General features: G+C 48.4%; 2 protein-coding genes across 2 annotated transcripts in view; both read right to left on the reverse strand.

Moving 5' to 3' along the window:
* Positions 1 to 403: 403 nt before the first annotated feature.
* On the reverse strand, positions 404 to 69,749 carry GPC4 (glypican 4). The gene is made up of 9 exons (XM_055818120.1): positions 69,401 to 69,749; positions 38,093 to 38,251; positions 23,693 to 24,084; positions 12,991 to 13,156; positions 7,051 to 7,181; positions 6,701 to 6,847; positions 6,142 to 6,278; positions 3,754 to 3,929; positions 404 to 2,792 (listed from the first exon to the last, which is right to left on the reverse strand). Exons 1-9 carry the CDS (start codon positions 69,567 to 69,569, stop codon positions 2,584 to 2,586), a joined length of 1,686 nt encoding a protein of 561 aa, XP_055674095.1. The 5' UTR covers positions 69,570 to 69,749; the 3' UTR covers positions 404 to 2,583.
* An 18,460-nt stretch (positions 69,750 to 88,209) lies between these two features.
* The window catches only part of GPC3 (glypican 3), a 154,933-nt gene continuing 98,963 nt past the window's right edge, over positions 88,210 to 144,179 (reverse strand). Inside the window, exons 6-8 of the mRNA XM_055818337.1 lie at positions 134,658 to 134,778; positions 116,161 to 116,314; positions 88,210 to 89,502 (exon numbers count right to left, since the gene is read on the reverse strand). Coding sequence (XP_055674312.1) covers positions 89,327 to 89,502; positions 116,161 to 116,314; positions 134,658 to 134,778 — 451 coding nt within the window. The 3' untranslated portion in view covers positions 88,210 to 89,326. The remainder of the gene's footprint in view (positions 89,503 to 116,160; positions 116,315 to 134,657; positions 134,779 to 144,179) is intronic.

The raw sequence follows: 144,179 nt of genomic DNA on the forward strand, positions 1-144,179 counted from the left end.
CCCAGGTGACAAATCTGTCCTTTATATAGCGGAGGATTGTTGTGCTATTAACAAAGTCAACTGGACACACTTAAAACTCACCACAGGTCTTTGCATTGGTGGCTTGTACCAAACTAAGGAATAATAATTAGCTGTAAAACGATAAATATAAATTCAAAAACGTTTTTTTCTGAGCAGTAACGCTCAAAAGCAGGAGAATTTACAAGCAACTTTCTTACATATGAACACTTATGCCAAGAAGGGAGATGTTGGAGAAGTCAGCCCCTCTGAACACAGGGCTTTTGTTCCACCACTCTCTGAGCTCTGAAGAAGTTTAATTTTATTTTTTTTCTCCTCATTTAACTTTGCCGGCCTGCCAGCTGGGTATAAGCCAGAAGGGTTATCCAGTCAGACCTTACTGCGATATATTTACAATGGTAGTGCATCTAAGGTTTGTTTATTTCAGGATTAAAATTCAAATGGCTAGAACCATTTAAATAATTAAAGGGCAATCAGAAAATGCCATGAAACCAAACAAATCAGGAAAAGTCATGGAAACCATCAGCAATATTTAATTCAGAAATTCTCTTTGTTAGGGAACTTAGCTGAAAGAAAACAGCTGGATGTAGTTCAACCCTCTAAATTAAAAACAATCTAACAAGGTCTATAGGGATAACTCTTTCAGCTACATATTGGAGACCAGATTCACTTCTACCAAGTAAATGTAATAGCACTCAAAGCTAGAAAGGAAATTCCTCAGAACTGAGGTAGTTTCTAAGTATCAGCACATTTTCCAATTCCTTGCAAAGCAACTTAGCTATTTACAATCCATTTTTTCCCACACATAAATTTATAACTTTTTCAACTTTATGGTTCCATGATTTATTTTCTAAAGAAAAATAATCTAGCCAGAATATCCCTAACTCTACTAACATCATGTTTTAATAAATAACTGGCTACTTCTAGTAAAATTAAGCCTCCAGGATTGTTTATACCAGCCAAGAATACTCCGTCTTTATAGCTTTGCAGAAACTTGGTGTGAAAATAAAAGTTGAATATAACGCTGACCCTGAGCTAACAAGTAATTAATGCTTCAATATAAAAATAGAAAATTATCCTTACAACACAAGGGTGGAATACAGCAAACCCTCTCTCTCTGGATTGCTCTCCCAGCTGGATCCCAGTATCCAGCCAGACCTAAAGGCTACCTAAAGCAGGAGGAGACATGCAGAATAATTTTGAGTCTTTCCAAAGACTTTGTTTTCCCTAAACTCTTTTAAAAATTATTTAATCTCTTTTCTTAAAAATATACATTTCTTTTATTAATGAGTTGCTGTTCACCACAAAACTGTTCCAACTACAAAAGCACAGGTAGAGAGGAAGGTGTCTCAGGTAGTGCCTAAAAGCTACAGTCGCTGGCCATCAGCTCCCAGGAGACCAAATACACTGAAAAAGAGACATCTTCAGCCCTGCCAGCTCCTGACTGCTCCTACTCCGACCTGCCTGCAACGGTGCCGCGGGGCACTGCCCGCCTGCTCCTTCCCTTTTGCCCCCCCATCAGAGAGAAAACAGAACTCTTGCAAGAACAAACTCGGCACCCCCCCGCCTCCCCCTTGCCCGAGTATTCCTTAAAAACAAATTTTAAAAAATCAATCCAACATTCATCTTAACAAATTTGCAGACAAGACACATGTTGGCATTCGGATCTGCGAGACGACACGTTGCTTCCAACCGAACAAGTTTAATGCCTTATTCCCACGGGGGATGGACGTCGGGAACTGACCTACAGGTTACAGCTAATTGCAAGGATCCCGGGGAACAAACGACAGCTCTTCTTAGCGCCTGCGGAACTGGAATTCTCTGTAGACTCTTCCAATTTAACCAAACCTCCTGTAAAGAAAGTACAACCTGCTCCTCGCATTAACGCCCTATGCAAACAGGGCACTTGGCACACCGACCAGCTCTGCCTTCACCTTCTGTTTCACCACGTAATAAAGACAAATTACTTCCACTTCTTTCCAGATAAGGCAACTAACATAATGTGGATAAATGGGAAGTTAACTACATGAAACATGTTTTCTGCTTGTTGGGCAATTATTTTTTTCCCCCATAAGATAACATGATAAATAAAACCTGCTTCTGTACAGATATTTCTCATTTCAGAAACACATACTTGTTACAGGCCAAAAGAAGACCCTGGTTTTTTTTTTTTGTTTTGTTTTCATAAGAAATATAGTAAAAAAAAAAAAAAAAAAAGAAAAAAAAAGAAAAAAAGGAAAAAAAAAGAAAAGAAAAAAGTCATAAAGACACAAATGCAGAGCTAACTACAGGCTTGTATATACATTTTTGTTATCCACCTCTAATATGGATTCTTGGTGAACGGGACAGACTGGTAGCCCCTGTCCATTCCTGTTATTCCCAGAATAGCAAGGGAAAAAAAAAAATACATCAGTATCTTAAAACCAGTGGCAACGTAGTAAAAACTGTACACTGTTGTCCATTAACTTAAAAAGCAATGTCCCTAGATGGTATAAAAGTGAAAGCAGGTGCCTTCTAACTTTGATAATTAAAAGTCTTTCCCCCCCCCCCACCTACGCTGCACAATTATCTCCATTGTCTTTGCATGGCCAAGAACAAAATGCTAAGGAGCAAGGCTGCTTGTGATAAACCGCTCCTGGTAGCGGCAGAAGTGTTCACGTTCTTATCACTCTTGTTGGAGTTCCCAGTGACTTCGGTGGCATTGAATTCGAACTCTGAGGAGCACTGCTGGAGCTCGCAGCCACTGCCGCTCTCCTCCCCGCTGCTCTCCTCACCTGTGGGAGACAAACACACGCACTGTCCTCCTCTGCCACCTGCAGCACCAAGCTTCGCTCGCAGAAGGCAGCGGGGGCAGCGAGGAAAGCAAGCGCATGGATGTTTCAACATTTACGCAACAGAAGCCCAGGTCCTCTGGTTAATGTGGCTTCGGCGTGCCGTCCATCGCACCCATCCGTGAGCTGGCAACGTGTGCTCATGGCCCAGAAAGCCAACCAGAGCCTGGGCTCCCAAAAAGAGCCATGGCCAGCAAGGTGAGGGAGGTGGTTCTGCCCCTCTGCACTGGTGAGACCCCAGCTAAGCACTGCCTCCAGCTCCGGAGTCCTCAGTACGGGAAAGACACGGACCTGTTGGAGCAAGTCCAGAGGAGGACGAGGAAAATGGTCAGCGGGCTGGATCACCTCTCCTATCAGGACAAGCTAAGAGATTTGGGATTGTTCGGCCTGGAGAAGACAAGGCTCCAGGGAAACCTTATTGCAGTCTTTCAGTACTTAAAGGAGACTTATAAGAAAGATGGGGACAGGCTTTTTAGTAGGGTTTGTAGCGATAGGTATAAGGGGTATTGGTTTAAACTAAAAGAGGGTAGATTCAGGCTAGATATAAAGAAGAAATTCTTTAGCGTGAGAGCGGTGAAACGCTGGAAGAGGTTGCCCAGAGAGGTGGTAGATGCCCCATCCCTGGAAACATTCAAAGTCAGCCTGGATGGGGCTCTGAGCAACCTGATCTAGGCGAAGACGTCCCTGCTTATTGCAGGGGTTGGGCTAGATGATCATTAAAGGTCCTTTCCAACCCTAATCATTCTATGATTCAATGGAAACAAGCCTCCTCACACAGCCTGTTGGAGATGCTGTTTCCCACCCTCTTTACCAACATGCTTTACCCACAGCTGAAGCTTAACCAGCTACTCTTGTGTTAGCATGAAATGCAATTAAAGAAAAAGGCAAACGGGAGCACACATACTTATGTCAATGAAGTCGACATCGTTCCCACTGTACGCATTCTTCAGCTTGTTGGTCATCACCCGCAGAGCCATGATTTGCCGGCGAATCACCATGTCTGGTTTGGTAATATCAACTTCTACCTCCGGGTTATTCACTTGACTTGCTAGGCCGTTTCCAGTCACCGCAAAGTCATACCTGAAAAGAAACCACTCCTGCTGGTACCAGAGCTGCAGCTTGGCAGGGTCCCACACCGATGGGCAACAGTGTGGGAACTTGGTGATGCCACCTTTGTTCCAACCTGGGAGATACTCTGAGCCCAACACGATCTTCCCACATAATAACCCTCATGGAGCCCTTCTCCAGCTTCTTACCCCATCTCCCCTCCCTGCAATCTGAGCAGCATGTGGAATTAAACATTGTTTTCACATTCCCCTGCCTTTGCGGCACAGGGTAAGGATTTTCTCCCCAACCTGAAAAGTGAAGGAATGTCTAGGGCTTATAGTAATAATAACTTACAACGGCATAAATCAGCTCACTGCAGGCAACAGAGAAAAACAAGCTGCTGAGATGCCTAGGTGCCTCGATGCCCAGTTAGATGACACTTCCAGGAAAACAACCTTTGGGGCCATAGTTATCCCAGAGAAACCTATAGTAACTGTTGGAGCCAAGAGTGTCATTCTGGCTTTGCATAATGCACCTTAACCATCAAGCTGGGGTATTAAATGCGTACTTCCCACCACGCAGACATGAGATGCAATTTCCCTAATAACCCCAGCAGGAGAAACATCTGTGATGTTGAAGATGAGATAACATAACCCCATGCATTGAAGCAGAGAAGAGACGAGCTGCTCAGCCTGAGGAGGTGTGCATGCTCAGAACTGAATACACATACAGCCTCTGGGTTTAAAAGAGACTGAGCAACAAACCCCAACAGAATACATCTCCTGAAACAGGTATTTGGAGTATCACCTTACAGAGCAGGGATATAACAATTTTTTCTCTCCTCCAATTACCTGACTTGACAAGCAAAAAAAAAAAAAAAAAAATAAATCATTGTTTAACTGAAGAAAGCATTGCTTTTCTTAGTTATGATGCCAATGTCAGTATCACGAGAAAAAAGCCTTTAGCACAACCTACTGACCCTTGAGACCAGGCAGCGAGATATAAGCATACATATGAAGGGCATGCTCAAATCCTGTCCTATATATGGAAGGCTTTATTATTATTATTGGTTTTGTTACTATTTGTGATCAATATTGTATGTTTCAAAGAAGTCAGAGAAACCACTGAACTTTTAGCTTATTGGAGCCACAGAGAAAATACTAACAACAAAGCAAAATATAAGATATCCAGCCTCCCCTTTGTCTCCTTGCCCAGTGCTGCAGAGTCTCCATCTCCCCTCCTTACTGGTGCTGGCCCCTGTGCGCACTGGGGAAATCTGCTGTGGAAAGCCCTGTACGTGCTGCTGATAAACAAAACCTGAAGAGGACTGAGTCATTTCTTGTCAGAGACACCTAAACCATCACCCCGGCCAAGTGAGACGAAGTTAAAGGCGCGCACACAAAACAGCACAAAATTTATGCAGTACGGCTTTGCCCTGTGCCCCAAAAATAACAAAGGTAAAAACTACTATTACTTAGAAAAACTGCTGAAAACCCTGGTAGACTGTCTTGGTTGTTTTTTGTTTTTTTTTTCTTAATGGAACATCTTCGATTTTGCTTATTTCCTTAGTAAGCAAACAAAAAAAAGAAACTTCTATTTCCAAAACAAAGGTTAGTTACACAAACAATATGACAGAAAACCTTTGGCTTATTCATATGTTGGCAATTTCTTCCTCACAAGAAAGAAAAGAGGGGGAAAAAAAGCTTTGTAAGTATTTTTCCACAAAAAGCATGCAAGAAAACCACGGGCCCCCTTGTGTCACTGACCTCAGCAGTGGAGAAGAGGACCTTTCACCAGCCTCCATCTCCCCTGCTCTTGCTCAACAGGGAGCCCAGCAACAGCTTCTGGTAGAAACACCAGCTGGGGGCACTGGGGCCACAGCTCTGTCAGACACCACAATCATCCCTACCCTGTGCCCATGATACAAGATTTTGTACAAATTGCCTCCAAAAACCCGTACGCAACCAGTAAGAGGTTTAAATCCAAGGAGAGATGCCATATCTGCATATCTAGTCTCAGTTCCCTCCTTTAAAACAAACCACTACGCAGAGTTTGAACAACCCTTTAGCTTTGTGTTCAAGCTCTCCCACCTACAAAAAACAAAGGGGTAATAGCAGCAACCTGTCTTGGGGGAGCTGGGATCACTCCTGTAGGAGAAGAACACTTGGGGAGAGGGGCCAGTGGGCCAGGAAAGGCTGGGGTGAGGGGGAAAGAGTTAACTGGGGGTGGCCAAACTTCGCCAAACCTGCTCTTGGCGCTCCCATTCCAGCACTCGTTCTCATTGACTGTGCCTACAGACATCTTTTCATCATTGCAAATGTTGCCAGGGAGAGATGACCAAAATTTTTTGGCTTGCTTCAACTTCTCTTTCACATCAGTAACCTATTAAGTAAAACAAAAAAAAAAACCAAAAAAAAACCAAACAAAAAAAGAAACACGGCACATAATCCAGAATACCACTCATTAAAAGTGAAGCTGGAAAGGTATTTTTTATCACAACAGATGTGTATAGGCCAGATCTTCAGGCTGCGTGTTTTGATGGTTGATTTACTTTTTTAATACAAAATTAAACATGGCTCCTCACACACATATTACTCATAAGCCAAGCCTTAAACACAGGCACTTTTCTAACACAGAAGTGTTGAGGTAATTCATGTCTAGAGCCATGGGCAGATTACACCCCTCAGAGAGTTTAAGACAGCCAAGGAATATTAAGAAACCCTATAAATTACAAATGGAAAATTATATGCTATGGCACATGGGTGCAAAGCGCCTGTGCAGCACTAGCAGGATCAGGCACTCACCAGTCGGTCCAAGCTCGTGCCGGCCGCTGTAGTTGGCCGCTCCTCCGGGTTGTAGGGTCTGAAACGAGCGCTGAAACCGCTTTCAGAGACAGAGCGAGCAGTCCGGCCCTGGGCAAGCGTTTTTGGCTGGCCACATCCTTGGAAAACCTACACAAGAGGAGGAAAGGGTTTTATGAAATGGGAGGTCACAAGAGCCTCCCTTCTCCAGGCTCCAACCCAGTCCCTGCCCAAAATAATACGTCAGCTTTATATACCTACTTGAAAAAGCATCAAAGAAAAAACATTGACAAGAGTGTGAAAACAAAACACGTTGGATAAATAAAGCCTCAGTGTCTTCTCGGCCCTTTTACCTTCTGAGACACCTGCATGCTGTTCTCCTGCATGTTCATGATCGCATCTGAAATTTTCACATCAATGGGGTCCATGACGGACTCGATATTGAAAGGACCCTCTAGCCTCTCTGCTACCAGCAGCATCGAATCTAACACAAAGAAAGAAACAAAGGCTTTTAATGGTGGCGCTTCAGGAGTAACAGTAACAAGGATAACAGATTGAGCACACAGCCATTACCCACTGCAACACCGCTTCTGACCAGCACACATCTCCAGGAAACATTTTGCTGTTCCCAGAGCCTACAGCTTCACCAGGCACGTACAGGCTGCCAGCATCGAGCCATGGGCTCATATACATCAAACACCACATTAAATGAGGGAGAGCCATCGCAGCCTGCCAGCAGGCAGCCTGTAATCAGCTCCTCCCATTAGAACGAGCATTACTAACACTCTCCTCTCCGTGCCTGTTTATTAAAAGTTGCCTTGTGTCATTTGTTTTTCAAGACTGCTTTCAAATCCACTGGCTTCCTCAGGCTGGTCCTGAATACAAGACACCAATGCAAAAGGGCACAAGATGATCACTGCTACCATCTCTCCCTTACGGAAGGCTACAGGCTTTGTCGTGCATTGGGAAGCCAAGGGGTCGCACCTTCTGCCATTACATGGACAATCTGCACAAGGGAGACTGCATGAGACCAGGGTAAACGCTGTGCACTAATATTTGGCACATTTCCAGGCAAGGGGAGATGGAAAAGTCCCTCAGCCGACATGGGGTCACTCCTCCTGTGCAGACATGCACATCTTCACCAAATACATCATTAAACACAGCAGCTACTGAACATCCAGCACTTCTTCTGAGAAGTTATTATTGGCACAAAGGCCTTCACCCTGCATTGAATTTAAGCCTTCTCTCTGGTTCTCCCCTAAAAGGTGCCTCCAGGTACACACCTGGTGCTCAGCACTTGTCTCTTCTCACCCATCACAACCTTTATTTAGTTTTCACTGTGGTCCCTCAACCCAAAAGCACTCCGTTTGATGGCCTCCTCTTCTGCGTCACTTCATGACACTCTGCCATAAACTGATTTCCCAGTTGTGTTTTTTTCCTAGCCTTGTGACATGGAAGGCCAGGGCACAAGGGCCCCACTGGCCCAGAGGTAAAATAGTCTCCCGAAGAGCTCCTCCCCACTCCCAAAATAGGCTTGTTCCCTTCTGAGAAGGAGAAATGGGCATTTCACAGTCAGTCTATTAATATCTCATGAAAAGTGTTTCTCATGACATTCACCTTTCTCCTAAGCACAAGAAGGTACTTCCAACAAGCAGAGAACTTCTGTGGGCTCCAGTTAACCTGTTAAAGCCCTATAAAGATATCCCACATACTGAACAATTTAGTAATACCTCTGCCTGAGCACCCAAGTCATGTTAAACTACACTAAAAAAATCCACAAGCTGACGACAACTATATAACCAATCTACTTGTACTTAAATTTTTATTGTAACATTAATAAATAGTAATAAAAATAATAAAAAAATCGCCCTACACCAAAACCCCCACTTAAACTGCAGGTGCTTTCCTACCCTGTAAATCCATTTTTTTCAAGACAACTCAGTATCCTAGAGATTTGCTGGGTGTTAGTTAACGGTCTATCAGTTGATCAATCCATCCTAAAAACCGTGTCAGCTAGGACTCACAGAGCTCCACTAAGGTGCTGGTGGTGTTTAAGGAGTGAACCCTGGGAGGAGCTGGAGCCCCCAGGAAAGCCACTCGCCCCGCAAGCACACACCACCAGCATCAATGATGGAGCTGTTGCAGGGCATGGCTGGAATTTAGCCGTAGGTCTGAACTAAACACATTTTAAAAAAAAAAAAAAAAAAAAAAAAAAAAAGGAAAAGAAGAAGGTAATAACAAATGAAACAAAGAGTCTTAGACTGTATTGTGGTGGGCTCCAATAAAGTGATGCTTCAAATCTCTGAGTAATGACCGCTAGCATGAATATACCATTGTGCCGGAGGGGAGAAAAATGCTTTTGATGTGCTACCAAATGGAGACTTTTGTAAACAAGTGGAGCACAACTTAAATGTGTTCATCATTGTCAAAGCTTTTGGGGTTTTTCACGTGCATAAAGAACATCCCAGTGCAGTTTGCAGGAAGCCGCTCATTTCAAATAAAAATATTATGAATAGACAGATAATAAAACACACAAAATGCATAGTTTAAAAAAAAAAATCATTCCATTTTGTAACTACTTAATTCTCTGAGTGGCCAGGAAAGGCCGCAGATCAATAAAGTGTTTGTGAAAGACTGAAAGGAAACATAAACCCCAATTCTTCTGGCTGTTTGGCGTCTTTGTAAACTTTGAGCCGGGCAGGCCATCCACAAGACCATGGGAATGTAGAGCGAATTGGGTCCTTTGTTAGCAGGGGTGCCATGGCGTTACATGTATCACAGCCCAGGAATGCAGCCTCCGCTTTGACTGCCGATAGAGAAAATGCATTCGGCCTCCAGCAGAGCTGCCAAAGCTGGCGAGAAAAGATAAGGAAAGTAATAATTGCCCTTGGAAAATATATTCAACTGGAGCTCTTCAGGAGCTGGGATTGATACTGGCAAGGAGCACTAAACGAAATAAACTTTTATTAAAATTTAGAAGGGAGGGGGGGGTGGGTGGCTCTACCTCATCCACAATTTTGATTTTGGAAACATCCTGCAAAAACTTTTACCTCCCACCAGGAGCTGGCTGGTGTCCCCACCAGCAGTTGTGGTGAGCAGCGATTCCCTCTGGCAGCCACGTTTGACATTAATAAGGTTGGCTGGGGTTCAAGATAACGCTAGCATCACTGCGCGTCGAGAGGGGAGGCACGCTGCACTGACACCAGAAATGAAGCTTCAGTACAATTCATCTCCCAAAAAGACTTCCCACTTCTGGGAGAGACAAGCTGATTATAAATATCAATTATTTTGCCCCAGCTGTGGTGCAAAATAATTGATATTTATAAACCACGGTGAGGTGGCTCAGATCTGCGTCACCAAAAAAAAGTCTGGCAGAGTGAAAAATGTACCCTGGGCACTTATTACAAATACACAGCACGACAAAGACTGTCTCTCCTCCCTGTGATGGGGAGACAGAAGTGGATTTGGCGGGGGGTGGGGTGGGGGGGGGGGGGGGGGGGAACCCCAACCCACACCATATAGGCCATCACTTAAAGACCCTTTTCCTCCTGCATACATTTGTCCTTGCTACTGGCATTGAGACAATCCTTGGCGACAAAGCACCTCACTCTCATGAAGGAAAGCAATTCTTTCGCATTGTGCCACCAATAATCAGAAACCCACATCTTCAGCCTCACTGTCTGACTTGAAGAACAAAAGGCAGTTTTCAGTCTTAACCCCAAGATCTGATTTAAAAGGGGAGGGAAAGAGGGGGAAGACCTTGACCATTCATCAACAACAATCTTTTCTTCTTTTTTTTTTTCTTAAGGGGAAAAAAATTCTTTGCACACAAAGTAGTACTCCAGATATGTGTATGGAACCTAAATTTGACATCTCTGAGCAGAGTGAACCTTTGGAAGGGGGGGCAGGAATTATGAAAAGGCACTGGAGATTAACACTGTTCATTCAGGAAAGCTCTAACTCCCCCCGAAGAGCTTGTTTGAAACAAAGTCTAATTGGTGTACAATTGTGCCAGGAATAGAGGGTGAAATAATTCAGATAGTTGAATGGAAGAAAAGAGGGTAATTCAGTCATTATTTCATATACCACAACTTTAAAAGGTACTTTGCAGAAGTAAGGAAGTATAAAGTCTTGTCTTGAAAACCTGACAAACTTTACATCCCAGTTTGGAAATGCTTTACATAACTGACTTATATATAGACCCATTAACACATGCACATGCATATTTCATATGCACATGCACCCAAATTCATATATACTTGCAACATTTGTTGCAAGTTCTCCCATTTACCTATCTTTAAATTATTTTGCTAGGTTCAAAATCTGGTTTTCACATGTAATAAGTAATTGTCATAACATAAAACTTAAGTTTTGACATAATTTAAACCCACAATGCAAAACAGCATTGACCCCATGCAGGTGGGCTGATTTTTATGGGGGGGTGTGTGTGTGTGTGTGTGTGTAGGATTTTTTTATTTTGTTTGTTTGTTTATTTATTTATTTAAACCTTTGTACACACATGCAGGTTGTATTTGTGACACATGCCCTGCCCCAAACACCAGATCTATTTAATTTAATTTGCCTCAAGTGGCAAATTGCAATAGAAACCAAAATCTGGAACATAACCAGCACCTGTTCAGGTATTAAACCATCTAAAAAAGCACAACTGAAGTTTTCAGTATACACACTCCACTGCACGAATCAACCCAGAGCGCAAGAACCAAGTAAATACTGCCAATAAATGTAACAATGCTTAATACCATACTTAAGTAATGAGCAAGCAAGAAGCCCCTTGGGGAGGAAGCACTGCAAGAAGAAAGCTTTGCTTCCAACCTAGAATCACATTTATTTATTTTGTCTTGTTTAATAATCTTAATTATTGTATGCAGTCCCTGATCAGTCTTGTGTGACAGGGCTCGCCAGCTTCCCCTGAGGTTCGTTTTTAGCTGCATACCACCTACAGCAATTAGCTGCTTGTGCTTTTGTCTGTTTTCTGGCATTATGCCCTTCCCTTTCATGGGATTCCTCTTTTCTACTTGGACTAGATGTTTGCAAGTCTCCTGGCTTTGAGCTATTTCAGCAACAATTGTAGCTGAAATACTTAATATTCTCATGAGAAAGACGGCTGGGAGGAATGGGGGGGGTGAGGGGTGTCAGCCTCCCAGAGAATGACTTGGAAACCAAATTTAATGTCACATTTAACTCCCTATATGGAATACACAGGCAAAAAAATGCCTTCTGAAAATAATACCCTGCACACATCCAGTCGGCATGGGCAACGAAGTGAAAAGCCAGTGCACAAAACATGAGAAAACAAGTTCTAAGATTTAAATCTAGCTTGAAATGCCAATTACCAGCAAGTTTCCTTTTTTTAATCTCACGGCTTAGTAAAGGGAAATCTTTTCTTTCTAACAGTCTTTTTCTTCCATGAGTGGGATGGGAAGAGTACTGCAGCCTTGTCAGTAGCGGCAGATACTTTACATGTGCACTTCATCACACATCAACTGGAGTGAAATGACTGCTCCCAAAGGATGCTCATTCAGAGATAAATCAAGCCTTCTGGAAAAGGAGCACAAATGAAAACATTAAACATTGCCTATTGCCTGTGCCCCCAAAACATGATGCATCACCAATTCTGCTGAGCCTTGACCCAAGGTAGAATTTAACATCTCAGTCTAAATTTCATGTATCAAATAACAATGTTCATGAGCAGATAAGAGACAAAACAAACAGGAGGAACAGGATGGTGAAAACACTTGCAGAGCACCACGTAAGGCCTACCAACATCTCAAAACAACGGTGGCCAAGCACCAAATGAGCTGTTTAAGAACAGATTCAGACACATGTCCCATTCAATTTTTGAATGTAAAATAGAGGCCTACAGCTTTTCCCAAAGGTCACCACGGCTGGCAAGGAGACTCCCAGGCTGCTGAGCAAAAAAACTGGCTTCAAGGAAGGACAGCTGTATGGTGACAACGATGTATAATGAGTAGTATGGAAAAAACATTTGCATACATGTTTGGTCCAGCAAGAGGAGACACCCCAAGCCTACAAGCACACTGCACCTCCACCCTCCTAAAGCTCGCTGCAGCAGAGGTCACAAGCACGACAGAAGTCTTATTCATTTAGAAACTAACGTGAACCGCAAAAGGTGTGCCGTATACAGAGATGTGGAAGTAAAACATACCCATCAAAAACCTGCTACAGCTCAGCACAGCCACTCACAAAAACTGTTCAGGTGAGGGATGCAGTATCAATATATACTCATGCAGTTTTAACCCCTGTTGCCTTACCCATAAAGATATTCCACTCGGCATCCAAGTCCCCTTGGTTGGCCAAGCAGCCTCTCATGACGTTAAAGCAGTAGTTGTAACAAGGCTTCACCGATACCAGACCTCGGCAATGTGGGCAGTACATCATTTTCAGCAGTGCTCGCGTACCCTGCGGTGTGGGGTTCACCTTTAAAAGGGAAAAAAAGAGAAAGAAGAAAATTAGCCCTCTGTCACTGAAGCAAAAAACTTCACGTATTTACCCCAGGGTGGGTGGGGACAGAGCTGTGCAGAGGAGATGCAACAGAGCTCCCCACTTATGTGATCCAGGGATCCGAGGAGCAGATGAAGAAGCCTGGCTCACCTCCTGGGTATACATGCCACTCCAGGGGGCACAGACAGTCCCCATCTCTGCAAAACATTATCTGCACTGCAATACACCTTGCGTATTTGGGCTGCAAGGACAGGAGCCCTGAGGGAACACGCAGCACTCGAGCTCAGGGAAGGCAGTAAAAAGAAACCAAGCCAAAAGGCATAACTGCAAGGCTGCACTACCCAAGCTCTGCTGCAAACACACACTGAAGACAACGATGCCAGGATTTCTTGGGGAAAAAAACGGATGAGATGAGACCTGTGCCGCTATCCCTGCACCAAACCCGCCATGAGCATGCCCTCCTCCTCTGCGGAGCCCCGGCTCAGCTCTTCCCAGACAATTGCACAGCAGGGCTCTCCGGCAGAGACTGGCTCCTTTATCTTCTATTCAACTCCTGCAACACAGCATTTACATGACAGATACCCAGGTTCATTTATACTCAGCACTCATCATGCTAAATAACACTGTTCCCCACACCTGAAGGAGGTGGCAGCCACAGCCCCACTGCTAGGGACAAGCTGGGAGGACCCTCGAAGCCAATGTGCAACTGCTGGGCGCGCAAGCAAGCAGAGCTATCTGCAGCAGGCACGTCACCCCCCCACACCCCGAGCCCTTGACAGGGCTATTTTCCAAAGTGACTCATGGTCATTCATGTTTGATTCACTCTCTGGCCCAGCTTCAAAACATTCATTGAAACCATTTCCACCCAGCCGGTCTGAGGAGCATTCACTCCAGCATCACATACTAGCACCGACCACATGGTGGGTCCACCTAAAGCACTGAACAGAGAAGCTCCCTCAAGAGCAAGTTTAAGTGTTAATTAGCCACACGTGAAAAAGGAAAATTAAGATATGATCAGAGATACACGGACAAAATAGAAGTGGTCTCTGGTGTTTTAAGCAATGCACTTGAGACTTCTTGTAAGGTGTTTATGGCGAGTGCTCTCAATACGTTATGATCCAAGACCGTGCTGAAGGAGACACACACACAGCCCCGAGGAAGAAGTCATTATGTCATTCAGTACGAGTGGCTGGAGATGTGGATGGCCTCCACACCTCATGGCAAAAAGGGTGACAGGACTGAATGGCAATGAACATACACGAGGAAGACCTGGTACCACATGTACGCTGAGGACCTTACTATTGTGAATCCCATCTCAGCACAAGGGCTATGGAGAAACTGAACACAATCAACTAGTTGGCAGCACATGAAACGAAGAGGCAACAGATTTTAACAGAAACAAACCAGAAAACAAAAACACCACTACATAATCAGGCTGGCTTTGCTATATCATCAGCAGATTCTTAAACCCTCTTTTCTTATGAAAAAAGATGACAGATAAAAATCTGTTGTGTTTCTGACAACTCCAGAAAGATCACAGTTTCTCTTCAGTAGGCAAGGAAACTTAGAAAGACAAGACAATTTTCTGCAGTTGATGGAACTCAGCGTTGGATTTTGGCTGGCCAACAACGTTTGTTCAGACATCGCTTTACCCCTCTTTTGTCCACAAAGAGCCCGTTTGGCTGAGCAAAAGGAGACAATGTAGAAAGCTGTTTGTGGGTGGGGGGAATCAGATTCAGACGTTTCAGGGTGCATATATATATATATATTTATATTTGGAAGAAGCAGCAGGAGCCCCAGCAGAAAGCTCCCTATTGGGGCAGCATGGCTTTAAAGCAGAGCTAGTTCAAACACTGGAAGAACTCAAGCAACAGAAACCAGCCAGATCAGATGATTTATAGTTAGAAAACTGAAAGCAGACAAATGTAAAGGTATCATCTGCCATCCAGATGGCGCAGTCCTTGCATAACAAAAAGTTGCGCGCGCGGGGGGGGAAAAGAACTAAATAACATCTCGCACCCAGAGACAGAGCTCTGAAGGATGCCCCAGTTTAGCAGTTTCTCTGATAAACATCCCTTTATGTCATTTGGTGGTAGATGCCAGGACCTCCACGCCTAGTCCTGAGGCTTATCAGTAAATCCTGGCTATCCTAGCACTACTGGCCCTCAAAGAAGTGCTCTGCATCCTCCTCAGGAAGAAAATTATGAAAATGCTGACAGCACCAGCCAGGTACTAGAGCAGTTTGAAGTGGGACAAGGAGCAGGATACTTCCCAGCCCCATCATGCATGGCACGGGATTGCATGGCAGCGTGTTGCACAAAATCACCTGCCCAGCAGTGACCCAGGAGGCAGCTTCCCATCTTAGGTTCCCCGCTTGCGACTGCAATCCTGCAGCATCCCCTGGCTTTGATATTTCATAGGGGTTGATCTTTATGAATCCCAGCAGATGCATAGGAAACTGAAGCCGCTTTCCCACGTTCCACGGCAGACAACTTGGGATGGTCAGTCGGATTAGGTCCTTTGAACAAAGACCCAGGATGATTTTAAAAGCAAAGGGGGTTTTGCTTCCTTGCCTGCATAGGTTTGCAGCTCTGAGCCCTACAGAGCTGAGCACAGGGTGATGGCAAAGGGGACAAAGAAAAGACAAACCCCAGCCTGCAGCGACTGCCAAACCGAGCCCTAACTAGCAATGGACGTAACCCACAGAGATGATGTTAGTTTGCAATATAGTTGCAGGTGAAGAGGAAGACAAAGAGGGGAAATTCATCAGTCCAGATCTGACATTTTATGGTGTCAGAAAGCAACAGGAAGGCACAAACACAGATCACCTCCAAGAGAGTGTCGTGGAAGATTATGAGCAATTACACCTCATTACAACAGTGATAAATGCTTAACTGCTGTGTATGGCAGCAATGAGAACCTTAACCCCTGGCAAGGGGCCCATACCCAGTCCAGACCAACTCTGGATCTGTCAGTGGGATGTGCCATATGTTGCACTGGCAATTCTTCACAAGCTTTTAATGTTCACTCTGCCACGCCAGGTGCAAGCTCTTAAAACACCATTGTATGTAACCGTAAACCCAGATATGCTTTGTTCTGGGGTTGTGTTTATCTTGGAAAGCAATCCAAGTTCATTCAAACTCTACTCTAGAATGACCCTCAAAACCAAATAATCTCCTTTCTAATAAAGCAGAAAGCTTTATTTGCTGAAGAGGATTTACTCTAGTAGATTTGAGCCCAGGTAGTACTACGCTATAGTGCTCATACCCTGTAAAAACTTCTAATAGAAGTAAATGCACTCCAACCCCTTCCTTTTATCTTGTGAAATTTATTTCCTTTCCGTGGCGTTCCACACCACTGCAGCAATCCATCACCCTGTGGTTTCATCATGTAAATTACAATTTGTCCATATCTATATGCTTTGTCAAACGTGAAGATTAAAAGCTGCTAACAGATGTGTTTTGGCACCAATCTTCACATTCGTATTGAACTTGCTCCTTAAAAATACAGATTCACACACAATTCACAAAAATTAAGTGAAAAGCAAACAATTCTGGGCTTAATTCAAATGCTTCATATCACGTTTGTTGAAATAGCCCCCCAAATTCCATTGACTGTTGAAGGTACAATCACGTTCTTGTAAAAAAGACATGCTCTTGGTATAATAAAATCTAGTTTTAGTTGGTACCTTGTCATACCCATCCTGCTTCATTTTCATATAAGGGAAACTGCCTTACATCCTTAGCCTTTTCCAGCTTGTTGGCAATTACATCTGGATGCATACATCTGGTAGAAACTACACCACTGAAGTACACACCTATCAAGTGAAACGCCTTGTTAACAGCCTACCACAAAGCCGCCAAAACTCAAGATAAACCAATCTGTGCAAGCAGATAAAAACTCAAAGAAGCAACCAGCTTCTTTTCCCCCTCTTTCCAAAGGCAAGGAATAGCTGAGGAAGGATGAAGGATGACAGAGCTCCAGCCATGGATGGTCCTGCGGGGAGCTCCCACCAGCTGCCAGACAGCCAGAGCCACATTCTATTCTCTCACTCTACCCTCAAGTTAACATTAAGAATGTTAATAACAATATTTAAAATCCTGTCAGCTTTAATAACTATTTATAATAACACTGATAACTCAGGCTTTCTTATTTTCCAAGCTTGCGCAACAACAGTGTTGCCATGCCAGCAGCACAGCCACCAGAAAACATAAAAATCCAACAATTTGAAAGTAAATGCAGTAAAATTACTTTTGATTTATACTGTGTTTTCTTTGGAGAAAAAAATGCATTAGGGCATATATATGCAATACTGCATAAGGAATACTGAAGGAGTAACTTCCCAGTGACATGGAAAGATGATTTCATGACTTAAAGTAATTCCAAAGCTGACTGAAGGACTGTGGGATGTTCCAGGTGAGCAGCCAATTTAGACAAGTGAAGTGTCACCTATTTTTGGGACCAACACAGCCTTACTTGTATCACTTTTTCCTTCCCTCAGTGTTGTGCAAGAGCATCATCCTGGCCCGTGCCAGTCCAGACATTCAGCTCATTGTGAAGCAGAGAATCACTCCGGAGGCTCATGGTTTGCTTCCCCACCCCAAATATTCCAATGAAAGTGTTCTGGAATTCACTACACATTTAACCAATTTTTGCTGGCCCAGTGCTAGCACACAAATAATTTAGAAAGCATCTGGTTCAACCACAAAGTTGAGCCTCCGAGGTCTTGCACAAGGGAGCACATTTAGGAGTGATATTTGGGAACTGCACAGCTCTGTGCCTTGTCAGTATTTGCTACCCATGGCAGTGTCTGCTGCAGCTTTATCTTGGGCAAGGAAAATTTCAAGACTACACTTATGCTCTACTCCCTACTTACAGCTTGCTTTACCTCCCCCCAACCCCACCCAGATGTGACACTGCCAGAGAGGAACAGCAGAGCTCCCAAGAATCACACCACCAGTCACTCAAACAGCTCAGTCTTAATATTAAGAAGTCAAACAGAAGCACTGCGTGCTTGTCCTCCCCATTGGCACTCCCAGCCCGCACAGGGCAGAGGGGACCCCAGGGTGCCAAGTGGATGCCTCTTCAACTGAACGCTTATGGAGTGATGGCAGCATTAGCATCTTCTGCACTCCGTGTCCTCAGGACCAATGTGCCTTTCACACAAAGCTTGGTCTCCGCAGCACCTGCCTTTCCTTGACCCAGAGACACAGCAGATTTTTAGAAGTGTTTTGTTTGCTTTAATGAGCAAAACAGCGAGAACATTTCATCTTGGTAGCTATACCCAAAAACTTCCTTAGTTATCCCTCACATCGGTTCTGCTGCTAATGTTGAAAATACAGCGCAGGGCAAGGCAAAGAAAGAAAAAAACCCTGAAAAAAACAAACAAAAAAATACCCCAAAACCCAAACCAGTGGACTGAAACACTCCTGCATGATGCCATCAGCTCCAAACCCACCGTCACATCCATGTGCACCCTCAGCCTGTCAAATCCGTGACGATTGCTGCTCGAGCATGCTTTGAAGGCTATGCCTAGTGCAGACCCTCAGATCACGGGAGCAGAGGCAGATGCAGCCACATTCTTGGCAGGTCTTCTCAGGGTCATCTTTGATATGGAGAAGTGCTTGGTATTGTTTTCTGCATTGATGTTTGCCCTTGGCACACGGAAGGCAACATCCTTATGTACGGCAGCCCCTTGGTCTGGCCTCACAGCTTGCAACTTGCTGCCTGGACAGTGCTGCTTCTTTGGAGGTCCCTCCGCAACACTGAAAGGGCTCCTCGGCTCTTCCTCAGTTGCCCATGAAGCAGCATGATCTGCACCCCATCTCCCCTCAGTGCACGCAAGCAACACATTTCATTTATTGTCACTTCCCTGGGAGGGTTCTCCTCTTGTCTGAAGGCTGCCCAGCTTCATGGGATACAGGGATATGAACTTCTTCCTGAAGAAGGATTAAGGTCACATTCCCCTTCAAGTCAAACCAAGGGCAAAGACTGCACAAAGGGAGACTGGACCTTTGCTCTCTGCCTAAACTTTTAGAGCCTCAAAAGGTAATTAATAGGGGCACTATTTTTAATGAAATGGGAGCTCAGCGCCCTTATGTTTTTGATGATACAGGCCTTAATTCTTGTTTCATTATTTTCGTCACCGCGTTTCCTAAGCTAATGTCTGGTCCACATGCAGCATCCATGCCAAGAAGGGTAGGAGCCACAGTTCAGGAGATGCAGCCGGAGGTAAGGGAGCTCACACAGGCCAGCAATAGGTTGGTTTATGCAGGTTCAGAGCTTCAACTTGTGCTCCATAGAAGCCTGAGTAAAGATGAGGCAGCTCAGAGCAAAAGAGGTTAAAAAAAGCCACCGGGCTCTCACTCCAGCTTTGGAACAGCTGTGGGAAGGCAATCACCTGTCCCCGCTGCAACCATCCACCATAAACGCTTTGAAGAACATGCCCTCCTTGGCTGCTATCATCACAATTTATTAGGGAAGAAATGCTGATACCAAGGAAGCCGAGCCTTCTCCACCCACTGCGAACATCTCCAGCAGCTTCCTCTCAGCTGTTAATGTCTCTTGAGGACAGCAGAGGAGGTAGGTGTATTCTTCATATGAAGCTGTGCATTATTTCATACAGCTCATATTTGTGCTTCGAAATTAAACGCTCTTTCTTGCATACAACTTTGAAGTTGTCATCTTTCCACGTTTCCCATGGCTGGGCTGCAAGCCCCTTTTCCAATGGCCCTGCTGCTTTGGTTGCACCTCATGTGGCTCCCCAAGCACGCAAACGCCCATCGGGGAGGCGATTTGGGAGTCTCCAGAGCTCCCAGCAGTTCCTCACACCATCAGACACAAGGGCAAAAGTGGTAAAAGAATCCCAAAACAACAGTTCATCATCATCAATCTCCTGGGGGGCTGCAGAAAATTCTCACCACCACTGCAACTGCAGGAGGTCCCATCTGCATGTCCCCATTCACAACTCTGCAGAGACACAGTGACACAAACGCAGGGATTTGATGTCAAGTGGCTGCACACTTCACCCTTCACACTCCTCCGCTGCTGACCTCCCCTCCCAGCCCGTGGGTCAAGCAGGCTCCTCCTGACCCTACAAAATGCTGTCAGGGGGCTCAATCCTCGACTTCACCTTCTTCTCCCCCCTCAACAGGGACCTCCACCCCATACCTATAGTTGACCTGCCCTCAGCAAGCCCCTGGGCACTTTGCTCTCAAAGGTGTCATGACCCTCGACCAGGCTGGGATCTAATCACATGTTAACTAATTAAGGGAACATCTCTGCAGCTTGAGAACTGCCCAGTTGCAGGTTCTCATCCTTTTTCAGTCACTCTGGGCTCTGGCTTGTATTTGTTCCTTTTTTCCACCCCTGACTGGGGCAGGAAATGTCACTGCTGGCAGCAATTTAACCCGGCTGATTTTAGTGCTTGTCGAGGGCCAAGTAGCAAGTGAGCGATTAGGGGATGGAGATATTTCCGTCTCCCAAAGGCAGGGGCAGGAAGGTCAGAGAGAAAGCACCACGTGTCAGCAGATGGCAGAGGGAAGCACTGGAGGCCCCCAGCCCCTTGCAGCCCACCTCAGATGCAGGACATCTCTAGCATCCTAGGTTTTCTTCTCAGACCTGCTGTTCAGGACAGATTTGGAGAATTTTCTACTTTTTCATTCCAAAGGAGGGAATTTGAGGGGTGAAGACTTGAGCATCAAAACCATGGCATTTAAATGCAGTTTGCAAAAGTCTGTGCTTTCTCTCAAAACCATACAGCTTTCTCACTGTTGTGTGTTTGGGCAGCAGCACACAGCTTCTGCTTCTTCCAAGGTCAAATTCAAAGTTATTTCCTAGAATTCTGGCTCAGAAATCAAGCATACTCACAGCTTTTCAATATTTCCTCTTCCTTTCCCCCTTTACTTCCAAACTCATGCAAGAACAATACCTTTTTAAATGCATCTCCCTAGTGAAGATGTAAAAATATATAGGATCATTAAAAAAACATCAAGACCATTCTACCATAAAGTGCTCTTTGCTCTCCTCAGAGCACCCCAGGAAAGTAAAAAGCAGCTGGGTCTTGCAGTAGTTTGTATTTCTCCTCCTGAAGATTTTCAATTAAGCATTTTTAACTTCCTTGTTACAAAACACATTAAAAGTAAAACTAATTTGCATTACTTAGGACATTTTTTCATAAAGAAGAATAGAAGATTTATCCCTCAAGTTAATCCCTGGTATAAGCAGTCATCCCACTATAACTCCTGAGTAAAAATAATAAGAAAGCAGAGTCAATAGAGTCATTATACAGAGCTCAGCAAAGCCAGGCTAATCTATATGTAATGTGGGATGCCCCAAAACACAACCACAAAGCAGCAGGCATAAACACATCAGCTTTTAAACTCACATACAGAATTTCCCATTGTGTCTTGCAGAAACATGATGTTAAATTTCCACTGAATCAGACTAGAACTCACAATTAATAGAAGATTATTATTCCTTCTACTGCCGCAACTAAAGCTTAGGTGACCAGCAGCAGGGAGTTTTGCTGCTGCTTGGAAAAGTGTCTCTGTTGCACGATTTCCAGTGCAACTTGTGAAAGTGAAGTGGAAAGTGCAGTAACTGTGATCGTCCACGGTGTGTGAGCTATTTTTGCAGCTGAGTGCGTCTCTGGGTAACCTTCCACACTCGAGCAATTAATTCTAGGGTTGAAGGCAACTCTACACTCAAGGATCTTCAAAAGGGAAAGAGAAATCACGATGCCACCTTGGGTTCATGACTCTGATTCATAACAGATGCGGGGACTGTAGCCCTCGTGGTCCCGTGTCAAGTCTGGAGACGATTTGATGAATTCTGAGCAGATGGAGCATAAACACGATCCCTCACCCATGCACGTTTACTGCCTATCAAGTGATTGCACATTCCCGAAAACCATACTGGAGCTTAACAGACGGACCTCCCACCCAAATACTTAATCTGCTCTCTCCAGCACTGAAAACCCCATCCCCTGACCACAGTATCTGCCACACAGCCAGAAATAAGAGCCACCAAATCTGAAACCCCAACCAAAAGGTTGGCAGGCTTGGCCAGTGACCTGGCAGGGAGACACGATGCTTAGCCTCATCCAGCACCGACCCTCCCTCCCACATATTCTTCCCACCACAGGACAGTGTTCCCGAGGCTGAAGGATTTTGTGGTCTTATCCTCAACCAGCAGCACGCAGACATAACATGAGAGTCATCACTATTAAACGGGGAGTCAAAGTGCCCAAGGACCTAAACCTGCCCCTGCTAACTTACAACTTGCTCCTGGAGCCTGCATATTAGTATAGCAACTCTTCCCTTGTTAGTATTCTCTGCCCTATCGCACATATACAGGCTTATCACAGGCTGTTTTCCTCACTTCTCTTTGAGAAAAATTAACATGGAAACAATTTTTTTTTCTTTCTAGAGAGATAGAGTATTTTAATATTACCCCTGTAAAGTCAAAGCAATATGAATTATTATCTCACTTAAGGATGCTGCTTGTGCTGCCTCCAAAATTGCATTCTGCTTCTAAAAGTACCTGAACGGCTATTCTTTTATGGTTTACTACTTTTTTTTCGTGGCACTTAGGGTGATTCAAACTACTGCCTGCCCTTTAAGCCTGGTGTTTCACTACTCTGTAAGCAGGCAGACAGAAAGTAAACCTCTCTGCCCGATTAAATGATTATACTAAATCTTCTGTAGCCCACAGGAAATGAGCTGAGTTTTTTAAAAGGAAATCACTAATATTTATTATCTTACACAATCACTTTAAAGGGATTATTGACTACACCTGTTCCCTGTACCATACAACTCAGACTAAAATTAAAGACAAATCTCGTGTCAAAAAAAAAAAAAAAAAGGAAAAAGAAAAAAAATCACCTCACTTAAACCACTTCAAAGTGGTTTATAAGAAGAGGGAGGTAAACATTTAAGTGACCAACACATATCTATTTGATCAGAAAAAGAATTTACTTTATCATAAAAGTCTGAGCTGTAACTCATGCAGTGTGTGTGGCACAAAGTACAGCTGGCTCCGGCCCCGTGCCCATGGCTCCAGCTTACTGTTATCATAAAAGTACTGTTTGCTCATGCGAACAGCCTCTCCCCATGCCTGGGAGCAAGGAGCAAATCATCAGCTGCTCCATAATAGATGCCCACAGTATCCATGACTCGCTGTAATTTGAAGGCAATATTAAGAAGAAGATAGGGCCATTACACAAGCAAACATTGTTATTTCCACTGCAGAAGATATTTAATTTCCTGCTCATTGCTGTACCCTGGACAGGAGGACAGCATCAACCTGGGAAACATCCCTGCTGCTGGGATGCAGCACTGGATGGTGGTGTGCCCAGAACGTGACCAAGGGCACAGCCTACACAGATGGAGTGCAGTCCCACCTGTGCTCAACTACCACCAACACCTTTGGGTACCTAGTCAGGACAACAGGGAAAGATGCTACCCATCACAGGTCCACGGGACTTGGGAATTATCACAAGACAGAGCTCACCGCAGACACTTTGCTCACAACGTCCCTTGCGACGGCAAGGCCCTGCGCGAAGGTGCGGGCAGCCACAAATGCTCGTGTGACTTGTAGCTTGAGCTTCCTCGGCACATCCCCGAAAGGCTTCAGCTGCTCGGTGTACTTGCTAACGCACTCGAGGTACTCGTCCGTGAAGTGGTACTGGGGATTGACCAGCCGGAACATGCGCTCCAGTAAGCGTGCCCAGAACTCGTTGAGCATCTCCTCCAGGTTGACGTTGCCGCCCACATAGTACCGCTTCAGCTCCACGAAGAGGTCCTTGAACAGCTCTGAGTTCTGCATGTACAAACGGCCATATGTCCGCACAAACATGTCATTCAGCGACTTCTCAGCATTTTCGAGAAGTTCTTTGAAGAACTCTAGAAAAGAGGAAGAGAAGATGTGGTAAACACAGGCATTGGATTGTGTGTTCACACACTTCTACAACCATTGCAATTGCTTAACTGGAAAATTCAGCACAAGACCCTCATCCAAATGAAACGTAAGGTTAAAGGACTCCCAAAGATTTTTCAAACAATTTCTGTATCTCAAAATTTTTTTATTACACTTCATAAAACACCCTCCACCAAACCTCTCTCCAGATCAAAAAGACTTGCATGAATGAAGTCTCTTTTGATGCAAATCTGAATACCATGACAAAAGGGGGGGGAGGGGGGGAGCCAGTTTCTTATGTTACCATTCAGCCATCTTAAAAGTCGTCATTTCAAAGCACAAGAATATCAGAAAGCAGAAAGCAAAAAAGGTGGTCTTTTTCTTAAACAGGTATTTTGCACAAAAGGGTCTTTCTTTTCAGTTCTCATCAATTAACTTTCTGAAATGATCATAAACCAGCCTCAAAAATGAACAAATTTTAATAAATTCAAAGACAAACCCAAAAATCTACCTGTGGGTTCTTTCTCTCATCTTGCAAGTTTATCATCTCTCAGGGCAGAGCCTGTCTCTAATTACCTAAATGGTCATGATTACAGACAGGGCTTCAGATGTTTAGCAGTACAAAAAAAACCCCACGACAATTAAGCCAGAATCTGCTCAAAACCCAAATGCTAAACACTTGGCATAAGAATGACGAGATTTTTCAGATTACAAAGGACACACAGGGGCCCCTGGGTTTCATCACTTAAAAGCAAATCCCCATTTCAGCTCACCCTCCCAGAGCACCAGACAGCCTGGTGCTAGAGAGCGGCCACTGCTGAAGCACTGTCACCGTGTCTTGGCAGCGTCACACACATCTCCAACTCCAGTAACAAGCTGATCTGGCACATGAGATGCAACCGCCAGGTCAGTTTAAAGAACATCCCTTGCCAAGACAGCACCACTGAAGCCTTGGCATGTGGCTCTACGCAAAAACACAAAGTCTTTGCCTTGGAGACTCTGTGCAGATTATTTAAAAGATAGGGGAGGGGTCCATTAAGCCAAGTGCATCTGGGCAATTTTGGAACAAAACTCCACACTATGTGGCCTTGGGAAGGAGCTAAGGAGAGCAAGGGTAGGTGCCACTGGGACAAACCATCACATGCCGGTGGTGCTCACGCCAGGCTGCCACCCGTTTGCCCCAGCCCCAAGCGAGACACTGGGGCACAGGCGCAGCCTCTCCACCGCCACAGCACAGTCAAGAAGCATATTATTTTATGCATGCCATCAGCAATTGACGATTCTGACCTCTGCTTTTCTGTGACTCATATTCAATAAATATTTTTTAATCAAACATGCCTCTGTGGGTTTTTTTAATCCTCAAAGGAGTAATGTTTAAAGCCAGAAGTTGTTAGAAGGGGGGGGGGGGGGTGGGGGGGGTGGGCGCGATATTTTGGCCTAGTGTGAATTTAAACCTTGTTAAAACATATTAAAAGTATGCCTAAGTTCAGCTTTTCGTCTTCAAAGTGCTCCAGTACAAACAAAGCCTAACACAGAAAACATCTTCTGGAAAAACTGAAACATTCTTCAAGTTCCTGACGAACAAAGTCATGGGGCTCAGTGCCTGACATGGCTGTATATAATGCAGCCTCTTAGGAGCACAAGAGAAATGATCCAGGGAAGAAGAGATTGATTTCAAACACCCAACACATCCTCTGTCCAATATCAGCAGGAACCTCCACTTTCGTTCCCATGACTGGCATTTCCTCTCCAGGAAGATTTTTTTCTGTTGAGTTTATACTATAGAGATTAGCTTGGTGTATATTAATTTCTAATTCACTTAATCATTTTGAAGGCTCACTTCCTTCCTTTGCTCAGACCTTTTAGCATCACAAATAAGTAGTTTATTTAAATACTTTCGTGCCAGGCACAAGAGCTGGCAGATGCATCAGCAAATTCTTCAGAAGAATTACATACTATATTGATGGGAAATCTGTTAAATAGTTCCAACCACCAGTCTAAAGGAACCAAAACCAGTGTTTTGAGCCAAGGAAGTTATCTCAAGTAATACATCCATATTACCATAACTGAGTTATTCTCCTGCCCAAACTCATTTTATTGGTTACACTCCAAAGTGGAAGTTGAATAAACCACATCCAGGCTTTAGAGCCCTTCATCTCTTAGCAATTTTTCATGTGGGCTAGAACCAAGTGTGTTCATTAATTATCCTGAAAAGAAAAAAAGGCAACCTAATTAGCAGCATATACCTGCACACCTGCAGTCTTCCAGCCAGCAGCTTCTCCTTGCCCAAAAGGAAGGTAAATAAAAGAAACAAAAACTTCACAAGAAAACCAGCCACTTCTAAAACCCCAACACAACACCGCTGAAGGAGGCACCACTTACTAGCCAGCACTTCCATAGGCAGAAAACACCCATTTAGGTGCCACTTTCCAACTAAGAAGGGGAGGGGGACAGAGGAGGGGCTGTGTGTCTGTAGCACAGAGGCAGCACCCACCCTCCTGCCCAGTGAAGCTTCCCTGCCAGCATATGCCTGCATCCCCAAACTGTGCTGCATGGGATGCCCTGGTGACTGGCACCAACGGCTTAGCCCACGGGGGGCCTCACTGGCACCTCACAGCTCCTGGAGTGGGCATGGGGTTGGGAAAAGGTAGAGAGGAGGGGTGCTGAGCACGGCACAGGGACAAGGAGCCACCCCACACCAGCAAGCAGGGATAGACCCAGCAGTGGGATGTGCATGGCAACATCTTCCCCCATGCAATGCACAGCACTCAACTTGGGCAGCAGCAGCAGCAGCAATTAAATGAGATTATATATAGATAAGATTTACAGTATGCCAACAGCTCGAGTAAAACTTCATCCTCAGTTTCTGTCTTCCCATCAAGAAATCAGCTTGGGCACAGGAAGGAACATTAAGCTTTTCTCTGTGCAAACCATGGGCAAAGGCGTCTGCAATGAAGAGAAGAAAGCCCAAGAGTCCTTTTTATGGTTTAAATGCTAATCTGACTAGTAACTCCCTACATCTAATTAGATATTAATTCTCCCCTTCACAGAAACGAGCTGATTAGCAAACACCAACATAACCCAGCATTAACCTTGCCACCACAAGAAGAAAAATGGCAGCTTCCTCTCTTACGTCTTGACTGTTTGCTGGGTGAAATAAATGACCACCTTTCATTTGTATTAGAAGTTGACTTGTTCTCAAACAAAGCAAACACACAAAAGCCTTGGTTGCTTATTTTACAGCACTCTAAAAGCATGTTTTACAGCTGTGTCGCAAGCAATCTGTACTCATTAAATTATCACTCTGACAGGCTTCCTGTGAAAAGCTGTCAAACGCAAACGTTTTTCACAGACAACGAATCATACTTTGCCAGTACTCCCCAAGACACTGCTATCTAGAGAGATGGCAGGCTCTCTTTTCCCTCCAGTTATCTTGTTTAAACTCCCAGAACAAGGGCTGGCCCCTCTGTCCACAAACAGGCATAAAAGCACACACACCGACGGGAAAGGGCTTCACAAACTGACCTGCAGAAGCAGCACGTGGCTGGAAAGTTTCCCTGGTTCTCCCAGCTAAGAGCAGAGCACGGAGAGATGTCTGGGTTACACAGAGAGGACGGACCATAGAGAAGGCGCTGGACTAACATGGCTCAGCCAGCTCTGGTCCAACCTGATATGGGAGCAAGTCCACATTTTACTGCTTCAGCCCATCTCAGCTAAGCCCTGCTGATGAAAAGTCATCTTGTTGCTCAGGGTGATGCTCAGGAGGGTGAGTGCAGGGGCAAAGATACCAGCGCTGCCACCCACAGAGCCCAGCCAAGCTGTCCAGTGGGACCAGAGCTACAAAACCGTTCCTAATGTCAAGAAGAAAGTTTAAAATTTGTCTGTATTGCAAAATAAATCCTGTAGATGCTACGGACTTTGATGTTCAAAGGAAGATGACATTTCCAATGCAATTAACTTTTAGAGATAGAAGAGGCTGTAATCTGCAGTCAAGCAATCTACAGCTCTGGGCTCTGTTTACTCTTTTAACACATTAGAATTTCAGGTTAGAATTTAAATAGCCAACACTCAAGGAAACCCTAGAGATGTCATAAAACTGTAAGAAAGACTGGATGTGACATATCTGGTATTTCTGCAATAAGAACCCTGGGTGGGAGTGGGTGGAATCTTTGCTTTTGAACAAACCCTTCCATAAAAGGGCACAGTGGGAAAAAAAACCATAGTTAGTTGGCAAATTCCTTTTTTGAGGTATTAAGATGTATTACCTGTTTGCAGCTTGAGGGCAGACCAGCCCTGCCAGTAACCCAGTGCAGGAGTGCACCACACCTCCCCAAGGTGCTTCCACATGACGTTAGCTTCCACTGCCAGAATAATTCAAAACAATTTTTCTTCCGAATTGCAGATACACGAGCTACTTGAAGAAATGCAACCGCTCCACCCACTGCGAGGCACAGGGCAAATCCACCTCCAGATAACATAGCCACTTTGATTTTTGTACCCAATATTTTTTTGACCTTGGATTCATAGGTCTCATCTGAAAATACCCTTTTTTTTAAGTAAGAAAGGGATGCAACATTTTCCTATTCCTCATGCTAACGTTTTCATGTGAAGAGTGAGATTTTCATACAAGAGGGCTTTTGATGAGGACAACCTGCTGCTGTAGGGCACAGTCCTACCTAAATCAAAGGCAGCTCCTGGAAATTAGATGAACACATCAAAGGGGCACGTTCCCCTTCACCCACAGGCAGGTATGGCATTTCCCCAAGAACACTGGTGACAAAAGCAGCAGCAGCACAACTGCCTGGCCTGAGCTGCCTCCTGCCACCACCAGCACCCGCTGCCCCTCGGCAGCAGTGAAGCACTGGCATCCTCTGCCCCTCCAGCCATGCCCCAGGCAGGGAGCCCTCAGGATTGAACCCATAACCACAGTGCAAAGTTTTGCCTTGATTTTGCTGATCTTCAGGAACGAAACACATTTATTTCAGAGAATAATTTCACACCGAGAAGCACAGTGCTCCATGGCACCCCACTTGCCCCTCTTCCAACTGCAAAGTCAAACTGTAAGCGATCCGGAGCTCAGCACAAAAATAGCAAACATTACCTGCAGTGCAAAAAAAAGGCTGCAAGTCTTATCCAAGAGCTCAGCAAGGCTGTTGAGCCAACATGCGCTCTACAGATGCCCATCTGTTGGCCATGTTCAGGTGTGCTGGTGTCCTTCCAAACGGAGACCAGAGCTACCACGCACATTTCTGCTCCCAAAGGCTACCAGACATGTTACATTTCCCATGCACCAGGTTTGCTTAAGTTTAGAGCTGAGTTTTCAACTGGCCTAAATTTGGAAACCTCAAACAGAACTAGGCAAACAGATACCAGGTAGACATGCAATTACTTGACACACCTTAAAAACCAAATAAAACCCAGCTCAAGCATGCAGAGGGAACATGATGAATTTTTATGGACACAATTAATTGGTTTCAGATAATTTGCCACCTAGCTTTTTGGGTATACCCTTAATACGTTGTCCAGATTATTATTAAGGACTGTTTTACCAAAACCTTTAATTTGCTTGTCTGTATAGACAATTATGCTTTCTAGTATGTACAGGAGAACACTGCCACAAAGACATTAATTATATTTTCTTGTAAAATGGTTTACTCATAAAACGTCCACAGCAGCAAGATGGATTCCTAGACGAATGCTCTTGCCCAAGCCATGGCCCCAAAGGCTGTGCTGCAGAGGGGCCGGCACCAGCCCAGTGCCTTCACAGAGGTGCATCTGCAGATGCAAATTCCACCCTGCAGCTGCTCCTACCATGCAAAGCGAAATTCAATCCAGACAGATAAAAGGAATTTGGAGGAAAAAGACAAATTTTCACAGCTCTCATTTGTAGCCACACCACCTACTCCAAAGGAAAGAGAGATATTTTTTTTCTAAATGTGCCTCACGATTTTTAATATGCCTTCACTTCCTTTATTGCATATACCGCATTTGTAATTTCCACCAGGGAAAAACAAACCATAGCTTAACAACCTTTTTCCAGAAGTGTTGAGAAACTGATGAATACATAGTGCTAACACATTTATTGAATATGAACTCAGGAAGGGCAGGGCAAATCCACAAGCTGTTTCTCTGTCCTGTTTTCAAACATATGTTAGCACTTACTGACATGGGAAGAACTCTTCCACAGAGTTTGAAATAGTACAGGCTTAAATCATGGCAGTGTCACAGCAACAGCACCGACATGTAAACCTTGGAGAGCTAGGAGAGACAACAACATCTCCTCAAACTCTGCTTGATTAATAAAAGGTTTCACAACAATAACAATTGGGCTGCAGCCTCACAGCGGGGGGAAAAACCAGAACCCAGGATTTCTACAACTTCTTGTTTCTGGAGGGCCCATGAGCATGATCTCCATCTGCACCCTGGGGCTAGCAGAACCCCAGAAGAGCAGGGCAGAATGTAACACAGCACAAGATCACCACCATCACACAGAGACCAAGCTTGTTAGAAGAATAAGAAGCCATGAAGGAGGAGGAAAAACAGCAGAGACTGTAGTCTTTGATTCAAGAAGCAAATAGCAGTGCACTGCATTCTGCTGCATCTAGCAGCCACCCCACAAATTAGGAAAGCAGCGACAACAGAAATGCTCTTGGTCCCCTCTTGGTCCATCCTGCTCTCCAGCATCCCACATAGCAGGACAAGGCAGACTTTGCAGCCTCCTCATCTTTATTTCCAGGGACCGCCACTGCTCATGCATCCTGTTCTGGATCAGCTATAGCAGGTTCCTCCCACTGTTCCCACGCTGCCTCCTCTCCGAGCAGCAGATCCTTCATTCTGAGCTCTTCCATCCTCCTCTTAATGACCACAACTCAACAGCAGTCTTCCCCAACACACCTCCCTTGCTGCCGCTTCTTTTCCCTCCATTTGCTTCCTCCATAGCCCCCCACATCTAATTTCCACTGCACCCATTCCTCAATCCCAGCTGACCTTTCAAACACATCTACTACTGCTCAGCTGCTTTAGCCTGCTGACCTACGTCCATTTGGTACCAACACACCGACTTCCCACACCAAACAGCCAACACCACCTGCAAAATCTAGAAGCGAGCTCCTTTCAGGTTGCCTCCCACATACCCCCGATTCAGAGGGGCTTTCTGGGACACTCACCAAGGTATTTCACATACAGGTATTTCTCCAAGCCTCCCTTCCTATTGCTGTTGAAGAGCTTGAGGAGGACCCGTGCTGCTGAACAGTGGGGATGGTTTTCTCATTCCTGTTACCTCAGTTCCCCTCATCTCACTATATTTGCAAAGAGAGCTCTTCCAGTTAGGGCCACCTCTCTTATTTGTTCATCCAGCATGCATATGGCTGGATGCTAAGACATTACAGCATATTTAACACTAACGAAATAGTTCTAGCTCTGCACCAATCTAATATCTTATCCCGAAGCCCACCACAAGACCTCAAAATGCCACCAACTCAACCAGCATTCAGGGGAGCAGCCTGCAGGACTATGCAAGCACACCAAACCCACACATAGGCTAGGTGGCTCTTTGTGCAGGAAGGAGGAAAAAGAGAGTTAATTTTAAACAGACAAACAATAGCTCATTGACCGGTTGACAGCAATTAGTAACCAGAGGGCACCAGGCACATTTCCTGTAGCCAAGTATAAAGGTCTTTGCTTTTGGAATAAAACCAAAAGGGTAACAGCAGTTTACCTGTGATCTTAACAGCAGAACTGCTGTTCTGATGGTAGAAGACTGATCCCTCGAACCTCATACACAAAGTGGTTTTGCGCACTGCTGAGGTCTTTGCTCACTTACAAAATCTAGTCTCCCTCTCTACCCCAAACCTACAGGGCAGGAGCCTCCCCCACTTTGAGATCGCCTTCTTCTGAGATAACTTGACCTCAGGATCTTTCTGAGCCTCCCAAAACAGAGGTTTGGTCCCCACGACTGTCAGACAAGCATCACCCTTCTCAACGAGCAAGACTAAAAACCACAGTGGTCTACGGACCTCCTTAAAAATCTCCAGATGGAGAGGAGCCAGTTAAGTGCAAACAAATAAACAAACTTCCACTGCAGAGACAGCAGACAATTTGTTTCATTATTGTTGTAGTGAGTGAGAAAGCACAAACAAAAGCCCACAAGTGGCATTTTCTAAAGGAAGCGTGTTGGTGGTTGCTCCCTCCAGCTTCTCCGAGATCACTCCATCCCTACACCTCTGGTAAGCACAGGTCTGAAAACAAGTCTGAAGGACTGGCTCTCAGCAACTGCTGCTTCTGCAAAACTTAAAAGGATCTTCCCACTGCTTTCTGCCCTGGTTAGTATGAGGTTTGGTGCCATCCCTTTCCAGAGAGGAAAGGACAAGGCTGTGCCTTTATATCTAGACATGAGTGGCAACGGATAGACAAAACCACTCTATTATTTGTACGTTAACGATGCAGTCATCAGCGTACCTGCCAGGGGATGGGTTGTAATGGCAAGAGCTCTCTCCACCACACACAGATTTATTCAGAAGCACGAACACCACGCACCTCTGGCACAGTAGGCATCAAAGGTCCACCAGGTCTCTCCTCTCGGCGCTCCTGCTGTGCCACAATACCAGGAGCAGCCTCCTGCAGAGATGAATGTGCTGGCAGCCAGGACTAAGCCCACAGTCCTGGGTGCCATGGACATGGAGCAGGGGGGAGGACTGGCACACGAGCAGGATGAGGCATCAGGTCTCTGCTCTTGCAGGCAGTCTCCAAGAAAAGAGTTAATGCAAGATGAAGGTCCCCAAAGGGCAGTTATTTCAGTAAGGCAGAGAGCCCCTCTGGTCTGCCAGATTCTAACTATAGGAGCAGTAGGCTGGGCACCTGTGAGGCTTGTCTTTCACTGTTTGCATCCGCACTGCCTGGAGCAGCAGAGGGGAGACCACCAAAAGCTTTCCCTTGTCCCTTTGTCTCATTCCCAGTTATTAACACTTCCCAGCCATTCATCCTACTGTCCCAGCACACCTCCCCGCAAACTCCTACCTGGAGACAGCAGCTGGAAGCCAGGGGTTACCAATTCAGACATGACATTCCAGGGCATTTTTTCCCTAGTTTCAGAATAGTTTGGAAGGCATTTAGCCAATGCCCCTCCCTGACTAGTCACACGGACTCAGCCACAGCCTGTTACTGGAATTAATTCATGCACCCAGGAGTAACACAGAAGATCAAGGCCACCCCATGATGCTTCAAAGCAGCACAGTACAACTGCACTTTACACCTGAGGCTACTCTGCCCAACATAAACACGGAACTCACAAACAGGGGTCCCTCTCCAGCCCCTCTGCCTGGTCCCCATGCAGCAGAGGGGTGGACACACCACAGTTATGGGGACCCCTGGCAAGCTCCTGCTGCTTGGATTTGGTTTCATTCCACTCATTACCCCAAAGGGGGGTTGTTTTACACTCCTGTCTTTGTTTTATCTTAAATGCTAATGGAAAAGTCAGGAGGAGCAGACCAGAAACAGGACTCTGGGCATTTAATAGTTTCCCAGATGCTTGCTTGGGTTGTACCATTTGTAAAAATCTGTTGCTTGGGTGCTGGGAACACCAAACCTACTGCCAGCCCAGCCCACAAACAGACCACCTCACATCGGAGAGTTCATCTCTTACATCATTCCCACACAACAAGAGTTGCAGAAGCTTGCTTGCCTCCCCTAAATCCAGACCAAGCAGAAAGGACAAGACTTGGTTTAAGTACAACAGCAAAAGCACTTGTCAAATGCAGGGACAGGAGAATAAGCATCCACTTGCTGGACTCGGCCCCACAGGGCAGAGGCTCAGCAGCCACTCTGCTCACAGGGGTTTGGGGCTCTGTCCTCCCCAATCCCTCTGCAACCAGCCTACAAAAAAACTATTTTTCCCTTCAGAAAAGACCTAGCACAACAGCTAGGTCTTCTGGGAGATTCAGGAGGCATCTTTAATAAGAAAAAAAACCCTAAGAACATCTTACATAGAAAGCAACAGAACAGCAGAAATGCTCAAGAAGAGTTATGGGCTATGTCCTGTCCCTGCTCCAATTCCTCAAAACAGCTGAACAATTTCCCGAAAGCACTGCTTGGCTAGCACAGACCCCAGTGTGGAAAACTTCAGCCTGAAAGGGCAAAAGAGGTGAAAGTTTGAGTTTAATGAACGGGACCAAGCATTTATGCAGTCTTAATGTCACCATTAATCCTATTAATGCTATTAATCCCTGGGAGAGGGAAGGGGAGAGCACTAACTGCTGAAGACGAGACAAGGCAAAAGAAATTTTAAAGGGGGAAGGAAAAAAAAAAAAAAAAGAAAAAAAAGGAAAGGCTTAGCTGCTATAGCTGCTTCTGTGGCATGAGATGTCACAGTCACACAGCTTTGTGGCTTTCCCATGGCTGTCATTGTCAGAGGGAGATGCTTACATAGTCAGAGAATCTCACCTGCTAGTTTCTAAACGCAGCCCATACACATATCTGAAATCAGGTATGCCAGAGAAACCAGCAAATTTTCACTGCTAAAAACATTAGCAATGGGGAATCCAACAACTCCCAAAGTATTTTTTATTTTATCAAAAAGGCATTTCCCTTACTCCTGAAAATATATATCTTACTGCTACACTGGGATCAGACTAGTGGTTTAAATCACAACAGGAGACCCCCAGGAACATACATAGCTATACCGTAAGCAAATATTTAGACAGGATATATACATTATGGGACTCCAAAGTTCCAGTTTTCTCCCAGTGTCTGCAAACCAAACAAATGCAGGAGGATCTGACGCTGTTGCATTACGCATTAGGAGCCAAAATTACTTCTGGTCAGCCCTTTGGGGACGGATAATCAGCAGCTTGTTCCATGCTCCCGATTAAGAGGAGATAATCCATTTCTGTACGGCTTTGGTGTCAGATCAGAGCAATTCTGGCAACGGTTCCAACAGCACACAGTGCTCCAGCAACAGCTGATGCAAACGCGCCAAAAGCCACAGGGCATCACAGCCTCCATCCAAAGGACATGCCGCCTTTTTGACTATCCTTTTGCAGCAGCAACTGCTGCAAAGGTCAAGCACATAACGGAGGCAGCATGGGTTTGCTTCTCCTCTAGGACTGGAATGTCAAGGCTAAGAGATTAGCAGCCAGAGAACCCATAAAGATTCCCAAAATGCTGGAAGACACAGTTTGCTGCTTGAGCTGCATCCTGGAGTAGCCTTTCGCAGCATGGGCATGTGTCACCCTGCAAGACGAATGTTCATCCCACTTTCTGGGAGGCCAGTTAAGCAAAGTAAATTTGGTCTCTGCAGTATCTTACCTGCTCAGTCCCCCTACACAGCTGTAGCACAGAGCATTTCTTGTTAAACAGAGGAAGGTGCACAGCTCATGAATAGCTTTGGCTACTAGTAATGAGGCAGCCCCAAAGAGCTGCAAACGCTAAAATCAGAGCATGGGCCCATGCACAGGAAAAGCTCTGGAGGGGATCACGTGCTTTTCCAATCTCATCCCTAGAGGTCAGGACAAATATATGGGTCTTGATTGTCTCTCCTTCCTGTAGTTTGGGCACATCACATCAAAAAGTGTGGGAAGAATTACTTTGGACAAGAAGTCGTCAAACATGCAAGGCAGAACTGACCAGCTGATCCGATGACCAAGCACCAGGACCAAAGGAAGGGAACACCACACCACAGGCAGCTGATCACTCAACAGCAGGCTCTTGACCAAATGAAACTACCACGGCAGTCTAGGGCACAGCACTCCAAAATGTTTGCAGAAGAGTCTGAGGACCTCAGAGGGGAGACTCCTCAACAAGCCCCAGCCACCAACAGGAGTGCTGCTGAAGATGTGCCTTAGGCCTCCAGGTGGCTGGGCTGGAGAGAGAGAGGCAGTCACTATTAAAAAAATTCCAAGAGGTAAATGATGGAGGACAATAATCAGTTAATCTCTGCTTCCACCCCAGGTAAGATTAAAGAATCCCTAAATTAGCTTTGTCTGCAGCAAATGAAGATTTAGATCTGCTATTAGCAAACGCTCAGAGACAGGGCCATTAGGCTTTGGTACAAGCTGAGGAGGTTATGAATTCTCCTTCATTAGTTTTGTGCAGGGCAGAGAAACACCCTTCGGGGACAGGCTGGGCATAGTAAATCCAGCTTCTAGGAACAGTATCGCACCATCCCCTTCCAGAGTTGCCTGTCAAGGACTCCCAGGGCTAAGACCAGGATGAGACCAGCACAGGGCATGCTGCGAGGGGCTGGTGGAAAAGCCATGCAGCACAAATTAACTAGCTCATACAGGGCTCCCTAGCAAAGCTCACCCATTTTGAAGCCTTGTGCTTTGACAGCTATACAGCTCAGCTTAGCTTAATGTCCCCCTACCATCATGCAGCCCTGCAGCCATCTCTCACCCTACAAACGGGCAGACACACCTAGCAGTATGTCTGTACCACGTAAGGGATGCTAATACAGCGAACCATGCATGCTCTTTGTTTCAACACAGCATTTCAAAAACCCTCATCGTTCATTTAAGGTGAAGTAGATGCTGCTCATCTAGTCTCTTTGAAAGAGCTTATCTATGGGCTGGATTTCATTAAGTGTCTTGTTCTGCATTTAATAAGCTTGCAAGTCCAGACACTTCTGTTCTCTCTCTATCGCCCCTTTGGTGTACCAGCAGGTAGAGACAACAGAGGTTAAGAGAGAAATATTTAGCTAGCAGATTTAGATGCTATCAAGATGATTGCGTAATTCCTCTTTGACTCATTGCAATTTCATACCCAGGGACTTCTTCGCTCACCCTAGTGCTAATCTGTTTTGAAAGAAAGGGGCTGCAATAGTGTAGAGGAGGCCCTGGGAGGTTCAAGGCACAGACTTCAGGATGTTAGTAGAAAATCCATGTCAAACCAATGACCGAACAAGGGAAAGAAAGGTCCAGAGGAGCTGTGCAGTGGAATTGTCCTCTACTACCAGACAGCGATGATGACCTATGAGCAGAACAGTCTCAGCAATCTAGTCCACCTGACTCTTCAGATATTTCCATGTGCAACCAGGTGTTGCCTCATTACTCCAGCCAACAAGGACACACAGGCAGGAGCCTGATACTCTGCTCCTCCCCTCCTGGGGATGCCCAGGCACAGGGGCTGCAGTGACTGGGAGCCCTGCAGTGCCTGCAGCACCCTGCAGGAACGGTCACAACCAAGAACTCAGCAGCAAAACTGAGACACACCGCTCAGACCTCATAAGGGTGCTGTGTCTGATGCCTGGGCATCAACTTCAACTCTTTGCAAGAGGCACTCCCAAAAGAAAGGCACCCGGCCGCAAGGTGGGTAATGCTGGGAAGGGGTGTGCCAGCTACCTCCGGAGGGAGATTCTTCCTGCAGCTCCCGTGAACTTGGCATGCCCTGCCGAGGCCCAGTCTGATGGGACACCGCTGCAGATCCCAAGGCAATTCTGAGACCAGTCATTTGCCTATCAGACAGCGTCACTCGAGCGATAGGAACTCAGCCAAGACTTTGTTCATTTTGCTTCTGATCCTGCATCACACTTGAACCCTCGGCCTCTGATAAACCACCTCTATCTGCTGTACTGCTTAGCTCCAAAGGCTAAGTGAGATAGATACAAATCCTGTTGGTTCACAACACACTGGGAAAGATCAGCATTTTTGTGGATCAGGGCTGCGAGATGCGCATATTACCGTTACACGTGCTGCAGGGACGTACCAACAAAACTAACTGCAATCTTACATTAAGAGCAGAATTTTTTTTTTCAAATGATTAATCAGAAAGGAAGATCTCTCTCTTTGGGAAACACACAGGCATAATCAGCAGATATTTCTCTCTCACGGGATTGCAAAACAAGGCATGCTCTGCCCTCTGAGCCATGAACCATGAACTTTCCCAGCAAAGGGGGAGGCACAGCAGAATAACTACATAAAGAACAACAGGATGGGTGGTGTTTTTTGTTTGTTTGTTTTTTACATTTTATCCCAAGGAGAACAAGTTCAAGGTCTCTGCACTTACCATCAAACTTTTTGTATCGGGAACTAAACATGGTTTGTAGGTGATTGCTAAGCTCTACGACAGCGTTTCTGAAGTCGTGTTTACTCTGCTGGCTGTACTTCTCCTCCATTTCTTGAGAGCAGCATGTGTAGTCTTGAGAGCAGACTTTCAAGTGGTCACCTGAAAAGCAGTGAAGAAAACACCCCGAGTTAAAAAGGCCTCTCTATGCAAAGGCAAATAGGTCAGCTTACAAGGCAGGGGGCACGAGGACCCGCAGCCCCCTATCCTCCCAAGGGGACACAGCACACTTCCTCCCCCCTGCCACTGCAATTGATGGACCAGGCATATCAAAACTCGATTCTGTAGAGGAATTTCATAGCCACACATGCAAATACCATGCGTTGTCTTTCTGCAACAACATTATAAAGTGTCCTCTTATTTATTCGGTTAATAAACAAAACAAACATATCTTGCTCAGTATCATTTAAGAATGAGCAAATTGACCTGTATATACTATGATATCTTCTATGAAGTTTCTGCTGAGTATTTTAATTACTTCTAATTCATTCAGTGAATACACAACATAGTATCAATGGCAATGGTCCTTTTTGTACAAATAAATCCTTTTTTCTTCACAACCCGCCCCCCAGTTACCGCAGGAGCAATAATCTCTCTCAGAAGCACAGTTATCACTGATACTAAAATATACTTGTTTTACGTAATGGCTTATGAAAAAGCTTTATATTTCCCAGCTCCTACATTTACAGTTTTTTGTCATCATCCTGGGTGAAACTGGTGGATGTTTTTGGAGAATTCAAACAGATTTTTCTGCCTTCACAAATAATTCTCTCCTAAGGGTCACCTCGCAAACTGGTTTGGTCAGAGAATCATAAAGTGCTTCAGTATCTACCACAGCTCCACTTCAAAACTTCACAATTTGAATACAGGGTCTGGCCCCACATAATTCGCTTTTAGAGCCTCTTGCTGCAGTGCGGGATGAAGCTGTCCTCTTCTAGCACCACCAATAAAATGCTGCTGTCAAGTATTGTGGACCAAGATAAACTCTGTGTAGCAAACCTCAAGCTCCAACTTCTCTGACATGCCCCACAAGGCAGCACTGTCACAGGCAGGTGGGCTAATGATAAAGTGGTTCAAAATTTGGGCAAATTGTGCAAATCTTTGTCAACGCTGAAGATATGATCAAAACAAGCAGTCAGGATGAGAAACTCATCCTTTCAAGTCAGATGGTATTTTAAAAGACACAGCTTACAAGTAAGCTGCTGCCTTCTCTCCCATTTCACACCCTGCTGCCAAACCGTACCCTGCATCCCAAGGAAGCAGATGGAGAAGCGAAGGCTCATCCCTACCTGCTAATATCCTGGAAGTCACCAACAACCTTTAACTACCACCAAGGTTCAGAGACTCACTACCAGAGTGCAAAGGACTTGTCAGCCCCTGCACAGAAAATAACATCTTCACGACAGGCCGCGAACCATGCACTTACTGAAGAACCATCCTACCTGCTAGAGAATCAAAAGTGGGTTCAGAGAAACAAAAGCAGATTCTGCACAGTGCAAACCAAAGCCTGCCCGTGACTAACACAAGCAGCTGCTGCTCTGTCTGCCCTGCACAAGATCTTGTAACATCATTTGCCCAGCTATTGAACCTTTGCATCACTTTGCATGACTTTATAGCCCAGAAATGTTGTATCTCTCCTTTCAGACACTTAAGGACCATTTTAAAATAAGATACAAATATTTTTTTATATATAGATACAGATATATATAGAGATAATTCCTAAGCACCCCTCCCCCTAAATCTAGTTTCCTTTTGTGCTACAGGGTTTGTTTGTTTTCCCTAGCATTACAGAGCGACCTTGACCGACAGATAATTCTGCCACAGCTGATTTATTGCACAAGACCATCCGCTGCTCTTCAATTACGGAAAGCTCGAAGTCTGTTATGGGAAGTGGCACTGGTCAGGCACAGCCTTCAGAAAACACAGACAAATCTTGCTATCTTCTTACAGATACATTTTTTCTTTCATGGACTCTGTTTCTTTCAGTCTCAGAGGAGCACCTCCAGCAGCAAATACACGGCACTAAGTGGCACAGCACAGAGGGATGCAGCTCTGTTTAGCTTGCTAACTCATTTAGAAGACTCACACCCATGATTTTCAAATCCTGCCCACCAATCCATCCCAGAGCATGCCTGGGTACTCCTCTATAAGCCTGCCTTACTAGAAAGCATTAAATAAAAAAAAAAGTGCCCGAGCACCACCACTTTATTCCACTTGGAATCTTTTTGCTTCAGTTCGAATACAGGACTATGGCTCTTTGACACAACGGGAAACAAACAGCAGCAAAGCAATAATTAGAGCTCAAGTGACAGCTAGTTTCAAGGTGTCAAAATAATTTAGTTGCAAAACTCTTGTATGGGAGGGAGTATGTTGGAAATATTTCACCTGAAACCTACTTCATGATTTCAGTACCATTTCCACAATGCATGCCTGCCTTTGGTTGTCACAATTTACATACTTCCCATTCTTTTGTACTGGAGTGGTAAGCCTCTACCCTACTTGGCACATTCAAACCTACTGATCGTTGGATTTCTTTTCCTAGTTACACTTTGCAGATACTTCTGAAGTTGTCCACAGATGCCCTGGGATCCCTGAAACTGTGGTTTTAACAACTACTCTGATTTATTTATGATAAACAAATAAAACCCCACAATATTTCACAAATACAAGTTAACAGTTTTGTATCTATTTATCCTATTAAACTAAAGTTACCATCCCACCTAATGTTGCAGAGCAAAGCCATTTTTCTTTGATGCCTCTCATCCCAGATTTGCATGGTGCCTCCCCAGGACATACATGCAAAGCCAAGCAAGGAGAACTCTACTGATAGTAAATCAATCTTGCACAGATTCCATTTGGTTGATCATTAAGAAATTACGCTCCAAAATGTAACTCAGACATTCAAAAATGAATGACCAAGCAATCTAATTATGGAAGATATTTCTCAGTCTTGTCAGCACTATGTGGTCTTGGCTTGTGATCAAGAATTATATCTATCTGTCTGGAGCTGAGGAGCTCTGGCTACTCAGTGCTAATCGTAGGAGGATGCACTGTGTTACTCAATGTTAAAAAACAGAAAGTTTAGGGCTGTGGGCTGCATTTCTTGCAGTTTTATTACACCACAGTGGGAGATACCAATGGAGAGTCACTGAAAGACACTGGGGGCCCCAGTTTTCCCACAGGAAGGGTTGTCTTTGGCACCTACACATCCCTGAGAAGATACCCTTGCTTGAGCAAAGAAACATGCACTGACATAATTTGCAAGAAACCTGATGTCTAGCCTTCATTTTAATATCGGCCAGCAAAGCTGATCTGTTCAGCATCCATCCACAGGACTCATTCCGTGCCTGAGTCTGCAGGGAGAACAATGCAACAGTCCAGCATCCCATTGCCTGCTCAGGTGATGGATCCATCACACGCCCTTCAAAGAGCGGTTTTAGCATTGGGAACTGCTTACACCTCCACAGACAGACCCCGAAGCATGGCACTGTCAGACAACAGCTTCAAAACACAACAGTGCTACAGCCATGGTATGCAGAGGAATTAAAATGATGAAGCTTGGAAAGCAGCTGTTGCCAGCGGTCCACGTGAGCACAGACCAGTTATGCATGCAGAGAACACCAACCTAAAGCCGAGACCAAAGACAACACTCTTCATCTTTCCAACTGGCAGCTAACTCCTCCAAGGGGAAAAAAAAAAAAAGAGTGAAAAATACAAGCATTTAGGCCTACTTAAACAGAGATCTAATGTTTATGTATATTATGTAAAGAACACTCATGGTGTGCGCTCACTGTCAAGGACACATTCGGCAATAATTATTTCCCAAGTTAAAACTCATCAAACAATGCCCATACAAGGCAACTCTTCATCTACTGTTGAGTGTTAAAGACTCGGCAGCTTTTCTAATTTATCACCATGTGAGCACTGCAAAAATATAACTCTGCCACAGCTTCCTTTCAAGTTAGGCTTTTTATTGAATTGTTTGGCAGGGTGTGCAATCATCACATCGGGGGCTGCATGGCAAAAAGAGCTTAAGTAGCAGAGAATAACTCCAAATAAATATCTACCGCATATGCACACCATCACTGCAGCTTGTCATGCATTTACAGCAGATCTTTCCCATGGCCTGTTGCAGCAAGACTTTTTCTCTATTTTATATTGCATATGAATACAGAGGGAGAAATGAGGGACCAAAATTATGAAAGAAGCTTGCTCCTTGGCTAGTTAACAGCACACCTCTGGCGAACGGAGGCGGTGGTTTAAAGATAGAAATGCAATGGCACACGATGTTACCATCTGCACATGCAAGGAAATGTGCTCAGAAAGGTAATCTTGCAAACTTATGATTTAAGCCATTACAGAAACACCACATTTAGCAGACTCCAAGCACACAGAGTTTCTTCCAAACAAGTAACTATTTTGCAGTTTTCATCGAATGAGTAAGTGTGCAGCGCAAACTCTGGGGCTCCATGATCTTGAAAAGCAGTTCCCTTCACCAAACCATTTTCCAAGAACTTTTAAAAAATGTTGTTTCTGGATGTCTAACATGCCTTCGCAGCTTGCTTCTCCTCACCTTGATCAAGTTCATACTTTAAGTATAGCTATCAGCAAAACTAGCTAAAGTTTCAGGAGTGGTTTGCTGGGAGACAGGGGAGGTTATTTCTTTAGAAGACTCCCATACGCAGCCTAACCCTTCATTGCAGCTCAGTAAACAAGCCAAATCAGTTTACGATCTGAGATGTTACTTTTGGGCTCTGCTCCCATATGAGAAAACAGGCTGGGGCAAGGGGGACCGGTTGAGGAGCCAACCGGGAGGTGAACGCTGCTGGGGGACCAGTAGGCAGGGCTACCATTTCAGCCTCGTGTTCTGCCTCTTCCCTCTAGCACACATGGGCTTGTGTCATCTTTAAAAGAGTTTTATGACTTCCTCTGAACCAACTACCAAAGGGATCCTGGACTGTAATGTCAGGCTCTAATCCGATTTCACACTAGACTTGCCATCTAATTATCACAGAATATTAGGCTTCCACCCATCATATATAATTGACATGCTACTGAGGCTTTACAAAAACCCCAGCAAAGATGACAAGAAACACTAGCATCACCCCTGAGCACGGCTCTGCTGCTCCAGCCCCACATTAACAAGGGGCAAGAAGAAAGAAAAGCGTGAGCTTGCAATCAACTCCAGCGGAGTCATTGAGACAGACAAGGCTGCTGAACCATCCACCCAATCTGATCACTTTTAATTGTACCAAATATACCAAAATCTGCCCAGTTTTCCTGGCTACAAAATGAGCCAGGGATGCTCGGCACCTCCGGGAATGGACCATGATCTCTTGCTCATCTGCATCAGTGCCGCAACTTCTACAGGCTATTGGCACAACCACACACCCCACAGCCACCACTGTCCCAGCCCTGCAAGGCAAGGCTGGGTCACTCAAATCACTGCTTATGCTGCTTTTACATATCTGCTATCAAAGAGCACTACTAAAATGCAGATAGCACCTTGGCATATAAGTATTTCCAGGTGAAAGGACACTAGGCTGCAAACACCAAAGGGAAGAAAAAAATCCTGCTCAGAGGTACACTGCAAACTCAAAGTGACCCTACAGCCTCCTCCCCAGCTGTCACACACGCACACTGCTTGAAGGCATGCTTTTTACCTAGCATAAACAGCAAACTTTAATTTTTAGTTGATGACTCTCATCGGAGTATTCCTTTTTCACCTGGTGGTCAGTCTTCCGCACTTGCTTTAAAGCTGTGCTGTTGTGGGACTTGTTTATTTTACTGGGGAGAATACTCCTGTGGAGACAGTCACATGCCAGCAAGGAGAGAGATAAAACAGCACTGAGGTCCTGCATCCACGAACGGCAGCAGAGTTAGAAATTTCTAAGCTCACATCCTGCAAACACAGCACTGCTGGTACCCTATGGTTGGAGTGTGTCAAACTGGGGTGCGACATTTGGAAGTTGTATTTCCCTCAGTGCTCCCAAGCACAGGGTGCTATTTCCAGCCCAAACCACTATTCCAATTGCACACTTTGTGGAGAAGTGCTTTGAGCAGCATCCTTCCCACATCTATCACCATCAGACACAATGTAACATATCCCATTTCCAGTACAAATCATTTCCCATCCTAAAGGCCACCACCATGCAACCAGTCAGCTTTCCCTTCTCAAACACATTTCCAATTGCCATTGGGATCTCAAACCCAAAAAGCACCAGAAAAGAGTGAGCACCCCATGTACCCATACCCAGGTCCTTGCTGTGGAGGTCAGCAGCCAGCATTGCCTTCTAGCCGGGCACAGGGGCACCAGCTACAGAAGCCCTGGCCCTGAATTCAACCATCATGGATACCTGTCCCCACTCGCACCCCTTTCTTCCAACTGCCCAGGATTTTTTAGGCCAGAAAACATCCTCATGTGCAGTTGGCTCCCAAAGCTAACTGGTAGGGTTATGGAAATACTGCAATTCGGCAGCATGTGCCAGTGTGCAGCATATTTAACATCCCACTCAATTAGCAACCGTTTCATATAAATGGTTTATTTGCCTTATTAATGTTAAAGCCACTTGTTTCCCCTGCGCTTCCACTTAGGTTATTAATCAATGTGCATTTTGGTTTTCTGCTGATTACTCTAATGGCGCAGAAGAATTCCTCAGACTCACAGGGAAAGTTTATAATATTGAAATGATTTTTTTTTTTTTTTTGCAAACTTGTCAGGCAGTCAAAATACACTCTTTGATACGCAAACCAAAGCCCTTTCACCTACGCTTAACAACCGTGAACTATTTTCAGTCGAGCTTTACTGCATCTGTTAACTCAGCTGCTAATCCATCTTGCAAGCGCAGGGAACACCAGCGCACACAATATCTCAGTGACATATCTCCCTTCAACACAACAAATAATCCTAATTATTTCTATAGTGCGTACCTACAGTTACTTAAAATATCGTACACAACCAAAGTCTGTCTGGCTTCTGTTTTTCCATTTCGCTTTGTTGACAGCTGCGGGTTCCCAAATTTACTGCCAAGAGGGTCAGGGACTGAAGAGAACAAGAGAGATTTATATCCACGTGTGTACATTAAGCCAAATGCACATTAGGAACCTTAATTTTCCACTGGAAAGAGCAACTTAGGACACAAAAAGGGCTCTTGCCTTCCACCCATTCAGGTCCAAATTAGTACTGCAAAGCTGGTCTTAGAGCTGATGACAGAGTCAGGACCGAGTCTGGGCAAACACAGCCCATTGAGGCCAACCAGTGTGATTTTGGGACATCCCTCCTAGGGGGGGAAGACCAGGAAAGCCCTTCCCACGCTCCTAACGCAGCTCTTCAACCGTGAACAAAAAAAGACCAAGACCTTGTCTCCACTCTCCACAGCGCTGAAGAAGCATCACTGGTCAGCTGCAGCCCCCTCCTGCCCAGCTCTCCTACTGAGGTTGGGGCAATAGAGAGGTTCAGGTGGATGTCCCCAAGGACCAAACTCGAACTCCCTACAGTGCATCAGAGCCTGGGACGACACCCTTTGCAGGTGATGTCCAAGTGAAGAGGATGTAGGGTCTCACCTTCAGCAGGGTTTTAAGAATTCATTTAAAGTTAAAACCCTACTCACCTGAGGAAAAATACCATCACCACCTCATTTCCACAGTGTAACAAACAATTTCCTTCCTGACAGGGTGGCCCGAATACTGCAAGGTTTTACACCCTGGAAAAATATGCCACGTTAGAGTGTGTTTTCATTCCAACAAACAGGATATTGAGTCAATTAGTGGCACACCAAACACAAACCAGACAGATGAAGATAATGCATTTCTGCAAACATCAAAAGAAAGAGAAACCACACAAAGACCTGAATATACAAATAAGGCAAGAGGGAAAAAAAACCCTACATAATTAAAATTATTTAAACAAACCTGGAGAGTAAAACAGCTCTGGTTAACTAGAGGGCTCTCCCTGGCTCTAGCCAAGACAGAAACCTTCAATGAAAACCAGGAGTTGTTTCTTAATTAAAAAAAACAAAACAAAACAACCCTATTTGACATCACTGAGTGAGAACTTAGGAAATGCAAATTCTCTTTATTATCACTGAATTCTTTAGGCATGAAATAGTTTTTGTAATGTGTGTCTGCCTACATGCACTAAGTGAGACATGTTACACAACAGACAAGTTATGCTGAAAATTATCTTTGCTTTTTTTCCATTTCTCTGGCAAGGAGGATGGATACACAAGGCACAAGAGAGATCCATCTCCAGGATGGCCGAGACAGGTAGTGCCCTGTCCCTCCATCAACCAAAGCACAGCTAGAAACCCCAACACTTCCAGTCAATAATTCTGAGTATATGTAAAAGGTAAGAATAAAAGTCATGACAAAACAAAAAAAACAACCCTGCGCAGAGCCATTGATCAGATGTAAAAATTCAACAAAAAAGTCATCCAGCACATTTTACAGGGATAAGCCCCAAACACCCCACCAAGTATAACTTCATGCAATTAAAGAGTTGGGGGGGGGAAATCCATTAGGAACAGCAAATACACAGAATTACTGAAGCTTCCTGCACAAGGAACAGTAAATAGAAGAGATCTGGATGGAAGACAGTTACTTTCTTGGTAAGACTTCTAATTTTTTCCTCAAACTCCCCATTAAGGTGGCAAAACAAAGCCAAAAAAACCTGCCTCTGGTTTTTTCCATAAAGCTTCAGGCTATTTGCCAAAAAAGCAGCTTTTAACCAAAACAAATTCCACCACAAACACTGTCATTCGGACTGGAATATTTTTCCTTCTTAACAATATTGTCTCCCTTCAGTTTCAGCCCCTCCATCAGGGAGGCCGCCTGGTGCAAGAAGGCGCCAGACATGGGCAGGCAGGAGAAGCAGGAACACACCACTGGCAACTTTGCCAGCAATGTTTCTTTTTTTCCTTTTCAAACATAGCCGATTCCAGCATCAATGCACAAAAACACGTTTCAGAGCCACACAGTAGTTTCTTGTGAGATGCACCTCACCTATTTGTGCCAACTGACTGGTCATCTGCTGGCAAGTCCCAGATCTGGCAGTAGATGACCCTCAAAAATTTCAGCAACATTTTGAGGTCATACAGTCCTAGTGATTCTGAGGATTATGCTTTATTTGGAAAAAAAGCCAAACAAATGACCAAAGCAAAACCCCTCAAAGTAAGGTGTTCATGGTTTTGTGGAAGCACTCTGTCTGACAGAGGTCTCTCCAGTTGAGAGCTGCACCACCACAGAAAGTTGCAGCTCTTTCCTAATGGTGGAACCAGCACATTTCAAAGCAAGAGCCACTGTCCCAAGGTGCTGGTGCTGTGGCTGTGTGGTCAACCTCCCTGAACATCCCACCTTTCCAATGTCGCCAGCTATGCAGGGGCTCCACAGAAGTGAAGTTTTCCTGCTTGTAAACGCAAAAACAAGCATGAACCATTGCACAAAGCAAAGCTACCATTTCCACATGTTAAAAGCACACCAACAGGAATAGAAGTACTAAGGGCATGTGAGCTGGAAGCTATGACCCAAGCAAAGTTTTTAAAAAAATGCACCAAAACTTAAAGATGTTTTTAATTCTTTAAATAAGAAGCAAAGCTTGTGAAATTCAGCCACAATTTCCTGTTTTTGACTTAAGATAAAATTTAAAAAATATCCCAGGCTTTACACAAACAATAATCTAATCTATAAATTGGAATGCAAGAGATGTTAATTAAATTTCAGAGAGATTAATTCTGTATTGTGGGATCCAAAACAGGCACTGCAGAACCTGCTGCAATTCTGAGACCAACCTTACACAGAAGGGAAGGAGAAAAAAAAAAAAAAACCCACCCCAAAACCCCGCAAAACACAACACCAAGCTGCAAGCAACTCTATTGAAGAGCAGTATACAAATAAATAGGCAAATATCTGGGAAGTTGCAGGGTGTTTCTCATCCATGAGGAGACACCTTTTCTCCCTGCCTTGGGTGGTTTTGGACAGGGAGGACAGCGGGTGGCATGCAGGGGCTTGGTGCAGAGCCAGGACCACCTGAAAGCCCTAGGTAACACGGACAGGTGGTCTTCTTTTGCTCCCCTTGCAGTGAGTGACAGCAAAACCCACACAAGCCCCTCGCTCTGCACAGCTGCCAACAGCAGGACTTACTTCCCACCCCGCACAGGCAGCCTGGACCAGCACCAGACTGGACCAGTCGGCAGAGCACCGACTCCTTCTTCCCTTCCTCCTGCCACCCCACGTGCCACTGGCCACCCACACAGGGCCACCCACCCACACTGCAGCACCCGGCACCACTGATCCCCAGGATCCCATGCCGGGAGCAGGGGTGGCGAGCCAAAGTGAGCCAGAGTATTGCCTGCTTGGGGTTTTTGGGGGGCAGTAGTTCAGATTTCTGGTAATTGAAAGCATAAACAAAAAGATGAAAAGCTTTAAGGGTTCGGGTGTAGCAAAGTCCAGCTATAACCCCTGGCATGAGCCAACTGTTGGAAGTGGGCACTCTCCCCTGTCTCTGCTCATGCCCCAGAGGTGCCCTGTGAGCTTTGGGCTGCTTCTGTCAGGAATGGCTGAAGCCCAAGGGCCAGGGAGGAACAAGTTCGCTCACGCAGGTTGCCCATCCGCACCCGCCAAGAGCCACAGACAGTTCCGCCCCATGGCCCTGCCCTGCAGGTGCCACAGCCGCCACCCAGGCGAACAATGGAAGGGTTTACCAGGCTGGGAAGAGCCTGACACCAGCATTTCGAGACCAGCTGGGTGTAATGTTCTTCCCAGGCCTGGTCTGGAAGAGATTCGCTCTCACCCAGCAGCACAGTGTCGGCACCCGGAGCCGTACCCTTATCCCGCTGCGCTGCTGGCCTGGAGGGCCCAGCCTCCACGTGCAAACTCCACTTTCACAGAAATACAATGTGATCAGCTCTTTGATCTGGCGGCCCAGCTCCCTCAGGTCCCCCTTGATGGACGGCTGGCTCCAGCCAGCATTTCACGCCCCTTTGGCTCGCCAAGGACCAACCCTGAGGGCCTTCGCTCCCCAAATCCCCCCTCACTCAAGCTGAGAGATACCCATGGCCCAAGTAATGAGCCTGACCTGCGAGGGGCTGCAAGGTTCCCAAAACACCTTTGACAGAACCACACTGTTTCTGAAAACAAACTCCCTGGCATGCAACTGTCCTCCAGGGAGAGAGAGGCCTGCAGGCAGCTCCAGCACAGCCCCGGGCCGAGCGTCCCGCCATCGCAGGACGTCAGCTCCCTGCACAACCTGACAGCTGTGCAACGCCAGCAAAAACAGCCCGGGCATGGCGAGAGCCGATCATCTGTAGGATGTTTCCCACCAACTGTAGAAATATTTGCTTGAACAGCCTTGGAGTCTTTAAGGAAGAACTCTACCTTTTTTTCTTTCCCTTTTATCCCGCCCTTTCCTATCCACTATTTCCATTTCTCCATACAGCCAACTAAACCAACCTGACCCACCCAAGCCCTCCACGAACAGACCCAAACTACCAACCCTTCCCCTCGCGGAACAGTCACCCCGCGTGGCCACATCCTGCTGCCCCTCGTCAGACAATTAGCCTTAATCCTCGTTAGTTCTGTATGTTTCCTTTAAATCCTGTTACCACATTCCTCCGCGCACTGGAGCGCAGCTCAGCCAGCCTCGGCCTCCTTGGTGGCGGCGGCGGTGACCTCGCCGTGCCTCCCGGCTCCTGACCTGCCGGAGCTGCACTGCTCCCAAGGGCTGAAACACTCCCCAACTAATCTATCTTCACTGATTAGTTCTTAATCAGGAAGGCAGACATGAACGAAAGGTGCAGATGAAAAGAGAAAGGGGGAGGGGGGGGGGGTCAACAGGAAAAAAAAAAAATACGGTTTTCTTCAAGGAAAGGTTCCCCTTTGCGGCTGCTTTAGGAGACCACTACGAAAACTTGCTCCAAAAGCAGCGTTTGAAGTGTAGCTACTTTCATATTTATAACATTTGAGTCACTCCAGAAAACCTCTGCCAAAGCAGGCCAAGTTGGACTACTACATTCATTTATTTTGGAAGTTTATCCAAGCCTTGGTTAAAGATAAACAGCGCGCTTGGATGTGAAAGAACATCAGAGCCGGGCTGCCAGAGCAGCGGGGAGCTTCCAGCCGCTTTGATAGCGCCAAGGCACGAGATGGTATCAGCGCAACCCAAAATGTACTTACTCCTTCCTGGAGAGGCACGGCAAAAAGCACCGGGAAGTTACTGCTTCTCCTTAGGAGGCATGCGTGCCATACTAACGTTATGCAAAGGATTCAGCTTTGAAATCTCAGGCACAATCAAGGCATTTAGACCTGACTCATTAATGGCTTACAGTTAATAGGCTGGAGCTTTAATTCCTCTGTCTGGGGGCTTGGGGGTATTTAAGCCAAATCTGTTAAAAAAAAAAAAAGTTATATATATTACAGCTGCGCTATTGATCTCTTACTGCAGGTAGGAAGCACCTTCCAGTCCAAAACACCCTAAAAACCCAAAGTAAAACCAGACTTTATCAGGTCTCCACTGATTCCTAAACAAAGTAAGTGCGTCAGTATTCCTAAACCTGTTTCCAGCAGGGCCATGGAAAAAAAGTAATTGGTAACACATCTTAACGCTCACTACTCAAACACGCCCAAGGAAAATCCTCCATGAAACAAAGGTTTTACAGAGTGTAATTCTCTCAAGAGCAGCACCTGCACTTCCAAGACTGCAAATTAAGTCTTTCAACTGAAATTTTAAGGCAACGCCAACACACCAAAACCCTGGATCTTTCTTGTGAAAAGCTGATCTAAAAACACATGGTTAACATATTGCCAAATTTGCGAGACACCCCGAAAGTGACGATGCGAACTTTTGGGACTTCAAATAAACAAATTTGAACTAATCAATCTGGAAAGTCTGTTTTCTATTTGTGGCTTCGGGTTTGCTGTTTTATGTTTCTTTTTTTGTCTTCGCTGTTTGTTTGCTTTCAATTACCCGGGCCCCTTCTTATCCTAACCTCTAAAATTCCCTGTGCTGTGTGCCGGCCGGGAGGCGGGCAGCAAGACACCATAGTCATGCAATTCCAAATGTGAGCTGGAGGATGAGCTGGAGCCTGCTCCTTCTTCAAAAGCTGCTGGTTTTGCTCTCAAATGAACATTATTTTTTGGTGTGCATCCCCCACAGCAAGAGTATGGCACTGGCAGCTTGGCGCCCTCTCCTCTAGAGCAGGGACTATTTGCTGTCTCCCAGGTCATCAGGAGGTAGCAAGCAAAGCTTACCAGATGCAGGTTTTATCACCTCAAGTGGAACTACTATTTTCTTTATGGGAACCCTGGTTTTTAAGGTTTTATCAGATCACTGCGATTACAAAAGCTTCACTTACATGCTCAAAAGCTCCTATAAAACCTCTAGTTCAAGGTTTATTTGGTCTAGGTGGTTTTCAACTTGGAGGAATGACTTGCAGACACAAGTAATTTGTCCTGTAAGCTTTGACTGACCAGTCGCTCCATGTGCTTGAACCACGCCTGCCTTCTGAGCAAAATTCCATCAACTCACTGACCAAAAGGTGTTCTTTTAAGAATATGTTAAAAAAAAATGGGGGGGGGGGGAGGGGGGGGGAAGACCTTGCAGCAAAAAGGAAGTTTCAATTACTTTGTGAAATCAAGCAGAAAAATTAAGATCCAAGCAAACTTTATTAGCTCTGACAAGCAAATGCTGATGCCTTTGTTTCCAATGTGTGCAAAACTTTTACTAAGGAGGGAGGAGTGTGTGGCTTGGGGTTTGATTTTTCTTCTTTTTAAACCACAGAAATATGCTTGGTTTTTTGTTTTGTTTTGGGGGTGGGGGGCGGGGGTTTTGGTTGGTTTTTTTACAACGTGCTTTGCTACAACTGGGTTTTGTAAAGGTATTCAAACAAAGGAATTGGCACAGAGCTATTACTAAGCAGCTGATTCTTCTCTAAGCATCCACCAACATTTCCATATGTCAATAGTACTTCGCAACCACATTTATCTATCTAAGAATCCATATTAATAAGCCCTTCCCCTGCCTGCAGAACTTGCCAAGCAGAGTAACAGTGCAGATAACTTAAGAACTTAGAGCAGGTTAAAAGATTCCAGAAAAAGATATACAAAAGGCCAGATTTTTTCAAATGCATTTTGCATCCACGCATTTTTTTTTCCAAGGCAGTTTGGCTCTTATTAAGCATTTCAGTTTGTTCAGTTTGTGGTCTGCGATCCAGGGGCGACTGGAGGGGTCTCTGGAAGCGTACACAGAGGCAGCAGCCTGAAGCTTGCAACATAGGGAGCTCCGGCCCCCCCCCCCCCCCCCCCCAATTAATTTTTAGAGAGCTCACAAGCTAAGTCAGTTCAAGAGCTCTACGGTATCCACTGCCTCGCTCAGCCCTACACCCCTCCTGCTGAACAAACTACCTCCTCCGCCAGCAACTCCCACTGGCTCCCAGCTCCCCCAGGGCAGGCAGGCTGCAAAGCTGGCGGAACCGTTTTTTTCCCCCCCACCCTCAAGGACCAAAAAGTCTCATTTGCTTAGAAAATAAAATTCAGTCCAAGAACAGGTCCTGGACAGACATAAATGAGACTTCAGTTATAAGCGGAAAGTTTTCCACAAGACATTTTCATAGCAAACTGAGACCGTTTTGGCACCCAAAGGGAAGGCAGCGCACTTGCGCTGCTCCAAGCTTGCAGCTCCCTGGTTGTCCCCCCAGTTTAGCTCAGTGCAGGATAACCACCTCAGCCCAGACAGAGGCAAAGCCCTTTCCACAGCAAGCTACTGTTGGGCCCAGTATTTCAGCTGGGAACCACCCACTGCAGAGCAGCTTTCCAGAACAGGAGCCTGGAGGAACCACTGCCATCAACCCAGAGACGCTTTTCCACAGCATCACAGCCACAACGCAATTTTGAGTTTATCAGCAAGAACCCACATTACATGTCACTATGTAGCTGCACACTACAAACATCCAGTAAGGCAGCAAGTTTGTGGCATGCTGCATTTTCCAGCCTTGCCCACAAAAGCACAGAAAGCCTTTTCTTGCTTCATCAGTGACTCCAGCAATGCTGCCAAGCCCTCGCTTCAGCCTGCCTTCCTGGGAAGGAAGGTGCTGCTCTGCCACACATCTTCCCTCTGCTCATGACTGGAGAAACAGTTTCCCAGTTTCAGCTGGACTCAGAAAGAGGCACCAATTAAAGGGGTTTCAGAAATAATTAGCTCACGTCAATCTGATGCAAACCAGGGTTGGGGAAACAAAGGCAGATGAAGGGCTCTAGGAGAGACAGCCAGCAGAGCTTGATCTCACAGCAATCCTTCCATCGCAGCTGGAGGACCAAGGCACGCACGTGTGCTCCCCAGCTCACCCCCTCCCAAGGTCAGAGCTACCAGGGACTGTTGGGACACATGACAGGCTCCCAGTGGCTATCAGGTCCTGGCTTGCCAGGCCATCAGAAGAAAGGCTGCATGGGAAATTAATGAGCAATCTGTGTATATGATGTTGGGGGGGATGATTAAAAAAATAATCATCATACACTGCTGCCTGCAGCAAGCAGGACACCACGATTTAACATAACTTTCCAATTTTAAAGGTTAAAAGACACACACCATGTGTTATTGCAAAAGGCAGGCAAGAACATATTGCTCAAAGGGGACGCCAGCACTGAAAACAAGGAGGTGGGTCAGATTTAAATCTAAACAGGTCCACCGCACATCCATCCTAGGGCCCCTGTTTATAAGTAGGGAAAGCCAACTTTATACACAAAGATCACATACTAGTAGTCCTGGCTGCTCCCAGGAAGAGAAGCTGCTTTTCAGCTGAACTTTGAGAACTGTTCGTGTAAATAACACGAACCTCCAAAACCACATGTGGCTGAGCCTGGAGCATCACAGAGAGAGAGCAAATAAGCAGCACAAGAGGAGACAGGGGAAGTGCAGTGCCAGAACACCTAAGGTGCAACTTTGCCAAGACCTTTGAAACACCCCTGAAACTGGGCCACCGTGCACAGCTAAGAGCCAGGGAGGGAAGAGAGAAACTGCTGGTGGAAATCCTCCCTCCAGCAAGCAGCACAGCCCCAGGTTTAGCACCCCTGAAAAAAGGGGAGCAGACCCCTTCCACGCCCCGGAAAGGCAGGAGGCACCAACCCCAGCTCTGCCTTGCCCCAGGCATGGCAGGCAGGACACCCACTGGGAGATGCCACCCTGGCAGAGCCCAGTGCCAGGGTTGCTGCCTCCTCACCTGGGGGTATTTATTGGGAGCAGCAGCATGGTGATGGGACCACAGCCCCCCAGCACTGGTGACAGTCTGAACCATCCCCTCCACCTCCCATGTCTCAGCTTTATCTCCCCTCAGACAAACCACCTCAGAGCTAAGACCACAGCTGAGTTTGAGAATACGATTTTTACCTGGAAAAAAAAAATGTGCTTTTAAGCCCTTGCCTGCTACTCCCACCAAGCATTACTTTTTTTAACAGCCTGGGCATCTGCTGCAGAAGCCACCCAGCTCACACAAGCAGCACACTGTGCTCAGCCAGCATAACACGACCTACGTCCGAAAACCCATCCCGCTGCTGGAACAGACTCCCAATGTATTCATCCAGTCTGGAACTAGCAGCCCGCCAGTATTTGTGGAAAAGACAAGACTCTAATAGCTTAACCTACCCTGGAAATGGTGAGGAGAGGGTGGGAGACAGGGGAGAAAGGATTAAGATAAGGATATCACAAAATTAAAAATTCCTCCTTCTCCCCTATCACCCTGCTCACCTCGGCACAGCTGTGAACACCAGCCTTATCTGCCAGCAGGTTCACAGGGGCACTCCTCCTCCTCACATTAGCATAGATAAACTCAGCATCTTTTCAACAATTTACAAGCCAGCTTCTTTGCCACCAAGTTCGTTTGAGCCAAGTCCTCCCAGGAGGGACAGCAGCATCCCAGACGAAGGACACAGCCCACAGGGAGAGCAGGAGGGCACGGGAGGCCACCTCAGCCTTTTAAGACGAGACCACCTTTTAGGTTTTCCTGCCCTCCCTCCAAACACTGTGGGGGCACATGCCTTCTCGGCACTGCTCTGCACAGGAACATGGCACCTCTCCTTCCCCACACCTGGGGTGGCTTCACCTGCCCCACACGTTGGATGGCTCATGCTGCCAAGGCAAGCTGAGCCACCTGGTTTTGCAGAAACCCCTCCCCAGCCTGGAAAGGGACCCAAAGCTGGGATCTGCCCTGCAGCCAGCAACAGACCCTACACCCACCCAGGACAGTCTCCTCCCCTCTAGCTAACAGTGTCACCTTTTCTTAGGCCTTCCAGAAAAAGCAGGTTTGGGAGACCTCAGTCCCAAGTACCACAGAGCATCCCCCTACAGACCCAAATTTTGATCCCTTCTCATGCACAGCAGCCAGGCTTGTGCAAACAGCTTTCGTGGGATGGAAAAGCAACACACCCAGCTGAAAAGCACCTTATCATACCAGGGCGTAATTGCATCAAGGCTTCTGCTAGCAGGAATTGAAAGGGTTTATTTTGTCTTTTTAAGAATGGCCCTGAGCAGCCTGGGGGGAGCACCAAGTGCAAACAGGACCTTTGCCATCCACCTCCCAGGTGGTACCATCCAAAATCCACCAGCAGGAAGGCAAACAGCCCCTGGCACACTGTGAGCCCCAGGGAAGGGATGGCTGATTAGAAGGATAGGATGCACTTACCAGTTTTGTGAGTCCTTCCCAAGCAGGGAGAGGGGCTCCCACCCTCCCCACAGCCACTGCTCTGCTGTCACAGCACCCTCCATCAGCAAACACACTCTATAAAAAATTTGCAGCCAAAATGAGCGCAGAGGAGAGCTGGGCAGCCCCCACAGCACGGGGACATTTAGCAACCTGCAGGTGACACGAGGAGATACTAGCAGGGCTGAGGCAAGGCTTTAGTGCGAGGGCTGCCATCAAGATTTATTTTTTTAAATTCTACTCCCTCTTAAAAAAAAAAAAAAAAAAAAAAAAAGAGAGAAGTTCCCTATCCTTCATTACCAAAGGGACAGAATTGCAGCTTTCCATCCTGCACCCTGGGACAAAAGTCCAAGTTAATTCTGAAGCCTTGAAGCTTCACCCAAGCCCCCAGGTAAGAACATTTCCAGGACTGCGGCAGGCTTAGGGACAGCGTCCCTCCTGCTCTCATGCTATTTTCAAACAATGACATTTTTTCCAAAACAAAGTGTTTTGCAATCCTTGAGCAATCCTTTCCTTTTCCAATAAAAAGTGAAATTCTTTTCATTCTCTGCCAGTCAAGATGCACAACCACAGGCAAAACCACCAGCTCTAAATCCACCCACCCCACAGCCAGCCATGTCAGAGCCCTCTCCCTGGGCTCCCGCACTGGGCTGGCACCAGGCAGGTCTTGCTGCACCATAAGCTGCTCCCAGGAGATTTGGGAAAGGTTAAATTATAACTTGAAATTTTCCCTAAACGGCTTGACTTGTCTTCTGAACCTAGCTCCTGTAATTGAGGGATTTCACTTAATCTATTTAACTTCCAAGTGTGCTTCTTCTGCCATAACTTGTTTCCCCAAAAAGAAATTGCTTAATGTCTCAGAATATTAAAATATATTTATTACTGAAAAGCCACAGAGCTGAAAATGATCTATTTATCATAGCAATATAAATATTTCCAGCTCCTAACAAAGGCACAGGAGAAAGAGCTCTACATCAAAACATAACTGAAGCCATTAAAGAGATTTGCTCTGAAAAAAAATTAATATGAATCAAATCCCGAGGAAGCGGATTTCATGGCACAATCCTCCTATGTTAACTGCCCGGTAGTCTCCCAAACTGCCAGTCCAAAGGCAACATACAGTAAAATTTACATTCTGTGGTCACTCAGACACACATCTGGAGCAAAGGCCTGCACTTTAAAATAAAAACCCATTGAGAACATTTCTGGAAGAGCTCTGCAGTTTAAAAACACCACCTAGGAACCAAGTGGGACTGAGCAATTTAATCCCAGAAGACACACAGCCCCAGCACACATCCCTGGATCCAGCTGGGAGAACACAAGGGGTTAAAACATGTGGTGGGCTCATCCAACAGGAGGAGCATGAAGAACCTATTTAAAAGGAAGGATCAGAAATAAGGAATTTTGCCAGTTTTTACCCCTGATAAATCTGCATTCCAGTCTGTCAGCTATCTTGTTATCCCCAGAGCTGCTGAAGTGTCTTTGGCTGTAACTATGCATGACTCCGGCTTTGAGTAATGGAAATAAAGTATGTGCATTGCAACTGCAGCGTTCCTTTCCCAACCCCAGAAAAAGACAGACAGAGCAGGAGGAGATCCTAGAGCAGCTCAGGGATTTTGTACAGAGAAGCTGGAAAGCTGCTCACACTCTGCATCAGCTGCCCACCCCACCAAACCTGCCTGGGGAAGGATGCCTAGAAGTTGTAAAGGAGATGCCAAGTTTTAGCCTAATACAGCAGCTTTTATTGTCTGCTATAACAAACAAATAAATACTCTTCCAGATTCACAAGTCCAGTTTAGCTGGCAATACATACCCGGCAAACATTTGGAAGCAGTATTATAAAATTAAACAAAGCTATCATTTACAGGAAACCCTGCCTCGAGTACAAATTATAGAGTTGTTAAGTTTATCTGGCAATGCCTTGCCCCTGAGTGCTATATAATTATTCCTAAATCTTTCAGGAAAGAATGCAAATATTTTAAAACCGTAATTCATTGACAAGTAGGAAGTCGCATTTAACCTTTTGTGCATATTTTGATACCTAGAAGTTAACCCTTGCTTGACACAACTGTTTTTGAGTAATCTATTGAGCTGGCTGGTTGGCGAGCGGACTCATCCCTGATTTCTTTCGGCAAGGCTGGCATCCTCACGGGCTCAGAGACTGTGTTTTCAAAGCAGCTTTGGGGTTGGTTTGGAGCAGCATCGTGCCAGCCAGGTTGTTCCCCACGCAGGAGCCTTCCCAGTAAGGGAGGTTTTCAGGCTGCTTGAAAGGGCTGGCTGTTCTCACGGGGGTTACGGCAAAAAAGTGGTATAAAGGGGCCTTTAATAAAGCGGAGGGCAGAGTTATGCAGTTTTTGCCAGCTAGGCGCCTGCCACCGGGATCGCCACATCCCTTTGGTGGGCTGGATTCAACAGGACAGAAACAGCCCTGAGCCCTGTCCCTTCAAGCCTCCTCTACCTACCAAGCCTGCTCTCCAACCAGCCCCAATTAACTCACATTAATTAGCAGAAGCCATGTGGCTAAGAGCACTGCCACCTTCCCCACCCAAAAAAAAATATTGTTTTGCAAAGGTGGAGAAGGTCAACTCAGCCCCTGCCCAGGCCCTCCTTCCAGCAGCCAAGCCATAAAATCTACCACCGGCCGCAAATAATTTGGGGCATATTTCTAAAGAAGTGGTCACCTGTAGCCAAAGGGAGAAGGCATGCATCCCCTGGGACAGGCAAGCAGCATCTGCAAAGCCACACACACAACCCTCCACCCTCTCAACAGCACCAGTCAGACAAGCACCTGCTGCCCTGCGGGGACCCATCCTGCTCCAGAGCAGCGCAGTGCCCTGCCGCTGGCGCTCAGCTCTGCCATCAGTGCTGCTCTGAAACCACAACACACCTGCCATTAAGCTAAAAAGGAAAAAACAACACCTCACAACAAAACATCCACCCTTACCTTTTCAAAAAGTAGCACCCACTCTACTGCATTCTCCCTCCCAGTGACATTACTTATTAAGTAAGAGCTCAGCGGTGGGTTTTATCCCCCGGCGCTACGCAGCAGCTTCTCGGCACTGCTTCTCAGACAGCAGGATACTGCAGGAGGCAGGTACTAGCAGCCTGTCATACAGCAACGCCACCGTTCACAATTACTCAGACACAGAAAGCAAACAAGTACTGTATCAAGGTTAGGCTACAGCAGTTAATCCAGTAGCTTCACATACACAAAAGAATATCAGCGATGCACGTCAACCATCACAGATCAGTGCTTCTGACACGGTGGGTCTCAGGCAAAAGGACCTGGCATCTTCCTCCCTGTGGGAGCAGGTCAGTGGACTCCCTTCCTTGCAAACAGCTAAAACCAAGAGGTTTTAGTACAAAGATAAGCACTGTACTGAGATATCGCCTAAAATGAATTTAAACCAACCTCTGCCAAGATGCTACGATGCTCCAAACCACCACTTGGGTCTTTCAGAAGTTGCCCCAGCAGTACAAGCCCCCTTTGCCTCCTCTCCTTTGCAATGACAAGTCATAAGCTTTCTTCCACAACTGGAGCCAGGGAAGGGTTACCTCCTCACCCCAGTGCAAGCCCACTGCCCTGCTCAGGGAGCAGGGAGGCAGAAGCATGTAAAACTGAACCAGGAAGGTAATGAAAGCAAACCACAATTATTATGTAAACAGCACTGAATCGTTAGCAGACACTATCAAAGCCATTTTTCCCCCCACTGAAAGGAAAAGCATGTGGTCCTATGGCACCCTCAGCTCCGTCTCTGAACTGAGACAAAACTCCAGAGGAAGCCCGTTTGTCTTCCTCCAGCCCAAACTAAACCAGTGGCACCACTCTGAGCTGCACACCAGGTTTCTGCCGGCTGCCCACTCCCAGTGCCTCTGCCCTGGCAGGGGCTATTGCCACTGGTGCCCCACCACCTCGTCCTGCCAGGCACCTTGTGCTCCCTCACAACTGCCAGCCACTGCGCTTCAGAAATCCAAAGGTTGGCAGGTGGGCAAAAAAAAAAATCCGTCCCCCACAGACCAAAGGCAAAGCCAGGGTGCCCATGCATATCTGCCAAGGGAATAATTTTCAATCAGGCTCGTAATTGTGCTGGTTTCTTTTATCACATACCTGCCCTGTCCTCCCATGGGAATGTGCCAAGGAAAAGCCAGGGAGGGTGCTGGAGGCTATTTCCCCCCCACTTACAGCTATCACCAGTCTCACCCTATCACAATGTTCTTTCTAATAGCACCCACTGGAGCTGGGCAAAGCTGCTTGCTCTTTAATCTTCCACAGGGCAAAGTTACCTTTAAAACAAACAAGCAAGCTCCCTTGTAAAGAGGACACTGCCAGCCAGTTGGCTATAAAGACACTCAAACAAGATCCTCGTGTTTGTAGAAGCAAAAACTGCATTTCAGTCCAGTAAAAATCCTGGCTCCGTCTTTATGTTCCAAGAATGCTGAATCAAAACAGGCTTCGCTCTTTAAAAAGGAGAGTACAAAGAAGCAAAAAGTTTGTATTAAAACCCATGTAATCTTTTTAAAACACCATTATTAGAACCTGTAGCACCAGCCAAGAGTGATTTATCACCCTCTGTCATCACAGCCTGCAACACAGAGCTTTTTATACCAAACTGTCAATGCTACCAAGCTAAAGCCCCAGCTCATAATTTTTTAAAGTTGGCCCTCCGTTGCCAACAAATCCCCTAAACCTGGGGATCTGGGGGTCCGGAGCACTGCTGCTCCCCATCACAGCCACTGCCAGGGGGACCAGCGGGGCAATGCGACCCAACACCGAGCGTCCAGCACAGGCTCTGCACCCTGCTTTGAGGCCAGAGGATGTTGTAAGTCAACACAGGTAAACAATTCGCCAAGGGTTATTTCAGCTTCTTTCAAAAGGAAAGTCAACGGGCCGTAAAGGCTTTAACTACATTTTCCAATGCGAGCACATCCCTTCGAGGGACGTACCAGGAGGTGCCTAGTTTTCACACAGCAAGTGGTCAGAGCTCTCCAAAAACCAGACACCCTGACATTTGGGGTTTTCCTGTGAAGTTGTTACTCCAACACACCCCAAATCACCAGTAATTTCTAGAATAGCTCTACAAACCACAAGAGGTTAAACCGACTGCACATTACTTAAACTAACCTAAGTGTGACCCCTGGAAGGGAACAGCTATTGGATGTTGTGGTTCTGTAGAAACTCAATTACCAAAGCCAATTTCCTATGAGCATTTTTAAAAAAAGAAGGAAAAAAAGCAGCAACAATGCTGACAATGTGTAAGGGCCACATATTTTCACCTCCTGAAAGCTGCAGCCTCGCCTGTATAAGAACAGTTCCTATTCCCACAAAAATGTTGAAACATATTTTAAACATTTCATCATTGTTTGCTCCCATCTGAATTTGCTTAAAATCCAGACAATTCTCAACTTCTAAATTGGAAACATTAAGAGAAATATTCCTTTGAGATCCTTCACTCAGGGCAGCTCCTCTCTGCTGACCACATACCCTTCCTACACCAAAACCAGCAGAGAGAGCAGTCCCTCACAGGGAACACACAGAAATCCAAGTCCATCAGCCACTGACGGCATAAGCCACAGAAAATACAAAGATGGGAAACTAACAGATTGTATTTTTCTGCTCAAAAGACGAGCAACAAGAAAGAAGTATTTCTAAGAGTGCCTTTCTGGGGGGGAGGAGGAATCGGGCAACGCTTTACACAGGGAAGGAGACACTACCACCCCAATTTCACATTAAAATCAACATTGAGCAGCCCTTAACAAATGCCGATGCCACTGGTAGGTACCCACACACACATTTCTTAAGCACCATCTCCATCCTTTCAAGCACTGCACTTGGCCAGTGAGGTGATGCACCACTGCCCTTGGGGGCCACCACTGCTTCCCCATCCCACCTCACGCCATGAGGACACAAGATGTGCCAGACTGCAATGCATGAACTGGTGGGGAAGATGCCTATGGCCGTTTGCAAACACAAAACACCACCCTAAAAAAACAATGTCGCAGCCGCATCCTCATGGGGGCAAAGCCTGCTGACAGCCCACATGGCTGCCACCGCACCCATAAAACCTCTGACACCTCCTCACCGGCTCCCTCTTCCCAACGTGCTGCTTTTATCTGAGCACCATTCCTTGACCAGAAAGGTGTAAACAAGAAGAAAATCCCCTGGAACAAACACTGCACTTCAGGTGCAGCCTCCACAGGACTGCACGCATGCTGCACAGGCAAAGGAACACAGAATGACCAAAATCTCTGCTAGAAAAGCAAAAGTGTTTCATGAAATGCTAAGGAATGTCCTTAAACTGGGAAGCAGGTAAGATGGGCGGCAACAAAGTAGTTCTCTTTTAATTAAAATGCTTGGCAATTAAAGAAAAAAATAATGATACAAGCAGCAGCTTTCTTCCAGAGATGCACAAATCCCAGCAAAGAGCACCAACTGCCCCTTCCAGGGCACCCGAGGGGTTTGCTATGGGGCATCTTGGAGCACACAAGGTAATTTAGGGAGCAAGGAGGAAATTTAAGCGTTTTCACAGGCCCTCGCATTGCTTAGCAAAGGGAGAAGGAAGTTATCTTCATAATCTCAGAAGAAAGAGAAAGCAGGAGGAATGCAAGGAATGCAAGGAGGTTATTGCCCCGGAGACCAGGGCTGGCAGCCCGCTCTCAGCCCCCCGGCTGACAGCGAAGAGACCCACATCCTGACCTCTTTGGCTAACAAGAATTTTCTTGGGGGGAAAAAAAAAAGGTAGAACAAAAGCAAGGAATCAGGTCCCGAAGGGTTGCTCCTCTTTTGGGAGGAGGCAAAGGATTTTGCCCGATAATCCTGATGCTCCACGCCAGCACTGCCCAAAACCTGCAGTTTGGAGAGGAAAGCAAGGAGGGCAATGGGAAGAACTGATCCCATGCAACTCGACACGCATGCACACCCATAGAAGCCCTGTGGTGAGCACTCATCAGGGGAGCAGCTACAGGTGGAGGGGACAGGAGGTGAGAACCATGCGCCCAACATCTCTCGAGAAGCGCTGGCAGCCTTTCTCCATCCACACAGGCTCCAGGATGCTCGCAGGGCTGGCAACCCATTGCACATAACCAGGACGATGGGGTTCCGCACAAAGCCTCAGGCAATACAACAGAGCAGGCTGAGACCACGGACATCACCACCCCGAATAACCTGGGACCCTTCCAGCCTCCTGAGAGAGGTCCCAGCCCCGCTGGGCAGATACCACCTGCACCTCCAAGACAGAAGATGCTTGTCTGGGACCTCCTCCCATCAGAGCCATCTCACACCTATTGCTTGCAGGCAGCAGGGATGCTTCAACCTGAACTTCCTTGGCTCTGCAGGTATCAAGGATAAATACCGTGGCAGAGGGGAGAGGCAGAGACCTGAGGCAAACCCAGCGCCTCGCTGCCGTGTCAGCCTTGCTCCGCTGCTGTTTCAGTGAGAATAAAAAGTCTGTTGACATATGAAAAGCCACAGAAAATCTCCCTGAAACTACAAAACAGTACTGAAAACATTGTGCAGCTCAGGCCTCTTGCACAATGTACACACATCTATTCAGCCTCTTAAAAAACAGCTACATGTCTAAGGAAACATCTGATAATTAAGGCAATTTTAATAATAGATAATAATTTGACTATGAATTGTATGGAATGTAATGACTGCTTATTCTGGCAGAAAAAACAGAACTTTCTATGAAGTGTCTGCCAAGGAAAACGATACTCCTACTCAGCCCAGACCACTGCAAGCAGTTGCTGCTAACCACATGCTTTGCGTTGCCGGCTGCTAGGACACAGCGCGCTGCTGCAGTCGAACAAAACCCCGCGCTGCAGATTTACAGAGAGCGAGCAGAGTCCCAGGCGAGCGGCGGATGGAGCCGTGACTCAGCCGGGGGCCGCCGGCAGCTCTTGCCAACACTGGCCGAGCCACGCAGCCGCCAGCACCGGACACCAGGGCACTCGCCAGTGGCCTGTGGGCAACTCCACGCTGCCAGCTCCCCCCCCCCGTTGTTTCCAGTTGCTAAATGACATTAAGAAGCAGCTAAAAATACTTGAAGCGATTCTCTCATTTACTTTTCCATGCCAGCACTTGTGTTTGCCGTAGGGATGTTCTCCAATGGTCACTTCCCTACCCACGGGTGGTCAGGCAATTCTTCTATTAACACATGCCAGGCAGGAAAAACCACCCTGCAGGCCAAGGACCACTGCCTTCACTGGACAAGAGTCACTGCAGACAGCTACAGCTGGTGGCCAGGAAGCTCCACACCTTCAAACGGATGGCAAGGAGGACCAGGCGTTATCTGGTACTTCTCTTATCCCAACGAGCCCAGGAGCCGTCTTGTGCAAACTGCCAGACACAGCAGTGCCAGACAGCACAAGTAACACAGCCCTGGACGAGATCCAGAAACCATTTCTCAGTTGGAAGAGGCCACATGGAAGAGGAGCACATGAAAACCTTAAAAAGCGTTTGCTGAAGCTTATACATAAAACAGCAACGCCAACAAAGCAGCCTTCCCGATCGACCAAGGCAGCACACCTGGGTGACGCATCATCGGCATCCAGCTGACAACCACAAACACGCCAGGGACGGGTGAGCAGCAGGACATCGGGGCACCCCTGCCAAAGTTACTGTGGGCAAAATCCCAGGAGTCTAAAAACCAAGGGCCAAGTGATTTCCTCCGTCACGGTGAAAGAACTGCTCTCCATCACTCCAGCCAAATAAATGCGGCTATTCCATTAATTCAGGGACAAAGATCACATCGAGCATCTTCACTAAGACTGAACACAGAGTCCTGCTTGTGCCCAGCTCCCTGCAAAGGCAGGCGCCAGGCTCATTCCGTGCTTCCCAGCAGGGCACCGTCCACTCGAGCCTGCCTCCACGCCACTCTGAAATCAGGACAGCAGTGCCAGTGAGAGAGGCATTGCACTTCTGCAGGAAATTTGCAGGTTAACTCATACAGTTTTCCACCAACAGGCAAAATTTATTCCCCCCTCCCCCCCTCCCCTTTTCAATCCAGGAAAAGAAACATCTATTTCTTCCAATTAGCAGGAAAAGGGAAGGAATTTCCATCCATTTAACACCTGATGGCAAGAAGGAGCCTCTTGAAAGAAACATTGGGGGGTTTTGTTTTTAAATCACAGCCACCTGCTGTGGGCCTCTGGATGCCACCAACACCAGCTTGCTTTGCATTTCATGCTGCAGCCGCACCAGACCAACCAGGGCGAGCAGCCCCTGCAGATGGTCACTCTGAGGGAGTTTTGCTCCATCACCACTACAGCCCAGAGACACGTACGTGGGTTCAATAAGGAACTTCGAGTAGCATTAGAACAAAAATAGCAGCTACAGACTGCAGGACGGAGACCTTCCCAAGATGTGCCCTTTCCTCAGGAAACTTTCAACATCATCTTAGAAAGCAGTTACAGGCTGGTGCTCTCCCCACACCAGCCGTTATCTATACACTATCAAAAGCCAGGTTTCACAAACCAACCATCTACATCAGCTCTACGCAAGCACTGATCTCTCCAGCAACAGCAGCATCAAGATTGTATCTCACCACTTTCGTGAGCTCTGCAAAATATATTTCACAGGGCTATAGGTGCAGAAGCTACTGAAGATCCCTTGGATACAAGGCAGTACCAAAGGGCCGTGACTTATGAAATGTTTCCGTGAAGATTTATAGCAGCTGTCTTTACACCTCTAACACTGAGTTAACATAAAAGGAAACAATTTCTATATGCTCCACACTACAAATAACACATTTTAGACCTCTTATCAAGCAAGCAACAAGCTGACCAGCTGCACACTTCTTTCAGAAATGCTTACGTACTTCAGTTAAGATATAACCTGCCATTTACGCATACTCTAATTGGGTCCTAAACCTGGTCTAAACAAGTATTAAATTGAACTTATGAGTAATTACAAACAAGGAACAGGCGTTTAATGTGACGGAAATAGCAACGATACAGATAGAAAGATTACTGAAATAGGCATTTCCTTGAAAGAAAACAAAAAGTTGTACACAGCTACTGCTGTATATTCCAGAAGAATATAAGTGTAGCAAAAAAAAAAAAAAAAAATTAAATCCATGTGAGATGCTGCTAAGCCCCAGATGACCCCTGTGAGGGGCAAGTTTCACTTGCGGTCACACAGCCCAGTGCAGGGGCACATCTGCCCTCATCACCAAGCTGCTGCACTTTAACAATTCAAGGACAACATTTTAAACCCTGACATGAGAGAAGTCTCTTACACTTACAGAAACTAATTTGCCACAGCTTTTAGGACACCTTTTTGGAAAGGTGTGAGGAAGTTTCTGTCTGTGCACTGTGATCTAAAGCAATTGTGTAGAAGAATGGGAGAATAAAGCGCAATCCACCAAACTGGTACAAAAATCTAAAGAACTTACTTGATGGACTTCAGACTCGAGTTCACGCCAGTAACAACCATGTTTCCATACGTCATCCCATCAGCACCACAGCCCGCTGAACTCTCTCCAACCTGTTCTCCACCACAGTTCAGGGAGCAGAGAGGCATCTGTGGATGTCTTCCAAGTGGAAGTCACCAATTTCCACCATCACCCCAGCAAGACACTCCTCCAAACACCCAGTTCTCCCTACACAGATTTATCTCGTTCTCACTGATCAGCCAGGCTAACTGCCTTCCCAATTCACTCACCCACCTGGAGGAAAACACACTGCTATCACCTGAAACACAGACTGACATCAAAGGTTTGGCAAGTGACTCATTTTTCAAGAGACAGTACGCACCACGGACCTTCCACCCTGGTGCCAGCCCTCAGCCCCCAGCATCATCAGCATCATCATCGCAGGCAGCGCTTCCCACCCAGCCCACCACACACCCTCTCCCTGCGCTGACTCCGCAAAGGCAACAGCAGGTGAAGCCCCACACGCTCAGGAATTAAAAACCAAAACCAGCAGTGGGGTGAGTGGTTACCACCTGCCTACACCAGCTGAGCGGCACAGGAGGGGAGATCCGGAGCCTCTAAATAGGACACACCACAACCACACGAATTCACAGGGGGAAGGTGAAACTGCAGCAGGTGTAGCACCCCTCTCGAGGTTTAATTTTAAGTGCAGCCGCACTTGAGGTACACCACACTCCGAAGCCGTACACAGCACACCTCCTTTAAAGGCTTCCACCATCCTCTCCAAAACACCCTGCGGTGCAGGATGACTTTTAAAAAGTAACTTTGCCCGACCTGTTGCTTACCAGGTGAGGCCAGCTGCAGGCTCCCAGCATCCCCCAAACAGTGACGTAACCCAGACGATATTTTCAGCGTACCATTGCAGAAAGCCCTTCTTTTGTTAAATAATCTTACCTTGCTCATCACATTTCTCCAACCCCTGATTTCAAAGGCACAGGGTCAAACCAACAACAGTTTCTGAGCCTCAAATAGAAGGCCTGCCAGCACGATCTACTCCCGATATCCTTCAAAGCTCACCAAGTCACCTTAAACAAGAGTATATAGAATAAGGACTAGGTCAAATCTTCCCAATACGGGATGTATGAGGAAGTCTGCTCGCGTCCTGATCCTACACCGATGAGGGCTGGACTCAAACCAAATCCAAGCCTATTTACTAGGGACCATTTTACAGAGCAGGGAGGGTGATGGGGAGAGAGTATTTTAACTGCAACCAGTCAGACGTTTCTCATTAAAATATTTCTTGGAGAAGTAAACGGGCCTGCAATTTTATTCCAACAGATGTAGGCTAAACGCATATCATTAGCCTGACAATATAAAAGCGCAAGCGACTGAAATCATTTCAGTTTTGTCAGTGAAAAGGATAATGTATGCATATCTGGAGGGCACACCAATGGTAAAGATTACCCCCAGCTTCTATCTCAGACGTCTAAAGGTATTTACTTGGGGTCTGTCTGTGTTGTGACAGTGTCCTAGACCGAAATGAATGCCTCTCACACTCCACATTTTTGAGCCATTCAGTCATGCATTTTTGTTATTGTTGAAAGTAGTGCGAAATTGCAGTGCATGAGCTGGAGTCCTTGGTGGTCTCCGAGGGTTCCAGCTAAAAAGGCACTTCCTTTGTTCAGCGGAGAATGCGGTCCAGTAGGTCATTCAGAAGGGGAAATAAAAGCAGCGGCCCTGGGAGGGAGATGAAGGATGAAACAAAAAGAATAAAATGTTTTGGGTGTGAGCACATTAGCTACCATTTCCTACTGCTGCCGGCTGCGAGCACTCCTGTCCCCTGGATGCGGGAGTACCTCAGGACGAAGGTGGAGGGAAGAAACAAAAACGGGGGGTGGGAAAGAAAAGAAAAAAGCGGAAAAGAAACCGTTCCTGCGGCCCTCCGCCGTGCCAGCGGCACCTGGGGCGAGACGGGGCCGCCCGCCGCCGCGCCCCCCCGCCGGGCAGAGGGGCCGGCAACAGGCGCGGTCCGCCCGCCGCCCCGCACGGGGGCCGAGCGCTCCGGGTCCTACCGCTGCCGAGCCGGGCCGGGATAAGCGCCGAGCCCCGAGGGAGCCGGGCCGGGATGGAACGAGCGCCGAGTCCCCGGGAGAGCCGAGCCGGGCCGGGAGAACCGCCGAGCCCCGGGGGAGCCGAGCCGGCCGGGAGAACCGCCGAGCCCCGGGGGAGCCGAGCCGGGACAAGCGCCGAGCCGGCCGGGAGAGCTGCGCCGAGCCGGCCGGGAGAGCCGGGCCGAGCCGGGACAAGCGCCGAGCCGGCCGGGAGAGCCGGGCCGAGCCGGGCCCCGGGGGAGCCCCGGCGGAGCCGGGCCGGGCCAAGCGCCGAGCCGGGCCCCGGGGGAGCCCCGGCGGAGCCGGGCCGGGACCAGCGCCGAGCCGAGCCCCGGGGGAGCCGAGCCGGGCCGGGACCAGCGCCGAGCCGAGCCCCAGGGGAGCCGAGCCGGGCCGGGACCAGCGCCGAGCCGAGCCCCAGGGGAGCCGAGCCGGGCCGGGACCAGCGCCGAGCCGAGCCCCGGGGGAGCCGAGCCGGGCCGGGACCAGCGCCGAGCCGAGCCCCGGGGGAGCCGAGCCGGGCCGGGCCGGGACCAGCGCCGAGCCGAGCCCCGGGGGAGCCGAGCCGGGCCGGGCCGGGACCAGCGCCGAGCCGAGCCCCGGGGGAGCCGAGCCGGGCCGGGCCGGGACAAGCGCCGAGCCGAGCCCCGGGGGAGCCGAGCCGGGCCGGGACAAGCGCCGAGCCGAGCCCCGGGGGAGCCGAGCCGGGCCGGGACAAGCGCCGAGCCGAGCCCCGGGGGAGCCGAGCCGGGCCGGGACAAGCGCCGAGCCGAGCCCCGGGGGAGCCGAGCCGGGCCGGGACAAGCGCCGAGCCGAGCCCCGGGGGAGCCGAGCCGGGCCGGGACAAGCGCCGAGCCGAGCCCCGGGGGAGCCGAGCCGGGCCGGGACAAGCGCCGAGCCGAGCCCCGGGGGAGCCGAGCCGGGCCGGGACAAGCGCCGAGCCGAGCCCCGGCGGAGCCGAGCCGGGCCGGGATAAGCGCCGAGGGGGAGCCCCGGAGGGCCGAGCCGGGCCGGGCCGTGCCCCCGCACTCCGCGGGTCCGGGGCCGGGCCGAGCGCGCACAAAGGCGGCGGCGATGACCGCGACTCACCGCTGATCTCGTGGCTGGGCGCCTCGCTCTGGCTGAAGCCCTTGGCGGCGTAGAGCCTCCGCACTTCGGAGCAACTTTTGGCGCGGGGCTCGGCGGCCAGCAGCAGCGGCAGGCTGAGGGCGGCTAAAGTGCAGAGCAGGGGCGGCAGGCAGCCGCGCCGCCGCGGCATGGTGCGGGCGGGCAGGGGCCGGGCGAGAGCGCCCCGAGGCCGGAGCCGGCCCTCCGCCGAGCCTGCCCCGCCGCGCCGCGCAGCAGCCGCGCCCGCTGCCGTGCACCCTGCTCCGCCGCGGCTCCGCTCCGCTGGCCCGGCGTGCGGCGGCGCTCTGCAAACTTGGCCCGGCAGGAAGCACATGGGGTGGTGAAGGAGGAGGAGGAGGAGGAGGGAGGCGGGGAGGGCGGCAGCCAAGCAGGATCGCGCAGGGCCGGGACAAGCCTCTGCAGCCCCCGGGAAAATCAGGAGCTGGGATTCGCCCGCCCAGCGAGGAGGAGCGGAGCGCGGGGCTGCCCGCCCCCCCTCCCCGCCAGCAGGCTGGCCCCGGCCCCGAGCGGGCGCGCCCCGCTGTGCCCGCCCCCCGCGGGGAGCCCGGCCCGGCCTTGTCCGCCGCCGGGGCCACGCCAGCCCGGGGCCGCCGCGCTCCGCACCGCCGCGGCGTCGCTGGCCGCAGCATGGAGCCGGGGCTGCGCATCCCCCGGCCGTGGGGAGCTGCCACCCGGTATTCCCGCTCCCCTCCATCGCCAGCTCCGGAGTGCCCCGCCAGGGAAGGAGAGATTCCCGGGAAGGGGCTGGGCTGGCTGTCCTTCCTGCACTGGAGCTGCAGACGGTTCAGCTCTGCACCAGGTTAATAGGGCCACCAAGCTGATGAATTTTGGCAGCGCTGTGACAGGTTTGAACTATGTACATGAAAGACTCGACAAAACCGACTGGTGTTTTTCTCCGATCTTCTGTGTCCAAGAGTTTGGCAGGACAGAGGCCTCAGGAGCACACACACACCAAGGTGCTGCGGCCACTCTTCCTCCTTCATACCCAGCCCTGCTCGCAGACACATGCACCGGTGTGTACAAGCCCTGCTAAACCCTTGGACCAGGGATTTAGGTCCAACAATTACTGCTTGCTTCTGTTTACTGAAAATCACAGAAACACTACTGCAAGAATAACAGACACTGTCGCAATTCTGCAGGGCTGCAATGTCACTTAAAGGGTCTACTTAAGGAGACCTTGCTCCCCACCTGGCAGGATGAGGTCTCGCTGTCCGTGTCCCCTGGGTGCAGATGCTGCGCCGGCAGCCCTGTCCTGCTGCAGCATCCCTGTGTCTGCACCCGGTGCTGTGTCCCGGCACAACGTCATTTGCCCCATGACACTGTAATGGCCTTGTGACAGCAGCATTTTAAAAAAAAAAAAAAGAAAGAAATGTGTGGCAGTTTACATTTCAATATGCTCCTTTATGATACTCATTTCTCTCATTGCCATGTTGGGGAAGGACAGGCTGAAACAACAGCAAAGGAAGTTGCTGGCTTCACCCCCTTGCTCTCAAGCTTTCGTCAGTGAAATGCCAGGCGGGTCAGGAGGAAAAGACCCTCTATTTATTTCCCTGGCCAGGGCCCACGGACAGCAAAGCACAGCCATGCTGCCCCGCCAGGCACTTCTCATGGGAATGAGATGCTCGCTCAGCTCTGAGCTTTCCAGCAGCTTTCCTTGGGGCAGTGCAGGCGGCTGCAGTCAAGGAATTACTCCAAAAGCAAGGGAAGGCCATGTTACCACAGCCCAGCCCAGGTCAGCCGTGATGGAGAGGCTCCTGCTGCGGCAGGGCTTCCCCTTGGGCAGAGATGCAGGGAGCATCCCTTGCCTGCACAGAAGATGGGCTGCACCATCCCCAAGGGCAAAGAAAGCTCGAGTTTGCTTTATCATGGTTTAAAAACTCTCCAGAGACAAATCCAGTCATCCTGATGGGAAAGGGTGTAGGGTTCTCAGTCACCCTGTCATCCTCCGGGGCCACTCACACCCAGCTGGTGAGACAAGCCAGGCCAGAAGTTCTCATGAAGTTATAAAGTGTCCAGAGAGAAAATAATCCTCTAGGATCTGGCCCTGCAATGTATGACTGAGTTCTGGTTTTCAAAGCACTACCTCACCCCCCCAGCCTTTATTTGAAGAGACAATGTGAATTTTAAAGAGAACTCAGCAGGGAGCACTGCATTTTTTATTCCAAAGTGAGAGAGAAAACGAGAGTGAGAAAGTCTGCAGGGTTAGAGACAGCTTGCCATTTGTTGTTTCTCATAATCCCATACCTCGGCGGGATTTAAGAAACCTCCTGAAAAACACGGAGGGTTTTGTCGAATACTTGATCAAGTAGTTAAATCAAAGGCTGCAGCAAAACAATAGGACTGCCTGAAATTTTTCATGAAAAACTTTTTTTAAGGAACACAAAAGTAGCCTCTCTCAAAAAAGAGATTTTTCTCTGAATTTTTCGCCTTCTCCAGCATTTTCACACATCTGACAGAACCTCCCCAGCCTCCTCACCCCAAACTGCTTGGGTGATTCCCCTTCCCCAATTCTCTCGCTTTCCCAGGATGAAAAGAGACAAAAGCAGAGCCAAAAACTTGCAGTTTAGTTTTAAAAAGAGGGTTTTTTCCAGGGTGAAAACTTCTAATTTCCCACCTCCCCCAAAACTCTTCTCTCTCCCCATTAGTATTTCTGCCCCCAGACTCAGTGTTTCTTTTCCAGCCCTAGAAGATACCTTGAGGACTGCCATGGTAGCACAGGATGCTCCCCAGTTCTGGGGCTCACGTCCCCATCTCCCCTACCTGTCAGGGAGCTGAGCTCCTGCTGTCTGTAGGGCTGCCAGAGCTGTTTCGGCTCTGCCCACACACAAAGTTGGCTGCAAGTCTCTTCTGTTATGTAGGGGGACCCCCAAGGTGACCCCACCACTGGCACAGGCACGCCTGGGCTGGGCAGACCCGGTGCAGCCGTTGCTGGCCCTGGTGCAGGAGACTGAGACACGGTGACATCACCCGCATTGCGTCTGCACGGAGCCTCTTCCAGCATATACCACGGGCCTTGCACAACTTGGCATTTCAAATTTCCGTCATCTCATTCAGTGGAAAAATTGCAGCCCTGCCAGCTTTTTGGAGAGAAGGAAGGGTAGGGAAGGAGAAACCAGAGGAGACCTGGTTACCCTGCAGTTTCTCTTCACCTTCCTCCAGTATGCCACCTCTCCTCTCCAGCACAGAGCTCCAGCCACGCTGCTCCTGCCCGAGCATTCGTCCGCACAACAAAGTTATGTCTTTTTAACTAAAACCACTTTGAATTTGCTCCAGACAAATTGGCACAAACCTTTCACAGGGGTGTGGTTAAGTCAGTATAAATCTTACTGGCATCGACCAAGTCCACATCGGCGATGTACGGGCTTACACTAAAAATCAATACAAGTAATTCCCACCTGTGTGGGATTTGCTGGATCGATTTTAACTTCAGGTCTGCGGGAGCGGGGCAGCCGTCTAGCACCAACGAATCTTGGCAGCAGAAAGGAACCCCAAGCTCAGAAGCAGCACCGATTACATCTGAAAATCCAGCTGGGGTCCTGTGAGGGCTTAAGCTTTCAGTTTGATCTAATTCTGGTCCTGGCCAGAGGTCTGCCACAGCCTGGTCGTGTTTCCAGTTGTCTGTCAGGGAATTTACTTGCGAGGTTGTTCTGGGATAAAGATTTCAGATGTAACCCTTTAGGAAAGCCTGGCTGAACGCAGCCCTTGGGCTGGCTGTCGTTAAGGGTGGTTAAATCCTACACTCTGGCAGGAAAGCCTGGGCCACAAGGAGGTTTGAAAGTGTTGAAAGGGAACTGGACAGGCATGTCTTCCCTGCTCCAGCTCATCAGCAGGAGATGGCTCACTGTAAAACTGAACCAGGTGCATTCACTCTCCTGAGGCAGAGCAGTGGGGCTGGAACAAGGGAGGCTTGAGTGGAAACAGTCTCCTTTGATAAAACCCCAGATACCACAAATTCAGGGGGTGTTTAACCCAGGGCATCTGTCACAAGGATGGGGGGATTCTGCTAGTTGCAAAGTGACGCTCTGAATCTGGGTTTCGAATGTCAACGGCCTGATATTTTAGGGCAAACAGATCTGGTGCTTCAGCATGGGCTGATGTCTCCATTTATTTTTATCGCTTATTTTTATCCTAGGGCTCCTTCACCCATCCAGCAGACGGAAACCTCCCGCAGTAACTGCTTGGCTCTGGGGTAAGGGGTGGGTTTGCTCCTCATTGCCTTCTGCAGGGGTGCTGACGCCAGCCAGGCTCTGCCACAGCAGGGTGTGAGGTGCTGTACACACCAAAGCAAGACTGAAAGATGCTAAGGGGATGGGGGGAACAGGCTGGGTGTGCAGCAAGGCTGCTGTGAGGGTGTCACTCAGCTTCCCACGTCCGAACCGGCTTCCAGTGCACGAGACTTGCTGTGCAGAGCTCAAGACCATCTCCATTTTAGGGAATGCAAGAGCTTGTCTCTCCCACAGCAGGACAAGAAATTGTCCCAGCTCCATCTCCAGACACCACAGGGAGGAGACTTGGGGACACATGGCTTTGAAGGGCACAGGAATACACTCTCTTTCACAGATTTTCATGCCTGCACTTTCCAGCTCTCCCAAAATGACTGTGTGGCAGATGGCTCTGACGTGTAGCACACTCACACCCAGCAGATAAAAATATTCCCCAACAGATTCCCAGCAAGCAAACGTCAGTCACTGTTGCTCCAGAGCTGGCCACGGCTTCCTCTCCTCCCCACTCCCCCATTGTGGGGGTGCAAAGGGGGTCCCCAAGCTGTACATCCTCAACGGCTACCACGGGGCTCACTAGACCAACGCTGGCAGCTGGGCTGGCATCCCATATCCACGCTGGCTCACTCACATGCCTTCCCACAGGCCAGCATCCCCAGCAACATGTCCCCATCCTCCCTGCCCCGGGTGGCCATACATCTGGCTGCCACCAAGGAGGCTGGATGGTAGGATGGGACCCTGCATCTGCCTTGCCCAGGCCTTCCTTGGTGTGAACTACAGCCACGATGTTTAATTCTCCAGCCACACTCGCATAATCTTGCTATAGATGTGAATGAAGGGGGGTGGGAGTGTACCGGGTGGGGTGAGTGCAGGGGAGAAGATGAATAGGATAATTCGGGGATGAGAGAGGAAACAAGCGCACAAGTCATTCCTTGTATTTCCACCCCTTCCAAGCAGCAGTCCCATGCTCAGCCTTCCCCTGGCCACTCTGGGCTATATTTACAACAGCCATCATCGCCTGAGCTGCTTTTTTTGCCTTTTTCCCCTCTTAAGCGTTGGTTTGTTGCCAGTGCCTGCTTGGCACAGGGTGGGCGCTGGCAGGGCAGGGGCAGAGGGAGGGTTTTGGGTGCTGTGAGTGTGGCACAGCCAGCCCACATGCTCCAGCCTGCCCACTTGGGTTAGTCTTGCCTGTTAAATGTGCAGTCTCCTGCTCCACAGATAAGCACATCACCCACCTGGGGGGTCACAAAACCCAGGAGCTGCAGAGATTAGGACTGGAAAAGGGTTCAGATACCTGATGCCTCCCTCACTGGCCCAGCAGAATTGACCTCGAGCTGTCCTCTCCCTCTCTGTTCTCAAAATCCCTTCTTGATCAAGACTGTACAGCCTGCCCCAGCTACTGACTTGGGATCTTATTGCAAAAAAGCATTTCTTAATGGCTAACCTAAACCTCCCTGGCCACAATTCAAGCCGAGTATTTTTTTTTCCTCCTATCTCTTGTATGTGGAGAAAACATACCCTGCTCTCAGCAGAGCCCAGAGCTCTCGGCACGTGTGGCTGGCACAGCACAGCATGGCTGGAGGTGGCCCTGGCTGCTGTCGGTGGCCCCACCGGCTGCACAGCCTTGGTCCCTGCAGACCTGGGGCAAAGGGGAACAACCCCAAGCTCTGTCTGGACCAGCAGGAAATAATCTCCTGCTATGGAAAGGAGAGAGACGGGGAGAGGCATGTTCAGAGCAGCAGATAACCCAGCCAGTTGGCACTGCTTAAAAATTACTAATATATACGCGTTACCTGATAAAAACCCAGAGCAGAGCCAGGGAAGAAGGGAGCCCGTTGCTCTGCAGTTCTTAGCAAGACTGTCGCGGTCCTCTCTGACGCTGGGCATCACCATTGATGGCAGTTGCTCCCTCTGGGCAGGAGGTTGGTTTCCACCAGCAGCACTGGTGCTGTGCTCCAGGTCAAGCTGCGCCTGTTCAGGGATCAAGCCACACTGTAATGGTCAGCAGAGCGACCAGAGTTGGCTTCTTAGAACTTGGAAGATCCACGTAAGCTTGCCAGGGGGAATTTCAGAGATCCTAATTACTGCACCCACCACTTCATGTAGGGCATTTCATTCCCCTCAAAGCGCTTCCACCTGGGCACCGGTCCAGCAAGTGCTTCGTTGGTAGACATCTGCCTCATTACAGCAGGGATGCGTGACAGCACCTTGGAGAATTTCATTAGCAGAGGAGAGCAGAAGTGGCTGCCCCTTTTAATATCACCTGGGATGCGGGAGGCAAAACAGGTCATAAGAGAGCAGGGGGAGCACCAGCTCTGAGCAAGCAGGACTTGTACCGGTCCTGTTCTGTACAGGGCTTCAGTATCAATAAACCACAAATATAAATAAATAATGATAAAACAGTGACTTTTTTTTTAACCCCCAGGCATTCTCTTCATTTAGTTCAAAGGCTATTTCAAACGAATTTGTAAACACAGGGTGGAAAATATGTGTACTTACAGGAAACAAAACCTGCTGGCAAAGCCCGCTGCCCTGCCTGGATGGGCTGGTGCAGCCCTCTCCCCACAGCGCCCTGCTGAAAACAAACCCCATGCAGGAGCAGCCCAGGAGAATGAGGCACAGGATGAGTGCCCGCTCAAGCCCCACTGCTTGAGGAGGACCCAGCAGACATTGCCTTGGACTGAAATGGTCACAGCTCACGTCCGTGTCCCGGGTGCAATGCCTATCAGAGGGTGCAGCGTGGGTCCCGGAGGATGTAACCCTCCCCGCTGTCACAGTCCCTGAACGGATGAAGCAGGGCACCATCCATCCCACAGCAGGGATGCACTGTGGGGCCAGGCACCGCTCCCCCATGAGGAAAGTCCCCCCAGACAGCAAACGCCATTTCTCTCCATCCTCTCCACCCGGCGGGGCCGGGGCAGCACGCGGGCTGCCAGACGTTCATGGCTATATCGGTGCTGCTCGCAATCCTTTTTTTAAAACTTCTTTTTTCATTCCCCTCTGCTCTCACCCCTCACCCCCCATGGTTTTAAAGTTTTCAAATGAAAATATGCGAGTTGGGACTTGCGGGTAGCAAGTTGGGGCTCGCGAGGAAAGCCTGGAGGGAGGAAAAGAAAGAGTGATCTGCTCCAAGTGCCAGCAATTGTTTTTATCCTTTCCAGATGAAGGAAAAAGATCATGTTATTTGTTCGGCATAAAGTCCCAGATTTTCAGGAATGAAATCTGAGAGCAACATGTCAACAGTCTGTCTCGAGAGCTGGGGTGGATGGCGGCCTTTGTGCTCCCAAACACCAGCGGGGCCAGTACGCTCGGCTGCGGACAAAAAAGGCTCCATTCTCACACGCTGAAGTGGTGGCATTAGATATCAGCAAGATAATGGGCCCAGGGCCTAGCCCTATTTCTGCTCCCAACTGAACGGCCACAGGCAGCTGGCTTTGATGTGCTCATTTATTTGCCTTTTCTTTTCACAGATGATATTTTTAACCAATATTGTGGTTTGGGCATAGACTGGGGAGAAAGAGGGGGGGTGGTGGAAATGGAAGTCATGTTGTTGCAATAGCTGATCAGGAGAGAAAGAAAAAGAAGGGGGGAAAGAAAAAGAAAAAAAAAAAAAAATCAGCCATTCATTACCCTGCAGGTCAATGTTTCCTGCTGTAAATCAGCCGGAACACGGCGGTCTCGCAGCTGGAGGGAGATCCCGCATCAGCCGGGGCAAACCTCGAGGGCCAGGCTGGTGCTAGGGGCCATACAGCCCCCAGCCCCCAGGCATTTGCACTTGAATCCCAGGGGAAAAGGAGGGAGATAGCGGGGTCAGGGAGGTGGCCAGTGGCGAGATTCAGCCAGGGACTGATTGATGTGCGGGCGGCATGGGTGGTCCCACGCCACTGGGCTGGGAGCGTGCCCCACACGAGGTGGGGACGGTGGGAGCAGCCACTGCCCCTTTGATGTGCTGCCCTGGCTGTCCCCGCCGCGGAGGCACGGAGGACTGCGTGGCGAGGCTGGCTGGCCCGCACGCTCCAGTCCCCTGGACATCCAGCCGGCGGGCTGGGCGAGCCCTTGGTCCCCAGCCACATCCAGGACGTAATGGGGAAGAAAAAAAGAAGGGGGGAGCAGGAAGAAAAAAAAAAAAAGGACTTCTTTCTGCTTCCCAGAGCCCATGTGGGAGCAGCACTCAGCACTGCTGGTGCAGAGGCTGGGAAGCCCCCAGGATGACCAGTGCAGGCACAGCCACATGTCCCCTTCCCCTGGGGAGCAACTCGGTGGGGGTGATGGGTCTGGAGAGCAACAGCCGCACAGCCCTTCAAGGGGGGACCTGGCATCCCACTGGCTGTTACAGCCATGATTTGCACCTCCCTGGTTCCACCTTGGTATGAAACAGCAGCTCCAGGGACATCACCTCCGTGCTGCGCTGATACTCCTGAAACTGCCTGCGTGCAAAACTGCTGCCTCGCCTTCCTGCAGCACATCAGCACCCCATACCCCCAACCAACCGGCTCCCACAGAGCCCCTGGTACAGATGCTCACCGCAGGCTCTGGTACTAGGGGAAAAAAAGCACTCAGCACTTTTTGCTGTTAATGGCCAAGCAAAATTTCCCCATGGAAAGTTTCATTCTGACTCACAACATCTTTGTTTCAGTTGAGAAAGCAAAGCGTCAAGTAGCTGTGTGCTCGCTCCTCTTCTGCGACACAGGTCTGAAAGTAACCATCAGCGGGGCTGACCTCTTGCAATTTAGGTTTCACAATACTTAATCTAAGTGCCCAGCACTTGAAATTGTTGTCTCAGCTCTTTAAGGAGGGTTGGTTTTTTTTCCAAGTCTCATGGCTGCAGTGGGAAAACTGAAAACTCACACCCAAAACATGCAAAACCAGATGGCAGGAATGGAACTCCAAATAAATTATTTCTTAATTTAAAAATTCTTTTAAATTTAGTTTGGTTTCTAAGGCAGGCCTGGCTGCCTTGGAGCCTCATTCACCAGCTCATACACTGCTGGGATGACGATACTGTGACATTTACAGTGACTCTGGCTCCTATGGGTAGATTTTTCCAGAGCCCATAAGCCAGCACACATGTCCCAGAGACACAGACACTCACCCAATCACTTAAGCCACATCTTGACTGCAGGACCTGGCGCAGGATGGGCTCCTCCATTGCTGGGGCATGGTGCAGCTGCTGCCTGTGTCTTGCCAGAGATGAGCTGTGCAGACAGGAGGCTCAGCTTGGACCCTGCAGACAAGCTCCCAGCCCCCACTGTGTCCCAACTCTCCCACTGGTTGTGTCCCTTCTTCTCCGTCCCTGGACCCACAAGCTTTCCCTCCTCTCCATAGCACACCCAGCTTGTAGCTGGATGGGCAAAGGGTGCCCAGAGGCAGCTTGCTCCCAAAACAGGCTCACTGAAGGTGCATGAGCTGCAGCCACGTGAGCCCCCAGCATCACAGGGCTGGGGGCGCCTGGCAAAGCTGTGTGCCAGCCTCCCCTCACACAGGGCAGCTTCACCAGCCTCCCCTCCTGCCTCAGCACCCTCCTGGAGGAGCAAGTTGTCTGGAGCAATGACCTGTTTCGATGCAAAAGGCACTCTCTGTGATAGCAACATTGGGGCTGGGGATGTTCTCAGCTCCCAACAAATGTATGCTTCAAAAGCAAGAGCATCTGGCCTTGCTCGCAGGGGTGCTTTCAAGTGGAAAAAGATATAAAAATGAAGGTTTGCATTAGCTTGGAAATCAATGTACCTGCCCAGGGCCACATGGAAAGGGAGGCTGGCGGGAAAGAGCGCTGAAAAATGACAGGGGTGAAGCATTAGCACCTTCTGCACCAGGTGAGCACCTCAGTGCTCATCACATTTGGGAACACCAAGCAAATTATTTAACACTTTGGTTAACAGCAACTACTTTGGGATGAAGCACAACAAACTGCATAGAACCCTTGGCCAAACACTCCCCAGGGACAAGCAGCGCTTGTGGTGAAGACCCCCCTGAAAGGGGCAGAGCAGGTTCAGCTGGCCTGACATGCAGAGCACCCCGGATCCTTCCCACATGCACCAGGCACCCTCTGAAAAGCACCTTGGCACCGGCTTGCTCTGAACTTCTTTGCACCCCAGGTAGCAGCAATTTTATTGCAAAAGGCACAGCTGCCCCTGCTTATGCAGCTGGCTCTCCCGTGGATTTCACAGCAATAACGGGAACAAGAAGGGGGCTCAGGAGCGAGTCCCTCACCAGCAACCCAGAGCCCAGCCAGGCGCTGCCGGCAGCCCTGCAAACCATCCGCCCGCCCATCCCACGCTGTCAGGAATAAGATCAAGAGCAAACAGCACTGTTAACCGAAATGCCATGTGAGGCTCTGTAAAAGAGGTGGTAAAAGCTGTCTAAATAGTGGTCCAGGAATCCACTTATCCCTCAATCAGCAGACAGAGGAACAGGAGGACCTTGAGTTACTCGTTTAGTGATTGCATTAGCAGGTCAAGGTCACAATGACCAGGGGCTTCTGCCAGACAGTTGCCAGAGGTGGAGTCTGGCAGCTCATCGGGCAGTGGGATCAATCAGTCTCCTCAAAAATAATTAACTTATCCATATCTTGCCTAACATGATTATTCTTTAAATAAAGTTTCAGACAAGCAGCACAGGGACCACACAGAGCTTTGAGTGCACATGCAGAATGAGCTACACAGCAGTTGTTATTATTATTATTATAGTTACTATTATCATGCCCTTACATACAAAGGCTCGTCCTCCCCTGGAGCGAGTGACCATTGCGGCAGTCTCTGCAGAGGGAGGTGACACTGATGCCATCCAACAGCCACACACAGAGCATCTCAGGGTCCCTTCCTGCTCTTGGTGCTCATACCCCACCTGCACCCTGTGCCAAGACCTCCCAGCGCACTCCTGCTTCTCCCTCACCCCCTGTTCTGCCCCCCAAAATTGGGAACACTGGCTTATGCCACCTGCAGCAGCTGCTGCCATCTCCCCCTATGTCTGTCACTTGCACCCCACTGAGCAGTGGCCCCACAGGGGGACAAGTTAGTCCCCGACTTCAGTGGCCTTCTCCATTTGTCCCTAGGAAAGAAATTATTAGTGATAAAATCCTTCAGCCTTGCGATGCAGCAAAAGCACGAGGGGAAGCAGGAGGTCCAGCAATAGCTCCCCTCAAGCATCACCACACAGCTGGAGCCGGGGCACTGGCAACCAGAGGTTGCCTCCATTTCCCTGCCCCCCCCCCTCCCTTTTTTTTTTTTTTGTGTGTGGTCACACATTTGGTCTCAGCAGGGCGGTTTCCGTAAACGAGGCACAGCTTATATAATAATAAATAAAGCAGCATGCAAATCCCATCCCCACATTCAAGTCCGCGGACATGTAGTGTTTAAAAGGTGCAAGACCCACATCTCTATCTAGTCTTTCACCAGCAGATATGCGGCTACTAAACATTTGTCTCCAGGCTGTGGGACGCAGCTACCCGACGCCGCTCAGCTCTCTTCCCTATCCCGCCTTTCTGCCCGAGCGCCATGGGTCCAAGGGCAATCCCTGTGATGCCAGTGAAGTTTCTCCCTCCTGAAGCAGCCCTGCATTATGCACCCCTGGACCGGCCAAGCCCCACAGCAGCATCACTGCAGGCTGGAGCCATGGCTTTCTCCTCCCCTGTGCCTTTCAAAGAGGTGTTACCTCTGCCATGGCTTGAAAAGTGTGTGTATGTGGGGGGGGGGGGGGGGGGGGGGGGGGGGCGGGGGTGTCACTCTTTTCTAGCTCAGCCCTTGGTGATCCTCACTCTCTGCAGGAGCATCTTGAGGTGCCCCCCCCAGCAGTACCCCCAGCATCTGTGGGAGCCAGTAGTTCCTCCCCGTGGGCGAGTGGGAGCCAGTTGATGCTGCAGGCAGGAAAGCAGGGCTGTGATGGAGACACTCACTCCTTCCACCCCCTGCAAGGGTTTTCCCTCACATCTCCAAGCACAGCAGCACCAAAAAGGCTCCAGTGTGGCTCTTACCGCAAGGTGTGAGCCAGCCTCCTGGGAGGTTTCCGCTGCAGCCCGAGCCCCGGGGAGCAGGGCAGGCTGGCTGGCAGCCACAGGCAGGGCAGCAGAGCCTCTGGGATGGCACCGAAATCTTCCCACTGCTGTGACGGGGAAAGGCCAAAGGCACTTGTCATGGCCAGAAGGCAAGTGGCTCTGTGGTTTGTGACTGGAGCACATGCAAGAGGAGGGATTGAAAATGGAAGTTTTCTGTATTTCCAGGTTTAGGAAAGATTTCTCTTTTTCCAGGCTCCAGCTTGCCTAACTGTAACACAGCCCCCACACACCCTCCATAAAGCACGCCCAGCTCCCCGGCTGCCTTTGTAGGTGCTGAGAGTGGGCAGCTGCAGCACCCTGCTCCACACCTCCCCCGAATCAAATCGTGTCCCTAGCAATAACCTCAGGGACCAGGACTCTGCACCCCGAGCACACGCAGCAGACATTGCCCCCCCTCCCAGCACCACAGGGAAGTGAAACAGGGCTCACCATGTACCCTAACCCTCAGCACCTAAACACATCAGGCTCAGAGCAATGCACCCACACCTTCAGGTTGATGGCTCTCCAGAACAAGGAAGGCTGGCTGGCAGCAAACACAGGGCAGCACCACCCCATGATCCTTTTGTACTGTAAGCTGTTAAGAGAAAGCCATCGAGAGCTCCTGGCCGCAGGCACAGAGCAGCCCCAGTCATTCATTACTGCCGTCAGTCATTCATCACCAAATCAGGGTCCACCTGCAGACTTGGGTCTGACCTTCTATGCAATTACCCAAGCCAATTAGCACCTTTGCTCCTTGACCAGATAGCATCTCCACGCTGCCCAGCCTGGCCCTCTGAGCTACCAGCATCTGTTGGAAGCTCTGGGAAGGGCTTCTATGGGCCACTTTGGCTGCAGTGCTCAGCTTGGTCTTGCTCTGACGTGCAGCAAGGTGATGAGCAAGTCCTTTGCAGAGGACTTCATACCACCAAGGCTAGTGATACCGGTATGAAAGCTCCTCTTCCCTTGCCCTGCTTTATCATTGTTGCCAGGAGCAGAACAGCAAAGAACTGGCTGGTTGCATGTTCAGCACACTAAAAACTGAGCTGGAGCAAAGGCCCTACTAGAAGGATTGCAAGGAAGCAAGACCAGGTTGCACCTTGGTACCTGTGTGGGCTGGAAATAGCATCCCTCTCCTCTGACGTGGTCATGGGAGGCCATGCACAGCAAAGTCGACCTCAAATCCTCTGTGGCACCACCACAGTGAAGCGCCTGCATTGGCTACCATACTCCGGAGATGTTTATCACACACATATTGACAGGCAATAGCAGTGACTCATGGCGCGGGTCTGGATCCTTGGGCCAAATGCTGATCCTTCTGCAGGTTTCAGCTCAACATGAGTCACTCATGTCACCATCCTCCCTTTACTTTTTTTTCTTTCTTTCTTTTTCCAGAAAACATTGTTTTTCCTTCAAATGGGAACAAATACACCCAATACCGGGAATTTTGCTAGACAGAGTCCAGATGACAAGTTCTCAGAAAATGCTGTCAGCTGCTGAGATTCAGCTTCAAGAGACATCATCCAACATTAACCATAAACAACAGGGGCAACGAAATGTCTGGCAGATCTTGAAGTGACATGAGATGCCTGCGCTCCACAACAAACCCATTTCACACCACGGGAAAGGTCACCACTTTAATCCACTTCTGGGTGGAATGTACACAAACGTCATTCTTCTTAACATCTGTAATTAAACAGCCTCTTGCTTTGCTATCCAGCCCGTGCTTATTTTCCCATTTGCTAACATGGTGGATGGTAATATAATATGACACTGAAGGGATACAGGCTGCTACAGGCGGGCTTGCGACTTCTTTTTAGGGATTTGCCTGCAGAAAGCTGGATGCAGAAGGTGGTTGTGCTGCTTGGATCCAGCAGCGATTTCCTTTCTGGATGTGCAGCATCTTTGCGCGCTGAAATAATAATAGCAAAGAGAACAGCGAAAGCAAACAGAAACCGCTGGCAGAGATCCCCAAACATGTTGACTCGTTGCAAGCAGTTGTTGAGGTCTCTGCTGGGCTCCTGCGAGGGAGGAGACAGCCACTAAACTCAGAGGTTGAGGCTAGGTCTGTACTTCTGCTATGGAAAAGTCTGGTTTTCAACACTGGTAATGTGCTGGAGCATTTTGGAGAAGTCTTCTGTGTCCCTGTGGCTACTGAGGAGCATCTGAAACAACCCTGCAGGAGTGGCACATGCTTTGCAGGGAGCCTCACCGGGAGCCAGGCATGACGGCATTCACGGGAATGGCATTAGCTGTCAGGAAGGGCTGTGGGACACAGCGCTTTGCAGCCCGAGGCAGGGATGTGGACTCCAGATCCTAGCACGCTCTCAGCAAAACACCACCAAGATGTTTATTTTCAGAAGGATACAATGTTTGACAAAATAAACTATATTTGATTAATACCGACTGCTTTTCAGTAAATTTGCTGACTGTATAAACATGCCAGAACTGCTTCATCTGCCTATATCAAAATTTCAGTTACGTCATCTCTGGGGAATGTCCTTGAGTAACATTTTGACGAGCTTATTTAGGGGGTTGTTTGTGGGCTTGGGTTGTGTTTTTTTCCCCACTTACACTTTTGAGCAAGGTCTTCCATGAGCAAGCCGCAGGCTGGAGCCAAACAAAACGCACCACTTGGTGTCACATGGAGTGTTTCACTGTATCCCCAATAGAAAACCCAAATTCCCATGCTGAGGACCAGCAAGCATCCTCCAACAGGGTAGTTTCACCTCATTCTACTCCACCTGAGGATTTCATCCCCCAGACAGCTCCATACCTGGCTCCTTGCTAAGGGAACAAATAATGCACAAGGAGGACTTGTGATTTTGCTGAAGCCCAGCCAAGCTACCCCCAGATGCAGAGCTCAGTGAAAAGTCCCTTGGTTTCTGGGAATGGACACCTGCTTCTGGGGTGTGTGTGCATTATCTGGTAAAGTTTTAGCAGCATTTGTCAATCATTAAGCTACTGGAATGGTCAGGAAAATTCCCACCAAGGCACCCAAGTGTTTGGGAATCAAATGATATTTCTGAAATGCTTTAGCTTAGATGAGCTAGATAGTCTGCAGGGCAGGACTCATCCAGTGGACTTGGCCATGGCTGGTCTCACCACTGAGCTACATGCTCAGGGTTGGAAGGAGACGTCTCAGAAGTGCACGTGACTCCATTTAGAGCATTTTGAGGTCTTTGTGTAGTTTTCTTTGTTTTACTTTAGAAACGTAGGCAACATGCCATGTCTGGTCCCTGCCAGCCACCTGCTTGTACCCTGCTCCTCATGCCTCTTCTACCCTGGGACTTTCTCCACCATCACCTCCTGCATGGCTGCAAAGGTCTCACCATGTACCAGCAACTTCCAAGAACGCAGGACAAGGTGGTCACCTTCTCTCCTCCCGACCCAGTGGTCCCCAGTGTGCCACCTCACCAGCAGCCTGGCCTGTGGCCCAACCCAGTGCCCTCGAGGCTGGGGAGATCAGCATGCACCGGTTTTGACTCAAAAGCAAATCAAAACATCTTGCAGCACAGGATTACATGTCCCCCCCCTTATGCAAACCCACAGGAACACCCTCATGTCCAGCTGCCATGTTTGCAGACATGCTTGGTGCTCTCTGCATCCTCCGTCCAAGGGGCATTTTGTTTTGGTTGGAAGCCCTTGGGAATCCAGTCCTACATCCCTGCTGGGTCCCTGCTCCAGAGTGCTTGAGGGCTTTGCTCAGGGAGATGAACGTGCAATTCTGAAAAACTCCCTGAAAAACAAAACCGAGACGCTCTAGATTTCGCTTCCCAAAACAGCATGAGCCGTGAGCACCAGCTGTTTCTAGCAGCTGTTAAGTGCATTAGATTATAGCATTCCAGCACTAAACTATTAGCCAATTGATTAATGAACTGGGACTTCCCATCCAACAAAAATATTTTGGTTTTAAATTATAATTTGATGCATAGTTAGTACAGAAATACATTACACATGCTAAGCACATGTTAGCATCTCATCACCACCCTCAGACACAGGGAAAGGTGCCGGCTTCGCCACCTTTTCAAGGCTGCCTGCAAACCCGCCCGGAGAGGCAATGGCCTTGCATGCAGCACGCTGCTGCTCGCTCCTGCCTGCACACAGGACATGCCCTCTGGTGCCAGGCTCCTGGCCACCCCGCTGCTGCCACTAGAGCTTAACAACAGCTGCAAAACTGGCCAGGAAGCATTAAAGTTAACTGGCAGGGGGTAAGGGCTCAACCACCCGAGACTGGAAACCTTCCCCAAGGTCGCTGGCCCTTTAGCTGGCACCGGCATGAGGCACCGATGCCACGAGGCACTGTCGGGACACGGTGCTGGAGGGCGGAGGGCAGCCACATGCACCAGGGAGCCCATGGCTCTGCACGGGGAGGCTCGGGGTTCAGTCAGTGGCAGCTCAGGACTGGCTCTGGGTTTCACTGCAAGGCTAGAAATTATCTAGAAAATGTCCCGTTGTCCCCCCCCCCCCTTTTTTTTTTTTCCCAGAAGCACCTCTGTGACATAAACCCCACTGTTCAGCTGCTTTTCCCACTGGCAGAAAACCAGACTGGTATTTACTTTGGTCACATGCCTTACTGGTCAGACACGGCCACCACCAGTCCCGGAGCCATACTGGCATGTTACGGTGCTGTGAGCACAGCCGAGACGCTGCCCTGCACCTACTGTCAGCTTAAGCCCCACACCTCCCCAACTCATATATTTTTGTATGTATGATATGTATACTCATTACTCATGTATATCCTAATATACAACAACAAAAATAGTAATAGAAACAGATTAAACTGCGTGTTAGTGGTTAAAGCTGCGACAAGGCGTGGAGCTGCAGGTCCACACACACAGGGGAGATGACAGTGCCCATCTCCTGACAGAGACATCCCATCCCATGGCAATACAGGTCACCGTAAGCAGAGGTGTGTGCAAAACCAGGGAATGATTATTCCTGATTTCTCATGACATGCAAATGAAACACTGCCCAAAACCGAATGCCACCTTTATTCCACTTCAGTGGCCACAGCATCCCTGGCAAAACCCCTGTTAAAACATGCACACAAACCCACTGCAGGGTAAAATTCAACAGCTGTTTTTTCAAGTTATAATGCATTATTTCAAAAACTTGGCAGGTAGCAGGTTCAAAGGCTGTTTTTTGTGATCTCTTATCATAACAAAGTCTCCAACCAGCATAGCTTTGCTAAACAGCATGTCTGTGCAATGGGAAGCCGAGCTCAGCGTGCTACAGAGAGTTCTGCGGAGAAGCATCAGCATTGCACCACGGTGATGCAGAGCAGGAAAACCCATCAGGCTGTGTGAGACACACAGCAAGGCAGAGCCCGTGCCATCTCCCTGAGAGAGAAGGAAAGCACGCTGGACTTGCACTGAAGAGCCAGTGCCACCATCCCATCCTACTGCTTATCTAGGGAAGCAGCAGCACACAGAATATTTCCAACACAATATTAGAGGACAGAATGTCCCCACACTGGTACCAGCAGTACCTGGTGAGGCAGAGGCAGCGTATCATCTCTGAACAAACCCAGTGGCCCGCTCCCACCCCCAGCGCTCCAGGAGGATGAAAGGAAAATGATCAGAAGGGAAGAAGCGATGGAAATTCAAGTGGCGCTAATAAAATATTCCCTTTGGTGGAGCAGAGGCTCATGGGCACAGCCAGCTGCGGTGCGGAGAGCAGGGATGATGGGGAGAGCTGGGCCAGCGTGAAAGCAAAGCAGCACGAGGGTGAAGAAACATCTCTGCCAGCAAGCAGCGATTCTGAGAGACAGAGAGGATTGCAATTTTTTTTTTTCTGAACACGTGAAATACAAATACGCGTCACACCAGCATGGATGTAAAAAATCAGCACCAGCACTGCCCAAACATCCCCAGCGCTGACCCCAGTGCGGATGGGACATGAGGGGTCCACAACCCAGAGGATAGTTCTCCGACCATTAACCAGCAGGTCATGCTGGGGCTCAGCCCAGATTCGCTCCTCTCCATCAGGAACAATGAATTGGGAGTGAACGTCCCCAGGCAGAGGAGCAGGGTGAGCAGCCAGCTCTCCCTCCAACACAGCTCCTGAATCACTCCATGCAGTCCCCAGTGCTTCAAATCAGGGTCAGGCAGAGCAGCCCCTCCACGGAGGCTGGGCAAAGTTTCCGCTCTGCAAACCACCTGGTTGCATGGTTTGGATTTATCTACTTTCTCGCAAACACAAAATTGCTTTTAAAAAGGCCTGACACACAAATATCTCAAGCATCCATGTGCGTGTGAGTGTATGCACGCATACATCCACACACTGCAGCTTAAAGATACTGTGGATGTAATCACTTGAGTAAAGGCAGCATCTTAAACAGAAATATGTAACCATTTTGGCCAGGAATGAAACCAAAGCAAACACTCCCCAGCCCCAGCCCATCCGTTTAATCAGACTGAGCCAAGCGCCAAGCCTTTCCACAGTGCCCCTGAGCCGGGCACTGCTGGCAACAGGAACAAGGCAGAGCATCGCCTCGCACACATGGGAGGCTACTTCCAGAGCACTGTTTATAGAGCAACCATCTTTATTTTAGAGATAGCTTAAGTAAAGTAACATGCAAAGAAACACGTAAGAGTCTCATCTGCCTCAGGTTCCTGCCAATCCTCTTCTTTTCCCCCCTCGTAGCACAATGCGTTGGATGCCTGTTACACGTCCCTGTCAAGCACAGTGTGTGCATCCACGCTGCCTGTCCTTTGGCTGGAGCTGTGTTTGCAGATTTCCAGTGGGAAACGAGGTGCTTCACTTCTGAAGATTAAAACCAGGGCATTGCATTACGGGAATACCGTATGGCTCCAGTGCTCACCCCAATGTAGATGGGATATGAGGTGTCTGAAACCCAGAGGATAGCCCTCCAACCATCAACCAGCAGGTCGCAGCAGGGCTTAGCCCAGATCCACCACGAGGACGCTGGTGAGGACTGGCCACCTGCACTGAAGGGCTTTGCAGAACCTGGGTGGGAGGCAAGCAGCAAAATCACCTGCAACTTGCCATGATGCAAATGTGCTCTGTGCCCATGGGAACACATCTTCACAACAATCCCAGTGCATGACAACTCCTCTTCTGCAGCACCTTTCCTCCTGCTATATGTCTGACCTTCTCTCTCCCGTCTTCACACACGCTCCGTATTATGTGCCTGGCCAGATTCCTAGGGGTAAGCCTCAAATTTGTAGTTAGTACAAAACCCGCCTGAACTACAGACAAAATCTGTATTAAGTCAACTAAGATCAGAGGTCTGATCTTGCTGAGAGTATTTCATAAATCATAGGTTTTCTGTACCCCATGCACATTTGAACAACTCAAGTTGAAATACAGTCTTCAACTTAACAGCAAGGGAGACCTCAGACTTCAAAAACTGCAAGGAACACAATTTAAAACAAACCTTGTCATATTAAACGATTATTATCTTTAAAAAGCACTGTTATGTATTTACTAGTTTACCATGAACAAACGCTTTTCTAGGGAGTTTTTTGTGTGAAGATACCATATTCTTTTATAAAACTGACTCAAGTCTTATTTGCCCTGTCTTTGGAAATGTGCATATATTTCAGAAGAGGTTCTCAATGTCTTCCTCATTTAAAAAAGTCATGGAGAGACACAGAGCGATGCCATCGGCACCGCTCACGGCCGGTGTCCCAGCAGCAGCAGCAGGACCAGGGCAATGGCAGCGGCAGGGCTGGGGTGGGGGGCTGCGCTCCCGGGGTCACTGCTGGGGACCGCAGTGTCGTCTTTGCTTTGCTGATTCAGAAGCTGCTTGTTTGCGGAGGTGTCGTCCATATCCAGGTCGTATGCCAGCTCTGAAAGCAGAAGGAGAAGCGGTTAGCAGCAGGCATCACGACGCGCAGCACATCCTGCGCCCACCAGCACCAGGGTCCCCAGGGCAGCCCGTGCCAGCAGCTGGGGACAGCTGGGGACAGCTGGGTCCAAGTGTGGTCAAAGGCATCGTGACAGGGGTGGATGGGCCAGAAGAGCTTAGCAAACATGCCGCCAGTCCTGCCCCCAGCCCAGGTCCCAGAGTACCTCCCAGTACCCTGCACAAAACCCTATGCTTGGAAAGACTGAAAGCTCACAACTGTAAGAAAGCAAAAGAGATAAGGGGGCCTGGATTACTGCACAGCCACCACCAAAGAGAATCAGCTGAGCTTCAAAGCGGGTGTTCAGCAGTGTCTGCTCCCCAGACATGGCAAAGATGCGTGCAGGAGTGAGGAAATCCAGGCGAGCACAAACAGTTCCCCAAACCCAGAGCCAGCACAGGGCCTTGCTCCCAAATACCTCCTGGTTGGAGGACCTGAGGAGTTCTGCATTTCTGCAGTTTTATGTGTGCAAAATATGCTCTTTACAGCACTTAAATCCACCCATCCCCTGTCCACCTCATCAGAGTGCTCAAGAGTGAGGAATATGAATAGATCGCACATGGTGTTGCAAAACAGGGACTTTGAGGTGAAGCACATGAGAGCTCCAACCCAAGAGGTCCATTATAACAGTTTTGATAGTCTTGGCAGAGGAGCGTGACATTAACGGGGGAAAAGCTTGTGGCAACCCATCAGTGGCTGCAAAGGACCTGCTGAGCAGGAAGTCACACTCACCGTTGTCTCCCTGGGACAGGGAAGAATAAAAAAGCCCAAACAGACAATGTGGAAAGGGAAGAAACCAGCAATTCTCAGGGCCAAGAACAAAAAACAAAAGGTGTTTTAAGATGCCATTAGCCAGATCTAGCTGGTGCATTTGGACCTGCTAAGCATCTGGCCTGAGTGGGTGCACCCACGCTTGACTCAAGGCAATGGGTCCCTCGCTCCCCTTCTCATGCTGCTGCTGTCTCCTTCTGGGGTGCAGGTTTCTTGCCCAGATGGGGATCAGTTAAGCCTGTTCACCTCATCCCCAGAGCCTGACCTTTGGAAGTGGAGGAAGCTGGTGGTTTCCATCAGAAGAGACCCTGGCTCAAGCCTTTCACAAGCCCTGGTGGATCACCAGCATACTGATGGGTTTGGATCAACCCACCCCACCCCTGAGAAAGAATCCAAGAGGCTGAATAAACACTCTAGCTAAAAAACGCCACATCAATCCAATGAGCACCACTGCCAAGGCAAACAGGCTGTATTTCTTAATCAAAAATACCCAAACATTGCAAAACAAAAGCATAACGATGTTAGCGTGACACGTGAGTCAGCCCAGGCCATCAAAGAGGGCCAGAAACAGCTGAAAAGGAGCAGATACCCATGCACACAAAGGGCCAGGTGCAACCAAGTCCCACCTGATAAGCTCTGCCTTCTCTAGGAGGTTCCCACAAATATTGCCCTTCCTCTTCTCCACAACTTCCCTTTTTTTCTTCTTAAAGAGCACAGATATGCTGCTGTCCTCCAGAGCTGCACAGCCACGGGCAGAGCAGGGAAAGGTGCCACCCTGAAAGGGATGCACCAGGAGGCCACCTCTGCCCATCCTGTGCTGCTTTCCAAGCACAGAAAGAAGTCGTCCCTCAGGCACAAGGGATGTTCAGGCTTTGGGAAAGTTTGGGAGCAGCCTGGCCCTACCATCTTATTTCCCCAAGATAATTTCTGCAAAGTGAGTGAAGGGATTTTGTGTTAATAAAATCCCAGCAGATTATTTTGCAGTTGGTTGTTTTATACAAGATGCCTCAGCCAGTACGAGTGCTCAAAGCAAATACAGCCTGCCCTGGTGTGTTTTGGAAGGTGTTTCCACTCACTCCAAAGACTCCTAAAACCTAAAAGATGCCCCATGGCATGCAGTACCATAAGGCACTTCCAGGCCAGCGACCTGCAGCCGATCAGCAGAGCTTTTGGGGCAGAATAGTCTCTTATCGGACATCCTATCAAAACTACAAAAATCCACAGGAACCGAGTAACTACTCTTGCCTTCCATTTAGAATAGAAATTTGAATCAAAAGAGTGTTTCAGCAAGGTCCTTAACAGCACAAAGGGGTTTTGCATTCCCATTTAAAGTCTCATTCTGCAATGTAATTTACGAGATGCGAGTTCCTCTACGCTTTGCAATGCAGCAACTGAATCTTGTTGGAGACGTTCAGCCAAAGTGTACCAAAGTGATTGTTTCAAACATTCTTTTACATGGAAAATTTTCAAATTCCGGGATTTCACCTGAACTTGAGTAAGGGTAATTGTTTAAATCATGGCATTTCATCCAAATGGGAATGGCAACTCTCTCTCATTCATCCTCTTTGACCAAATTAAAGAGAAGGGAACAGAAACCCTCTTGTCATCAAGAGATTTGAGAGCTGTCTTCCTAGCCCTGTTTAACTGCTTTAGAAGTTTAGTGCTTGGGTGTGCCGTTTGTTTTCACTGTTCTTTCCATTGTTTCCTTCTCTGAGCTTATTTGTGCCCAACTGTATTTTTAGGCTTGAAGGATTTAGCCAGACATGTTTTATTTTGTACTAATAATGGATCCATAACTCTTGCAGATCCCTTTCACTTAACTTCTAATGACCTTTGGTACATCAGAGGAAAGTCAAATAAAAAGTATTAGTTTCTAACAGACCTGAGGTAGCTGATAAACCAGGTCCAGGCAATAACAATGTTATTTTTTTTATTTTATTTTTTTTTAAAGTGTTTCAAATCCAGGAATCCAAATTAGCAAATGTCCCTGACTTCTTGAGAGTGCTCTGTTATGGTTCCAGCCTTCATCAGGATCCCTGGTTAGCCCAGGTCCCTGCCGCATCCCTGCACCTCCTGCTCCCACTGCCACCGGGAGAGGAGGATCCCCACCGCTAGGGATGGAGGTGCAGGCTAACAGACTCTCACCTCGACATACGCCATTTGGGTCACTTCCACCCCAAACTCTGCCTTTACACCGCGAAACAACCAGAGAGGAGCTGCCCCTGTGCCTCCCCACTCCCCAGCTGTCTTCTGCATTAAATGTCTCCACTGCCCCAGCTCTGATCACCCACTTCATTTGCAAGTCTCTACTACAAAGTGGCCCGGTGGCCTGAAGGCTTTTTTTTTTTTTTTTATGAGGGAACACACACACACACACACACACACACACACACACAGAGAGGGATGGACGACAACAACATGGACAAACTAGAAAAATCTGTTTCTGTTTATAATCAGTTGGAGCCCAGAGGGTATTACCAAGAATCTGCACTAATTACATATTCAATCTTCACTCATTTTGGCCCCTCTTGTCCTCTGGGCTGCGGATTAGATAATCCCCTTAAAATAATAGTCAATCATTAGCCCTGGGTGGTTTTTTTTTTTTTCCCCCTCATGCGAGCCAAGCGTGCCGTGCTGTTTCCCGGCGTCCTCACACAGCTGGTGAAAGGTCTCCAGCCGAACACAAGCCGGTCCCTCCGGAAGCATCTTTTGTAACAAAAGCCCCTCTAACACAAAGCTGCTGCGCTGTGCTCCCGGGACAGCAAAAGCATCAATGGTCTCGCAGCGCCGATGACAAAACCTGCCGCCAGCTCTACAACACACACTTTCTGCATCCGCGAAATAAAGCGGCGGCATTTTTCCATGGATTAGGACTAGAATTAGGCATACTGACTCTGCATAAGCTTATTGGGCAGGAATCATTAAAAAGCTCCTCTCGCTGCGCCGCACTAGCTTTGGAGACTGCTACAAAAGGTGGCTGAAGTGGGAGGAGGTGGCTTTGGAGCTGGTGGGTTTGGAGCTGGTGTAAGTCCCACGGCAGCTGGCACAGAGGAAGCCGGGAGGATGAGTACTGGCACGCAGGCAGCGTTACAGCAGGCATTCCCATGCCAAATCCACCGCTGCCCACTGAGACACCCCTTTTCACCCCTCAAAGGACAACGTGGTCTTAAGTAAAGAACTGCCAGCAAACGCCACTCTGGCAAATGACCTCCAAGCGGACAGTGCCCGGCTCCCGCTGGCTGGCTCGGCTGCTGCCCAGAGCCCGGAGCCAGGGAATGTCATCCCACAGGCAGGCATCTGGGCTGCCCGCCTGCCAAGCCAGCCCCGGCAGATGGCTCCAGCGATGGACCTAATATAGTAACAGCGTCGTAATGGATGGCCATGCATGAAAACCGCTTGGCCGTGTCACTCGATAGCTCTGCTGGTGCCCCGTGCAGCGGCGACGGGTGCGGAGGGGATCCCCCTCCCCCCAGGAGAAACCATCATGCCTAACCCAGCGTGTTCACCAAAGGAGACTGCCGAGTGGGCCAAAGCGCTGGCGGGGAAGTGGTGATGGCCCTTGTTTGCAGATGATGGAAACTCTGTGGTGTGAAGGGAGTAGGGAATGGATTGTGACCATGTGTTTCCAATAAGCACAAAATGCATCGAGTAGAAATGTCAGAGACAAGTAAGGCAGCTTGGCAAGCTCCTGCAGCTCTCGTGGTAGGTTGTCGCAGCTGCCTGTGTCTGTCCTTCAGGACTTGTCTAGGAAAGCACATGCTACCATCACCAACAAGAATTACAATCTCCAGGGTGCATTGCTTTATTCGATTTTTTAAGTAGCAAGCCTCATCAGTGTGGGGAAAAAGTTGCCAACAGATGCAGTAGACACTGGCTGTCTCCAAAGCAAGACTGGATTGCTTAAAGGGAGAGATGTTTGAGTCAAGCCCAAGTTGTTGACTCATCGCAAGGCAAAGCATAAGAGCCTGTGATTCCACGGACCAGACCACCTGACCCTGGCTCCCAGCTCTCTCCACCTCTACAGCACCAACCACTTCACTCTCACAGGTGTTTGCACCTGAAATCTAGAAGAACAGTCCGATTTCATCCCAGACTCTTCCTGTTGGCACACCAAAAGCTTTGCTCACCTCAGCCTCCAGTCACCTGGCTTTCTCATGCGAACAGCTCATACTACAAACACAGCTCTGCCTCCACAAAGGCAACACCTGAACCAGTCCACGGAATTACACAGCACACATGGCCACAACCGCGCCGATACAGCCGGGATCCCCAACCCTCTGCTTCTCCAAAACACCTTCAACTCTTTCAAACACCTAGCCAAGCATGGTTTCATCTGACCAGGGAGGTTTTGCCCTCTGGCTTATTACCACTAAAATCCTGGAGCACCAACGAGTTTGCCAGTTGTCTCCTTGCACAACGAGCTGCAACAGCCCAGCCATAGGTGCGGCCGCGCCAGCGTGTAATTAAAATGCTGCGCCGGGGCTGGCGCGGTGCTTGTGTTGGCACGGCTGCGAGATCACCGAGAAGGATGCGCAGCATGTGCATGGTCTTGTGCCTCTGCTTTTCCACCTCCTCCACAGCAATTTAGGAGGTGCGGCTCTTGGCAATACAGATTTGGGAAAAAAAAGAAGGAAAAATCCAGCTCAACATCATCCTGCTGCCGTCGGCAACGTGGCCGAGGGAGCCTGGCACGGCTCAGCAGTGAGCGGTAAAACCGAACTTCCTAGGCAGAAACCCAAGGGAATCGGGTTTGGGATTGCTGATTTGCAAACCAAACCTTTTCCCCCTCCTTGCCTCTTTGACAGATCCCAGCTGGCGGCGTGCCACGGATGGCCCACAGCCTGCAGCGTGTGTTTGTGAGCAACCCAAAGACTGCAGGCACCACTACAAAACCAGCACTGATTGGGGGGAAGTTCCCCCAGGATTGAAGAAATCTGGAGGGCAGCAACCAGGTTGATTTGGGGGCATCAAGTCATCCATCCAGTATGGAGAGGAGAGGAAGCTCCAGCTCAGCCTCACACCAGGGGTGCAACCAGATGCCGCTCAGGGTACACAAGGCCATGAGCTCTGTGAGGCAGCCAGGACCCACACCTGGGCTCCCCGACCTCCAGCACTATTACAAAAGTCTCATCCATGGATGTCCTCAAGCTTTCCATGGGGCAAAGGGACAAACCACCCCCAAAACCCCAACACATCACATGCTACAGGCAGAGGGGCTGCACCATGACCCCAACTGAAGCAACTACATCCCCACCCCACCCTGGCCAGAGGCTGGTGCTGAGGAAGGGCTATCATTACGACCTGGGCCTATGTTTACTTTCCAAATGTTCTGATTAAATTCCTCTTTGCTCCTTGGTGTGCTCTAGATTTACCCTGAAGAGAATCTGGCATCTGCAATCGCATTAATCATTTTCCCTTTGGCAGCAAGTGAAAGAGTTTCTGAACTGTACTTGCAGCGAGGAGCCACAAAAACATGTTTAGCAAAACATGCTCATGTAATCTATTAAAAATTAACAAATCTCATTAGCATTATTAATTGGAAGTGCCGGAGTCCTTGTAGTTTGAAGATAAAGCATCATGCCCCAGTCTGACATCCAGCTGTATCATCCAGAAAAAGAGCTGCTACCTAAAGGAACTTTGGAGAGAAGAACTGAAAAATACAAAGCTAAATATGGACAGCCAAAAGCATCTACAAAGGCAGGAGTCAAGAAAGAAAGAGAGGAAAAGATGGAAACAGAAGAGGATGGATGGAATCGAAGTGATTTATGAGGTAGCAATATAGGACTGGCTCAAGCAATGTTCTTGCAGATCCCCCATGTACCTCAGCCCACCCAGACACAGAGTCACCCTCTCCCTCTTTGGAGACCTTCAAGATATAAACCTACATAGCGATCCCTTCTGATCCCTCTGCTGTCACCTGAGACATCTCAGGACAGTCTTGATTTTGGGAGGTAAGGGAACATTGACAGCAGAGCAAAATGAAACACTTTGTATTTCCTCCAGTGATTGAAAACAACATTATCACATCAAATTGGAATTTTCTTCTTCATCTTTGCTCCCCTAAAAAGCTCCCTGGATACGACCAGGACAGGCAGCTCTTGCTTGCTACCTGCTGGCCTTCAACTCTCCAAGGTCAGGACATTTAGTGACATTCATGGACTAGCAAGACCCACCAAGATGCAGTCCTCAGGGGAACAGCAGTTGTCCTTGCCTTCCAGATGCCAGCTGCTAAAAGCAGCCCTCAAGGCAGAAGGATATTTCTCAATGCTCGGTTAGAAAATTCCTGGTGGTGTTACAGCACCCAGGAACATCCGACATCTTCTTTGTGACTCACTATATGTGGAAACCAGACCTGAACAGGGCCCAGGCCATGGATTCCAGGGTTCGTGGCACTCATGCTCCCGGTAGGCAACCAGGAATGTGCCTCTTCCATCCGAAGGGGCCAGGTCTTTGTGCAATGTCTACGCTCAGTCAAAAATCCCTGGACATCCATCATTGCCTTACACTGGTAAGGAATAGAAAAATCAAAGGTAGCTGGTGTTTTGCTCCTTGAGCACACACGTAAGGAAAGCACCTGAGCAGCGCTCCCAGCCCGAGGATCAAACTGACAGAGACTCCACCAGGCTACAACTCACGATGCCAAGGAAAATACCTGGAGCGAGACTTCAGGTCATAAGTCAAGAATTTGGGTCGGGCATGGACATACCTCCTCAGGCCACAGGTAGAGCTGGAAGGTAGACTCAGACATGGCGGTGCACAGGCATCTGCTCACCCTGCTTCCACTCCTGGAGAAACTCCCTGAAGTTTTGTGCTCTTACGCTGCCCAGGATCGCTGGCGCGGATAGAGAGCCAGCTCCCCCTGCCCATGCCGGGGGGACGTTTGCACGGAGCACAGGCTGAGGTGAGAGAGCTGCCAAGGGAAGGGAGCTGAAGCTACAGCACCACCCAGCTTTTTTAATTGCGTTAAGCTGCTAAAATAAATAAATAAACAAACCCCTCGCCCTGCATTAAAACAACATTAAAGTGACTTCAGCCTATAAAAATGGGGGTAATGCAGGAGGCCCTGGGAAACATCACCATACCAGACTTTCCCACTTTATATAGAAAAAGAAGGGTTGGGTTCATAGGCTGGAACCTTTTAACAGCTTCAGGTCACGTTCCCTGAGCTGGAAGGAGCCCCAGTAACAGCCACTGTAGGCTGAAAGCAGGACCTGGCTTTGCACCGCCTTCTGCATGGCTGCAGAGACAGACTCAAACCCAGCTGCTCGCCAGGTGTAACATCTGACACACAAACAGGGCTGATTCCTGCTCCCTGCCTCCCTCCTGGACCATGAGCAAACCCTGGTCCCAAAGCACCAGTGGAACGATGGTGCTGGAAGCCAGAGGTGGGTGGCGGCAGCAGCTCCGATGGGAAACCCAGCATCACACCAGCTGAGCACTGGGACACCACAGCTGCGGTGCCTGGGCTGCGCTGGGTCCGTGCCATCACACCTGCTCTCTCCTGGGGGCCAAAGGGCTCCCTGCCACACTTGGGGATCCACGGATGGGATCTCACCAAACCACTGCTCAGGGCCGTGGGTGAGCTCAAAGAGACCACCTCGGCTGTCCCCACCCCAGGAGGAAGGAGTAAGGGAGGGAGGGCATCGGCCCCCGGCTCCCGCCCAGCACCTCCCTGGGTCAGCTTGTAGGTGGGTACCAAGGAGGGTACCAGGGACGGGGGGACACGGCTCACGTGGGAGCATCCAAACTGCTCTAGGGACACATCCATTGGTACATTGAGCAGTGAAACGAGGAGATGGCAGCGCAACAGGGCTCCAAGGTCCAAGTCCACGAATACCTCCTCCTCCTCCATCCTATCTCTAGCACTCACAGCTCACTCTCAGGAATGTCACAATCACAGTGGAAAATCAAAATAAAAAGGCTACATAATCCAGTTTGTAAATCCCTTGAAAAATACAAAATCCTCTCTAAAACGGATTACGGAGATTAGAGACAAGAGTTTCCTGGAAATCAAGAATTCCATTTCAGCCTCCCTCCTCTCCCACCCTCCCAGAAAAGAGATGGGCTCGTGCCCTGCACCACCCCATCACACTCTTCCTCGGCCATCACCCTGGCCTGGGGGAGGGAGCAACGGCATCTCCCTCTGGCCCCTGAAAACAGCACAGCTGCTGCTACCTGATTTTGCCCTAAGCACTATTTTGGAGCGTTATCTGCCGCATGTACCTGAGCCCATGGGTGCCATGCGTTGGTAGGACATCTGCCTGCACCAGGGAGAGGGGGAGATGCCTGCCAGCCTCCCGCGAGCTGTTTGGTCCATCTGTTTTCTGCACGGGCTCCAGGGGACCGTGCAATGTGCTGCCACAGTTCTGTGAGCTACAGGAGCTGCATGCGACCCTGTGGGTGCCCAGCAAAAGAATGTCCTCTTTAAATCAGGGTGGTCTTCCAAAAATCAAGATGTTTCTCTTGGCTGTGCCAATGGTGACAACGTTAGCAATGGGAGAAAGGTCAGACACTCACGTGCCAATGATACCAAAATATTTAGCAGCCATGCCATTACTATTCTGATACATTTAAAATCAGCATTTTGTTTAATATTTTGACTCAAGGTATCCAAAGTCAATGGAGGCAGGACAATCTTCTGTTAGGAATTTTTATTTTGTGAAAGTTTTTGTGCTTTTATTCTTATTTGGAACAAAAAAAGAAAAAGAAAGGGGGGGGGGGGGGGGGCGCGGATTGCAATATTAGCACTCCCAGAAGAGCACCCATTCAAGTTCCTGACCTGTTATTGCTCAAGGACTTCTGCAGCTGCAGCTGCCTGTTTGGAGCTACAGTTAGGTCACTTTGAATGATGCTCACAGAATAAGGATCAAAACACTTACAGCTTGATCAAAAGGACATTTTATGAACGTTGCAGCCCAAGCAAAGTGACGATGTGAATACTCACGTTCAGCCTAATATTAGCTCAGCTCAGTTCTAATAAAATTAACACCCATTTAAATAAGGCACTCAATTTTTATTTGTTTCATGTTTCTGTGCCTTATGGCTTTGAAACATATCCTCAAAACCTTTACATTACTCTGGGAACATCTAATTGTGTTGGGATCTGGAAATCAACAACTCTTCCAGAGGAACAAGGGGGGTTGCTGCTTTGTACCGTTGCTCCACTTGCTCTGAGCTGAATTTATCCATCAAAGGTTGGGGCTTTTCCTCCCACAAAAGAGGGTAACACAGTCAGACTCTTTCATCTCCCAGTAGGAATTACCACCTGTAAATAAACAACTAAAAACTGAACTACAAGCACCAGCAGCATCAATGCTTCTTTGAAAAGAGACAACAGAAAAAACAAAGCAGGGCAAAATCCAGTCTCTTTTCTGCATTTCACTTGCACATTAGAGGCAAAATGAACTTACCAGTCGAGGACAGGGGACGTCTTATTGGAGCAATACAGCCGTTTAACTGTTCTTTAGAGATATTCATCTCAAAACCAGAACAGAAAGAGCATTTTCCCCCCTTTTATTTATTTGTCTTTTTTTGTGCCAACTCACCTTAGCTGAAAAGCACATTGAGATTGTAATTATGGGAAGGCCTCATCTAGTAGATTTGTAAACTCAGCTATCGGCTTGAATTACTGGAATTAGCAAGGCTAATTTAATGTCACTGTTCAAAATAGCTCAGATTTGGAATTTCTTAATGGCCTTAGGAGAAGGAGTCTTTATGCATACTGCAATCTAGGCTTCATTCTTAGACTAAATTCCTTCTCATAGATTTTGTGAATGCCCTGTTTTGTAGCCAACACAAACTCTGTCCAGTAAAATAATGTAAGGACTCAGAATGAAAAGAGATTAGCTGTTCCCTGCTCCTGTTATTTTAAAGCAGAAATAACTTTGGCTTCTACTGATTCATAGACAAAGCTTGAAATGCAAAGCATGCTCAACTCCAGATTCAGCATGAAAAGGACCTTAAAATATTCCCGAGTGCAAGTAATGGACTTATTAGAGGGATGAAAAGAGGCACTTTTCACAGAACCCCAAGCTCTTTAGTCCTGTCATATCAATAATCTTGCTTAAGAATTTCATTCTATTTACATTTCTTTCCTTTCCAAATATCCTGCCTGACTCCTACGAAATACAGCATTTATGCTTTTAAAGTGTAAATTTATTTCTGTTAATGCTCAGTGGCAAGTGGTGTAAAATGTCTGCAGATCACCCAGAGCGTGAGCGGGTGCGACAGTGTCAGGATGGTGTGTGACAGGGAACAAGTCTGTACGACGACATGCAGTTTTACACCTGACAATTGAGAAACGGGGAGGTAATTTTAAAGACTTGGTTAAAAGCATCTTCTTTAAATAATGACAGTTGATTGTGCTGGAACTCAACGTACCTGCAATCTGTTCTCCTCTCCTTTTAACACCCACAAAAACAATGCTGACAGTGAGAAAAAAAGCTTTACAGGTATCAGGCTGGCTGTCCTTAAGCTACTAAAATATGCCTTTTTTTTTTTATTTTTTTTTTTTTCTACCCAGTTTGCTTAGTCTTTGCAGGATCGTTTAATCTAAAATCAGCACTAAGCAACCAGTGGCAATTTTTTCTCTTTGTTTGAAGCAATGGCTGAAAAACAAAGGTATTTCAGGAACAAATTTCAAAAGCCTGTGTAGAAACACCAGGAAAGCAGAAGGAGATGTCCCCTTCTTAAGGAGTAAGGAGAATTTTTTTTCTCCACGTGGCTCCATGTCCCCAGGACAATTTGCACCGGTCAGGGAGCGTTTTAGCATGGAGGTGTTAGGCTATATCTGCTCATGGCCCTCCCCAAGACAGCACTGGCAGACCAAAAGACCCCAAAACACTGTGATACCATGAGCAGCCATCCTGGGATGATCACGCATGGCATGTGGCAACAGCCAGTGATGATTTTCACAGACCTAGCTGTGTGGGTTTGCTCTGGAAAGGTGAAGCACAGCAATCGCGTGCTGCCTTTCACCCAAGGGTCTCAAAGCACGCTGCATGCATTAATTACACCCTCTGCTTTGCAGAGATCAATTAAACACTGAAGCCTCATGATCCCTGAGACCCAAGCGCCAACCTGCATTCACTAATGGCTAAAACTGAGCCAAGGTTGCAACGAGGCTTCACAAGAACTGATGGGCAAGCTGGGAAAAGCACCTCTGAGTGCCCAGAGTCACTTCACAGCAGCAGCCTCCTCCTCCTGGGATGCTTTTAATTCCTCCAGACATGTCCCAGCAAGTCCTCCTGTGAAGGCAGCCACTCAAGGTTTTGCTCTGAAAACACTCCTTATGGCAAGGCACGGAAAGCAGACACAGCAGGGTGCAGGGAAGGCGAGGAGCAGTCCCGTCCTGCAGCCATCCTCCAGTGCATCCACTCAGCCCCTATTTCTAAGGACGCCTCAAGAGGTCTCTGGCATTAGTGGTCATTTTTCCTAGTGATGAACTTGACAGCTCTGATGAGACATCCTGCATCCATGTGCTGAGAAGCAAAAAAACCCTCAGCAAATCATCCTCGTTGCTTCCTCGTGCGGTGCTGGCCACCGGGCTGCTGTGTCCCCCCTCCCTGGGTCGGGCAGGCTGCAGAAGATGACCCAGCTGCCTTTTTCTGCCCATCTTCCCACCACCTCCAGCCATGAGAGGCATCCCCAGCAGCTTTGCCAGCAGAGCCATGGGAAGGCACCCCAATATCCATGAGTACTTCAAGATGCTCCAGAAACCGCCCTCGCTGCAGCGTTTGCAGAGCCGGCGTCCTTCGCTGGGTCAAACTCACACACATCGCACAGGACTTGTACAGCCCTGGTCCTGGTCACTCTGGAGGCCACTCCCGCAATGCTCCAGCCAAGCAGCAAAACCCTCTCTGCCTCTCGCTTCCCCCATTTTGCTCAGTTTGGGCTTGCTGGATGCCTCCCCATCTTTCCGCCTGTCCGGATGATTTCATGTCCCCTCGGAAGCTGGTCAACCCATTTGCCCAGGGCACAGGTGCCAAGCAGCGATGGATTGAGACAAGCAGCCTGCCAACCCATGAACATCTGCTGCCACTGTTTCTTTAGCAACAAATGCCTGAATGAAATAGGTGACAAGTGCATTAAAAAAATATGATACCTGTGCAGTGGAGAGCTGAAAGGCAAAAGGAGATTGTCAGCCCCTGCCGCTAACAAAAAGTGGTGGCTGTGCTGCAGCTGCAGCCTGGGAAACCCATTAAGACCACATGGGGTGTCAAATTGTATGTAACAGGAGTGCAGGGCTTGCAGGCACTGCGTGACGGCAGCCCCACAATGGAGCTGGGCGGAAAGTGGGTCCAAAGAGACCAGAGATGACAGGAGTTTCTCAGCACATACCTGCCTTTGCCTCCCAAAAATGGGGAGGAGCAGGTAAACGGGCCCTGCACAGCCCGCTGAGGAAACGCAGAGACGCTGGGGGTCTGCACAGCCCCAGAAAGCCTGAGCTGCAGGTCAAGGCAGGGCAAGAAGTATTTCCCCCTGTGCATCCCGTCCTGCTGTGGGATGCAGAGGGGGAGATGCCCAGGGAGGCATCCCTTGGAGCAGGGCTTGCTATGGGGGCTGCATCTGTTTGCTTTGCTTTAGGGTTTGTGCTGTCCTGCAGCCATTCAGTCCCCCAGCGTAGGTTTCAATGGGTGGGAAGTGATTTAGGAACCTCCAGGCAATCCCACACCGTGGTCCCAGTTACCCTGTATCCTACATAACAGGAACTGGTTAAGTATTTTTACAGACAGGTTTCTGCTCCTTAATGTACATAACTGGTCATAGTCTTACTGCTATTAGCAACTAAAATCACTCTCAAACCTCTTGCTTTCCAACCCAAGCAGAGCAGTTCTTTTTGTTCAATGTCCTTATTTTTGGATTTTATCCTTTTGTGGGTAGACAGAACCATTTTTCTTTTTTCCACATTTTCTAATGAGTTCTGGCGGTAGGAAGCTGTTTGTAAATCACACAAGTATTTGTTTTACTGGAAACATCTGCTTTAACACATTTGTCTTGAAAAAATGTTTTTTTCTTTTTAAACAAAGGTATTAAGCTGCAATGTAAATTGGGCACATCTGTTTATGAGTCACTGCAATAGCACTGCCTCCAATCCACCAGATCACACGGATCTCCAGGGGCCTGATCCAGCTGAAATTGGAAACTTACAGCTCGCTCTGCTCCCTTTTCCGGTACTACTCTTCCAAAAGTATTGCTGCCTGATTTAATAAATTAAGGCCACTAAATAAGAAAGACCTATTTAGCATCTGCTAATAGCATTAAGTGCCTGGCCCAGCAGACACTTAAGTTTCAGCAAGATACTTAAGCCAGTGCCCAAGTCCACCTATACCCAAGGACTGAGTTCAGTGGAATTCTTTGTGTGTGGGGGATGCTCACAGCTGGGGACTCCAGGCTTCACCAGACCTACCTCTGCCCACAGCACTGTGCCACCTCTGCTGCCTTCAGCTGCTCAGTGATCCCATTAAAAATATCTAGAGAAGCAAACTAGCGCGAAAGGGATCAGACGAACCTCCAAGGTCAAAATCTGACCCACCAGCCTGTACTTGTTCACTGAAAAACCAAGGGATCAGCAGACCTGGGGCACCAGTCCGGGGCCCAGGAGAAACCATTCAGCTTTGTTTTCTGGAGTGGCTGAAGAGCATCCCCCAACGCTGCTGGGGTAAATAAAGCATCTGGGGGGTGGGAAGGGGAAATCAAAACCAGCAAGGAGATGCCTGGGGTGGGGTAGATTCAGGACCTTCAGCCCCACAAAATCCAAATTGCCCAGACACACACACGCCACCAGGACAAAGCCTTCTGACTGCCACCAAAGCCTGCAGAAGGGCAGGAACGTCCCACCAGAGCCCAGGAGGGCAATGCCGTGCATGCAGACCCTTTCCTCCCTGCACTGGGCCACAGCGGCCCCCCCTGGCACAGCCCACCTGTCTGGGACAAATGCCTCCCGCAACAGCACCAGGCTCCCACCGTGACACCCCACCCCACCCCCACCCCCCACCCCCGCCCCTGATATCTGCCACTGCCCCGCTTTTGGAAAAATCAGTTCATTAGCGACAGCACCCCTGGCTGTGCATAGCTATGTGCTGGCTGCATGGTGCTGTGCACACCGTATAGAATCACACAGAATGGGGTGGGCTGCAGGGGGCCTTAAAGACCACCCAGCTCCAACCCCGCCATGGGCAGGGACCCCTTCCACCAGCCCAGGTTGCCCCCAGCCCCGTCCAGCCTGGCCTTGAGCCCTGCCAGGGATGGGGCATCCACAGCTGCTCTGGGCAGCCTGCGCCAGCGCCTCACCACCCTCACAGGGAAGAATTTCTTCCCAATATCTAATCTAAATCTTCCCTCTTCTGATTTATAGCCACCCCCCCTTGTCCTATCACTACCTGCCCTTGCAAAAAGTCCCCCTCCATCCTCCCTGCAGGCTCCTTTAGGCACCGGGAGGCTGCGATAAGGTCCCCCAGGAGCATCCTCTCCTCCAGGCTGAACAACCCCAGCTCTCCCAGCCTGTCCTCGTACGGGAGGTGCTCCAGCCCCCAATCATTTTTGTAGCCCTCCTCTGGACCTTGACTGTCTTTTAGGTCTTTTCAACGTCAGAAATAAAGCTGCAAGTGCCAGGAAGGGAAATGGAAGGCGACAGCACTGAGAACAGACACTGGAGCACTACGGGGAGGTTTGCCCTTAGCGGCCAGGGGAGAGCAGAGCATTCTTCCACATTCTCTGCACTTGCCTTAGCAGATGATTTATGTGGACAAGGGAAGAGGAAGAGATGTTGCAGGCTGTGTTCTGCGCTGACTTTGGGGACCACACCACTTTTTTTTATTTACTTTTTACTGGAACGATCTACATAGAACCAGAAGAGAACGAGCAAGTGTACCAAAGCTGCGGAGCAAGCGGCGGACAGTTATCAGGGAGGCAGAGGATATTACTCAGACTCTCATAATAACCACCAGCTCCCACCTGCCAACTGCAGTCTGCCTAACACAAAAAAGTCTGAAAACAGGCTGCAGCAGATGTCTGCCTCCCCATGCAGGAAGCGTCTCCAGTATCCACGGGACACAAGCAACTCCAAAATAGCTTTGAGTCCAGCAATTTTACACAGGCTCCAGATACTGAATTAAAACAGGAAAGGGGGGGTTGCAAGGGGGAGAAAAAGGATGTGTATCACATTGCAGTTATAATTTACATTTTAGAAAGCCTGCTAGGACTCCTGCGCTGGACTGAGATGGCAACAGGTGCCCTGGCACTCTGTTCAGCTGCCGAGCCTGACACAGCCAGCCAGGTCCCACAGCAGCCAGCAGTACCTGCCACCACCGTACACACATCCCTGCACAGCACGGCACAGAACCACCGAGGGAGCAGCCAGCCAAGGGGCACAGCAGCTCCCTGGGCATGCAGCAGTGCACAGGGTCCTTCAGCATCCAGAAAAGTGTCAGCCCCAAGGCGCCACTTCAGGCACAGCTCCTGGCTGCTCAGAGATGGGATACGGCAGAGAGGGCCCTTGGAGGAAGGAAGGTGTGGGAAAGAAAAGGTGCTGTTGGGTTTGCATTCAAGTTCTGTGCTGGGTGCACATCCAGCCTCCCATGGGAGGGGAAGGCAAAGCATCATCCCAGGGACCCCAGGAAGCAAGAAGCAAACAAAAAGCAGGAACAGACACCAAGATGTTGTTGAGAGCCCCAAATACCATTGAAGACATTTTCTGAAACAGAAGCTGGTCAAAGTGCCAGATTTCCATTCCTACAGAAAAGGGGGAATGCACTACTGCTTCAAAGCAGAACAAGGGCAAAACACATCCAAATTTTCTGTTGTATTAAAAAAAAAAAGAAAGGCAAGTTGACATACTACTCCAACAAAGTCTAATCAATTCATTTGGATTTCATGTTTTTTCTGTGGTATAATTAAAAATGTAATCTCAAGTGGACTTTTAGACAAGAAGCCACTCTGGAGTGAAAGCTGACAGTATTACCTTGCGGTATGGGCAAACAGGCTGTTCCTGCATTTCCCTGCTGCAGGAGCAGAGAAAGATGTTTCAATTTATTTCCAAAACAAAAAAATCCCATCAAAAACTCTGGCATGTTTCACCACATTCCAGTTCCAGCAGAGAGGCATTTTGCAACACAAAGTCTTCCCACCAGAAGGTTTCCAACCTGCCTTAAAAGCAACATGGGGGGAGGTTAAATTTTGCAGTTAAGCCACTTTTGCCCCAAGTGAGATGCACCATAGACCCCTAAAAGCTGGCAAGGCCAGCAAACTTCAGAAGCACTCAGCTGCCTGAAATTTGTTGATATGGCAGAAAGCCATCTGGGCTCTCCTTGGAGCCACAAAAGCCCCAGGGCCAGGAATGGATGGCAGAGGCAGAGCACAGCCCACCGGCAGCCACCGCGCAGGACAGAGGACATCCCTCCTCCAGTTAACAGCTCATCCATCCCCGCGTGCGAGGGGTCGGGGATCTGCTGGAGGTCCACCTGGGAATCGGGGGAGCCAGTGCTCAGACGGATACACCTGGTTCAGTTCATGTTACTCCTGGTGTCAGCTCCGGCAGATGTGCGTGCACAGGTCAGGGCTAATGCACAACAGTCGAAGATAGCTTCTGCCTGATGGATGATGAATCCCCCATTTCTGGAGCGCACGGAGCGGTGTTGACTCGGTAACCGACTGCGTCCTGGTAATACACTGACCGATGAGTGATTTGCAGGCCGGACCCAAACGCACACTATTTTGCAGTTTGCAAAGCAGGTGGTGGAGAGAAGAAAGAAAGAAACATGGATTTAAAACACTCATCCTGAGACATTTCTCTGGAGGAGCATCCTTCTCTCTCTTTCTGATATCTTTTTGGCAAGGACTAAAAAGACAGGCTGCTTTCTGGGCAGGTCTGCGCTTCCTTCTGCTGGAGACCATCCACCAGTGCACTTGAGCCCGTGTACAAGTCCAGCGTGGTCTCTCCCTTGAATTAATTTTGAGAGCCTCATCTCAGGTAACGCCTCATCCTCCATCTGGGCTACAACCCATGACTTTTCAGGGTTTGGAAAGATCCAGACATCTTCCAGATATTTAACTCACAGCTTCATCTAATCAGGTTTGATTAGTTCATAGATAGATACACTTATATTTATGGAAAGGTGTAAAAACTCATTTTCAAGAATGCAATGCTGTCATCTGCAGCAAGTAGGAACCTGCTGGATCCTGGGTAAGGAGATCACCGCCATGTAGACTCTCACTCAACCACATCTAAGTAAACACCAGCTCCCCAGAGCCTTCAGTTGCTGCCATAATGCAGTGCTGCAACTTGCACTGCTAGGTCATTGCCACAGTATCCTGTACAAAAACAAACACATTTGTTCAAAGCTGAAGAGGAAAATGAGAGATCAGTTTTTTAAGGCAGTTTGGAAAATCTCAGCATTTCCCATCTTCTTCCCTTTAGGGCTCAAGAATGCTCTGAATGTTGTACCCAAAAGTTTTCCAGTAAGTGGTGGCTTCCATGAAACATCATTTGTTTTCTTGGACATCTCCCTCAGTGCAAGATGACGGACAGCAATGCAGCAGCCACAGCTGAGAGCCCAGGACCCTCTCCTAGACACTTTTAATGAGACAGGGCCACCTGTCCCAATGTTAATTGTGTCTCCAGTTAATCACATAGTTGTATTTCCCCAAGACACCTGAGCAGAAGCACGTCAAGCTCGTCCTAAGCCAAGCTGTGTTCAGTACGTCCTTCATGGCCCTTGGTTCCATGAATTTGTATTCTTGTGTCTTTGACTGCATATGACTTTTGGGTGTCCCCACTGTGTGACATTCCCAGTGGCCCATAGCCAAATTCCCAGCACCACGGCGAAGTGCACCAAAGGATCCCCGTCTTGCTGACCCCAGCCTTGTGTTCAGCTGGTGGCTGCGATTTCTGAGTAGCACCACCCGGCAGTAGCTCAGCTATAGTGCTGTCCCCTGCCTGCTGCCCTTCAGCGGTGCCCAAGGTGGTCACAGACACCTGAAGCATAAGATGTGACAAATTGCAGCATGATCCCAAGGACGGTGAGCTAATACGGGCGCTCAGCACCCACCTGTCTTTGCTCTCATCTGGGCTAAAGACAACGCAGCGAGGGACACTGATACAGAGTCCACCGGGAAGGGATCTCAGCTGGACCAGCTTGCCTGGGACCGCAGAGGAGTGGAAATGCTTCCAGGGGAGAAGGTAGTCCTTCGTCATCCACATCCCCCATTTTCTGAGACCAGGAGCCACAGCAGCCATGGGGCAGGAGCGGGATGGCCCTGCCTCGTGCCTGCAGGATGTCCCCACGATGCTTTACAGCCGAGTGCTGGCATACTGACACAAATGCTGGGCACATGCCTCAGCCAGCATGGCTGGGCCACGCTCCAGGGCTGGAGCCCTCTCCTGCAACACCCTAAAGCCTCATTTATTACATCCCCGTAATCACTTTGATCAGCTTACCTGCAGTAAGGCATTAGTAAAAGCCAAGGCACTCCTGAAAGGGGTACCCTCTCCTACGTGAAAAGTCAATCAACATGTTATATTGTTATCAGGCTCGCAGACAAACCTTTCTTTGTATGACAAACTGTGCAGATACGATGCCCTGACTATCAGCGTAAGGTTATCTTGTCGGTCCATTAGCAAGTAGCACCTGGTCTGCTTCTGTCTGAAGTATTTCTTTATTGTTGCCCCTTAAAAGGAAATCTAGTTAAACTATTTTGTCTCTCCACAATGAAAAATGGCACAAGAAGAAAAGCAAGTTTGTATCCGAGTCAGAAATTGTGTTTCCCAGCCTCAGAAGAATTCATGTGTTTTCAGCCACAGAAAAACAGATTCATCATCCTTTAAAGATAAATATGACTATCACTATTGCACCTGGGCAGATTTTTGCATGCTTGAAATTGTTTTGATGTGTAAAGTCATGTAAAATGCTGCACTTGGTAACAATTTAAAGATACATTAACTCCTAAATTACGCTGTTGAAAAGTACCTCCTTAGACACTCTGACACTGTTATGCAAACTTGCAACCTGACTACAGGGTAAACCTTTTGCCAACGGACTGGCATTATAAACATCAGGGACCGCTAAGCAATCATAGATTTTTCAAAGACTTTTGTGCATCGGTACATGTAACAGCAAAAGCATCATCTCATTTGAACTCCAATGCGTCTCCAACCCTTCAACCTCACCCAGTCACCCTATACTGAGACCAAGAACCGGCCTCATCTGCACTGATATGGGCTTCCAAAAGAAGGATTTAGGCCAACGTCTGCTCACATTGGCAATGTGATGCATGTGATTTATGGATATGAGGATATCAGGGATTTACCTGCCCTCCACTGATCTTGCTTTAAAAAAACACTGGTACCTCATTCTTTGCTTTGGGTCAGAATAGACCGAGGCAGTGGAAGTCAGCTTCTAAAAATACTGGATACAAATTGCTCAGGTGGGCTTGGATCTGCAACCTGTAAGCACAACACTGGAGGAGTTAATTTTTTTTTTTTTAAATTAAGAAACATTGAACCAGAAAAGTAGGAGTATGGGATTAATATGTTCAGTGGATTTACTTGCTGATTTCATAGCTGGTTTTTGCATGTATGTAGCTTTTCTCAAAGTGCAAACTGATTCCAGTAGATGAATTTCTAGTTCTTCAGCTGTAGACTTGCTGTTTCTTTGGACGAACTCACAGCACAGAAGTTACAAGAACCCTTCAAAACGCCTACATTATGGACAATGAGAGGCCTAGAAGAGTCACAGAAGTACAAACAACCAGCTGAAGGATGCTATAAACAAGCCCATCTCTGAAAGCCACCAATAATTTTCCCAGTCTGTCAATAAAAAAATCATTTTTGCTGACGTCAAAAGTGAATTAATGAACCTGCCACTCAATTAGAGCTTCAGCCAAGTGCTATATGTGATTCCCTCTTCATCTTCTAGCTTGTATTTGGTCAGTGACAAAGAATTCTTGACTTCCAACCAAATCTTCATTAAAAGGAGAAATTTCAACAAACACAAACACTTGAAACAGAAAAGCAATAATCAAGCTATTGCACTGTTTTAGTTGGTACAATTCCAGCTGTTCCATCAGGATAATCTAGCTGACATTTGGCCTCATCATTTTTTTCACCCTGAGACAGGATGGATGTCTTGTAAAGCAGTATGTTTCTGCTATCCTTGCTTCAGTCAAGCATTCAACAGCACCCTCTTTGGAGAAAAAAAAAAAAGAAAAGGGGGGGGGGAAAGTTGCTGCTACAAAAATTGCAGTTTAAATTCCTAAAACTTCTAGCAGAATAGAAAAATCCAGTGGAAGGATTCTGCGTCAAGAAGGATTCTGCGTCAAACTGACACGGCTCACCCTGTCACAAGAGCCAAGGACAGGGCACCTCTGTTGTCGGCTGAGCAGAGCCACGCACAATAAATATTGATATTGTACGCACGATATTTTTCAGTAGGACAAGCCAAGCCTGCGGGCTGTACAGCGGGAAGGCACAACAGCCACGTGGCCCCGTGCTGTCAGCAAAATTCACACAGACAGGGACATCTTCCACCTGTGGAAGGAGTAATTCAAAAGTCAATCAGGTATTGTCTTTCTCTGCAGACAGATCCAGACATCCCAAGACTCAGCACTAAATGGAGCAGAGCAGTATCAGCAGGTACTGTCAGCTCAGATAGGGCTCCCTGAAGGCATTTGAAGAGAAGCAATCACCATGATAAAGGTTGGGAAAACATGATCTTGTAAATATTTTAACTACTGTTGGTCTGTCTCCCAGCCCAGGCACAGGCACAGCGCACAGTGTGAGCCCTGGCAGACTCTGATCACTCCTCCCAGGTTGGGACCAGCCCCTTTCCAGCATGAATGCTCCCTTCTAAGGAACCCTTCCCACAGGAGCGGGCTGCAGAATCCAGGAGGACTGCACCCAACGCGACCCTGCCTGGCACCCCAGGCTGCCACGCACCTCAGCAGGGAAACCCACTGGTACCCACGTGCTCCCCAAAATGAGCATCCTTCTTGCACCTCATGAAAGTGCAATTCAAATGTCATCATAGCAGCAGCATCTCCTGTTCCCTGCCACAGCAGGGGGTGGAAGTAGCTCAGATTGATGGCACCTCCAGAAATAAACCTGGGAGAAAACGGGAAGGTCCCCAAAGGCTGAGCCACAGGAATGACATCTCAGCACTGAGACCTCTAAAACACGGAATGGTTTACTGGGACGTTTGAAGATGTTTAAAAGCAGAATAGGATGAAAGTTGCAACTCACAGGAGTTCAGAGGAGTTTCCAAAAACACGGTGCAAGGCAGACAACATGGGGGTCCCGCTCCATGGCCACGAAGGGCGAACACAGAAACCCCTTCTCTCTGGGAAGGTGGCTGCCAGAGACAACACCTGCTCTGCGACATGCCTATATTCCCATTTGGAAGCAACAATGCCTTTGTAACATGTACAAAGGGGTTACCAACAAACAGCTTTTCCACCTGGGAAAGGACCACGCTCGGCCAGCCCAGAGGCGATGTTCAAGCCTGCAATTTGATGAGAACACTCAAAAAAACCCTGCTGAGAGGATAAATCTGTGGCAAAGCAAGCCAGAAGCCATTAAAGAGTTACAGATCTGGGTAAATCAAGGGACACACTGTGCTGATCTTGACTTTCATCCAGCGCCTGGGTATGGTGCGGATTGCTGGAAACTCGCACAGGAGTCCAGCCCACCCACCCACGCGGCAGCAGCCGGAGCAGCAAACAGGCAGGGTGCAGGAAAACTCAGGGCTTCCCTGGGCACTGCAAACTCCCTCTCCCCCTTAGAAATAACCGAGGGAGAGCAGAAAGGCATAACTAACTGCAGGCTACGCAGCAGGAACAGCCAGGCAGGGGAGCTGTTATACACACACAACCTTGCAGAGCCATCTTTATATATCTTTATTGCACACATCTATCCTTACATATCTCATGGGATGAGGCCAACTTCCCTTCCCAGGACAAACTATTTCTACTTAATTCTGCCAAATCCATCTGTTCCCAAGACAACTTTTGTTACCGCCTAGCACAGATATTTTGGAAGGGTAAATCTTCCCCTTCTCCTCCCCCTGCCCTGCGGTTGCTGGATCACTCAGAACATTCCTTAGGTGACACTCCAGCCACTAAAAGTAATTTTTTTCCTCCCAGCAAAGCCTGTGAGATACCTATGGAACAGCATCCCTACACAGGTGAGCTGGACCACACCGCCTTTGCAACCTCCTGCAAAAAGCCTGCACCTTCTCCCCCGCCGTGCCTGCTAAAGCTGCTTGCCCAGCACAGGAGCCTCTCCAGCACCCATGTTTTATTTTCAGGCTTCCTGGCAATGAGCTCGTCGGTTATAAGTGGCATCTTGAGTGAGAATGCCGGAGGTGATCTAATTAGTGGGTGGCTGACTGGAGCAGCAGCAAAGTGCCAGCCACCCTAGGCTCTGTTTGCTTTGGGTGCCCGATGCAAGACAACTGATCCCAGAGGGGTGTGAGCACATGTTTGTGCTGTAAAGTCTGGAAGACATTTGCACTGACTCGTAATTTGGGGGGAAAATACTGTAATTTATTCACAGGCATGATTTGCCATTGGTGTGGCATAAATATATGTGTGTGTATGTGCACAGCTCTATTTTTAGAGCTGCACGGCCAGGGTGCTGGCTCCACGGTTACTCCATTGACAAACAGGATGCGTTCTTCTCTGAGCTGGGAGGTTTTCAGTCCTCCCCCTTATTGTAAACATTATCTGCCTTCAAAATCCTTAATGTGTTGCAGATGTGACAAACAATAAAAGACCTATCATAAAAAAAAGCCTGCCATCTCCACGTTTCCCACTGGGGCAACATAATAATGAATTTATTAGCATATAGGGCTCACCAACATATGTTTATAGTCACTCACAAACTTTTGACTTGACAGTTTACAAGTATGTTTAAATCATTAAAGTTTAAGTTGACTGTCCAGTTATTACAGGCTCATTATAAATAGGAAACAAAGGTTACATTTTATACAACAGGCGATAAATCAAAACTAGCCTGTATTTGAGACTGACTGACTTCCCCCCGCCTCTTTTTTCATCTCCACATTTTCAAGACCTTCTGAGGGCACATCTCGGTGAGGCCAGCACCGAGCAGCTGTTTGCAGTTAGCTGGCAGGACCAGCAGCACCCACACCAGCGAGCAGGAGAAACTCCCACTGCATCCAAGAGATGCAAAGACCTCAGAGGTGGCAAACGCTGCCAACATTTTCGCTCAACCGACGGCCAAACTTAGGGCCAGCCTGAGGCTCCCACCTCTCCTCCCCACCAAGGCATCGCCAAGTCCATCTGCAAGGCTTGGGAAACCCTTTGTAAGGGAGGAGATCTCCGCTGCCATCCTGGGGCCATGGGAATCTCCTCCCAAGTAGAACAAAGCCTCTAAGAAAAGGGAAGCAAAGGACCCAAACTGCATTCCCCGACTGTAAACCTCCAAGGGCTGGCAGAGGCACTCAGACACGCTGGAAGGGGGTTTTGGGGTTTGACCACTATGATGAGACCCCCCCCCCCCAGCCATCCATCCATGTCCCTGCCTTAACACCGCAGAGCATCCAGCACAGGATAAAACCAGGGAGTCAATAACTCAGCCCCGCCACTCCCAGTCCTTTCTGCCTCTATTACGGGGTAACCACCTTGGGAAGGAGACAGATAAAGCCACACTAAATGTAATAGTTAACTTTGTAAACTATTTCCAGATTTTAAAGCCTGGCATCATTTCAAATCGGCATGCTAACCTAAAATTTAGAATTTGTGGAAAGTAGGGGGGGGGGGGGGGGGCGGAACGTGGAATGGTTTCTGGTCCCTTTTATTTCATGCTATGTGCATGTGATATGATGGAAAAAAATAATTGAAAAATACCCTTTCAAAGCAAAAAGAAATATTCTAAAAAATGTTGAAAGTGAGTATTTCCACACCATCAGCAACTTTTCCTGGGCTTTTTTCCAAAATAAAACTTGAACGGAGTCACAGTTTGTATCCAATACCAGCCAAATAGGATTCTGTCACTGTCAGATCAGTTTCGCCTTTCTGCTCTAAAGCAAAACATAAAAAAAGAGCATTACGGCACGGGCAAGTGAGGAAGCACCAGAAAGTCTCCCTGGCTACCCCAACGGCACATCTTGTGTCCTCTGAGGCCAGCCAGTGCCTAAAAGCTGTGTTGGACAAACCTCATGCTCTCAGCAACCTGAAAGACTTCACCTGCCAGGAACACAATGCCCCAAAGCCACTGCTGCTCTAAAGTTAATATTTACCCATCCTGTAGCAAAGGCAGCAGCAAACACCCTCCAGCAGAGTAGCACAGGGAGGACAACTCCTCGTTTCCTATTACATGTTCACGTACCGCAGGGATAAGAGGGGTCCACACTGCTGGACAAGCAGGTTGTCAGGGAGATCAATACAGTGATTAAACTAGCCTAGAGATGGAAAAAGGCAGAAAGGATTATATACCCGGCTCCAGAGATCGTTGATGGTATTATGGGGAAGGCTATAAGAGGAAATTTGAAACACGCTAAAAATAGCATAAAGGTGTGACACAAAGATCGCAGAAAATGAAACACGTGCATCTGCTCTCGACTCAGGATGATGTGGATCACCTGTATTTCTTTAATGTACACTTTGATATTTAGTTCTTGGATGAAATAGCATACATTTTATCCTTCTCTGAATTCTGTATTTCTCTTTCAGACTTGGATTGGAGGACTTAAAGAGTCTTTTCTTTTCCTTATCCAATATTTGAATATATGTATTTTATATATTTGACATAATGTGTCAATAATCTTTGATATGAAACTGGCATTTAATATTTCAGCTCTCACTTCATTAAGGATATTTTAATTATCCCAGACCAATGGAAGGGAATTTATAAACATCTGTGCTTCGTTTAAGAGCCCAAATTTGCCTCTTAAACTTCAAAGCTGTAAAGCTGATTTTATCCAGGTTCAGTTGTCTGGTCTCTCAAAGAGCACTGGAACCAGCATTAATTGGGCCAAGCCTCTAGCCCGCAGTCCCATGTCCAGCAGACCCCGCTCATCCACGATGGACACAGCCTCGAACAGCCTGGTCTTGCTCACGTGAATGAAACTGATGCTGCTGCTGAGCATCACGGAGCCAGGAGCAGGATGGCAGTGGTTGGGGTTGGTGGGTCGGGCAGAAGGCCCACGTCCACAGCACGTGTGACTGCCCAAGTCACAACCGGTCCTTCGCTTTCTCCTCCCGGTGGGTGACCAGGGACTACCTTATTAATAATGCAGCTTCAAAGCACGAGCATGGCCATTTTCAAAGCAATCAAAGACATGACTCATACTGGCAAGCAACGCAATTTTAGCCTCCTGAATTTCTCCAAAATAAGACTATAAGGTATTTGTCAAAAATTACCTTAGGTTCCTAAAGCCCAGATCAGAAATATCCATCATTTGCTGCAGTCAAACGATCCTTACCAACTTTCTGATGCTCTCCAGAAAGCTGAAAAGCTCATCTCTATGCTCATGAGTGTGGGCAGCAACAGTAAAGAGAGAAAAGGGTGGCTCTGGGACCCACAGTAGGTTTGCAACCTGTCTCAAACTTTCTCCCATGCATTGCCCTTAACACACCCCTGCAAAACCAACCTGGAAAGCATCAGCATTTATTCTCCAGCTGCTGCCTCAGCTGGCACTGAGGCCAGTCAGCATGATGCTAGCATCAACAGCCTCTGGACCGTGACTGTGGAGAGCATCAGCGGTACCTGCAGTGAGCGGACCTGAGCAGACCCCCGAGAGCAGCTCCCCACACCATCACCAAGACTCAGAACCCACAGAGGGGCAGCTGCTGTGGGACCACCATCCCCATCACCTGCTAAGAACCGGAGCTGGTTCCTCACTCGCAGCTCTCCATCCCCAGAGCCTCCGCCACAGTCATCTTCATCGTCGCAGTCTCCACTCTCCTCCTCCTCCTCTGGGGTTTTTCCTGGAGCTTTTCGGTGGGGCAAAGCCATCCCTTTGAGCAGCTGAAAGACATGAGGTGCCACAGTCATTCAACAGCTTCCCTCCACCCCCCCTACTGCTTCATCCCACGCTCGCAGAGAGATCAGGTGACAAGAGGGGGACAGGGCTCAGTGGAGACAGGATGGGGGGACAGGACTCCATCACGCTCCTCATGCCAAAGCAATGACAAGCTCAGCTTCATTCATGGACAAAGCTGCAGACAAAACCTCAATGGAAGAAACAAAAGGAGGAGGAAAAACCACACTGAGTAATTCTGCCCCTTGGCTTCTGCCCAGCAAGCATCACATGAGCTGGAGTGCGTCCAGCCAGCTCTTCAAGACCCCAGTGCCACCAAAGCTCTGGTGTCGGCTGCAAAATACGTGTCCAAAGACGGGGCAAAAACCAGCAGCAAGAGGAGACTCTGTTCAGGGATTCACACTACTTTCAGGGACTATCTCCCATCTGAGAAGTAACACACATGAAAGGAAACAGCAGATCTCTTGGGTCCATATCGTGGCCCACAAAAATAACCTAAAAATCTCATTCCTCACTCTGGAAGTGAAGGGGATGCTCGTCAAAGTTTTTGGGATAGCCAAGCAACACAGCAAAAGGATCTTTTAAAGGATGTTTAGTTAAAAGTCCTAACTAACAGTGACAGGTTGCGCATCCCCGAGACAGGGACCCGGATGGTTCCGCTGAGCACAGGTCAGGATTGCTTTCCGAACACAGGTGGGAGACCCTCATGCTGCCCCTTCACAGCACGCGGAGGGATTAGACACGTTTTAAGCTCTTGGCTTCCTCTTCCCACCGACTTTTCTGATTTTGCTGTTGCTGAAAGCAGCCAGCTATTTCATCATAAACTCAGATCCACTTTGAAAAAAGTATGAGTCAGCTGGTTAATATATGCCGAAAATTTCTATCATTACCACTCTGCTGTTAAAAGCCTTCTTGAATTTAATCCCAGCACTAAAAAAAAAAAAGAAAAGGATAAGTAACTGAGAAGATATTACAAAATGGGAGCTTTCCGCATACTTCAGGGGTTTAGTTAGTTCCATCTATTGCAGCAATATGCATGCCTTTCAAGGCATTTTTTAATATCTGGAATCTAGATTATATTTTTAAACTATCAAGCTAGCCTTAGAAAACAGTTTCTAAAATATTTAGCTGCTGAAGTTTATACAGCCTTGCAGGAATGCTTTCGGCATCTGGCTTGCTCTGTCCACGGCAATGTCCACATACCTTAGTGTTTATATTAGAGGAGCATAACGTAATGAAAAACAAATGGCTGGATGTGAGACCCCTTTGGGTTTCCCAGCTGCATCAAACAACACAGCAACCCTCTCCTTGGCACGTCCACAAGCCTTGCCTGGCGTGACAGCCGTACTGGGTTCCGCATCCACGATAGGAAGCAAAACCCAGCCCATCTCCCCGAAATTCGGGGATGTGTTTCCATGGCCTTCAACAGGCTCTGGCTTAGACTGGTTAAGTTCACTTTTCAGGAATTTTATTGTATTTAGACATTTACAGGCCTTTCCCAGAATATGGCATAAACACAAAAAAGCAACAAATAAACAAAAAAAGGCAAATGCAGCTGGGGGCAGCATGAGGAAGACCTCGCACGGGAACCCAACACGCTGACCGCTCAAGCCTTTACACCATCACTTGTCTTGCTCTGCTCCAAACGAAGCCCACAGCTAACAGCGGTCCTCAGCACAGAGTCTATCAGCTCGAGGTGGAAGGAGGGTCTCCCGCACACAGCAGCTAATTACAGCACACACCAGTTCAAACCCATTGCCCCAGTGCACCACTGCTAAAAGCCCAGCCCATCATGGTGGAAGGGGACCGCAACATGGTGGAAGGGGACCGGAGGCAGGATGCTCACTCCGCTGCATCCGAGGCACCAAGCAAGCCAGACAGGACCCACTGCGCAGCTCAGCAGCACAACTTGCATTACTTACCCAAAACAGCAGAGGAACTTTCTGGCAGAACCAAGCTTTGGGATATTTTCAGATTTAATAAGCTCAGCAGGGGGCAGGGGAAAATCAGGACTTTTCAGTCGTGTGTTTTCAAACATTAAAATGACTGAGCATTTCTTGTATTACTACTTTTTTTCTTGACGTGCCATAAATTAGCAGCTTAATTTCTTTGCCTTTGTAGCCACAATAAAACAGGAACTTTCTGAGAAACACTGCACAGGCCCTGACTTTGGATCGAGTGAACGTGACATCCCTGTGCCATGCTGCTCATTTCTTTTCCAGGACAAAAGCTCCATCCTTGTTGACACACTCGCCAGCTGCTGAGAACCACAGGGAAGTTCAATGTGTTCAGTTTTGCAGCTGGCAGTGGAGAAATGAAGCCCGTGACACAAAACCTACTGGCACCACTAGCAGGAGACCTGACACAGGGTGAAAATCCCACCCCACTCGTGCATCCAGGCCCAGAAATGCTGTTGGATGCCTCAGCTTTGGCTGAAACAGCAGCCACAGTCCCAGTCATTGACCGTTACACAACCTCCCCTACGGTCTGCACACTTTATGAAATTATATTTGGTGGACTGAACATAGATTCTCCATCCTTAAATAGCAAGCAGAGTTGACTGTACCCTAACATTACTGCTTATTCATGTCCTGTGGTTTAAAGTCTATGGTAAGAGACAGGAAAATACATAGTCTGGCAATCGCTAAAGTAGTATGTAACAGTGAAACAGCTTTAACTTAATCACAATTCATCCAGCTGTAAGAGTTTACAGTTGTACCTACTCTTCTTTGCTAAGCCATAATGGTAAAAATACTGTATAATGTACCTGATGTAAACTAGAGCACTAAGTGGGGAGTCCACGCACACGCAGGCATCTCTGAAGTGTCTGCAGGGCATTCATCTTCCATCTGCACAACCATCATGGCAAGAAACTTCCTTTGCTCCTGACTACAAGCTCCAACTGCTCAGACCTGCATCGGTTTTATTTCCAATCTCATCCCTTTTAAACCGTGACCCTCCGGACGGGTAGGGCGGGCAGCGCTGCGGTACCTCTGCTGCCGCACCAGCCGCTGGGGCATCGGCACGAGGGATGCTGAGCAGCCCCGGCTGGTCTCCGTACACATCTTGGTCGTTTGGCTTGTCTTGTGGTCTCCTTACAGCTTAAAAAACAAGGCAGATGGGAACGGCGTGCTGAGCCTTTCTGCAAGGAAAGTTCCCCAGGGCATCCCAGCATGATTTACACAATTATTCATAACCATACAGTGACCAGACAAAAACAGATGCAGCAACATGGGGTAATGACTCAGCTGGATTTGGACGGGCCACCGTATGTTGAAATCTTTATAACTCCTCATTCTTTACAACCACTTTACTCAGAGCTCACCAGCCCACCAGCCCACTGAGCCACCTGGTCTTGTTTTTCCAATTTTAACATAAACACTGAGAGCTGCAACATACTTTTTATCATTAATCTCCCGTCTCTGAAAAGAAATCAGTATTGTGTTTCTTGGACTGTAGTTTAATAGCTGTTTTCTTCTTTCAGAAACTACGCCCATGGTATTGCAAATACCAATGTGAGCAATGCCCAAAATTGTGCCCACAAATTCAAATAAAATATCACCAGTGAGCTACTAGCACCGTGCTCCTTTAGGGCAAAAATCATCCCTTTCAACATACTTCAAAAATATGTAAAGAGAACAGCCAAAGAGATTATTAAGGGGAATAGAAGACTTTTAGAAAAACATTTAATTCCTTCATGAGTTCAGGGGAGAAGTCTGATTGATATTTGTAATCTTTCGGTGGACAGAGCTGTCATTTAATTTAGCTTGCATGACTGAAAGAATTTAATAAAAGTGTTCCATAGAGTTTTGCTGAAATTCTTCGCATGTTTTTAGTAAGCCTCTGGAATACGATCAAACCTAAAAAGCTGGAGAGGACAGAGACTGAACTTGCAGCTAAAATAATATTCAGAATTGTAATATATGCTTAATAATCAAGTATTCACATCCAGCAGAAAAAGTGCCTGAGTGCAGAAACTCCTCTGGATCCCCAGCCGTGTCCATGTGCTGCTTGGCATCATGAAGGGGACCCTGGGAACTCAACCCCGCAGTGAAAAACAGCCCCTGGCTCTGCCAGAAACCTCTCAAAACTCAACCAAACCCACCAGCTTATGACTGTCTGCAAAACCTGGGATGCCTTTCTCCAGGAGCCTCAGTACAAAAAACTTTTGGGAGGAGCAAAGGTGTTATTTCCCCTTGCATCGTGCCAGCTGCCTGCTCCAGCCACGCATTTTCAGGTACCCAACACAGATGCCGCCACACTTCCCACACAACTCCCAAGATTCCCAATAGGTCAGGTTTTTCTATTTTAAATTCCAGCTTGCTGAAAACATTGTTTTGGGGGGAGAAAAACTAGATCTTATGGCCAATCCTGGCCTTGAAATCTGCAATACCGAATAATTTATGGGTGGCTTTTAAATCAGGGCAGCATCATGGGAAACGTGCAGATTTTCACACGATACTGTTCCCTGTTAACAGCTCATTACAATGTACAGAAGTATATTCCCATTATGAAATACAGCTGGGGTTGTTTTGCTTACGAAGGTCATTATCTGATCACAAGCAAGAATCAGGGAAAGGAACCCATTTTAAAAGGCTGAAGTTGTGGACTTTTTGAAAACTCATGTGTTTTGAATTTTGTGGCCTGATCATACACAAGCATGCAACAGGAGAATCGATTCTCTCCGCTTCCTCTGCTTATTAGCCCTGGAAATAGCATGGAAAAAATTATCTTTTATTAGCAAATACTTTCTTTATTATTTAACCAACCCTCATCTTGAGATTCGCTGGTGCCCTCCACTCCACTTTCCTATTTCCCAGCTCTGTTCAGTTTATCCTTTCTGCGGACAGGGGCCTCGGTGGCACCGGAGCGTGCACCAGCAGAAACTCAACAAACATCAACAGCAGCATTTTCAGTTGCTTCTTTCCAGGCTCTAGAGAGCCCTCCCCATCTTGGGCGGCAACAAAATGCAATGCGCACATTACAGAAAAACTCAATGTTCCCTGGCACCAAACGCCAAACACCATTTAAAAAGAAGGATATTTAAAAATTTTAAAAGTATCTGTAAATACCAGCATCTGTACTTCTGTCTTGCAAGAGTGAACACGCATGCATATGCACGGGGGCAGGTATCACTGCCCTTCCAGCCACATGGACAAAAGAGCCTGTTTTGGCAGGAGGACACCCAAACTGGTTTACTTACAGCCCTTCCAGTTAGATGCACCTTGGCAGCACAGATGTGGCAGAGAAGAAACCTGTTCCTAATTGTACTCCTATTTCAAGCTCAGCACAACAAGGAGCGATCGCTAATCAAATGTTAATAAAGTAGAAGCAGATTTTGGAGCTGGAAAAGTAATTTTCAGTGCTTGGAAAAACAACAAGTTGTGCATGTCAGCTGTTTTATCAGCTGCTCTGAAAGCAAATTCTGCACTTCCCCATGCTGCCTGCTTCGAGATGTCGCAGGTTTTGCCCTGCTGAAGCCATATCCAGCAGATCAAGACCCAGGCAGCACTTTCTGCCTGCTCTGGGCAGGGTGGGCAAGGAATGGTGCTGGGATGCCCTCCCCATGCACCGCTCCTGGGTCACTCCTGATTTGGGGCTCCACACCAACACACGGTGACGGGTGCCAAAAGGGGTGAACCATAGCTCTGAGTTTATATTGTGCCTCTTTACCTGCAAAAATGTTTTAGTCTTTACTTCTAGCACTAAAAATGCCATCCCCTGGAACAGGAAAAATCCCTACCATGCATCACTCGGGGTCTACCGGCACAGCAGGACCCCCTTTACTGTCTTCACAGGCTCCAGAGGAGATGCTCTCAGCTGCCAGTAAATCAGTTTTCCTGGTCATTCTCCTGATAGCACAAAGAAGCCGGTGACAGCAGTGAATTATTGGCAAAAGGGTGGCCCTACTTTATGGATCATCAGCCTAATTCCAGATTAGCTATGAAAACTGACAACATCCCTATGGGTAAAGGAAGACAGATAAAGACCCCTAAGTGCTGGCAGTAATTAAAATGGGTCCACACTGGACAGTAAATCTCTGTCGGCAGCAGAAGGGGCTGCCAAGCCGTTATGGATTGCTCTGGTTTGGTGAGGGCAGGCTGATGCCCGGGACAGGATGCTCCTGTGCACGCAGAGGTTAAGCCCTTGCTGGCACCAGGGCAGGCAGAGGGACCAGCTCCCGCCTGCTCTCCCCCAGGCAGGGGAGGTGTTACTTCCCCCAACCCGAACAAATGCTCATTCATCACAGGGCACATGCGAAAAAGAGATTACTCAGGCTTTACGATCAGCTCATTCACCTTATATCCAGTTCCTTCCCCTTCCACCCTGCAGCTATTTATGGCTTGTTTTTGTGTGGTAGGAAGGAACAGGACGATGTAGGTGCCGAGCAGGGCTACGGAGTCCAGCCCAGCCTGCTGGTGACCTGGGCAGTCCCCGTCTGCTTCTGGCCTGTCCCCTGAGCCCTGCATTGATGCTGATGCTGGAGAAACGCTGCTTTTCTCTTTGCGAGCTGCCACAGCTCCTTCTCCTCCTTCACAATTCTGAGACCAGTGGTCCTTCAGCAGCCCTTCCTGCACACCACCATCCACCTCCGCCAAACACAGACATCCCTCAAACTCCAGAAACCCATCATTAAACCAGTCATTGAACACGTAGTTGGAGCAGGCAGTAGATGATTCCTTCAGCACCTTGCAGGAGTCTGCCTGGACCTTTTCCTGCCAGGATCGGACAGACTCCCACGAGCTACCACTTCTCTAGAAGTGACGTAGGAGTGGAGCTATTTGCCGCAAACAGCCCCTTCCAGCTCTTCTTTGCTTTGCCTGGACTGACCTGCAACATTTCCTCAGTCCCAGTCTCTGCCACAGGGCCCATAACTGTTCCAGATCTGGCACTACTCATACCGGAGCAACTCCTGAGGATGTCTGGTGCACGACCCAGAAAACCTGTACCTTGAGAAAGGGGAGCAGAATGCCACGTTAATCCCATGGGGCACTTTTAAAGCTGCGTCAGGGCAAGATGAATATACCAGCAAGAGCTGGTATTTCAAGATTGCTTGGGCTTTCAGAGTGCCTGGAAGAATTAAAAAAGAGAGCTGTCCTCACCAGGCACATAACCACCCACACCTGTCAAGGGTGCAAAAGGCTCCACAAAGATGCTCCCTTCCTTGCTACCTGTAAGGGCTGCCTGCCTCAGCCCCTCCCACACCACTTCTTCACTGGCTTTGTATCCCTGTTCCTTCTTCCCACAGAGTTTCTCAGTATCTTACCAGTAGCCCCAGCTGCCTTCCCTTCTCCCTTCCACCCACTCTGCATCACTAGACAGGAGAACCTGGACCAATTTCTCCACCTGTCAAGCACCCACCCCTCAGGGGGCTGGCAACTGAGTGAAGTTGTGTGGGAGCCTACATGGGCCAGGACCCATCACCGCTATGATCCATATTTTCCATATTTTGTTTAGTTATGTTGGAGCAGAATCCCACTCTGCCATCCAAACACCGCTCAGGAAGGCCCAAAGCACACGTCACCGGAAGATAAAACATGAGACAACAAGCAAAGCAGGAGCACAAGGAACAAGACGACAACATGAGTAGAGGTGAAGCAATCAACCACCTCATCGCCATCACATCCTTCAGACGTCTGAGCAGGGATGGCCTGGAAGAAAGGTGCCCTAGATGCAAGAGAATCTAGGAGGACATGTAGGTATCACACCACCTTGAACTGTACGCTAGAAAAGCCCCACGTTTCTGTAGAGGGGGACCAGCGTGCCCAAGGCAAGGTGGGCAGCCACGAGCGGGTCCCCGCAGCTTCCTCGCCGCCCAGCTCAGCCCAGCCCACATGGAAGCGGCTGGGAGATTTCCTCTTGGCTCAGGCTCCAGCACACGTGGCTGCTCTCCGGCTGTCAGCAACGTCTGCTGGGGCTGCCTGCAAGACAAACATCTCGTCCTTGGCACCAGGTAGGAAAAGGCAAGCCGAGAGCTGTGCCGGAAGGATTTTCTTCCCCCCTTCTCCTTCTGCCACACAAATAAGAGGCAAATCTCTGTCCTGGCCACTTCCCTGTTGCCCTAAATGCTCCCAGCGGAGAACATAATCTCAAATCACGTATTTTTGTGCAAAATGTTGTCTTGTACAGAAGTTTCTGCCAGAACACCAGCCCTGGTCACCCTTGCCTCACCCTGCCCTCCCTGGGGGCTGCTCCTTCTAGCTTTACTTTTGCATTCCCTTCACCCCAGGGCACTGGAAGCCCAAAAAGAAACGGCAAGCAGTTCTGCTGAATGTCCCCAGCCCCACAGAGCTGTCACAGGGGACTGAGCAACTGCCTCATAGGCCAGTTACCACCGGTCATACAAGATGACCCCAGCGCAGGGCTGATGACCAAGCTGTTGATTTCAGCAGAGACTTAAATCAAACAGGAGGAGGAGGACTCCACGGCTAACACCCCCAAACCCGTTAGCTAGGGAGCAGCCTGTCTACCCTCCCTGGGGACCCGCTCACCACCGCACTGGGACAGGTTGTGCCTAGTGGAGCCCGGGATGCGCTCCTTGGGAGCTGGAGGGGTTGGTAGCCTCCAGCATCCCATGGCCACCGCTCTGTCCTGCGTGGAGAATGGAGTGGGGGGCCCGCAGGCAGGACAGGGCTGGTGCTGCTGGGGAAGGCGCCCAGCTGGAGCAGGGAGCCCCGAGCCCCAAGCCTGGCTGCCACAAGTATTTACGCACTTCACATTAAACAGGCATTCAACTGAGACAAACCAGACCAGAAATAATCCCAGGAATGGGGTCTCTCCAGCCTCCGAGGTCCCTAATTAACGGCTGATGGCTGGGCTGGCTCCTGGGCAAGGTCACAGCTCTCTGCATTCAGAGCGTGGCTGCTGTAAAACCTAAAGAGGAGAAAATTTAACTTCATGGACACAGCTTTTCCAGTATCGATATCAGCACCGAGGATGGGTCTACAAACAGTATAAGGAAACATCCAGGCTGCAGCACAGGCACCACGGATACAACGGGGTGCAACTCATCCCCGACACTGAACGTCTCCCACAGAAACAGACCCTGCAAGGCTCAGGCCCCCTGAGCTGCAGGCAGGAGGAGCCCTGCCCGGGCTGGTTCTCCCACAGAGATGCACAGCCACAAACCGAGCAGCTGAAGCAACTCAGCATTTAAATGAGGTTCAAAGCTGGTGACTTTATACCCTCCCCCAGAGAGACCCAACACTCACAGAGGAAGCCCTGAATGCACCTACACAAGCCTCACCCTCAGCATGTAGGAGCTTATGTGCTGCACAAAAAGGTCAGTAAACTCCTTCCTCGCTCGTGGGCAAGAGGCATTCCGAGGGTCCTGCCAAACAGAAAAAGGTCTTCCTGCCCATCACGGTACTTCTTGATGGCTCAAACACCATCCTCTGCCAGCTGCCTCCCCCATCCCCTGCTGACCATGCTGCACAAGTCATCATCTTCTTACATGTGTCCTCAGAAAGGCCAGCCAAGCACATTTTCTTCTTTTAAATATCATTCCCTCGCAGTACAGTCGAGCGAGGCCATAGGCAATAAATACTGCTGCAACCTAAACTTCCCTGTTTGCTTGCAGGTTTTCCGGTGCTGCAAGGGCCATCTCTCGCAGCACGTGCTCCAAAAGCAAGAGCACTAAAAGGCAGCCCACCCTTTGCCATGTCAAAACCAAGGTAAGAAGTTTAACGAGCAACAGCATTAACTGAGAGAGTCCTCCTGAGCCGTAGGGGTTTTTGACACCTGCCCCAATGCAGACAGGTCACAGCAGTCTCACTGACTGGGGACCGGGTTAGCCAGCACAGAGACCTGCCTAATTACAGACATCTGCTTCGTCAGCAGGTATAACAAAAGGAGTGAGATTGCAAATTATTCATTACCTAAAACGTACAAAACCTTTTGCACCTTCTGGCAGCAGCACAGCTTGCTTAGAGGAGAGCTGCAGCAGTCTGTGCCAGCTGCTGCCTCCATGGAGGTGGGGTAGAGCATCAGGAGAGGTCCCAGGAGCAGCTTCAGCTTCTCACCAAGCCAAGCCAGTGCTTTAAAAAACGGGACCACCCTTTCCCAGAGCCGGATTGCTGGGTGGGGTGTAGATCTGATGCCTCTCCTACTTCAGACCAGAAAATCTCTGGTAACATTTCTCGTAAGAGCGAACTTCTGTAGACAGAGGATGAACTGCTTCAGCTGGCTAATGTCTTTCTGCACACAACAGTAAGACACCTCACATGGCCCTTTTAATCAAAGGGATGCCAAACCAGCAAGTGCTTCCAGTTCCTTCAATACAAGATACACACAAACACATAGCAGCCGAGCAGACAGCACCTGGAAGGCCTCCTCCGCTACCCATCCGCACCTGGTGTCATGGACCAGATACACGTTAATGCCTTCAGGAGAAAAAAAATGCCCTAAGTGAGCCTTGTTCCCAGTGCAGACAGAGTGGTTGGTGAAGTGGCAGAATTGCACTGGGAAAATCCCTACTCTGACCTTCCCAGCACATGGAGCAGCGAGGAATGGAGCAGGAATCTCAAAGGCATCCCAGCTCACAGCAACACTGCTGCACACCCTGCCATGGCTGGGCACAACGGTCCCGAAACAAACCGCAGGGATGCGTGACAGACCTCCCACCAGAGCTGGCCCTCCCTGCCCACGGCAGGTCTGACAGCGCTGTTTCTTCCTCCCTTCCTGAGAACATCATCACTAGGTGGTTACATGATGTCAGGCTGGAACCAAAAGTAACGTTATCGTTAACAAAGCTTTTTCTCAGGAACAAAAGCAACCAGATTTGTTCCCTGGCAAAAAAAACACAGGTTACCTTCCAGGTCTGCTAATGAAGATTAGCACCCTGAATCTCAGTCCCCTCTCAGTCTGGACCACACTTCAAAAACCTTGACATTAAGTCAAATTTTGGAGAAAAACACATAAATGAGAAACCTACCAATCATCCCACTAACACCAGAGTCAGCTGCATGCTCGCTTTGTTACTGGGACCATCAGGGAGGACACCCCCCAGGACATCTAGTGATTAAATTACCAGCCTGAGTCACAGCACAAGAGGACACTTGATACAATTAACAAGGCCCAGAATAACTGTAATTAACTGTTAAATTGGTATCAATGGCTCCACTTACACCATGTTTTGCTGCACAAGGACTCCTCCAGGTTTGCTTCCTCCACAACAGGATAAACTCCAGCACTGGTACAGGATATCTGGTGTTTGTTTTAAAGCACCGCTGTGCATCAGCTGCATGTTATGGACACAAAAGCAAATGAAGCCCCTTTAATGGTATTTTTTTTCCAGCTGATTTCCACAGCATTGTTCGGAAGCTGGTCCCTGCAGGACACACCTGAGGCACCTGCCTCCCTGCAGGAGCTGAAGCCACAGGGGCAAAGTTGAATCCCTTCTCATGAATAAGACTGCAGCAACCAGGAAATTTTAGGGAAGAAGAGTGATAAAAATGTTATTTATGTCACCCAGAGGTTATGAACGCCAGACAATAAACTGGTGTGGAAACCAGCCAAAACTGCCACCCATCCAAGCTCAGCCCCAGCAGCTCTTGCTGAGGAAAGCAAGGAGCCAGATTCACTCCCCAGGAAAGCTTTGCTGCTCCTATCGCCTCAACTGAGCTGAACATCTTTTCCGATACTAGTGGTGAAGCACCACGGATGTATAAAGCAACCCCTGCCAAGGCAAGTGGGATTAGCAAAAAGTAAGCTCAAGCGAGATGTTCCTTTTTCATACCGATAAAGGAGATCTACAGCTTCACACGAGAACACATCTTTCCCGGTCCTCTCCTGTGTGTTCCTGAAATTCACTGCCATCGGAAGGACAATGGAAAGCAGGAAGGGACAGGAAACAGTGAATCTTGTCTCAAGAAATGACAGCTCTTCAGTCCCATTATTTACCAAAAAAAGGGGCACGTGGCCATGGAGCAAAGGATTTGGGTGCTCTGAGGAAGACCCCACAATGAATTAGCTTCTCCAAAACCTGGCGGATACAAAGACTTTGAATATTGATGGGCATTTTGGCACTACCTTCAATAAAAACAGCCGGTCAGCCACAGACAGGCTTAGCCAGGTTTACACAGCACACAGGAGATGCTCAGCACAACTCGAGTTCCGTAGTCACTGAGCAGTACCAGAAACGTGCCTATTTACCACCCTTTCCTTGCTGAAAATGGGAAATAGCTCACATTCCACAGCACGGGTACCAGCACAGGCACCCCTCACACCCCCCTGCACGGTGCGAGCCTGCGGGTAAAACAGCCAAGCAACTTCAGCCACACAGCCCAGATTACTCCTCTGTTTAAAAACACGCGTGCAAACACACCGGCTCCAATTAATCTCCGGCCGTTAAAGGAAACCCATTTCGGCTGACTTGTGGCCACAGTGTTCCCACAACAAACCCGATAAAGCCGGGATGTTTGCAGATAGGGTGCCAGCGGGCGATAGCTGGCGTGGGCAAACACCAGCTCTTACTGAGGAGGCGAAGGAGGGCTCTGGGTTTAAAAAGCAACCCGACAGTGAGATACATTCAAATTTAATTACGTTCTCGTTAGAGAGGGTCACACTTCCCCTGATTTAACTGGCCCTGGCAAAATCTTGTAATTGCCGCTTGCATATGGAGTCAGCGAGCATTTACCCGGCGCGTTAACAAGAGCCGAGGCACGGCTCAGAAGGACGAAGGATTTAGTTTTTAAATACCAGGCCTAGACTTGGTGGAGCTATAGATTATTTTGTGCAGTAAAAGAAGAATTAGCTGATCCATTCCAAAATGCATTTATCATTAAAATAAAAATCTTCTGTCATTTTATTTAATAGCCTTAGTAAGAAATAATTGCAATGTCTGGTTGCTTTCAACAACATGTGGTTTTAATATTTTAATTGTTACAAACTGTTTAATAATGTTCAACAAAAGGCGTGTCCAAGTAATTATTGTGTTTATTAACATTTCTTTTGAGGACCTGATAAATTATATTACACATATACAGCACTTCAGACATTGTAGCGTTAACTTATTAAAAGTGGAAAATTAGCCAAAAGCGACTTGTTTTGGTGCAATTTAAATATTGTATTTTCAAGTGATAAGCGTCGTGCGTCACATTATTTAACAATCTGGCAGTTTGTGCATTTTTCTAATTATTACGCCGCTTCATCTGGTCAGGAAATTAAAATACAGTGGGAATAATAAACTCGCAAAGCCTAGCAGGCCGCAGAGAAACGCTCTTCCACCAAATCTGTCAAAGTCACGGATTTTTCTGCAGGGGAAATATATTCCTGAAAACTCCCCAGGGTCTCCCATAATAAACTTAATGGCTTTCCCCGCGTCGAGCCGCTGGGGACAGGGTGCGAGGCAGCTCCCCGGGAGCCCCCGCCTGCCCCAGAGGCACGGGCAGCCACCCCCTGCCCCCTGCCCGGGGACCCCTCGTGCAGGCAGCCCCTCGGCAGGTCCCCCGGTGGCACATCCCACCCTTCGCCGCCCCCAGCATCGTCCCCGCGCGCTGGGCTCAGCCCCTCTTCGCCGGTCCCCCACACTCCACCATACTCCGTATTTTGAGCAAAGGGGTTGAGAGAGACCCGGGCGCAAGGGCACGGCGCTGTTCCCAGGCCTATTTTGTTTACATTTGATTCAATCAAGTTGTGGCCTTTTGGCCTCTTTCCAAATTAACTTCTGGGTGACCTCCGCCATGCCCTCTCCCAGCAGCCGGGACGCAGGGAAACAGCCCATTAAACCTACAAACAAATATAGGGCACATTGCTTGATCAAACCAGCTTCAAACATGGCTATTTAACCACCAGGGCATGCTTTTTTGCAAACTTCAAGTCTATTTTGTCTTTGGTCATTCGCACCTCTGGGCCTCTTTTTTTTTTTTTTTTTTTTTTTTTTCCCCTTTCCAGCTAGAGCTCCACGTTTTACTGCCTCGTAAAACTTCTAAATTTTGTTCTCATCCTCCTGTAAACCCCATGAAGAGCCATGCAAGGCTCTTTCACACGGGGCTTGCCACAGGAACTGGGTCTTTACACCGAGCACGTGAAGAAAGGCAGCAAGATCCTGCTTGGGGGAACAGCTGTAATACTCTAAGAAATTCTGCGTTCCCCTTATTTCCAAGGAAATAAATCAAGGCGGGTTTCTCAGGGTCTGTGAAAACATATTGCCTGGATTTTGATCCCCAAAGGGTTTATTTTTTCAAGAGCTTATATGGGAGTTAGATTTCTGGCTAGAGAATATGCAATATGATAAAAACACAGTCCCTATACGGGGCAATAAATTACAGATTGTTTGATGTGGAAACCAAAGAACTGTCAAGCTCCAGTATATCTGAAATATTCTAAATGAGCCCTTAACTCGAGTGTCTGGAAATGTACAATATGTTTCCAGGCCCTTCAATCTTGTAAAGACACATGTCCCCCAGTTAAGTTTCCTTTTATGGATTTTATTATTCATTTTTGGTGGGGGTTTTCCTCTTTCTTCTTGCAAAATTACGCTCTTCCTCCTAGAGAGGGTCCTATAATAAACCCCAGGATTCGTCTAAGTATAAAAAGGGATTGGGACCGTGCACAAGCTTAAACAGGCAAGTGCAGTAAGGATGGTGTAAAGCATCGATTGCCACCTTGTCGGAGCCCCGTAAGCACTGCAGAGAGCACACAAGTCACCTCGGGACAGGGAGTGACAGAAGGGAAGACCAAGACATCGGCTGAGCTGGTACCCACAGTGTCTCCATCCCTGCTGCATCCTCACACCACCATCACCCAGGTAAGCTCTCCAGAGCCTTTCTTGGAAAAGGAGGATCGACAGCAGGTCACCAGCGTGGCAGAGCATGCAGGACATGGGACACCACAGCTCCCGCCTCCATGCATATCTATTAAAACTTGAAGCTCAACCCCATCTGCCAGCCACCCAAATGTCCCCATGGTGGGAGGAAAATGGAGTGACCAGAGGAAATAGCTCACCTTGCAGACTGCTTTTTGCCTAGGGATGCTACCAAGTCACAAAAAAACCTGAGCAAGACCTTGTGCTGACACTGAATAACCTTTCCGTTTCAATAGTTTCACATGTGGGATGAGTGAAAACCCTTCTAGCTAGAAACAGACCCCATCCACTCTGGGAAATAAAAGTTAGGAACCAATTCCAACTCATTTTCCTGAAGGTGACCCTTGGCCTCCCAGCTGAGATAACAATGCTAATATTTATGGATGGGCTGTTCATGCCTCTGGGCACACAGCAAAAATAACTTAAATCAAAACTTGGTAGACATCGAACAGAACTGGGAGGGGGAAAAAAAATTCCTTACTTCCAACACAGCAACAATAAACCATCTCACCCACCGATGCACGAAAAAATAGCACCACCCACAATCACACATTTGGGTGAAACAAAAATGGTCTGGAGTCTTGCTGTGGTGAGTAGGCACCACTGAGGGGGACTCATCCCGAAAGGTCTGACTTGAGACAGCACACCACTTGGGCAGCCAAGCTTTACTCATTTATTTAGTTTAGCTTGATAAAAGATGCTTGAACCAAACTAATACAACCTGGCAAATTTTTACATCCCCTTCTCTCTGGGTTAGGTATCCTGTACTCCTTTCAGCCCCCATGGATGTTGTTCTAATGTACAAACCCCATCCTTATCTCAAACTGCAGAAGTTTGATGAGAATTTCTCACATATATATATATGTGCACAGTTACCCAGATTCTGTTTGAGAAGACATGAACTAACAAGAGAACACTATTTCTGCACACACACACACACACACACACACACTCACCAAACCCAAGCAAGCTCAAAAACGTGGTGTACTGCTGAAAGAACACATGTCTTTCAACAGCATGAGCAGTCTGGAATAAATTGAAGCCAAGTCATCGGCAAATTACAGGCATTAGCAAAAAACTACAAGTAAAAAGCTGTGGAATGCTCCAAGAATTGCTCCAACTAGCATGGTTCCTGAGTCTACCCACATCCAGAAAATCCAGGCCGCATCTCTAACACAACACAGAGGGAGGAAGTCATCACACGGTACTAGATGCACAATTTACTGTAGTCACATGGGGAATCCAGTTCACAGCTCTGAGCACTACACTCCAAAAGATGCTCCCTTCTCCGAAACCCTTAAAAGCCACTGTTGGCTTAAGCTTGGTGGATAAGGAGATTTTCACACACCCCCAGCCCAGGAGTCCCCACTGCTTCCCAGATCTGAAGCCAACACCTGAAAAACACAACTGTAATTCATCCAGAGCTGCTGCTCCTTCCACATTTCCTACTCTTTGGCATTCAAGATGCATTCCAGATGTGAAGGAGAGTGCAAAACTTTGGTAGGCCAAGAAAATAAGTGTATGGTGAGCTCTGACACCCCAAATCCCAAATTTAAATAACCTGCACAGTTTTTTTCCCGGTATATAAGCCACTTACCATAGACTACAGACCCTCTGCAAGAATAGTTAGGTTTATAAATAATCTTCACAGATCACTTCCTATTTTCTCCTGATTTTATTCTCAATTCCCCTTCTTTCTCAAACACAACTTTAGAACTTTACCTGCTCCCCATAACACGTCCCAGTTTGACACTGCAAGCCACAGAGGGGATGCACTGCAAAAGATCACGACTGCGCCGGCCGTATCCACCCCCTTACCGCTACTTTTCTCCGAGCAGCAGCTGACAAAGACACTCTGCTGCTGCAAACAGCTGAGTTCAGCCTGGCCATGTTTACCCAGGGTCTCTTGTTCCACAGATCTCGGCTCCTCAGCAGCCTGAACTGTTCAGCAGAGACCTAACTTGACCCAATCTGGCAGCCAGCATTTCACAACCACTTTATGTCAGCAGTTTCAAGTACACTAATAACCATGTTTTGTTCAGTGTGACTTTCTCACTGTGAATGGCAAAATATCATTATCACCTGCAGGTTGAAGCCTGCCCTCTACCCCATTTAATAGGGAGCTGATTATGCTATTCCCCCCCCCCCCCCCCTTTTAATAATTATGGGCTGTTGGCAGATGGCACGGTGAGGCATGGGAAGGCAGAGCGGGCTGCGCTGCCGCTGCCCACATCAGCTCCCGTGTGGTGGGCTGCTCCCGGGGACCCCGAACCCCTCGCTGCATCCCGCTCCCAGACAGCACCTAATGAGGCATGCCTGCATCGCAGGGCACGGGGGTTAAACTGGGAGCTGCTATGAAAACAGTCCCTGGCAGTCATGGGAGCAGGAAAGCAGAGGTTAGCAGAAAAGTCGCTAAGCCAGCAACTCCAGGCAGAGCAGCCCTTGCAGCCCACCCGGCCGGGAAGCAAAGCTGGGCTTAACCCCAGGAACCCGCCGCTGCCCAAAGCCTCGTGCCAGAGCGACCCGGAACAAGGTCCCCACTGGTAAGAACTCTCTTGGAGAGACTGGGCAGCTCAGCTCTATTAACAGACAGCATCGCCACCCAAGTACTTGCCCTGCAAGGTCCCAGTCCTGTGTCCCTGAAAAGCTGAGAGGTCCAAGCTATCAGCTTACTGTAAAACGTTCCCTCTCTGAGTTTACTCAACGACATGGAAAGGAGAGCAGAGTCCAGAGCCGGACCCCAGACTGGCTGGCCCAAGGGAACACCACCGAAGAGCTCTGGGAAGTTAACAATTGCAAGCTGAATGCCGCGCGGAGGTGCCACCTAATGCTTTGGCAGCGGTGGGGCTTGTTCACAGACCTAACTTGGCCTGACACGATGGGGAGAGACAAGATACTGCTTGTCCCAGCATAGATGCCAGCTCTGAGATTGTGGGAGGGAAGCTTCCTCCAACAGTGAAAAGGGTCTCATCTAGCTCTGCCATTTCCCCATTCAACAGTAACTTGCTCCAGTAGTGACTGGGAGTGGATGTCCAGGGAGATACAGCAAAGAAAGAGGTGACCCTCTCTGCCAGCCACAAGCAATGCCAAAGGGGACTCCTCTGACCAGAGGGGACATCAGGCACGTGCCACATAATCCCCGTGCTCAGGGACACCACAGCAGTCCCATCTTTCTTCATCCTTCACCGTGCAGGGGACGGATGCCCAGCAGATGCACGCTGCAGGACTGCATCCACGCATCGCCCGGGCAGAGGCTGAGCCCTGGAGGGCTGCAACGCGCGTGCCCTGCAGCTCCCTACACCCACAGAGCACCGCACCAGCGTGCACGAGTGAGGACCTGCCACACGTGCCCTGTGAGCCCAGCACCGTGCAGGGCTGAGGTGGCACTGACTCCACACTCAGCTGCTGAAGACGGAGATGCCCCAGGTTGTCTGGCTGAGCCCAAAAGAAAGTGTGGGGGAGGCCAAACTGATTTGGAAACCACCCACTCTGGAGCCATCCCTGCTGGCATGCCTGCAACTAACCTGGTTGATGTGTTTCAGCTTGTCAATAATCTGGCTGATCACTGGCTCGGGACCTTTCATCTTCACCTCATGGTTGCCAGGCTGAGCTTTTGCTCCATTCCTTGTGATCTGGGGACTGTACCTGTGGGAGCGAGAACAGAGGAGACCACAATGTGATAGGCTAATAGACAGGAGATCTTTAAAGTTCAGTACAAACAAAAGAAATCCCAAGATAAGCACCATCCCCTTCCAAAACAGAGAGCGCAAGACAGTTAATAATGGCAAAGAAAAGGCAGAAGATTTCCATAAACATTTCTGCTCTGCCTTTGCAAACCAGCAAGATGATGTACTTGTATCACTTGAGGACAATGAAGTCCTTTCCAGTCCATTAGTAACCAAGGAAGACATTAAACAGCATACAACAGGGATAAACATTTTCACATAACTTGCACCCAAGAGTCCTAAAAAAGCTGGCTCAGAAATTCTGGCTTGCTCATGTTTGTTTAAAATAAATCTTGGCAGACCACAGAGACTCCAGTACAAGAGCAGTAGTGTTGTGCCCACAGCCAAAAAAAAAAAAAAGTGAGTGGGATGACCCAGTTAACTGCAAGCTGATTAGCATAATATCAACCCCCTTGCAAAATAATTACTATCACTGATGTGTGATTTCAATAATAAAGAATTAAAGAATCAGAATATAATTAATGCTGTCAACATTGCTAATGGAAAATAGGTGTTGTCAAACAATCCTGATTTCAGTCTTTGATGAGATCCAGCCTGGGGGATCAAAGTAACTGCTTAGACAGAACATACCTTGACTTTGGTACGGTGCTGGGCTCCGCACCACACGATACCTCAATTTACATGGGTACTGGGCAAGACAGTAAAGCACCCGTAGAGCACACTAAGAGCTGGTGGAGAGATCTCCAGACGCAGGTCTCCACAGGGACCCTCACACAGCTGCCACGGCAGCTCTGCAGAGGAGGGCGGCCAAGTCTGCGCTCAGCTTTTTCATCAGCAATTAGGAAAGAAATATAACTTCACTACTGCAAAAATTATGGAATGGCAGAGTTTATCAGAGCAATAAAAGTGAGGAGGGACAGAGGGATCACTGCATGCTTGCCTTTGGAGGAACACGTTTCTACACCCAGCACCTGGGCAACAGCTCGTGACGCTCAGGACGTGAGACAAGCATATCTGCACCAACCTCAAACTTGGCTTCAGGACCAGAGCAAGCGGCTGCTGCCACCGACTGCTGGCAGCCACGGCAGTGGCACAGAGCACACTGGTGCCTTCTCGAGCTGTGGGTTGTTGGAATTCATCACAGCCCCAGTGATGGGGTACGCTACAAGCACAAACCAAGTCCTCATCTCCAAGAGCTGACAGCCCCAGCACATGCTGCCAAATGCCAGCACAGCCTACGAAATTGAGATCGCTGAGATAACGCCAAGCATCAGTCTGCTCTACTCTACGTACGACTATTGTTCCAGTGCCGTGGGTAAACATGATGAATATTCCTTTCTTTCCTTTCTGCGACTCATCTCCTACACATCGTGTCCTTACCCAGCTCCCAGCACCAGCCCCAGCAACTGCCTCCCTGTCTGCCAGCTCCCTGCTTCCCTGCCCACTAATCTTTCATCCCCAGGCTGCCGGGCGAGCTCGGGCGATGACATTTGGCCCATTTCACAGAGGCTTTGGGAAGTGGGACTTCAGCAGGGATTTACAGGAGGGGAGGGAGATGGGAGGGATGGTGGGGCCAGCTCAGAGAGGATGTTTGCTAGGAGAGAAAGGCATGGGGACACTCAGCCACGACAGCTGTTGGGGCACACTGAGGGTTTTGGGGGTACACAGGGGGCTGGCCCCACTTCAACTCTAAATTAGGAATGAGACTCACTCAGACGTGTGGGGATGCAAAGGCAACCCTGGATTTTTACTGGTGCAGCAGGAATCTGCCCTGACCTGAAACGTTCGCATCATTTAGAATGCAGGACTGAGGCTGATTTCCACTCCGAGGCTTTTTCAGAGCAGGAGCTTTACATCCAGGAGCGCTCCGCATCCCCAGCCCGGTCCCCAGCGCTGGGCACTCCCCATACAGGTGAGGGCTGATGACCCCATGAGATGCTTCATAAAGATGACAGATGAAGATGAGAGAAAGGAGGTGTTTGTGCCTCTAACAGAACGGCACATGCCTGCATATATTCCTGTTACCAGATATAAAGAGCTTGTGCAAGTACAGGAGAAGCATCGCTGCAAAGCAGAGACATCAACTTGGGTCTCGCAAGCCCCACCAGCTCCTCAGCACCGGGGCAGCTGCCTGCCCACCCTGCAGGGCTCCAGCTGCAGCACCGTGCTGCTCAGGCGTGAGGGACTGACCCCAACAGCTCTGTTCTCCACCCAGACACCTGTCCCCATGCCGAGGCCTCCCATTAGGACTCAACATTTTGCAGAACATGTGCTTTTTTTTTTTTTACTTTTTAATAGTTGCATTACCCTGGGAAGTACAAAACACAGCTACACCTGAGACACAATAGCTCCCAGTTCAGAAAAGCACTTAGACGTGCAATTAGAGGCTTGTTGTAGGCTGAAAGCTAAGGAACTGGGAGAAGTGGAGCCAGAGAGCGCCAGGCGGGATGGCAGCTTGCAGCAGCCGGTAGCCAGGAGAAGGTCTGGCCTCCTGGCAGGGATGGGAGGCAGGACCACATGCTCCGAGCACCATCTCGTGGGAAGACACTGCTGCCGCAAGCACAGACCTGCCTGGCTCTGCAGATGCTTGGGCTTAACTTTTTGCAGGGGAGTAAGGCATTGGGAGCAGTGAACTCTGTCACACAGTCACTTAAAGCCACCGTGCCAACCCCACAAACACATCTAGCGACGGAACGTAAACATCCACAAGACCCATGGCTTTTTAGGTGCCGAAGAAATTACCGTTTTCAGTGTTCGCTGTAAATTTAATCTAAAACACTCTTCCGAACTTTAAAGTACATGGCTGAAAAGTCCCGTGTGGTTTAAAAGATTTAACTAGCAGGATAAATCTCGCACAAGCAAGAGCAGAACCTAGCCCATTTGATGTACACCAAAATTAATACAATCTCTCTCCTAAATAGTTTTATACAGAGAAACTCAAATAGCTTGGGTTTGCGTGGGTGAAACTCCTTCTGAAATCCACACGGTGACTGCCAGAGAGGATTTCTGTAACCTACACAACATCGTACAGGAGGCAGGAACACAGTACCACAGTGTTGTACACCACAGTAGTACGCCATGACTATGTGTCCAAAGACTGAAATTGCTCTCCAGAAGGCTCCACTGGGGTGGTGAGGCCCTCAGATCACCTTCCTCAGAGCAAAAAGTCTCCCAGAGAGGGAAGCAAACCTGAAGGCATTTGCAGAGGGATCTCTCCCTAAAACAGTGATGCTGGAGAAGCAGGGTGCCACCACCTGGGTGCTTCCCACCTGGCCAGGTATGAAGGTACATACTAGGGCCAAAATGAATCATCTGCGTTATTCCAAGAAGTCATTTGAAGTAGCAAGGCAGGGGGGACTGCAAGCTGCGCATCTGTGAGCATGAGTCGCAAAGAAGCAGATGCACAGGGATGTGCTACATCCGACTAGCCTGAGACATGCTCCTGTGTGCCTTGGGTGCTTCAGGACACACTGTCCCTGTGTTGCTGAGCCAAGGCCCCCCAATGTACCCAGGTATGAGGGGGACACAACTCGCCCTCCGCTGGGCTCCTCTCTGCCCCCGCACCAGGGCCAGGATAGCAGGCACTCAGCCATATGGGATGCAGCCAACCGAAAGGGTTAAAGACTTTGAAATGTAGCTTCAGTGAGAGATGAGCATTCCTGAAATGCCAGAAAAGCTAGAAAAGGCAGCTGGCACCCCTCCCTGCAGCCTGGGCTGAGCAGCCAGGCCTTATTATGGCAGAGAGATGCTTTTGCAGTCTCCACCAAGCTGGAGGATTGGGGGCTCCTGGAACAGTCCCAACGCAGGCTCCCCTGCATCCCTTGCAAGCTGCTGCAGGGCTGGCTGGCTCGCAGGTCCCACTGCAAAGCCAAGCCAAAGCATCACCTTCCTCCCATGGTCTCCAGCCACAGCGCAGAAAAGGAGAAGTCTCAGAGCTATCTCGAGCTGCTTTCAACATATGCCAATAAAACGGCCCCTTCCACAGAACACTTGTGCCACCCCATGAAACCCACGACATACCTCTGCCATGGTGATACCGGCACTGAACAGCAAAATATGCACAGTGGTTTAAGTCCACCCCGTGGTCCCAGGGGGTCCCTGCGCCAAAGGGATATCAGTGTTGCAACATGAGCATGGTCTGGCTTCCACTTCACAAGCAAAGCCCAAAATACTTTCCTCTTTGACGTGTCTCAACGTCAGCCAGCATGCATCTCCTTGCTCAGGCTCCCTGGGTATGGGCTCTTGCTGGGGACATGGTATTTTCCAAAGACAAATGTCACATTGTAAAATGTGCTGATAAGCAGCCCTCACTAAAAACGGTCTTAAAGACAACCACTGGATGAAAACACTAATGATCTGAGGTCTTCTGTTGGGGACAGCCCAGCTACAGACCCTTCCTGCTCCTTCTCATCCCCCAGCCATAAATTACAAGGTATGCAGTCAAATTAAGGGATTTCCCCCTCCTCTCCTCCCCACCATCCACAAACGTTTCCTGTGAACGTTTGGTCATTCCTGTCCAAATGCAGCTCTTTCCAGGCTCTCCATTTCAGAGCAAGGAAGACAAGATGACAAACGCAACTTAAATATATGGCAATGAATGTAAAATGCACTTTCATCCTACTTGGCCGTGCTAGGCTTAAAGATGAGTTACTGCAATGCCTGACGTGATTTAGATAAAGTAATCCTTTAAGTCAAATATAAAGAATTACACCTTTTAGAAAAATGAAAATAACTTTATTCAAATAACAATTAATTTATGCCTGCTTTCCAGTTGCAAAGTATTTATTCAAATGCAGTCCCACAATTTAAACAGCACGGTGTCCCTTGCAGGTTCTTCCCTACCATCTCTGTTCACTGAATCCTACTTGTCTGAGGGAGAGGATGGGGGACAAACACAACACAGGATGCTACAAGACAGGACTACAACACAAGACAAGGGGTTTACATTGCACGGGACTTCATAACCAAGCTGGAAAGAGCAGCGTTTCCAGCACCCACAATCCCCTGATGCTGCTCTGCATTTCAAGATGAGACTTACTACAGGCCACGTGGGCTGGTGACACAAAGTCCTCACCACATAGGAGGCACAAAGATAAGAAAAAGGGGAGACAGGAAAGAAAAGTGTCTCCCCCACACTCCCTGCAGGATCTCAAGTCTTCTCTCCAGCTGGTTTTCATGAGTTACTAAAGGTGGGCACAGTGGTGATGGCAACATTTTACTGTCTCTGGCCCTGCTACCTTTTGGTTTAGTGGGACAACTTAGTGTCACATCAGCGGTGTGAGTGGCAGGTGCCAAAAGGCTGGAAGAGCTGCTTCCAACCCACTCATCCCACCCTGCAGACAGGGAGTAACTCCTGGGTGAGTCCATAAGCCTCCAAGAAGAGGTGATAACTTCTTTCCCTGATAGTTTTCTCTCTAAAGAGAGAATTTCCAGAGATACCTGGTCAGTCATAGCAATTGCTCAGAGGCGGGCTGGGTGTGGGGTGCAGGTCCACCCCAGCTGTCCTCTTCCATATGGAGTGTGTGGTCCCACCATCCCTTAACCATATGCAGACATCTGTTCCATGGTGATGCAAGTGGCAGGAGAGAGGAGGGGTGTATAGCTCTCAGGTGCCTTCCTGGCTTGCAAGATGCACCCAGTTGCTTGATTGCAGTGAGTGCTAGCAGTCATTGCAGGGTTTGCAACGCCACAACCGATTTTACACCACCAGCAGCCCTGAGCAAGCTTCTTCAAAAGCAACCAGAAGGATCCAACGCTCTCAGTGGGGAAGGTTCTCACCTAAATAAAAAGGAGCCACTTTCTGCTGGTTTTCCAAATACCAACACCTTGCAGCCTGGTCTCAGTACCATGAGAGCCCTCCGAGATGCTGCTGTATCAGTTCCCCACCAAAGGGCAGTGGCTGCCTCTTCCCAACCTCCCTATGCAATGTGCTGCAGCTGGTGAGCGTGCTGCAGATGTTAGTTTGGTGGTAAACGTGAAGTCTCAGGTAATGACCTGGTTCTGGAATATGGGACTTTAAGAAGGAACAGCAAAAGCTGTAATATTCATAGCAAAACAACAGGAGTCTGTAGCATAAAAAGGGCAGCCTGAAGTCTCCCTCCATTCCTACTTAAGTTCAAGACAAATAGATTATGGAAAAATTGGCTAAACCTGAGGCCAAGCAGCAGGCTTAACAGAGGAAGATTCATGATCTTAATTTCTGAAATACTCTGGAAACAATTATGGCCACTCAGTAACCCGCTGAATTTGCCTACTACCCTTTCATTATAGCTTACATTTGCTACAAAGCTGTGTTTTATGTGCTTGAAAAGTTATACAGCCTCACTCTTTGGGGACTCCATTGTATCAGATATTTTGCAGCACTGCCAGAAATAACCAAACCCTTCATGAACTAAAGGGTTATTGCTGGCATGGAATTTCCTTTGTTCCAATTACAGAATCTCATTTTTCTTTCTTGCTTCCAATTGTGCTTTCATTGTTTATGATTTGTATGATTAAAACAAACCGCAGTTCATTGGCAACAGCAGGGAAATCTGAGACTTCTAGCTTGAAGAAGAGAATCTGGCAAGGTGCTAAAAATATATTAATTTGGAATTGGTATAAAGAGCACAAGGCTTATGCCGGTGATAGAGATTACGGTACAAGTTTGTCCTGAGAAATTTGGAAATGGCAGAATCTAATACTTAACATGCTTACAAGTTTTGCAGTGGGCAAATGTTGCTGTCATTCTATTCAGAACAGCTTGAAAGGAATATATACTCATGTAAGCAGATTATTAAACTCTGAGAATCTAGATTTTTAATAGGCTTTTAGTATTAAATGCAGCAAAACCCTCATACGATATATAAGGCTCACCTTGGAGATTCAGACACCGAACTCCCATAGGAACTGAGATGAGTTCAATATCTCAACACCCACTTGACTTAAGCTGAAGTCTTTAAATGAGCTAATTATTCAGTCAGGACTTCAGCGATAAGAATCACCCTCTGGTTTTTCTCCGCATTGGATGGAGATAAGAGATGCTGGACGGCATCTTCTCACCACCGGGCACCACCAGCGGCACCACCAGTGTGAGGGCAGACGGGAGGATGGGGCATGAAGACAGAGGTAAGGAAGGTCATGATAGCAACCCTTGCCTAGGCAGTTTTAAGCTGCTGCACACCCACCCTGCCTACGTGTCCAGCCCCTGCTACCTCAGGGAAGTGCCTGTCAATTAACTGAGTCCAGGAAAGCTGCAAAGAGGTGCACAGGGATGCAGAGAGACAGAGGGAGATCCAGAAGGTCTCGTCACCAGCTACCACGAACACCCAAGCACCGTGACTCCTCAACAAGCTCTTCACAAGTGGTGCAGTGTGCCATGGGTGGATTTGGCTGTGAACTTTTGTGGCATCCCATAAAAGCACAATATGTTTTTCCACACTTTGACAAGTGTGAAAAGCAATAATGTGTTGTCTTATTTTTTCTTCCCACTTTGGCTTATGTTCTTTACGCAGCAACAGCACAGCAAAAGACACAGGCACTGCTCTGCGTGACCAGAAAAATCAACCTTCCTTGTATGGTTGCCACTGTTTGCACACTGTTATTTCAAGGCACCATGTCCTAAACCCACATAAGGAATGGCAATTGAACTATTAACCCGCAGGTTAATAACAAACCTCAGGAAGGAGGATGAATTCTCACCATTAGATAGTCCAACTCGGAGAAGTAAATGAGATGGACAAAGGACCACAAAGTAAGACTCAGTAGAAGAAAATGAGGCATGAATCACAATAACATGCTAGAATACACACAGCAGGATAAGTGATGCTCACCCACCAGCAGAACACATTGCATTTCATCCCCATCACAAGCCACGGTGTAGAAAGCCCCCACTCAGCAGGTCCTCACAGCTCCTAATTTCAGAGGGATTGCAAGGGGCTGCGCCAGGCAAGGAGTGCTCCCGCTGCATGCACAACCCTGCTCCATCAGTGGGAAATCTCAAAAACCAGGGATGAAACAAGAACATAGCCCAAGCAGAGTTAGGTCTTGATCACCACGACAAGCGAAGTAGAGTCCGCATAGGACTGCACTGAAATGGCAGGGGAAAAGCACAATAAAATCCTCAAGCCAGCTGCATTGCTTCGGCATCCCAGACGAACACGCCACGTTCAGTCAGGGCAGAGGGAACTAAGGGCAAGGAGGAAGTGCAGGATGGTCCAAGGCTGAAACTGGGAAATGAGACCCAGTGAAAAGGCATTGTGCGTGTCCAGTCCGCAGCAAGGAGTGCTAGTAACAAAGCACTGACACAGTGCTGATAACAAAGCACTGGGATAAACAGGACAGCATTAATAGATTCAGAAAAACCACAAAAGGAGCAGCATCGGGTGCAGAAGGGATTGTTTGCATCAAATAGCAGGATGCACATTGTCGGTATTGTCTGGTACTTGAGTGCTTTGGCAAGTAGCTGTGAAGTTGCTATTCCAGGCTTGATTTAACATGTTACAGGAAAAGAGCTTAGAATAACTAGCAAATTTTGTCATGACAGAGAGGTCAGGAAATGGATAAGCCAGTAAGACTCCTCTCTAACTTAATTAACGCTCAGGTACTGCATTAAAGTTGTGAGAGGTAAATAGCCACAAAGCCTACAGGAATGCCACCAAGGCCCAGATGTGCCCATAAGGATGCTCACACCGAGCTCACTGACACAGCCACGCCCGGTTTTATCCATCACCTCCCCACAGAAACATGGCATCCACCCAACCATCGCTCTCCCCTGGGTCTTCACCTGATGCTGCAAAGCCGTCAGCAGCTTCAGCAGGTGCCTTCTAATGCACGCCTAGGGTAAGCACCTCATGTTGCTACAGGAACCGCAAGGCATCTCCCTCAAGCCCCAGCTGCCCCTCCACAGGGACATGGGTGGCCTTAGATCTGCCTATAGATGTCCCAGAAACGTGAAGGGGTCTCAAGGCTGCACGTGGTGCCCATGCTCACGCAACTCAATCCTGTCCCACAGTGAAACGTATCCAGCTACAGCGACCACGCACAGCAGGTTACATGCAAGGAACGAGCGTCTCCTCCGGTCCAGCCTGCTGAACTTTCAGTCAGAAAGATCTGATTTACAAAAGCCAATATCCAACAAAGCAAGAGGGGAAACATTAAGATATAAAGTATATTTTACATTCACAAAACCTAGAAAATCAGACTCTTCTTTCCAGCAGCTGTTATACATGTGGGACAACTAAGGTCAGCATCCTGAAATTAATACTAGCTATTCAAAAAACACCAAGTTTCTTGCAAAAAGTGGCAAGATGGTGTTTGATGACCAACAAGTGCACATCGATCCAGCAGGAGAATTGCTGTAGCCGCGCCAAAAACACTCCA

The sequence above is a fragment of the Falco peregrinus genome, chromosome 13, assembly GCF_023634155.1.
Source record: "Falco peregrinus isolate bFalPer1 chromosome 13, bFalPer1.pri, whole genome shotgun sequence".
Lineage (NCBI taxonomy): Eukaryota > Metazoa > Chordata > Aves > Falconiformes > Falconidae > Falco > Falco peregrinus.

Excerpts from the sequence above, each read along its gene's own strand:
- GPC4 (XM_055818120.1), bottom strand. The coding sequence starts at position 69,569 with ATGCCGCGGCGGCGCGGCTGCCTGCCGCCCCTGCTCTGCACTTTAGCC. Across the intron at positions 13,157-23,692 it reads TTGTGAGCAAAGTGTCTGCG|GTGAACCCCACACCGCAGGG; the intron begins GTGAGCTCTGTC and ends TCCCTTTTAAAG. Across the intron at positions 3,930-6,141 it reads AATGGGAGCGCCAAGAGCAG|GTATGACTTTGCGGTGACTG; the intron begins GTTTGGCGAAGT and ends GTTTCTTTTCAG.